This window comes from Macaca thibetana, chromosome 2 (genome assembly GCF_024542745.1).
Source record: "Macaca thibetana thibetana isolate TM-01 chromosome 2, ASM2454274v1, whole genome shotgun sequence".
Taxonomy (NCBI): domain Eukaryota; kingdom Metazoa; phylum Chordata; class Mammalia; order Primates; family Cercopithecidae; genus Macaca; species Macaca thibetana.
In genome coordinates, this window is record NC_065579.1 from 51624498 (window position 1) to 51768676 (window position 144179).

The window sequence follows — 144179 nt, forward strand, 5'->3', positions numbered from 1 at the left end:
GCGTTGCTCTTTCCTGCTAAACTATTCTAGAATTTCCACTATTTTTTAGCAACTCTTCAGAGTGTTTAGCCCCGAGTTGCACCCCATTTCAGTTTTTGCAACCCCATCCTCCAGAAGCTCTGGGGCTACTGAAGAGACATGAATAACGCTCCTGAAAGTAAGTACAAAATGTTACAAGATAGATGATGAATTGTCAGAACGTATTCAAAAATCAAAACATCTCGCCTGGCCCGAAGCAGTAAAAGACGAAAGGCAGGACCCAGCGGTCCCCGCACCCACCAGCCACTGAGCGTAGAGCGGTGGCGCGCTCTGCGCGGCGGAGTACGAGGCGTGGAGACCGAAAGCACCGCAACGCATGAGCGCGGGCCAGATGGGCGTGACCGCTTTCCCGAAGCCCGCCACGCCCAGCGGCTGCCCCTTTAAGTAGCTTAGCCGCAGGCGGGGCCGGCTGGCGTTCACGTGACTCGGCGTCGCCGGCTCGCTCACGGAAGTGGTCTTACCTTCGCTTTCGGCGGGGGGTCTCCGGGCGCCCTGCGGGGCGGGCAGGCTGGGCCATCCAGCAGCCGGAGGTCGGGATGGTGCAGCTGTACAACCTTCACCCGTTCGGGTCACAGCAGGTGGTGCCCTGCAAGCTGGAGCCGGAGCGGTTCTGCGGCGGGGGGCGTGACGCGCTTTTCGTGGCGGCGGGCTGCAAGGTGGAGGCTTTCGCGGTGGCGGGCCAGGAGCTGTGCCAGCCGCGGTGCGCCTTCTCCACGCTGGGCCGGGTGCTGCGCCTGGCCTACAGCGAGGCGGGTGAGTAATCCGGAGAGCCAGAGGCCGCCTGGGGCCCGGCTTGGGGCCTCCTAGCTAGCGGACCGAGCGTCCGTGCTGCAGCTCTAGCTGGGGATGGGACTTCTTGCTTTCCGGAACTTGCCGGATGGTCTCCCTGGGTCTGGCATCTGATTGCTTGAAGTCGCATTGAGCTATGCGGTTGTCGCGGCAAGCATAGGTATGAGCTTGCTTCTGTCGGGGCGGAGACGCTGATATCTCCTCTTCGTTTTGGGTCTCCGCAGAAAGGCCTCTGGCTGGATTCCACTCATTTCGGATACTTAAGCAAACAACAACAAAAGACTCTTTAGTGCAAAGATTTCAAAGACTTACCAAAAAAAAAAAAAAAAGTAGGAGTAAGGAGACTGGTACTGTATCCTGAACCTCCAAGTACTCCCAGCTTTAACAATTATTCCAACTCACGGCCAGTCCTTTCACATCTGTACCTCCATCCACTTCCGGTCGATTTTTGAAAGCTCACATTATGTGTTGATTTTTAAATCTGTGTAAATAGAACTCAAGTCTTAGATTGCGCCCCTTCTCTTCTCTTAACCAGCTGTGGCCGGGCGCAGTGGCTCACGCCTGTAATCCCAGCACTTTGGGAGGCCGAGGCGGGCGGATCACGAGGTCAGGAGTTCGGCCAGCCTGGCCAATTTAGTGAAACCCCGTCTTTACTGAAAATACAAAAATTAGCCGGGCGTGGTGGCGGGAGCCTGTAGTTTCAGCTACTGGGGAGGCTGAGGCAGGAGAATCGCTAGAACCGGGGAGGCGGAGGTTGCAGTGAGCGGAGATTGCGCCCTTAGACTCCAGTGTAGGCGACAGAGCGAGACTCCGTCTCAAACAAACAAAAACAAAACAGTTGTAAGAGCAGCCATTACTCTTTCCCACCAGAAATGTAAAGCAATGCCAAGGAAATACTGTGTGGGTGAATCCTATTTTAGAAAAATCCAACATTTAAAACTAGATCCCTTTTAGGTCACAGAAGAATTTACCATAGAATTCCTTTAATACACTTACCTTCGATTCATACTTTACAAGATGGGTGTAAAGTTCGATATTTACGGTGCAAAAGCTGGTGGCTGTGGTATTAATGAAGCGGAGAGCTTGAACCTGGAAGATTGGAGATGTCTCTAATCCCTACCCTGCAGCTGGTTCGGTGTGAGTTTATAGAAACCGTGGGGTCTGAATTTATGTTAAAAAAAAAAAAAAAGTCGAATTAATAGATTAGTGATATCCAGACACTGAGATTTTGTGTAAGTGATATCCAGACACTGGGATTTTGTGGCTCAATTAAAAACTGTGGGGTTACCATACATAGCATCTGACTGCTTATTTTGTCAAGACATATACAGGCATACCTTATTTTTTTTGCATTTCACTTTGTTGTACTTTGCAGATCCTGCGTTTTCTTTTTGGTTGTTGTTTGTTTGTTTTTTGTTTTTTTACCAATTGAAAGTTTGTGGCGACCCTGTGTGGAGCAAATCTGCCAGTTCCATTTTTCACACTGCATGTGCTCGCTACATGTCTCTGAGTCACATTTTGGTAATTCTTGGCAGTATTTCAAACTTTTCATTATTATTATATCTGTTATGGTGATCAGCGATCGTTGATGTTACTATTGTAATAGTTTTGGGGTGCCATGAACCGTGCCCATATGAGATGGTGAACTTAATTGACATGTGTTATGTGTGTTCTGATTACTGCTCTGATAGTCTCTGCCTCCTCAGGCTGCCCTATTCCCTGAACAACAATATTGAAATCAGGCCAATTAATAACCCTACAATGTCTTCTAAGTGTTCAAGTGACACTTGGATGTCTCTCACTTTAAATTAAAAGCTAGAATGATTAAGCTTAGTGAGGAAGGCAGGCATGTCAGAAGCTGAGATAGGCTGCACGGTAGGCCTCTTGCACCAAACACTTAGCCAAGTTGTGACTGCAAAGCAAAAGTTCTTGAAATTAAATGTGTTACTCTAGTGAACACAAATGATTAGAAAGCCTTATTGCTGTTGGGAAAAAAACTTTGAGTGCTCTAGATAGAAGATCAAGCCAGCCAAAATACTCCCTTAAGCCCAGGCTTAATACAGAGCAAGGCCCTCTGTTCAATTCTGTGAAGGCTGAGAGAGGTGAGAAGCTGCAGAAGAAAAGTTTAAAGCTAGCAGAGTTCAGCTCATGAGGTTTAAGGGAAGAAGCTGTCTCCATAATATAAAAGTGCAAAGTGAAGCAGCAAGTGATGATGTAGAATCTGCAGCAAGTTATCCAGAAGTCTAGAAGATCCAGCTAAGATGATTTTATGGAGGCAGCTGTTCTAAACAACAGATTTTCAATGTAGACAAAACAGTCTTAAATTGGAAGAATATGCCATCTAGGAGTTTCTTGGCTAGAGAGGAGAAGATAATGCCTGGCTTCGAAGAACAGGCTGACTCTTGTTAGGGGGTGATGCAGCTGGTGACTAAATTGAGGCCAGTGCTCATTTACCATTCTGAAAATCATAGAGCCCTTTTAAAAATTATGCTAAATCTACTCTTCCTGTGCTTTAGAAATGAAACAAGCCTGGGTAACAGCACAGCTGTTACAGCATTGTTTAAGCCCACTGTTTTGATCTGCTCAGAAAACAGTATTCTTTTCGAAAGATTACTGCACATTGACAATGCACCTAGTCCTTCAAGACCTCTGACGGAGATGTAGAAGGAGATTGGTGTTGTTTTCATGCCTGCTAATACAGCATCCATTCTGCAGCCCATGGATTAAGTAGTAATTTTAACTTTCAAGTCTCATTAAAGAAACACATTTGGTAAGGCTATAACTGCCACAGATAGTGATTCTTCTGATGGATCTGGGCAAAATAAATTGAAAACCGTCTGGAAAGAATTCACCCATTCTAGACATCATTAGAAACATTCAGGTTCATGGAAGGAGGTCAGATACCAACATTAACAAGAGTTTGGAAGTAGTCGATTCCAACCCTCATGGATGACTTTGAAAGGCTCAAGACTTAGGTCGATGAAATAACAGTAGATGTAGTGGAAATATCAAGAAAGCTAGAATTAGAAGTGGAGCCTGAAGATGTGATGGAATTCCTGCTATCTTATGATCAAACTTGAATGGATGAGGAGTTGCTTCTTATGGATAAACAAAGAAAGTGGTTTCTTGAGATGGAGTCTGTTTCTATTGAGGATGCTGTGAACATTGTTGAAATGACAGCAAAGGATTTAGAATATTCCATAAACTTAGTTGATAAAGTAGTGACAAGGTTTGAAAAGACTGACTCCAATTTTGAAGTTCTACTGTGGGTAAAATGCTGTCAAATAGCATTGCATGCTACAGAGAAACCTTTTGCGAAAGGAAGAGTCATTTGATGGAGCAAACTTAATTGTTGTTATTTTATTTTATTTTATTTTTTTTTTTTGAGACAGAGCTTCGCTCTTGTTGCCCAGGCTGGAGTGCAATGGTGTGATCTCAGCTCACCACAACCTCTACCTCCGGGGTTCAAGCAATTCCCAGCCTCAGCCCTCCAAGTAGCTGGGATTACAGGCATGCACCACCATGCCCGGCGAATTTTATATTTTTAGTAGAGATGGGGTTTCTCCACGGTTGGTCAGGCTGGTCTTGAACTCCCGACCTCAGGTGATCCACCCACCTCGGCCTCTCAAAGTGCTGGGATTACAGGTGTGAGCCACTGTGCACAGCCCATTGTTGTCTTATTTTAAGGATTTGCCACAGCCACCCCAGCCTCTGGTGACCACCGCCCTGAGCAGTCAGCAGCCATCAGCAATGGGGCAAGACCGTTCACCAGCAAAAAGATTATGTCTCATTAAAGGCTTGGATGATCGTTAGCATTTTTTAGTGATAAAGTATTTTTAGTTAAGGTATCTACATTGCTTTGTTTTTTATTTATTTATTTTTTTAGGTATAATGCAATTGCATACCTAATAGACTATAATCTAGTACAAACATAACTTTTTTTATGTACTGGGAGGCCAAAAAATTTATGTGACTCTTTTTATTGTGTTACTTGCTTTATTGCAGTGGTCTGGAAACAGTCCTCCAATATCTCTGGGATATACCTGTGTTTTTTTTTAAAAAACGAAAAGGCTTACTATTTATTGTCATTATTTATAAAAGAAAAAACACTTAGCATCAAACATTGGATATCTTTAGCTTTGTGAGCAACTTACTCTGCTGTCATTGGTTTTTTGTTTTTGTTTTTGTTTTTGCCTAATGACAACATCAACAGGCCTGCACTGGGCCACGGACCTGTTTGAAAACCTCTCATTAACTTAAGTTCCCTTTTAGCAGGAATACTCCAATTTTGATATTTCTTATAAAATCTGTCTTTAATGGTCAGACCTGTTACAACATTGGTAGTTTTCTCTACGCCACCCCTTTTAAGGCATAACAGTTCTCACTTTCAAGAGTTCTATTGAGTAACAAACTCACCACTTTCAACTTTTGTGTGTGTGTGTGTGTGAGAGAGAGAGAGAGAAAGAAAGACAGAGAGAAGCATACACACAGACAGATAGTATGTTTACATGATTTACTTCCTTCTTCCACGTGGATGTTTATTTTAGAATTTGGAGTGGCAGGTATTATGTAAACTTCTAGCTTTCTTGCCTGTCAGATCCTTGGATGGCCACTACCTATGCATAGCAATCACTTGGGGAGTTTTTAAAAATCCCCATGCCTGGGCCACACCCTCAGAGATAACAGTAGTAGTTTCCCTGGAGTGAGGCCAGCTGGGGTAAGTCAGATATTTAATCAGGATTGAGAACCACTGACCTAGAACAGTACTGACTGCAGGAGGCCATGAGTAGTATTGTAACCTCATTAACGAGGCCTTGAAGAATAAATATGTTTTTATAATCCAGTTGGCTGCCTTAAAGCAAGTTCAAGAGTCATGTGGGATGGAATTAGCATCACGGGTCATGTGGCTCAAGGATAAGTTTCAGTCTACAGCTTGAACTTCAACCCCCTGGGTACAGCTCTTATTAATCTACCCGTAAAGGAACATAAATAGGGCTGACTCTGGCTATGATGGTATCCAGATAACTTGTTTTCCACTTCACAGCGTTTCCCTTTTGGCCCCTTCCTTCAATTCACAATAACTGGGACATGAGGATTTCTGCTCAATGCCCAGCGTCCTCCTCTGTAGCAAGTCTCCTCATCAAAAATGGAAAGAATCTTACATCAATCATCTGTATTTACTAAAAATGCTTTTCAGGTCTCTACTCAAGCAGAAAACATTTTCAGGTTAAAAAAAAATCTCAAATTAGCTGAAAGTTGTTTTTAAAATAAAATTTGGGGGTATTAGGGATAAAGTAGGTAGAAATTTTGAAGGATGGGGGCCCCTGACATCATCATCAGTAAGGGAAAATAAATTTAGGCTCTGTGTGTGGTACAGTTTGGCCGTGTCCCCACCTATAGTCTCATCTTGAACTGTAATCCCCATAACCCCCACGTGTCAAGGGCGGGACCAGGTGGAGGTAATTGGATCATGGGGGCAGTTTCCCCCATGCTGTTCTCATGATAGTGAGTTCTCATGAGATCTGATGGTTTTCAAATATCTGGCATTTCCCCTACTCACACTTATTTTCTGTCCTGCCACCCTGTGAAGAGGTGTCTTTCACCATGATTATAAGTTTCCTGAGGTCCCCCCAGCCATGCAGAACTGTGAGTCAATTAAACCTTTTTTCTTTATTACCCAGTCTCAGGTATTTGCTTATAGCAGTAGTGTGAAAATAGACTAATACAGTGTGTAAAGCAAAGAAGAGTGGGGGAGACCTGAGAACTCCCCACTCCTGAAAAAAGACCTGGTGGCCAGGGTCAAGTGCTGTGTGGGGATCATTGGTGGTAGACACTTGTTTATGGGGTGTCTAGGGGTGGTGGGGCATGGAGGACACAGACCACAAGGCTGGCCATTAGCCTTGTGTAGGGCCAATGTGCTGGCCAATGCCTGGCCATTAGCACAAGTGTACTAAACCAGCCCCAGCCCATCTACCCCTCCCACAAGCTCTACTTTCTCTCAGTTTTCCTGAAGTCTTAAAACATATTTAGATGCCTTATAAATTATTTCTGCCTTGTGATACAATTTTGTCATAGGAGTACAACCTTTAATCTGGTGTTACTGTTAGCCATGTTTGTGATCTTGCTACATAAAAGGGAAAGCTTATTTTTAAAAATCAGTAACTCTAAGCTCAAGAGTAAAAATGAGAATGATTTTTCAATGTACTTAATAAAGACAGAAGCTGAGCCTGGGCTACATAGTGAAACCCTGTTTCTACATATGTGTGTGTGTTTGTGTGTGTGTATATATACACACACACGTATATGTATATATACATTTTATATATATATAATGTGTGTGTGTACATGTCATTTAAAGACATATATATATATACACACACACACACAAATTAGCCAAGTGTGGTGGGTCACACCTGTAGTTCCAGCTACTTGGGAGGCTGAGGTGGAAGAATCACTTGAGTTCTGGAGATGGAGGTTGCAGTGAACCAAGACAACTTGGGCAACAGAGCAAGACACTTAAATTTAAAAAAGGTAAAATGAGGCACCGCACACATAATGCTTAAAAAAATTTAGTTCCCTTCTCTTGTCAAGGGTTATAGCCTCCACAGACTCCTGTAGACTTGTATTTCCCTTCTATCAGTTGGGGAAACAGCATTGTTGGGCAAAGAACATAAACTTTTGAGCTAACCAGATCTAGGTTTGAGTCCCAGTTTCCTGATTTGCTCGTTGTGTTGCCTTGGGCAAGTTACTTTGCTTGTCTGTGCTTCAGATTTCTGATGTATAAAATGAGGAGGGAGATTTATATCTTGAAGGGCTGTTGTGAGAATTAATTGAAGGAACTCTAAAGCTCTGATCATAAGGATTGTCAGGTAGGCACATTTAGCAAGTGCTGGATCATCATTTAAAGACCAGTTCGTTAATCTGAAAACACACAACACAACATGGACACTATCTACAATTTGCAGACTATAAACACTAGTTAATATATGAATTTTATAGAAGAAATGGGCATGTATTTATAGGTATATGAATAAAAAGGTTGTATTGTAATTAAATATTCTTAGTTTTAAAATTTATTTACTAACTTGAATATGATACCAAAAGTATAGGCAACAGAAGAAAAATAGGTAAACTGGACTTTATCAAAATTAATGACTGTTGTATATCAAAAAACTTATCAACAGATTGAAAAGACAACACGGAATGGGAGAAAATATTTCCAAATCATATATCATAAGGGATTAATATCTAGAATATATATAATAAAGAACTCTTACAACTCACCAACAACCAAAAAAACTTGATTAAAAAATGGGCTAAGGACTTGAATAGACATTTCTCCAAAGAAGAAAATACATAAACAGCAAAAAACATGAAAAGATGCTCAACATCCAAACCACGGTGAGATGGCACCTCACACCATTAGGATGCCTGTTATTTAAAACAAACAAACAAACAAACAAAAAAACACAGAAATTAGCATGTGTTGGGGAGAATGTGGAGAAATTGGAACCCTTATACGTTGCTGGTAGGAATGTAAACACAGCCTATGTGGAAAACAGTATGGCAGTTTCTCAAAACATTAAACATAGAATTACCATATGATCCAGCAATTCCACTTCTGGGTATATACCCAAAAGAATTGAAAGCAGGGACTTGAATGAATACATGCATACCAGTGTTTGTAGCAAAATTATTCACAAGAGCCAGAAGGTGGAAACAGTCCAAGGATCCATTGACAGGTAAATAAGTAAATAAAATATATTGTATGAACATACAATAGAGTATTATTTGGCCTTAAAAGCAATGAAATTCTGATGCATGCCACACCCTGAATAAATCTTGGAGAAGTTATGCTAAGTGATACAAGCCCGATACAAAAGGAAAAATACTGTATGGTTCAACTTACATGAGGTACCTAGAGTAGTCAAATTCATAGAGATAGTATAATGGTGGTGTCGCCCTGGGGGGAGAGAGAGAGGAATAGGGAATTATTGTTTAATCAGTGCAGAGTTTTTTAGTAGATGAAAAAGTTGTAGAGATGGATGGTAGTGATGGTTGCACAACAATGAGAAGATACCAGTGCCACTGATCTGTAGACTTAAAAATGGTGAAAATGTACATTTTATGTTGTGTGTATTATACTACAATAAAAAAATGTTTCACTTATTTACTGGGGGAATTTTAGAAAGATGGAGGCCTCAACTTCATCCCAACTCTGTCCAAACTGCTTCCCTGGAAAAGTGAGCAAACTTAGGGCAGCTACAGGATCCCTTTAGGCATTCTACGATCTCCAGAGAAAGAACAGGTTCAGGCTGCATCTCTGTGGCATAAAAAGAACCATCACCAGGAGAAAGCTTGCTACCTCTAGAAGGCAGGATCATTTTGGAGGAGGGAACCTGGTCAACCCAGTGAATGTCTGCAGAAAGGGGCAGCACCTGCTTGCTTGCCTCATAAGTACATGGGAAGTCAATGTAATGGCAGCATTTCAATTTCAATTCATTGGAAAAAGGCCAGTTTGCTTAATAGTGTTAATTATATAGAGTCTACATTTGGAAGAAGTGAAATTAGATCGTCTGACTTACCCCCTTCTTTACCCACAAAATTCTAAAGATTAAAAATGTATATTTTCTAAACCTCCACTAAAATAGAAGAAAATATAAGAGCATATTTATGTAATTTGGAGGACTTGGATGGGAACTCAGAAGGCAAGGAGGAAAAGATACATATAGTAGTAAATAAAAAGGGTATGGTAAAAGATGCCATCAGCAAAGTCAAAATCAGACAATAGACTATCTAAAACCATTTACTATTTATAGACAACAAAAGGTTTATATCCCTTCTAAGTAGAGAGCTACAGTGTCATTATAAGAAAAACAAATGAACAACTTAATATAAATTGGACATTATGCAGAAGAGAAGCTATATGTGGCTGATAAACACAGGAAAAGATGGCCAGCTTTATAAAAAGGTCTCGTAAATGTAAGTTATAATAGCCATGAGAGTCCATGTTTCTCCCATTGTGTAGAGTCAGTGCTAGAGAGGATGTGGGGAAACAGGTTAGTTTAAGTAGTGCTGCTGGCGACATGAATTTCTATTATCTCATTGATAGTAATTGGGCAATATTGAAATTTAAAATGCTTATGGCCTTTGGCCCAACATATCTCACTTTTGGGAATCTGTACCATTACAATAAATCCCCCAGGAAATATATAGATATAAGCCTATGTATTACTATGAAGCATAGTAAAAAAACAAAAAACAAAAAACAAAAAAAAACCTGGAAATACATTTGAATGCTTATCAGTAAGGGAATTATTGAATAAATTATGCATATGTATATATGGGATGTTGAACATATTGAAAAGGATGTTAGATATCCATGTGTCAGCCGGGAGGGAGAGATTTATTAATAATTTTTAGAAGTTGCAGATTGTTAAATATATTTAATGTGATTACATTTTTGTTTTTGTTTTCAAAAAAGACAAAATACCGCTCTGTGATCTCTGTTTATATGAGAGAAGGGTGTTGAAAGGCACATACCAGGCTGTGTGTTAACGTTGGGTCCCCAAGGGGGAGATCATTATGCTTTTCATTTTGCATTTCTTTACCACTTTACCATTTTGACTTCCCACAACCAATATATGTTTATAAGTTAAAACTTATACAGTCAACAATTTAGAGAAAATTAACTTGGATTTGTATTTTCTTTGCTATTTCCAGCTTTATCATGTTTCTCAGACTTGTGACTTGTGGGAAGGAGAGGGTTTGAAGTGTAAGTTCTGCTAATCTGAGAATTCCTTAATGTATACTTAATTTTGGTGTCACATGTCACACTAGTAGTGAATTCTGTGTAAGTAGAGCTTTGTTGGAACTGCAGATTTAGAGCTACAGTAAACACTTAATTTTACATTTTATTCCTTATATTAACTTTCTGTGTGTTACGTGGACTATTAATAGGTTGTCTTAAGACACTAAAATGGGGAGAGATTGCATTTCAGAACCTCAAAGCCTAATGGCGGTTAAAAATACACCTAAGATTTTGTTACTTAGGGTTTTATTCTACTCAGTCTTTAATTCAACCGTTGGTGTTAGAATTCATTAATAGTACTCGTGTCAGCAAGGGAAGTGGTTGTATTTCTAATTACAAATTCTCAGTATAATCTTCATTCCTTCTCAGGAGATTATTTGGTAGCAATTGAAGAGAAAAATAAAGCTACCTTTCTACGTGCTTATGTGAACTGGAGAAGTAAAAGGACTGAAAACTCTCGTGTGTGTATCCGAATGATTGGGCATAATGTGGAGGGAGCCTTCAGCAAAGCCTTCAGAGACCAGATGTACATTATTGAAATGCCGCTTTCGGAGGTCCCCTTGTGCATTTCCTGCTGCCCTGTGAAAGGAGACCTTCTCGTTGGCTGCACAAATAAATTAGTCTTATTTAGTTTGAAGTACCAGATCATTAATGAGGAATTCTCACTATTGGACTTTGAACGTTCTTTAATTATACACATAGATAATATCACTCCTGTTGAGATTTCTTTTTGTGTTGGATATGTTGCTGTCATGTCAGACTTAGAAGTCTTAATCCTAAAACTGGAGCCAGGCCCTAAAAATGGAGAGAGAGTTCACCACAATCCACGTAAGACCAACAATCGAATGAGACGGACGGAAGAAGGTAAATAATAAATCTGACTTGCTTTCTTGTTTTAGGAATATAGAAAACCTTCACCTTTGGCAGTCTGAAGGTCCGTGGTATATATGGTGCCCGGCCATGTTATTTATAGATTTAGTTATTCCTATTTCATGGGATTTGAGTTTATGATCTGGCTGTTCATATCTTATTCTGTAGCGCATGAATATATTTATCAGTAGAAGTAAAGGAATGACCACTGCTAGATGAGGGGCTTCTAGTCCTAGTCCTCATAGTTACTAGTTGAATGACCTTGGGTTAATAATACCATCTCTGAATTTCAGTATCCTCATTTGTAAAATGGGGATAATAATGCCTACCCTGTTGTACTTTATCAGTTGTTGTGGAGATTAAATGAGCAAACACTAAGTCTTTTCACAACCATAGTGCCTTGTAAGTATGTGCATATTATAAATAAATAAAATTGCTGTATGTCTGTTTAATTGGTGAGAGGATGTTGTAAAATCTAATTTTCATTCAAGCAGGACTGTTATATTTTATTTTTTTAAGGCATCAGTAATGAAATTTCACAGCTTGAGTCAGATGATTTTGTTATCTGCCAGAAGCCCCTGGAACTTCTTGGTGAAAAAAGTGAACAGTCTGGACTATCTGTTACACTGGAGTCTACGGGATTAGCTGATGAAAAAGGAAAATATTCCCACTTTCAGCACCTGCTCTATAGGTATTATAGTGCTTTTTATTTACAGCATTTAATGTATATATGCCTGCTTAAAGTACATGGAAGTTATATTTTTCCCTTTCTCTGTCTAACCCATAGACGTTTTGCTCCTGATATTTCGTCCTATGTATTGTCTGATGACATCAAGCTACATTCCCTCCAGCTGCTGCCCATTTACCAGACTGGTAAGCGCGATAGTGCAGGAATGTGACAGTGCAGCAAGGTGAAAATGCTCTGTCTGGGCCGGAAGTGGAGACCCATGTGGGTAATAGGTTTGGTGGTTTGGTTCTTCCACTGGAGTCTCCGTGTGGCCCTTTAACAAGTTTTTTTTTTGAGACGGAGTCTCGCTCTGTTGCCAGTCTGGAGTGCAGTGGTGCGATCTCGGCTCACTGCAACCTTTGCTTCCTGGGTTCAAGTGATTCTCCTGCCTCAGCCTCCCGAGTAGCTGGGGCTACGGGCGTGTGTCACCACGCCCGGCTAAGTTTTTTTGTATTTTTAGTAAAGATGGGGTTTCACTGTGTTAGCCAGGATGGTGTCAGTCTCCTGATCTTGTGATCTGCCCACCTCAGACTCCTGAGTTCAGGTTCGTAAAAATGTATTATGTAATAAAAAAGATGGAAAGAAAGGTATATACGAGGATAACAATAAAAGAGCGGTATGCACCAGTAAAGTGGTGTCATGAATGCTAAAATCCCAAGAGTTGAAGCTTGGAAAAATGGCGAGGATGACAATAGATTTTTTTTTTTTTTTTTTTTTTTTTTTTGAGACGGAGTCTCGCTCTGTTGCCAGTCTGGAGTGCAGTGGTGCAATCTTGGCTCACTGCAACCTCTGCTTCCTGGGTACAAGTGATTCTCCTGCCTCAGCTTCCCAAGTAGCTGGGAGTACGGGCGCCTGCCACCACACCCGGCTAAATTTTTTTGTATTTTTAGCAGAGACGGGGTTTCACCAATTTGGGCAGGATAGTCTTGACCTCCTGACCTTGTGATCTGCGCGTCTTGGCCTCCCAAAGTGCTAGGATTACAGGCATGAGCCACGGCGCCCAACCTTTATTTTATTATTATTATTTTTTATTCACTTTTTTTTTTTTGAGAGACAGAGTTTTGCTCTTGTTGCCCAGGCTGGAGTGCAATGGTATGATCTTGGCTCACTGCAACCTCTGCCTCCTGGGTTCAAGCGATTCTCCTGTCTCAGCCTCCCGAGTAGCTGGGATTACAGGCATGCCCCGCTAATTTTGTATTTTTAGTAGAGATGGGGTTTCTCCATGGTGGTCAGGCTGGTCTTGAACTCCCGACCTCAGGTGATCTGCCCGCCTCAGCCTCCCAAAGTGCTGGGATTACAGGTGTGAGTCACCGTGACTGGCCCAAAATTCTTAGCAAATACCTGTGGGTACTAGAAAGGGAAGTCATACCTGCTAGTTCGAGACGCCATGGAGAAGGCGTGACAGATTGAACTCATTTCCCTTTTTGAAATGGCCTCTAGACCCAAAAAGGAAATTGGAGACCTTTAGAGCTGGGTTCTAGCTAGGTATTTCACAAAGCTCATGATTGGCTTGTGAACTAGGTGTAAAAATGTGGACTGAATGGAAAATAATTTAGAGCAGTTTTCAACCCTGCCATACAATGGACTTACCTGAATGCTTTTTAAGATGTTGATGCTCAGGCTCTACATGCAGCATATCAGTTACAGGGCCTGGGCATTAGTATTTTTTTAAAGCCCCCCAAGAGTCTAATGGGCACCATGATTGAGAATCACTAATAGGCCCTGCACTCAGTTCTGGTCTGATTAACATCTTTAGCTGTTATCTAGAGAAAGATACAAATATTATTCCGATTAAATGTCTTTTTAACCTTCATTTGTTTTTTCTTTCTTTTAGTAAATATTTATTGAGTACCTACTATGTTGAGCATTGTGCTGAATACTAGGGAACTAACAGTGAGTGAAGTGCTTGCTCTTATGGAGCCAGTTGTCTAATGGGGGAAAGGAGACAGTTGAATAAAGACAGATTGACAGTTGCACCCTGAAATGAGTGATCTGTGGTAAAACTCCCTGTGGGAGCCTATAACAAAAGACCCTGACCTCAAGATGAGGTCTTCTTCAAGATGAGGAAGAAGGCTTCCTGAGAAAGAGGATCTGAAGGGCGAATTGGACGCACTTGGGAATAGGGTTCGGTTGGTGCAGGGGAGGGGAAGAGAGCCTTCCAGGCAGAAGCAGCAACAAAGGCTCTGTGGCAGAGGGAGGATCACATTTGAGACACTGAGAGAAGCAAAATTAAGGGGGCAGCAGTGAGACAGGGCTGGAGACCGGACAGGGCCAACAGCCTTATTAGAGGGCCAGCTAAAGATCCAGTGAGCTTCCCATAGTAGTTGGAATAAAAACTCCAAATCCACTCCATGGCCTACATAACCTTAACTCTGAGCCCATCTTGTCGCACTCTCACCCTGCTTACTATTCTTCATCCATAGTGGCCTTTCCCTCTTCTTTAGAGACGCCACATGCACTAAGACCTATTATTTGCCCTTCTTGTGCTTAGAGTGTACTCCCCTCAGACCTTGTGTGACTGGTGCATTTAAGTCATTCAGTTCGCAGCTGAAGTGTTACCTCCTCACAGAGGACTTCTCTGACCTCTCAATTTAAACTATCCCTTCTCCACTCACACTGGGGTTTACTTGTTTACTCTCCATCCCAATCCCCATCACTAAAATGAAGGCTCTGTGAAAGCAGTTACATTGTCTTGTGCACTGTTGTATCCCTAGAATCTGAAACAGCAGCACTTAGTAAGTACCTGATGAATACTGACTGAATAGACGAATGGATGGGTGATATGTATTTGAGCTGGGCCCTAATTGGATGAGTAGAATTTTTAGAAGATAGAGATTTTGGTAAGATACTACATAATGGGAACCAACATTTTAGGAGGTGTAAAATTATGTGTATTTGGAGATTCGTGAGCAGTTCTCTTTGGCCAGAGCGCATATGTGTGAAAAAAAAGAATAGGGAGAAAAAAACTGGACAGTTGGCTTTCTGCCAAATATGGAGAGTACAGAATTGGACTTCTGCTATTAATTGGTGTCCTTGAAGGGTGTCAGTCCAGGGTACTTGTTAAACAACTTTGGTTATAAAAAATTACAGCCACATGTTGATAGAAAATAGTGCAGTGAACCCCCATGTACCCATCAAACAGCTTCAACAGTGTTGCTCCATGCTACATTATTTTGATGCACATCACGGGGTTCATACTATTTTATTCATAAATATTTCAACATATGTCTCTAAAAGGATTCTTTTACTTAAAATACTATTTCACATTATAAAAAAATTGTTGCCGGGCGTGGTGGTTCATGCCTGTAATCCCAGCACTTTGGGACGCTGAGGTGGGTGGATCACAAGGTCAGGAGTTCGAGACCAGCCTGGCCAATATGGTGAAACCCCGTCTCTACTGGGAAAAAAAAAAAAAAAATATATATATATATATATATATATATACACACACACACACACACACACACACACACACACACACAAATTAGCCGGGCATGGTGGCGGGCACCTGTAGTCCCAGCTACTTGGGAGGCGGGAGAATCGCTTGAACCCAGGAGGCGGAGGTTGCAGTGAGCCGAGATCACGCCACTGCACTCCAGTCTGGGTAACAGAGTGAGACTGTCTCAAAAAAAAAAAAAAATTTTTTTGTTGATACCAACAGATATCCAATAAGTGTTCACATGTCTCTGATTGACTAAAAAACTTCTACAATTCATTTGTTTGAATCCTGTTCCAAATAAAGTTCATATATTACAATTGATTGCTATGTCTTTTAAGGCTCTTTTAATATCTAGGCTTTCCCTCCTCTCTTTTCTTTGCATCTTATTTAACAAGAAATTAGACTCTTTACTATAAAATTTCCCACAATCTGAATTTTGCTAATTGAATCCTTACAGTGTCATTTAACATATTTCTCTGTCCACCGTATTTCCATGTGAGTTGGTAGATGGAAATGTATGCTGTTTACTTTGGTAGCCATTGATCACATACTGCTATTAAGTACTTGAAATATGACTAGTCTGAATTGAGATATGGCATAAGTATAAAATACCCACTAGATTTTGAAGACATAGTACAAAAATGTATATAATATCTCATTAATTTTTTTGTTTATTGCTTCTTGAAATGGTAATATTTTTGATATGTTCGGTTAATACAATATTATTAAAATTTTAGCTGTTTCTTTTTACTTTTTAAAATGCGATTACTAGAAATCTTTAAATTACAGATGTGGCTCACATATTTCTATCAACATTGCCGGTCTATCCTCAAGGCTTGCTCAGATTATTTTTTATTATTGTTATTATTTTGAAACACAAGTAGTTTTGAGCTCTGCCAGTGGACTCTTTTTGTGATGTTAACAGCCATTGATGATCATTACTTAGATCTGTTAATTTAGTAGGGGTTGTACAATGTTGATATTCTAATTATATTACTCCTTTTTTATTTCTTGTCAGCATTCTTCTATAAAGAGCGACTTCCCCTTTGCAACTCTTTGGTTACCCGCTGATACAGTTTGCATAGCAAAGTCAACATATGATTATTTCCCCCTTTACTGGTTTCATGGTGTTTTATTTTTTTCATTTTTGCATGCAGGTTCTCTTACTTCTGATGGAAAAAATTTGTCTCAGGAAAAAGAGTTGCTGAGTCTCTTTTGCTTTTTCTCCTTACCTCATGTGGGCTATCTCTACATGGTTGTGAAATCTGTTGAATTGATGTCAGTCTACCAGTATCCTGAGAAGTCTCAGCAGGCAGTACTCACGCCACAATTTTTGCACGTCATTACAAGGTACTGTTACAGGGTCACTTGCTGGCCTGTGAGTCACTTATTTGTAAATTTTTGAGGTACTGCCTAAATCTGTAAGAATTTTGTGAACTAGCAGAGAGTACTCTAAATGCATGAGTTACATGTCATTGCAAGTCCGTCTTTTGATGACCCATACCTGCCTTTTGAATGTCAAAGATTTAGACCCTGGTTTTCTCTTTGTTTTGTTTCCTTAGACTGAATGGGATCCCTGTAAAGAAGTATAAGGTTCTTCATAAAGGAAGACTTTCATAGGGAATTTTAATGAAAAGTCAATGCAGCCAGTCAGAGTGTCTCTTTATGTTTCTTTTTAGATTTCCTAATTTTTTTTTCTCACTGCTACCATATTTTTCTAGTATAAATTGAGTTATTTTGTAATAGTTTAGAACTGTGAAGGGGCCAGAGAGATGATCTTATTCTCTCCCTGATTGGCACAGATAGGGAAGTAGTTACAGAGAGGTTAGAATTGGTCAAAGTCACGTGCTATTTGGTGGCAGATGTGTTGAGTTGCCTTCCCCTGTTATGCTGGCATGTAAACTGGGTTCACAAGCAGTAGCTTGATTTCATTTCCTTTTAATCTCAGCAGCATATGATGGTTTTGGTTCTATTTCCTGTTTTTTGAGCTTAGATTATGTTCAGGGCACTTCGTTGTGTCCTCTGACCAAGCAACTGTGAATAAGATACACCAACCACTTTCTAAAACAACAATAGAAGAGAAAGAGAGACATACAAGAGTCATAGACACTGGGAGATTTGTGAAAAATGTCTTAAGACCTCATGAAAGTGCCATTGACATTGGGAGGAAGGAAATTACTTCTGGCTAAGTTGTATGGGGAAGTTGTAGATAGCTGATTGTGTTTGAAGTGAAGCATGAAAGCTAGCTAGAATTTTGGTAGATGAAGATGGAAAGAGATGTGCATTATAGATTGAAGGAAGACTATAAACAAAAACTGTATCAAGTTTTTAGGAACATCCAAATGTTAATTGCACAGGACAGAGATCCCCCCACCACTGAGTGGTAGTATCAGAATCTCTAGCAGGTGCTGGAGCTTCCAAACTGCATAGAACCAATCTGGAGATTCTGATATCCACTCTTAGTGGTTGTACTCCCTTCTCCACCTGATTTCTGGCTTAAGGAGAAATGCTGCCCTTGGCAGTGTGTTTCTTAAGTGAACAATGTGGAGGTAGCTAGTCTTTCCAATGTCCAAAGTGTTGGGTAGTGATGTTCTTTAAATATGAAGAAGCTGAAAAGTAGACAGGTGGTGGAAACTGCTTGAGAGAGAGCTCAAGGATTTGAAAATTAAACTAAGGACTTTTAAAGTTTTAACCAGATAAAGTAATATGATCAGAACATTTTAGGAAAATTAATGGTGGCTGTGGTGGAAGGTGGATTGAACATAGATAAATAAACTATTGGAATAGTTCAGGCAAAGATATTAAGGGGCGGTATTCAGGCAGGGTAGTGGTAATGAAAGGAGAAGGGAGGATGGATGGGAGAGGCTTCAGTGGGAAAGTTAAAAGACTTGTCTGATGGGATAATGGGGATGTAGGAGGCATGAAAAATCCCACCATGGTTTTGTCTGCTTTTATGAAACACTGGAGGCTGGTGAAATGTGGGGCAAAAGAGATGTTTGGTTTAGACATTTGAGTTTGAAATGCTTATAGATTATCGAGAGAATGCTAAGTAGACTTTTGGACACATAGAACTGTAGATTAGGGTAAAGAGGAAAGCTTAGAAGTTTTATTACCACCAACAAAACAGTTGATTATTAAAGTAGTGAGAGTGTATATAGAGAGTGAAAAGTTATTAAAGAATTAAACTCTGGTGAAGGTCTTACTCAGTAAGCAAGAGGAGAAAGATGAAAATTTTTAAGGATGCAGAAGAATCTAGGAAACTATACCATCTCAGAAACAATGGAAAAAGAAAGGGAAGAGGAAGGAATAAAAATACTGATTTCTGTCCCATCATATAGATGTAAAAGACTATCCATCTTTTTCCCATCTGATTGCATATACTTGAAGTACACTGAGAATTTAGTGAGTGGACCCACTAAATCTATTGCCCCATCTGTCTTATTTATAAGTTATGTACAAGTTTGGAGTGTAGAGTCCTGAAAGCATTATATTATGAGTTTGAATGGACTTTTAATTCGTGCATTTTGACTGCCTCCAGATAGGAAATTTTTGAGCTTATTATCAGCACTAAAGGAGACTGACATCATTAACTTGACTGTGAAACCATTAGACATTAGAATAGCAGTTGTTTTATGTACATTCAGATTCTTTTTTTTTTTTTTTTTCCAAACCAAGCTGTATCCAGCTTTATTAAAGATACTTTCCATAAACAATCATGGTATTTCAGGCAGGACATGGGCAGACAATCATTAATAGTATACAACAACTTTCGAACTCCCTTCTTCAATGGATTGCCAAAAATCAGAAAGCCACTATAAAACCCAATGAAGTCTTCATCTCATGCTCTGAACAGGGAAAGTTTAGAGTGAGGGTTAACATTTCACATTTAGCATGTTGTTTAACAACTTTTCACAAGCTGACCCTGACTTTCAGGAAGTGAAATGAAAATGGCAGAATTTACCTGAAGATCCACAATCTAGAAATGGAACCACTGCTGTTTTGACAGGTGCCATCTCAGTGGCATCACTGGAAAGTCCAGATTGCCGGACACACTGGTAACCAATGACTAGGGGTTAGTTCTCAACAGATGTCTGGGCTTAAGGGAGTTAAGTCTATGCTGAAAGATGGAAAGGGAGAAGAGGACATAAAAACAAATTTGTTTTTCCATACCACAAGGCTTTTGTGCCAAGGTGGCCATGTGTGTCAAAGTCAGGGAATCCCTCCTCCTGGGAGCCAAGAGGAAGTCTCTCAAAACTAGAAGGGAAAGGTGTTTTCCCCACATTAATCCAGCTTTGGAGACATTCTGTTAGGGACATATGCCCCTTCCCCCAAAGACAACAATGAAGTGTTCTGTGTGCTGACAACATAGCTTAAAAAAAAAAAAAAAAAAGTAAAACAAAATTCTGCATTTTTATAAAACTTGATAAAAAATAGTATTTCAAACTGTACAGTCACCAGAAGTACACAGTTATCAAAAATGCACACACTTCAAATGGCATCTCCAGCACCTTCAGCTTTCTGTGCCTGCTCTGTTTGGCATCTCCGTTTTCTGCAGGGTTTTCCCCTCCTTGCCAGCATCAGCTTTTCCCTTTTTCCCTTTGGGTACCTTCTCTCCCTTCTTTGCAGGGGCCTTTTTAGGCTTGGGCTCTGGCTTTGGAGGAGCAGACAACCTCGCGGATCTTCTCTGTGGTTCGTCCTTCACCTTGGCTTTATCTCCTTTAGCGTCCCCTTCAGCCTTTCTCTTGGGCATGGTGGGGAAGGCAGTGGGACGTAGGTGCTGGACGCGGGATGCAGCGCGCGCAGACTTTGGTCGGTCCAGGGGTCGTTCTTGCCTCTTCTTCACACTGCTCTACATTCAGATTCGCAGCGCGCGCAGACTTTGGTCGGTCCAGGGGTCGTTCTTGCCTCTTCTTCACACTGCTCTACATTCAGATTCTTAATAAGAATCTCCACTCCTGTTTTTCAAATCAAATCGGAGTTTCGCTTTTGTTGCCCAAGCTGGAGTGCAATGGTACGGTCTCAGCTCACTGCAACCTCTGCCTCCGGGGTGTAAGCGATTCTCCTGCCTCAGCCTCCCAAGTTGCTGTGATTATAGGCACCTGCCACCATGCCTGACTAATTTTTTTGTATTTTTAGTAGAGATGGGGTTTCACCATGTTGGCCAAGCTGGTCTCCAGCTCCTGACCTCAGATGATCCACCCGCCACGGCCTCCCAGAGTGCTGGGATTACAGATGTGAGCTACTGCGCCTGGCCCATCTTTTTTATTTTACCCAATAGATAAATGTTTCAAAATCGCTTGTCCCGTAAGGTGGTCTTGAAAAGTTTCTTGAAGATTGGTATACGCCCAAAGAAATCGATAGAGATTTTTTAAGAAGCAAAGAACAAAATAAAATCATGTCAAATGCCAACTTTATAGAAATATGTAAGTAGGAAAGCCCCCCATGAAATCCTTTTCTCCCAGAGTTAAGCACATCAAGACTTCTTTTTTTTTTGAGATGGAGTCTCGCTGTGTCGCCCAGGCTGGAGTGCAGTGGTATGACTCAGCTCACTGCAACCTCCATCTCCCTGGTTCAAGCAGTTCCCCTGCCTCAGCCTCCTGAGTAGCTGGGATTACAGGCGCCTGCCACCACGCCTAGCTAATTTTTTTGTATTTTTAGTAGAGGCAGGGTTTCACCATGTTGGCCAGACTGGTCTCAAACTCCTGACCTCAGGCAATTCACCCACCTCAGCCTCCCAAAGTGCTGGGATTACAGGCGTGAGCCACTGTGCCTGGCCATGTGGTTTTTTTTTTTTTTTTTTTTTTTTTTTGTATTTTTAGTAGAGACAAGGTTTCACCGTGTTAGCAAGGGTGGTCTCGATCTCCTGACCTCGTGATCCACCCGCCTCAGACTCCCAAAGTGCTGGGATTACAGGGTTGAGCCACCATGCCCAGCCGAAACCCTGCCTTTTTATCTCTAGAATCTAAAGGTCATTTGTTTTTGTGGTCATAGCTATTCTCAACTGTCCTTCTGGTCCCACTGCAGGTGCTTTTTTGCTTCCCTCTCTCTCAGTTTACTTCCCAAGGTTGCTAACTGTACTCCAGATTTGTAAATGGTGGTGCTACCGTCCTAGTTATTGTCAGGACTCCAGGAGTCATTTCCTAGAACTTTGCAGAGATAGAGATTGCAGTGGACTGAGGCTGAAGTGGAAGCACCAGCAGATGGAGAGAGGCCTGACTACCTCTTAAAATGTGCTAAGTCTCCTAACTAAAAATATCAGAATGCCTTTCTTTTTGAGGAATTTTTTTAAGTTTAATATTACTGTTAGGTTTGCTTTAGTCCTTTTTTTTATTTTAAAGAGTTCATTTTTGCTTCTCCCACTTTATAGTTTTTTTGTAAAAAGGGAGGGAGAAAGAAGGAATAAAAATATTAATTTCTGTCCCATCACATAATGGGACAGAAATATACATCATTGTATAGCAATTTCTAAGTTAATTAACTGTTTTTAATGTCAATATTCGAGGGTTGACCTCGATGACAACCAGGCACTTACTGTGGAGTCCCTAGGTCCTTCTTGTATGCAGAAGCAGCCTGGAGTTGTGGAAAGAGGTAGAGGAGTGTGAGGGGTCAGGAGACCTGGGATCTAATTGGCTGTACTCTCCAGAGAGGCGGTGGACCAGTCATGAACCTTTCATGCCCCAATCTTTAAAACAAGCTGCTGGACTAGGTAATTCTGAAGATGCCTTTAGATGGTCTCTCATTTTCAATTTGACCATTGGATTTGAGTTTGCATAGTCTATGTTGTCCAACATAATCCAGGTTGGATTTCATCATGAGGTGGGTGAGGAAGAACAACAGTTAAGAAATGGGTTTTAATCTTGGTTTTGATAGACACCTTTCTGTACCTTGGGCAGGTACTGGGGGCATCATTTGTCTGTAAAATGAAGATATTGACCCAGTTCCATGGTTCCTAACTATAGATGCACATCAGAGTCACATACGGAGTTTTGTAGAAATATACACGTCTAGATTCAGCCCCTAGAGATTGCGATTCACTGGGGGTGTTATGGGGACCAGTTGTATATTTTTAAAAACCACAGGGATTCTGAGGCATTCCTCTTACTGAGAAGCAGTTTACCTTGGCAATATTTGATAGATACTTGACTGCCACCCCTGCCATTGGCGTGTTTGCCTGTGAAACCCTCCCTGGTGCGGGTATGTTGGTTCTTGGCCTCACTTTGCTCAGCAGCCTGGTTCTTCCTCCTCAGTAACAACCTGCAGTGTTTCACTGTACGGTGCAGTGCGGCGGCAGCTCGTGAGGAGGACCCGTACATGGACACCACCCTGAAGGTAAGAACTGGCTTATGAAGACAGTGAAACCTTACGATCACAAAGGAGCACATGAATACTCGTAGATTTGCTCTCAGACCTAAGCTAGGCAAGAACGAAAGAGCTTAAGGTTGTCTAATGTATTGAATTAGAACTTTTGGATATAAAATAGTAAGGATTTTGTGATTCATGGCTTAGTTGACAGTTTTTAAGATTGCTTTGCAAACATTTCACTCTGAATTGATTTAGTGCATAGTTTTTAAAGTTTGGTAAAGAATATAAAAAGTGTGAACTGAGAGCAGTTCACAACTATAGTATACTACAATTTTATTTTTTATTTTTTTATTTTTAACTTTTAATTTTTTCGATTCAGGGTCTTGCTCTATCACCCAGGCTGGAGGGCAGTGGCACAATCATAGCTCACTGCAGCCTCGAACTCTTTGACTCAAGTGATCCTGCCACCCCAGCCCCTCAGGTAGCTGGGACTACAGGTGTGCACCACCATGCCCTGCTCATTTCTTTTGTATTATTATTATTATTATTATTATTATTATTATTATTATTGCAGAGATGGGGTTTTGCTATGTCGCCCAGGCTAGTCTTGAACTTCTGGGCCCAAGTGATCTGCCTGCCTCAGCCTCCCAAAATGGTGGGATTACAGGCATGAGCCACCATGCTTGGAGCAATTGTATTTTATTAAATGGAAATATAGGTGGCAGTTTTACAGAGCTGTTAACAAAACAGTCCAGAAATCAACATACTTAAGAGCACAAAATTGAATACAATGCATTAAAATGATTTGTTTATACTATTATCAGCTATGCCTGTAATTCTGTATTTTATAAGCCTTTGATAACCTTCTATACTTAATCTATGAGTTAATGGATATGGTAGATCAGTAATCTCATTTTTAGTGTGAAGTAAAGTGCTTGGTCTCTAAAAAAATCCTCTTGACCACAAAATAAATGTAGGCATTATTATGTTGAGATTCTGTGTTTTCTGACTTTGAATTTCTGTTCTCAGAAATATGCTGATCATGTACATTATATTCACCTGTGTTATTTTACTTCTGAAATATAAGCTAGTTGAATTGGCTGTTTGTTAGGAATATACATGCTGCAAGAAGCTCCCAAATCATGATGCTCTGCATTTCAAAAATTGGTTTATATCTGTCTGGAAACTGGAATACCTTTTTCCAGAAAAATAAGCCTTCAATAATGATGGTTGTTTTAACAAACCAGCCCCGACACAGTGCCTAATGTGTCTGAGATACTCTTTCACAGTCACTGTCGCCCAAATTGTGTCATATGATAGTGTTTTATGGAAAGCATGGTCTCTGAGTTCCTAGTGACCCTTTTTAATGGCCTGCCTGTGGTTTTCTGTTGCTGACCAGGCTTACTGCCTGCTCTCAGCCTCTTGGGAAACCAGAACCACAGATTTCCTGTGCCTTTGTCTGTGTAAGATACACACATGGCCTTTTTGAGAGATTATTTTAAAATCAGGATTATTTCCTTTGTAAAAATAGAAAAGTAACAGATTAAAAAAGTAAAACTTCCATTCTTTGTCCTCTTCTTTTCCCTCCTTGCCTTTTCAAACCTCAGAAAGACATAGGCTTATATAGGGGTGATGGTGTGATTTAAAGTACCTTATAGATTGAAGTAGGATCAATGTACATTTGGAAAAAAAAAAATTCCATGTATTTTCAGAGTCTTATAAAAGCAGAACGAAGGAACAAGGAAGAGACAAAGGGGAGGGATAAGGAGAGGTGGGCGTCTGGTGGGGGTATGCTGCCCTTGAGGCCTGTGGAGGTAGGAGGGAGAAGGGATGATCACACCTCACGGTTGCTCCTTTCCTGCGACTCCACCAGTTCTGAAGCCCTAGGTGCCAGTTAAACAAGCACACGTTTAGCCCACCTGCCGACTCAGGCTTTGGAGCTGTGACATCTGGAAAAAGTTTCACAACCTCAGAGTCTGGTTGAAAGTGCATGTGGTCTGTCTCCTTTTCCTCTGAGATTCTGGCTGCTCAGCACTAGCCAAGCCACCTGAACTATTTTTACATGGAGGTACCAGTGAAGATGACCTCAGAATCAAAACAGCATGCATGGACAAGAAGGCAGGGTCCTGGCAGCATGCCAGAATAGAGCTCTTCCATTAGTTTTCTTATTCGTTCTACTTGAATTGATGGTCCTTTACAAGAGCAAAAGGCTAGCTCCTCTAGTTTATCTGACATGTTCCAGTCTGTCAGCCATTCCATGCACTGTTCATACCTAATAGACTAACAGTCAGGGGCCATCGGAACTTACAAGCATTTCTTTCACACACACATCCACAAAGAAACCATTTTATGTACTCTGCATGCAGTAGAATGTCCTTTCATAGTGTCTGGTTTTGCCTAAAAACCCCATTTCGGCATACCCCTAACCATCCTGCTAGTAGTAGGGGTTTCCCTGGGTGGCAGGGTACCAGCTTCCTCTCTTGGAGGTATCTGTGGGGCGCACACAGAAGTTCCTGCAGCTGTAGGACCCTGTTTCCACATTTATTCAATCAGTAAATAACTGAGTTTGTTGACTGAGTAGCTCATATAGAATGCGCTATTGGTTACATAGGTTTAGATAACCTCCTCTGTTAAGAATAGGCATTTGGATTGTTTTTTTGTTTATTTGTTTTTTGGTGGTGGTGGGTATGGGATGGCGGCAGCAGGAGATTTTATCAAATAAACTGACTGATTTTTGAAGATTGAAGTGCATGTACCTTTATTTCTTGCTTAAATTTGTGGTTTTCCTTTACTAGGCTTGCCCACCTGTTAGTATGGATGTCTGTGCTTTAAGAATACAGCTTTTCATAGGCTTGAAAGCCATCTGTCACTTTAAAAACCACATCATACTTTTGACTAAAGCAGACCCTGAGGCCATTCCAGAGAGAAGACAGTCACCCAAGAGGCTTCTGTAAGCATCCCCTTGCCCCAGGCATTCCTGCCAGTTTCTGGAATGAATTGTAACTGGTATATTTTGTGTTTATCTTTTTTTAAATCGTAACTTGGAATGATCAAATGGCTTTTTTATGGTAGTCTTTTTCCAGAGAAAGAAAAGGTTCTAACAATTTCTGTAATACACTTTATAACTGACCTGGGAACTTTTAGGAGAAAATGGATTATAAAATAGTTTCAGTAAAAATCAAAGCTGTTTTAGATTAGTTAAAGGACATGCTTTTCTGTGTAATTAATGGGAAAGACTGAGCCTGTAATACTAATTGAAACTATAGGAGTTTTTACTGTCTTTCTTCTTTGACCCTTTCAGTAGTTACATTTTTATCTAAAATTATTTTCTGATATTACAAAAGAAATTAATAATGTATGTTTTACCTTAAAGCACATTTATGATCTATAGATATGCGATCTATCTGAAAATAAAGTTGTATTTTGATAACATTCATCTCTTGTTATCTGTTAGGTTTCTGCTTTCCCATTGTTTAGAATAGAATGCTTAATTCCAGACTAGTTATGCTTCTATTTGATGTTTTCTTACTTAGTGGTAGAGAATGCAATCTAACTTCTCTAAGGAAAATCTAATCAAGAAAGAAATCTCTTCAGGGAGTGAAGCATATAGTGTATGTCATATCAAACATAGGTTACTTTTAACATGGATTTTTACTTTTTCAAATTGTTAGTGGCTATGCTTTGTTGCATCAATAGGAATCAGAGGGGGACTTTGGTAACTGATCACTTTGAGTGTACACAGAGTATGGGGCTTACTGATCCTAAAAGCTTTCTGGCGAGAGGAAAAGCAGTTTGTAGTCTTGCACATTTGATATAACTTTTTAAATGAGCTTTTAAAAATTCTAATTCATTTGATAAACAATTTTAAAAGATTATACACTAAAGAAAATGCATCACATAGTGAAAGCAAGAGATAAGATAGTGCTTTAAGCAAACTTAACAGTTTTATGTGTCTTTATCATATTCTCAGCAGCCATGATGTTGCTTCTGCTTAGATTTGTGGCTTAGGGCATGCTAGATTCGTGAAAGTCAAATGCAGAAACAAGCCTGGGCATGGGGACTTCCACAGTCAAGGATATTTTCCTTTTGACAGGGACTTGCCTGTTCTTTGAACTTATTGCTCATTTGAGAATACTTGTGGAGTGAATTGGAAGCAGTTGGTTTATCATTACATGAAAATTACAGAATATTAAATGCAGTTAGCCTATGTAGTATTATGAACTAATATTCCATAACAATAGAGTGTACAGTTAATCACTTAAGAAGATAGTAAATGAAAATGATTTTATAGTTATTTTATATCCAATATTTACCATTTGCAACTACCATTTATTAATAATGTCATTTTAAAATTATTGTCCTTTGTTTTGCTTTTAGTTCTAGAAAAGATACCAGTGTTAAGATCAAAATACCTCCTGTAGCTGAGGCTGGGTGGAATTTGTATATTGTGAATACGATCTCACCAGTGCAACTGTACAAAGAGATGGTACTCTTTTCAAACTTCTGATTCTTGTTTGTAGATATTTAGACTGAAATTAATGATCAGAAATTGATTCTAATTATCATACATTCAGGATGCCACAGCCATTCAGCTTCCTGACTCTGTCTGACAGTGGAATGTGTCTCTCTCTCTGTGTCTTTATTTTTACAGCTTCTGACATCCAAGGGACCAGTAGAAATTCCCTTCACTAGAATAAGACTGCCTTATTCATACCCACTCTCCGAAGAAGATCGATTGGCCAATCTAAACGTAGTCTTTGACCTTAACTTTGAACCCTAGCAAAGATAGCTAAGAAATGGAGAAAAAAAAAAAATCTAGGATTGTGTATCCCTGTCCCACTCTTCTTATTTAGAAATGTTAGCAGATTGTCCCAGGGCACTACAGCTACTGCAGCATTGTCCTGGGGGGAGGGACCCAGAGGGAGCATCCTTATTCCTGATCTAAGAGTGACAGCTTCCTACTCCTCCCTGGCAATTATTTTAACTCTTTATTTTGAAACAATTTCAGACTTAAAGAAAAGTTACAAGAATAAGTATATTGTTCCGAACCCTTTGGGAGACTGAGGCAAGTGGGTTGCTTGAGGCCAGGAGTTCGAGACTAGCCTGGGTAACATAGTAAGATCCCATTTGTACAAAAAATAAAAAAATTAGCCAGTTTTGGTGGCACATACTTGTAGTCCTAGCTACTTGGGAAGCTAAGATGGGAAGATTACTTGAGCCTAGGAGTTCAAGGCTACAATGAGCTATGGTCGTACCACTGCATTCCAGCTTGGGTGACACAGCAAGACCCTGACTCTTTTGACTCTTTTTCAAAAAAGAATATTCTGTATATTCCCATTCCCCACACAGATTTCTCCACAGTCAACATTTTACCCTATTTGCTTCTCTCTCTCTCTTTTATGCACTCTGTGCTTTCTGTGCACACATGTATACGTACGCTGTTTTCTGATTCTTTGGGAGGTAAACTGCATACATCAGTCTTTTGCCCCTAAGTACTTCAGCATATATTTTCTAAGAATCAGGATACTCTCTTGGATACCACAATACAGTAGTATGTTTTAATACATTTAACATTGGCACAGTGCTTTATCTGGTTTGTTCAGAGTCTAATTCTGTCAGCTGACTCAGTGGCTTAATAGCATTCCCCCTCCTCCAGTTCAAGACCCAGTCTAGGATCAGGTAGTGTGTCTCTTTAGCCTCCTTGAATCTGGAATATTTCTATAGCCTTTCATTATATTTTATGACATGGATATTTTTGACAAATACAGTTTTCCCCTTTACTTTTTTTTGAGAGTACTGCTTATTTAGGGTTTGCTCTTTTTTTTAATGGTTAGATTCAGATTATGCATTTTCAGCCAGAATATTCATAGGTGATTTTTGTGTTAAGGGTATCACATCTGGAGGCACATGCTGTTCATCTGCCCCTCTTTGGTGATGTTAATTTTATCATCAGGTCAAGGTGTTGCCTGATTTGTCCCTGCCAATAATTTAATGCCAGTTATTATGTCAGCTGTGCCCTGTCTTTTCAGTCTTGCTTAATTGAAAGTCTTCATTTAGGTGATTTGACTGCTAGGGTCTGAATATACTGATTGAGTCAGATTAGCTAGTGATAATTTTTACGAGCCCTCTATGAGTTATGGAAATAGATGTAGTAAAGCCTAAACTTACAAATTGAAACTAAAATAGGGGAAGAATACTCAGTCTAAATTTGAGAGAGAATTAAATCATAATTTTTTAAGCTTAACTATTTCAAATATTAGTACGTTCACTAGTCTTATTGAGATAAAATTGTTGCTAAGTTTACAGTATTATTAGTATTACAGTATTATTTGGACCTCTCTAATGATTAGAGCTGTTTAACAAGGTATTATTTCTAATCATGTATGTATTAAACTGGCTCATAGATGATGGGAAAAAAGCCCTTCAGCTAAGCGCTTGTCAGAATGATACATAACTAGTTTGTTTACTTTTAGGGTTTAATATGTCCAAATGTTAACTTTACTAACAAAATATATAAATTATTTTAAGGACTGAGGAACTTTTGAGAGTCTCTCTTCAGCAACATTAGTGTTTGTCTTTTTTGTTTTAGATAGACTATAGCAATACCTATAAGACCGTCAAAACCCAGAGCTGCATTCACCTTCTCAGTGAGGCTCATCTGTTAGTGCGAGCTGCCCTGATGGATGCCAGTCAGCTGGAACCTGGAGAGAAGGCAGAGCTTTTGGAAGCATTTAAGGAAAGCTGTGGGCACCTTGGGGACTGTTACAGCAGGTGGGTGACACCTCTTGAAACCTTGTTACAGAAGCCATCTTGAACTTTGGGTGCACTTGTTAGCTTTTCCATCTCTGGTAGTTACCTGATAAATGGGGAGGTGGTTCATTTATTCACTTCTTCCACAAACATTTATTGAGCACATACTCTGTTAGATACTGTGCTAGGCTTCAACATACAAAAATGAATGTGACCCATTTCCTGCTCTCAAGGAGTCACAGTTTAGAAGATGAGCAGTAAGTCTCAAGTTTGTGATTTTCCCACTGTTTAACTTAGGGCTTTGACATTTTTCTCAGGCTTTGAAAATCCCTGACATAGCTGTATGACTAGTTTATTGTCTGCAGCTTAAGGGAGAGCTGCCAGTTGGACAGTCTTATGATTTTGATCTTAGTAGTCAGTGCTTTTATGATGTCAGAAAGGGACACTAGTATGAATAGTGTTTTTATTTTTGAGAGTAATGTTTATACATTGTTTTGCATATGATTGTTTTCGACTTACTTGATCCACATGAATGGTTAAAAATTAATAAAACAGACTTTTCCTCCTATAAACACCATTATTTTAGAATCTGATCATGAATATTAGAATTAACTTAAATTGTTGTTTTTGTTTCTATTATGAGCAGGCAAAAAGAAACTGCATTAATTAGAAGCTTGTAAAATAAAACTTAGGAGTTTGTTTTAGTTACTAATGGCAGTAGAAAAGTATTTTGGAATTTATATCTTCTGGAAAGCATGATATATTCTATTATAGAATGTGTTAGATATCCAGGTTTAAAAATCACAAATTTGACTAGGCATGGTGGCTCACACCTGGAATCCCAGCACTTTGGGAGGCTGAGGTGGGATGATCACTTGAGATCAGGAGTTTGAGATCAGTCTGGGCAACATAGTGAGACCCTGTCTTTAAAAAAATGACAAATTTCAGGTTTTTTATTTCCTTCCCTTTAGGCTTGACTCCCAGCATTCTCATCTCACCTTGCCATACTATAAGATGTCTGGTTTGTCTATGGCTGAAGTTCTGGCCCGCATGGACTGGACAGTAGAGGATGGATTACAGAAATACGAGAGGGGATTAATCTTTTACATTAATCATTCACTTTATGAAAACCTGGATGAAGAATTAAGTGAAGTGATTATAGTTTTCTGTTTTAGATCTAATATTTTTAACTTTTCATTTTAGTGGTTTATTTTATGTAGTACTCTTTAGAAATCAGGTTCCAAATATTTTTCTTCTTTGATATTCTTTTTCTAAAAAAGTCATGTGCCATTTTCTTCATTAATGAAGATAGAATGATAGCTTGGAAAAGAACTTATGGGTAATCTTCTCATACTTTCTCATTATACAGACAGGGACATGTGGTCTGTTGTAGTCTCAACACCTGCCAGTGACAGTAGCATGTCCTCAGAAGAGCTACACAGAATGCGGCCCTTGCCTTCCATCTTCTCATCTGTAGTCCTTCCCGCAACCCTAATTATCCCTTACTCCGTGTGTCCAAAACTTCACTTACAAAACTCTGACCTTAGGCCAGTGACCTTAAGACATTATTAGGGATTATTTTTAGGGCCGGGCACGTGGCTAATATCTGCAATTCCAACACTTTGGGAAGTCGAGGTGGGAGGATTACTTGAGGCCAGAAGTTTGAGACCAGCCTAGGCAATAGAGCAAGACCCCATCTCTACAGAAAATTTAAAAATTAGCTGGGCTTGATGGCATACATCAGTATGTAGTTCCAGCTACTCAGGAGGCTGAGGCAGGAGGATCGCTTGAGCCCAGGAGTTTGAGGCTGCAGTGAGCCACAGTTACACCACTGCATTCCAGCACGGGCAATACGGAAAAACCCTGTCTTAGAGAGAGAAAAGAGGAGATAACCCCTCATGTATTTCATACATAGTTGGATGCAAATATGCCAAGTTAGAAATTGTGGTATCAAATGTTCTAAGGTTTTGAAATGAAATTTTCTCATACAGTTTACTTAATTGGGTATATTTTGAACTAAATAGTAGTTTTTATGATGGATTTTTATTGTAATTCAATCAGATGTTTATTTTCTTCTTCTGAGTGTTGAAATTAGAAATGCTGGTCATAACCTGGTACATATTTTCATTGTTTTTTCTTCATTATAATCAGCAAAGAGATCACTTCAGGTTATCTCAGGCCTCCCTTGTATTAGTATCAGTTTTGTCTGTTTAAAATTAGAACATAATACTATAGTTTTATCTTACTTGGAATGTTTGTGTCTTGGCTTTTTGCACATGTTTTGCTGATTTTGTTGCTTTCTTCTGACCGACTGACCTTTTATTCCTTTTATTCCTTCTTGCTCACCAAAGGAATTAGCAGCAAAAGTGGTTCAGATGTTTTATGTGGCTGAGCCAAAGCAAGTGCCCCATATTCTCTGTAGTCCTTCTATGAAGAATATTAATCCTTTAACTGCCATGAGCTATCTAAGGAAGCTGGATACCTCTGGGTTTTCATCGATCTTAGTGACATTGACCAAGGCAGCAGTGGCTCTGAAAATGGGAGATCTTGACATGCACAGAAATGAAATGAAAAGCCATTCAGAGGTATGGAGCCCTGCCCAGTGCTAACAGAAGGCTGAAATAGGACCTGGTAATCCTGACGTGTTTAGCTGTCTTCTGGCTTCTTTCTAGCTCATATGTTCTTGGTTGTAATGGAAAACAGACAATGTTAGAAACAAAGTGATCCAAATGGGACTTCGAATCTGGCAAATGAAAAAGAAATAAGACTGATAAATGACAGCAGTGGATATCTAAAGACTTCAACTTAGTGTCAGGTGTGTTCAGAGCACTGAGCTTGTTACTGAAGAACTGGCTGTGCTCCAAGGGGATGATGTGATCTGGCATCAGGGATATGGTGTGTGCACTGGAAAAGAACAGAGTAATATGTATTTAAGAACAGCAAAGGGGCTATTAGCCATGGACTTTAGAAGTCTAGTAGTTGCATAAATAACCTCCACTTGGTAAAATCACAGATAACTTTATGGAGGATTGGACATTTGAATGTTGTACCAAGAAACACAGGCTTCCCCTTGGAAAAGAGGTCATTTAGGGACACTACCAAAGGTGTTAATCATTTAAGGGAAGAAAATAAGAGGTAGTGTAATTGAACACTTATTATTTAGCAGCTCCTTGCATATATTATTTAATTCTTAATAATGCTATAAGGTAGGAGTATTATACAAATGAGGGAATTAAGTATTATACTAATGAGGGAATTAAGACACAGAGAGGTTAAGTAACTCATCAGGATCACATAGCTGTTAAGTGGTAGAACCAGAATTGAACCGGGCAGCCTGACTTCAGAACCTGTGCTCCTGCACTGTTTTCTTGCCAGATTGTGGCCAAAGCCCACAGTATGACTTGGGTTGCTAAAAAAGGAAGAACGTAAGTGCTTTATCGCTGTACAAATGACATGCTTTGTTATGATGAGGAGAGCAAGTCAACATCGGGATGTCTTCTGTTTTGAAGAGTAGAATTCTAGAAAAATGACTTTTCATAATTTTGAAAAAACTTAAGATATATTAGTCGTCGCTTGGTGTTTATGGGAGATTGGTTTCAGAACCTTCTACAGTTACCAAAATCCACAGAAGCTAAAGTTGCTTATATAAAGTGGCATAGTATTTGCATATAACCTATCTACTTTCTCCAATATACTTCAAATCATCTCTGTTACTTATAATACCTAATATAACGTCAACTGCTATGTACACAGTTGTTAATACTGAATTATTTAGGGAATAATAATTTAAAAATCTGTACATGTTCAGAACAGAGGCAGTCCCCCCCCCGCCATTTTTTGGGGGTTTTTTTTGTTTGTTTGTTTGTTTTTGAGACAGAGCTTCATTCTGTGGCCCAGGCTGGAGTGCAGTGGTGCAATCTCAGCTTACTGCAACCTCCACCTCCTGGGTTCAAGTGATTCTCCTGCCTCAGCCTCCCAAGTAGCTGGGATTACAGGTGTGCACCACTGTACTTGGCTAATTTTTGTATTTTTAGTAGAGACGGGGTTTTACCATGTTGGCCAGGGTGGTCTTGAACTCCTGATCTCAAGTGATCTGCCCTCCTTGGCCTTCCAAAGTGCTGGGATTACAGGCATGAGTTACTGCGTTCAGCCATCCCGAATATTTTTGATCTGTGGTTGGTTGAATCCATGGATGTGAAACCCACAGATACAGAAAATTGACTGCATTTTCAAATCAAGTAGAGCTAAATATAAAGCTCTCTACAAAAAATAGGACACCTTGATGCTTAGTGAAATGTTAGTAACTTCTGTGAGACAGTCAGTGGTGTCCTTCTTTGGGTAAGAACTAGCCTTTATAGTCAAAGAAAACATTGTGATTAAATTATTAATAGCTTAACCATGCATTGTGAATTCACTAGCATGTTTAGTATTTCTAAGGTGGACAATCTAAATACAATGTACCTTTTGTTCCTAAATTTCTTTCTTATCTGAAGATGAAGTTGGTATGTGGCTTCATTCTGGAACCTCGACTGTTGATTCAACAGAGAAAGGGACAGATTGTTCCAGCTGAGCTTGCACTTCACTTGAAGGAGACTCAGCCTGGATTGCTTGTGGCTTCAGTTCTGGGCTTGCAGAAGAACAACAAAATTGGAATTGAAGAAGCAGATTCCTTTTTTAAGGTATGTCACTTTGAAAATGTGATTTTTCTGGATGGCCTCATTAAATTGGTGGTGGGGAGGGACAGAATAAGAGAAGTGAGTTTTTCATTTGTTTATTGAGAAAACATACATACATAATCAGTTATAAAAGTACTAATTAAAAGATTATATCTGAAGAAACTTTATTTGTACAACCTAAAATCTGTTTCCTTTAAAAAATGTCTAAATTTTCTTTCGCCATGGCACTAATGCTAATGGTAAATTATTAATTGCATGGCCCATGTGATGCTTTGATATTCAGCCCAGCTGTCGCTTTATCAGTGCTATATTTATCTGGAATATAGAGGCTTCTTTTACTGTTTTCAAGGTGCTTTGTGCTAAGGATGAAGATACAACTCCTCAGCTCTTGGTAGACTTTTGGGAAGCTCAGCTAGTGGCATGTCTCCCAGATGTGGTACTTCAGGAACTCTTTTTCAAGCTCACATCCCAGTACATCTGGAGATTGTCTAAGAGGCAGCCTCCTGACACCCCACCATTGCGAACGTCGGAGGATCTGGTAAGATAATGGAATAATACCTTAAATTTAACCTATGCATTGCCCATTACAAAAACATACCTTCTTCTTTTTAATAATTTGTTATAAAATATAACCTAGTTTTCTATTACCAGGTATCTTATTTACGCAGGAGTTAAAAATACACTTAAAATTTGTCTATAACTGAAGTGGCCTACATTTTAAATAATTTTGTACTCTAAAGAATGTCCTCCACTTATTAATTTCCCTCACTTACTTGAAGTGGTAGCTCAGTTGCCAAAGCGTGGAGAAAGGGACTTCTTCCAGAACATCCCATCTGTCCTTCCTCAGCAGAGGATCATTAAATAGAACATAAGAGAGAAGACATCTGCAGACCTCATTGGTGGGAGAGGAACTGCAGAAGGCTGTGGGAGGGAGACTTCCTTAGTGGGCCCCCATTTCCTGTCTGTTTCACATAAAGGAGCTGTTCTGTAGCACTTGAGGCAGCCAGTAATAACTCTTTCTACCCTTCTTGCTACCCTTCTTGCTCCCAGCCCATTTCTCTCACAGCTCATTAGCCATGGCTAATGGAGGGCTAAGTGGAAAAGTTACCAGCTTCTTGAATAAGCAGGGCTTCTTGGGAATTGTCTTGAGAATTTATGAAAGATATTTTGCCTTCTAAAGAAAGTAGTATTAATAAAAATTATTTCCAATATTCTTGTTAGGTATAATTGGCTTAAATGCAGTATTGTTCTTTTTGCTAGAAAGTGCGTCTTTGGAGTATTTACATTTTAAAGTATATGGAAATATTTAGTGTAGAAGCAAGCAAGACTGAAATATTTTCCAGTGGAATACATTCTTAAAAACTGTCCTTCCCATTCCCAGGAAAGTGTATACCTAATTCTATAACATGGCAGAGAATTAATGATTGCTTGCTCTTCGTGGAATGGATAAGCAAGCTTTTGTTGTTATATTTTGTTTATGAGAAATTCTTTTATGTTTTAGATAAATGCCTGTAGTCATTATGGCTTAATTTATCCATGGGTTCACATCTTAATATCATCTGATTCATTAGCGGATAAAAATTATACAGAAGATCTTTCAAAATTACAGGTAAGTAAAAATACCTCCTTATGAAATTGCATATTACAATGTAGTGTAAGATTAAATTTGCTGAGACCCCAGGTGTCCTGTTAATCTAGAATGTAGAATTTTGAGGGGCAAAATCCATAGTTAGGCATACTCAGGACACTTGGAGGGAATTCCTGCCTGTGCCTGAAACTGCTGATGGATGGGACACCTGTGCTGAGTGGCTGGTTTCGTTGCAGGTGGATGGACAAACTTCACCAAGTCTCCTGGCTGATTTCCTCATTTTCAGGATGCACTTGAAAACACTTTGTGAAATGAAAGTGTGGCAAATGTTTAGTGGTGTTTTTATTGATGTAGTTTGTTTTTGTTAGTGTTGACTTACACATTTGAGGCCTCTCACCCAAGCCAGGCACTACTATTTCTCTTATAAGAAACAGGTCAAAGTAGTCAGTTTATCCAGCTCCTGAAAAGGATTTTTCAGAAATGAGGGGGATGATTAGAGAATGTGGATCATCCTTTAATAATTCTGACTGCAGCAGTGTTTTGGCTGGCAGTGAGAATTAAAGTCTACATTTTTGGTGGATCAGGCTGGGCCACATGAGCGTATGATTTTATTAATGCAGTTTAGTGGCCCAAAGACCAATATAATTCCCACATCTGTTTTCTTTGGTCTTCCCAGTGTAGGCGCTAACATACAAAAATTAAGATTTCCTATTAAGAATTCTGAGTTTCAAGTCACTATTGAAAAATTTAGCAGCTCTGTTAACCCAAGGCCCTCATTGCTTCTGACCTGAGGGTTGGGACTGACCTGGAGCCTCTCCTTAGGCAGTGCTCACACTGTCCTCCCGCACAGTTATCATCTTTAGGGTATCCTGACCCAAATGCTGAGTGTCTGTTTTCCTTATCCCAGCTGCCCTTACGCATCTTCATCATTTGATTGGCCTCTTTAGGCTTTTGAATTTGCAATGCCTCATTTACACTATGGGAACTGATATAAATGTAGTTGTTACTTAGTATCAAATTGGGAATGGGGCTTAGAGGAGGGAAGCTGAAGAGGCCATATTGCTTAGACTCAGCCTTCAGGTGGGGCTGTGGTGTTCCCAGAGATGGCATTATTTATGTGCTTCTTTAAAAAATAACAAAAGAAGATTCTTCTTGTCTCTTGTCTCTAGTACCATTGTGATACAAAGCCTTCTGAGGGCCTAGCCTCAGATTTTGTTCACCTCACAAATATTGCTTGAGCATGTGCTGTAGATGTTATGGGGAGCATTGGACAAGACAGTGGAACTTTGCCTTCCTAGAACATATATACTAATTACATATTTAAAATTGTAATTGGAATAAGTGCTATTAAATTTTCTTGATAAATCTTTAAAGCATATTTATAATCATTGCTTGAAAAAGTATAATTCAGTGATCTTTTAAAATTTGTTTCAAAATATATTTAAAGGAAAATCTTTGCTATTAAAGGAGGAAAATCTTTGCTATTAAATAGCAAAATCTTTGCTATTGAAGGAGAAACATAATCTGCCTAAACTTTTATAATTTTTTTTTTTTATTGGAGATACAGAGTCTCACTCTATTGCCCAGATTAGAGTGCAGTGGCAGTTGTGGCTCACTGTAACCTCGAACTCCTGGGCTCAAGCGATCCTTCCATCTTGGCTTCCCAAAGTTCTGGGATTACAGGTGTGAGCCACTGCACCTGGCCTTATTTTCAAACTTCCTGATTACATGGATAAAACTAAGTAAAAGTTCATGGGTAGTTGAAGTTACGACTAGTTTTATTTTAGTCATAATTTGGTACACATGCCTTGCTCCTTCGTACTGCCCGCACTCCCTTCCCCATTATCTGGATTAGTCAAGAGTTAAATAGAGAGATAATCTCTTTTCTTCCATGTTGGGAGACCCTTTGAGTGAGAGATTATCAACCTTATTTCATCTCTGCCATCTGATTGTCAGGAAATTATTCACATGAATAATTTATTAAACTTGCAGGAAGAAAAGGGACCAACCTTATTCTCCTGGTCATTCCTTGGTAGATATTTGGAATAAAATCATCACACTGACTGTGATTGGATAGATCACATTCCATATTCTCCTGTGAGCCTCAGAAGATGCTGTAGCAAAAAGTAGGCAGGGACAAGAAAATTAGGATATGACCATCTCATCTTTATCCTGGAGAAAGGGAAAATGGAGATTATTTTGGTGGTAGAATCAAAAGTAGTATATATAGTTTAATTGCTTAAAGTATATGTTGGTAAAGTTGTAAATTCCGAGATAATACAGCCCGCTGTTATTCATCTTGTGACAAAGTGGTATGGATAACAACGATTAGTTCTAAACAATCACTTTGGTCTTATTAAGTGTTAAATTGTATTTTTGCATATGTATGTAGCACATGCTTATTATAGAAAATTTGGAAAATGGCAGGCAGGGATGTAAAGAAAACAAAGAGTAGGCTTTGTTGTCCCATCCTGTGTGCTGTTTCAAATTGCCATGCTCTTCCGACAGTATTTCTGTATGTGCATTTACCTATGTAGATTTTATAAAACTGATGATGTTCAGAATATAATTTCATTTTGAAATTTTTTTACTCATTTTATCATAAGCATTTTTTTTATTAACTAGCCTTTGAAAACATAGTTCTGATGGCTGTGTAATGTTCCATTATCTGAGTGTGCCATATGTGTTTACTTATCCTTTGTTGTTAAACATGTAGATTATTTATATTGTGAATACTCTTGCGGTGAACATCATTGGACATAGATCTTTAACCACAATGTTGATTATTCCCTTAGGATAGAGTCCTGAAGAATGTCCATTGGTTTTAATTTGCAGTCCACACAAAGCAAATAAAATAATGTTATTTAACAATGATTGCTTTCTATTAAACAGATCTTTAAACTAGAGGTAGTTTCAAGATTATACTTTACTTAGATTTAGTAAGTAAGGACCACATGCATGTACTCTAATATGGCATTTTTTCTATTTTACTTTTGGCAAGTGAGTGTTTAGTCTTAAGAAACTAAATTCTGTATGTTGTGTTTTAGTTTTTGAGGTGCCTCATTTCATAACATTTCACTTTTCTGTTCATAGTCTCTTATATGTGGTCCTTCATTTGACATAGCTTCCATTATTCCGTTCTTGGAGCCGCTTTCAGAAGACACTATTGCCGGCCTTAGTGTCCATGTTCTGTGTCGTACACGCTTGAAAGAGTATGAACAGTGCATAGACATGCTGTTAGAGAGATGCCCAGAGGCAGTCATTCCATATGCTAATCATGAACTGAAAGAAGAGAACCGGGTATGCTTTTTCAGATTATGTTTTTAGGCTTGATCAGTGATAATCAGATTTGATAACCTCATTTCCTTTCCTGCAAAATGGGGACAATTTATGCTAATCCAACCTCAGGGCTGTGTGGGTCCAGTGAGCATATATGTTAAATAATGTTATGTGTTTTGAGTACTATTAAATGCCGTTAAATATGTGAGATGGTATATTATCATCATTAAAAATCTTTTGTTTGAAGATTAAATAGTTGATGACCTGAAGATTTGGGAACAGTGTATGATGGGAAAATATTTTCTCTGCCATACGGTTTTTAGTTTAGAAATTAGAATAGTTTTGGACCTTAGTTCTTTTTTTTCTTCATTCCTTCCTTCTTGCCACATAAGAGATGATAACGGGATATGTCTGTTACTTCTTGAAAATAGCCATGTACATATGTACAACATATGTATTACTGAGTTTTCAAGTTACAAACCTGACTTTTATGTTATAGTTAAGGCAAAAGACTGGCTGCTGATATAACTTCTGTTATAACAAAGTTAGTTGCCTTAGACAAAATGATGTATTTTTGCCCTGTGCTTTCCTGCACAATCTTCTTATTCTTGTTTGAAATCTGAGAATAAAATGCATCAAACTAAAATTTATTCATTTTTTCCTAAGATAGACTCTGTGGTGGAAAAAACTGCTACCTGAACTTTGTCGGAGAATTAAATGTGGTGGAGAGAAGTATCAGCTCTACCTGTCATCATTAAAAGGTAAAATGATTTTTTTTTTTTTTTTTTGCTTGATTATAAACTTAAAGAGTCTCAGTTTTAAATTTGGTGAAGCCATCTTTCTCAAGTATTTTCATGTGATTCTCAAGTGAGACTGAGGGCCTTTCAGAACCCGTCTGGGGAGCTTCTTTTCGGCATTCACATACCCTCCCTTTGACATTTGATATTCATTTATCTCCTAGTCACAGAACTATGTTCTTTTAACTTAATCCTTTCAAACACTTAACAAATTATCACAGTCATAGAAAATGACAGCATCAATGTTTTAAAATGTGAGTAGTCATTAAGGCAATTACATCTTTTATCAATGATCAGAGTACTTAATTTACTTCATGTAGGAAGTTAAGATCGTTACTGTTAAACATAATTATAAGCAAGTATTCATGAATAACAACCTCAAGGATTTAAAAGTTGAGTATCTAGATTGTACAGTATTTTACAGCATAGTAGTTATTGGAATTTTCATAATTCGTAATCATAAATCTTGATAGATACCTAATCCGCTTCCATACTGCTGTGCATTAATATAATTAGTTAATTGCTTTCCTGATGACAAAGGGTATGGGTGTATCGATTGCAGAGCACATAAAATATTAGAAATTGACAGTGTTGAAATTGTGTTTTCTAGCCAAGACAGTTGATTTTTAAAATGTAAGGCCGAGGCAGTGGCCATTGGAGATTATTTTTCTGAAGATCCCCCTTTAATTAAAGCTGTATGCTTGTGATTGGGAAGGGAAAGTGGTGACTTTATTCTCAGTCCTACCCATCTCCTTGATTGCTTTAGGTTTTCAGAAGATGGAAGTGTCAGGTGTCTGATTGCTTTGCCCTACTTGCATACCCTTTACATAATTTATCACTGACTGTTTGTGTTGGTGGAGCACTTTCCAGTACAGACATCCCACATCTTTACATCTCAGCATCATCATTATCTTAATCAGAAGACTCTTCATCCTTTTCTGATCCACATCCACACACTCCACCCCAACTCACCCATAATCATTCCTCCAAATGTTGCATTTTTCTCTGTCTTCAGAATACATTTGTGTGCATACGTGTGTGTGTGTGTGTATTGCTAATGAGACTAAGTGCCATGTGTGATTTACCTTTATTAGACTGTAATACCTCAAGAGCTGGCATAGTGTTTTATTCATTTTTCATGGTTATACTTTCCTCACCAGCAATATGCCCCTCGTATAGGAAGCATTCTGTAACTGTTCATTGATTAGAAACAGAGACAACTAAAGAACTTTACGTTTGTTTCACAGAAGGGCATTTTCTTAACACTTGTACACTGAGAATAGCCCTGTATTGGGATCTGGAGAATTGGAACTGAGTTCTAGGTGTGCTACTTAGAAGTGTCCTAGAGCAAGCCAGTTTTCTAGTGTCGTGAGACTAAATGAGAAGTTCAGGACTGAATCAAAAGTTAAATGTTAGGCCAAATTGCAAGAGGGTGAGGTTGGAGATGGAGCTCAGGGACTTACATGCTTAGGAGTTTGGATTTCTTATCTCTGTAATACAGCATTTCTCAACCTTGGCACTGTTGACATTTTGGACGAGATAATTGTCCGTGTGCATGGGGGTTTCCCCTGTGCATTTTAGGATATTAACCAGTATCCCTGGTCTCTACTTATTAGATGTCAATACTACTGCCCCAGTTATAACAAGCAAAAATGTCTCCAGATGTTGCCAGATGTCCCCTGTGGGGCAAAATTTTCCTGGTTGACAGCTACCACACTAATGCAGAACCATTAAAACAGGGGTTAGTGGATTGGTTGTTTGTTTTAAGGAAATATTCAGTACTGTTTTTGTAATGAGCCATGTTTATTTTTTAAAATTCTGGTACTGTAGTAAATTACAAACATTAAATTTAAAAATAATTTAAAATCCACCATCCAGAAATAACTATTTTTAACCTTTGACAAATATTTTCTAGACATGCTGAAGAAAGATTTTAAGGGCACATGTTTACATTTAGATAGATCATTTATATGTAACTTGTAGATTTAGGTAGCTGGTGAGTGGAGTAGAGCAAGTAATTTTAACCTTCTCTTAACCTCAATTTTCCCAACTCTAAATCAGGGATAATACCCATTAGTTTACCCTGTTTGGGATGGGGCTTGGATTAAATAAATAAAAACCTCAAAGGATTCTAGAAGGAATTAAAGAGAAGTTATATATGAAAGTATTTTATTAATTTTTAAAGTACTCTATGAATTTAAGATATTGACCTTGTTCTTGGAGTGATAACCTGTATTATCCCCTCCTTATTTGGGAGAAGAGGAGAATTGGGAAGTGGTGATATTTTTGTTGACTCTGTAGCAACTCCACACTAGCTCTCCAACTTAATTTTTTTGTTTCTGAGATACTACTTACAGGTTCCACATTTAGGTAAGTAAACTGCTTTGATAGGAAAACATCAATAATTCATATTTTTCACATATATTTTGCAAGCTAGTTAGTAGTTGCTGTTTATTAAGGTCTGATTTTATGTCAGATGTGCATCATTGTATTTTAGCTGAATTTTCACAGGAACTGTGGAAGCTAGCAGACAGTACAACTACATTATAAATGAGGAACCTAGGACTTGGGAGATGAAGTGACTTTCTTAAAGCCACTCAGTGAGTAGGTGGAAGAGTCTGGATCTCTTCCCAAGTCTCTCTGGATTCCAGAACTAGGAGTCTTTTCTATAAACCATTGCTGCTTTATTCATTAACTATTTAGCAACAAAGGCAGTTCATTCTTTTGTGTAAAGAAAAATTTAGCTGGCTGCATATTGGACAGATGACTTTGGAATGGATCTTATATTTCACTTACTCTACAAATAGAGGAAGTGACGGGCATGCAACGATCACAAGGGAATGGCACTGACATGTGGATAGAAGATGTAAGACCAAGTGGATGTTTATTGGGAACATTGTTCATAACTTTCACCCTTCTATTCCAGGAGAGGGCAGCATGTATCTATTAAGAAGCAGGAGAATCATAAAGTTGCATTTTTTTAAATGTATGTTACATTCCTTAATATTAAAAATGTTCATTGGGGCTGGGCAAAGTGACTTATGCCTGTAATCCCAGCACTTTGGGAGGCCAAGGTGGGCAGATCATGAGGTCAAGAGACTGAGAGCATCCTGGCCAACATGGTGAAACCCCGTCTCTACTAAAAATACAAAAATTAACTGGGCGTGGTGGTGCACACCTTTAGTCCCAGCTACTCGGGAGGCTGAGGCAGGAGAATCTCTTGGACCCAGGAGCCAGAGGTTGCAGTGAGCTGAGCGTGCCACTGCGCTGCAGCCTGGTGACAGAGCGAGACTCCGTCTCAAAAAAAAAAAAAAATCTTCATTAGAACACTGTTGCAGTTTGGGGGGAAAAGAAGTAAATGGTCGTGAAAACAGATTTATGCTTATTAACAACATGAAATGTTACAATAGGAACTAATTTGGGAAAACATTGGTGTTTCTTATCCTATCAAACAATCTTTATAAATTAGCTTTAGTCTAGCCTTAGCATTAAAAAAAAGTATTTAAATGATTGTACTTTTCTTTAGAGGACAGTAGAAATCAATTGCAATATAATATAGTAATTCAGCAATGAAATAATAAATCCAAATTTCATGTGGTTGATATAAAATAAACTTCAAAGGATTCTAATAAGGAAAAATAAGTTACAACCATAAAGAAGCCTATGGATTTAAGAGATTGATTTTTTTCTTTGAAGTTATAACATTTTGTTACCTGAACTAGCTTCTATTTTTTTTTTTTTTTTTCTCCCTGAGATGTAGTCTTGCTCTGTCACCCAGGCTGGAGTGCAGTGGCGTGACCTCAGCTCACTGCAACTTCTGCCTCATGGGTTCAAGCGGTTCTCCTGCCTCAGCCTCCTCAGTAGCTAGGATTACAGGTTTGTGCCACCATGCCTGGCTAATTTTTTTGTATTTTTAGTAGAGACAGGGTTTCACCATGTTGGCCAGGCTGGTCTCGAACTCCTGACCTCATGATCCGCCCACCTCGGCCTCCCATGCTGGGATTACAGGCATGAGCCACCACGCCCAGCCTGAACTGGCTTCTAATTGGTTGGTTAAGTAAGAATAGATTGAATGAAAGACAGAGTTTCCGTTCTAATTCAGATATTCTTTTCTACAAACAGAAACATTGTCAATTGTTGCTGTGGAACTAGAACTGAAGGATTTCATGAATGTTCTCCCAGAAGATGGTACTGCAGCATTTTTCTTGCCATATCTTCTCTATTGCAGTCGAAAGAAATCATTGACTTAAAGGTATCATTTGAAAAATACCATAATGGCATTTGAGACTGAATTTCTAAAAATTGAATGCCAAAGTACAAGTAGAGGAGTTTTTGACTTTATATATATCACACACACACACATTTATGATGCAGATGTTTTCAGGCTGCTTACCTTACCATGTAGTGGTAACTATTCTTTTTTTTTTTTTTTTTTTTTTTTTTTTTTTTTGAGACGGAGTCTCGCTCTGTCACCCAGGCTGGAGTGCAGTGGCCGGATCTCAGCTCACTGCAAGCTCCGCCTCCCGGGTTCACGCCATTCTCCTGCCTCAGCCTCCCGAGTAGCTGGGACTACAGGCGCCTGCCACCTCGCCCGGCTAAGTTTTTTTTGTATTTTTAGTAGAGACGGGGTTTCACTGTGTTAGCCAGGATGGTCTCGATCTCCTGACCTCGTGATCCGCCCGTCTCGGCCTCCCAAAGTGCTGGGATTACAGGCTTGAGCCACCGCGCCCAGCCCATTTCTTATGACCTCAATCAATTTAATTGTCTAGAATGTAAAAAGTGTTTAAGACATAAGAATTCCTCGGAGAAGCCATATATTTTTTAAGGTGGGGATTGACTTTTATTCCAAGGAACAACATCAGTTTGCTGCTGTTGGAGACATGACAATCATTTTCATCCCAAGAACACTTTAAGGAAACATTTTGCAAGTATGCTTGAAAGAATGTCACTAACTGGTCCAGAATTTTATCTTCTTGATTTTTCCAGATTTCTCTATGTTTTTGAGAAAGATGTTAATGTTTTGCCATGGTAAAAAATTTCAAACCTCATTTTTTTTGTTCCTTTTCTTGTTACTTTAAGAAAACTCATGCTCTGTTTCTCTGAATCAAATGAAGAAGTTTACAGAGCTAACTTTCTTCTTGTCTAGCTATTAACATTATTTGTCAAATGCATGTTTTTTTTCAGCCAAAGCCTTGTTTCCATTTTTTGTTGATGTGTACTCTTGCTGTTTTAGCTAGAGTGTATGTGAAAATAAAGAAATATATCATTGTATTCACAACCATGTGTCTTTATTTATAATTTCTTGTTTAAAATTTTTTTAGTTCAAGTTTAGTTCATTGATATTATCCTCTGAATGCAGTTAAGGCTGGGCAGAAATTCTACTCACGTGACATCTGCCACAGGTGTATTTTGAAGCTTTTCTTCTAATGGCAATGTTTATCCTTACCAGGATTTGATCTATAGAATTGTCTCTCAACTCTGCTTTTCAGAATTGGACATTCCAGATAACATCCTTTAGACCATCTCTTCAAGGGTTCACAAAACTCAGATTTGCGTCATTCTATTTTATTTATTTTATTTTTATTTCTTTCCCTCATACCTTGCCCATTCCCTCTGAATATTAGGTGTCATGTCAATGGCATGTTAGAAGGATCAATGGGAAGGCAATGATTGAAAACATTTCAATGAACCTTAATAGTGTTCCTTTGAGGAGCACCCAGGAGAATATCTGGTCATAGATCTTTTTTTAAATGCAATTTTATACAACCCTAATAGTGGTGATATGATTAGACTATATGAATCCATTTTATTAGCTAATGTACAAGTGTCAGTCATGTATCATTATATAGTCTGTTGATCTTTCCATTTGCAAAAAATTAATAGTTTTCCCCCACAAATGCACAAAGTTGTATGTTTTCAGTCTCTTTTAATGTTTATAGTCATTCTAAAGTAACATTCTATTTTACACTTTCACATACATTGTTATGAATCATTGGTTTTTCTCTTTTTTCCACTTATCACCAATTTATTTCAGTCAGCCAGACTTGGTGTCTATAGAAAAAGAAATTTTAAGACCATTATTAAAAATAATAATATGGTTAAAAAATTAGTATATAGTTCTTTAAATGTATTCTAATTTTTTAATGTTACTTTATTCCTGATTCATTTGTATTTTTCTATTTTTCATATGTTTAAAAATCTCTCATTCTATTGCTGCTTTATTTAAAGAAAGATTACTTTCCTCCCTACAACATCTTTATTAATTGTAGAGGGAAAATGAATAACTTTACAATGGAGACACCTGGCAGACACCATCTTAACCAAAGCTTGAAGTTAACGAGTAATAGAACCGATCAATATCTTGTACCTCCTGATATGGTGTACTAGGAAAAACACAACATCATGCCATGATAGTCTTGCCAAAAGTACATAACCTAAATCTAATCATGAGGAAACATTAGATAAACTCAAATTGAAGGACATTGTACAAAGTTGCTGCCCTGTATTAAAAAAAATATTCAGAGTAAGGGAGACTTAAAAGACATGCCAACAATGCAGTACATGATCTGGGATTTTCTTTTTCTATAAAGAATATGAGTAGGATTATTAGTGACGTTGGAAGAAGATCTCTAGTTTTTAAATCATTGTTACTTTTCTGATTTTGATCATTGTATTGTGGTCATGTACAAGAATATTCTTGGTTTTAGGAAAGATAGTTGTATGTATCTATACACGTCTGTGTGTGTACATACAGAGGGTGAGCATGAGAGGGAGACAGGAAAAAGAATGAGAAAGCCAATGTGGCCACACAAATCGTTAACATTCAGGGAATCTGGGTGAAAGGTATATGGGAATCTGAAATTATGTCAAAAAAAAAAGTTTTAAAAGTTTCTCTTCATTGAATTAATATGTTGTTATATATTCAATAAGCAAACTATTGTATTGGATTTGGGTACTTAGCTAGAAATAAAGAATACATAGTCCCTGCCTATAAGAAATTTAAAGCTACGCAGACTTTTCTAAGACTCATAATTAATGTAAACTTGCTCAAAGCTTTATTGGACTTATTTAAAGATGATTCAGACTGATAAACTTAGCTACTGATTTTATGGGCCAAAGATAGTTCAAACTATCTTTTTTTTTATTCAGTCTGCTTCTTTCAGTCTCATGCAATACTTTTTCTCTTTGCAAAAGTCAAATTTCTCTTTAATTCTTTATCCAGTGTTGATTTTTCCTTCATATTTGCTATTTGTTCTGTAATTTGTCCTATAGCTTTATCTCGACTTTCTTAACCAAGCAGTAATCTCCCTCTTCTTTCACGGTTGTTACACTGGAGGAATCTTCTCTGTGGCTGTGTGTGTAGGGTTGCCCTGTAGTACCATACTCTGCATGCCAGGCATTTGCACACATGAGTTCCCCAAATGCCTCCATGTTACTTACTCACCATTATTTTTCTGAGCAAGACCATCCTTTTGTGTGGTTTACATGCAACCACATGTAACCACATGGTTTACTAGTGTTATTTAAAGACTAAAGTTTTCTTTGTCATCATATTTGGCTCTCTTCACCTTGTTCAAGTTATTGGCATTAAATTTAGTGGCTTGTCTGTTAGAGTCTTTGATATTCTAGTGTTATCAGTGACTGCTCTAATAAAAAGGGCATTAATGTAAATAGTTTTTCATGATATAAGTTGTTAGTATAAGACCCAGGAGTAGAAATTAAAACTTTTCATTTACACTAAAGGTTAACCTTTCAGAGCTTTTTAAATCTTGAAATATATTTACATTTATATTTTCTTCATTTGTATGTTCCCTTTTTTCCCCATTTTAGGGAGGAAAGACATAGATTGGTTTTCTTTACATAATTTCCTCCTTTTGGGTTTACCATTTCCAATTACAACAGTCTTCAACTCGAAAGACCCAGGAAAGACCAAAACCTGCAGCCACAGTGCAGGAATCCTACAAAAAAAAAAACTGTTCATTTTTCTCCATTTTAAGTTTTTGTGTGTGTGTGTGTGTGTGTGAGTGTGTGTGTGTACCTACACATGGGGAGGGTTATTGCAGGGGTTGGGGAGCAGTGCATGTAAATTTTGTTTCTTCCCTGGATCTTTCACAAACAATAATCAGTAAGGTTCCTCCTTTCCCTTGGAAGCACAGAAAGACACTGCCTGTTTGAAATTATATTATTTGGGATTGTCTTGGGCTTCTTTTACATGGAGGTGCCACCTAGAAAAAAAAATTGTTTTTTATTAAGAAAGAAATTAGATTTTAAATGTGTCTTATGTAAATAGTGGTTTGTTTCTTGGTAAACAACATGACTGCTCCCTTATGTCAGCTTTAGGTATAATTACACATTTGTATTAACTTAGAAATGACTGGTGCTGTTACAAGCACTGGCTGTCAGGAAATGAGCAGTATCCCTCACCATTTAGCAGGAAAAAAACCTATTTGGAGGTAGAGAAGGAAGAAATCAGGGCAGCAGATTCACAAATGCTTCATATTGATGCTTCATATCGGGGGAAGTATTGAGGAAAGTAGTTCCTTTAATTATATCTTTTATATATGGCTTCTAGAATTACTACCTGGATATTCACCTTCATTTTGTAGAACTGTGTAAGTGGTTTCCATTCCAGCATGAATGTGGTCGGTCACATGGCAGTGGAGTAACCAGATTCCAGGTGCTCTTGGAAACATTTCTAGGGTTTGGTATGTTCCAGGGAAAATGTCAAAGACATCAGAACTATAAACGCCCCTGTGCTTAATTAGAAAAATGACAAATAATGTATAATATTGTATATGAGAGTTCACTCATGTCATTTGTTAATGGTCAGCTCAAGGATATTGAAAAAATGGATAAATCTGTTTTTAAAAAATTGAACTCGTTTCTGTGTTTAATACAAACGGTAAAATGTGGTTTTTATCTTCCTACTAAGTCTTTGATATCCATATCAAGTGGGTGTGAAGATGTGATGATAATGAATTCATCAATCAGGACTACCCACAAACCTCCTATACCTTGATTCTGGTTTGCCTGTTTGTCATAGCACTTAAGCTACACAAAAGGAGCTCAGCTGTGGCCCCATTTCAGCCCTAGCCTCACTTTTGCCGAATCTATCCTAGCTTGTCTGTGAAGCTTTAAGTCAAGGTAAATAATAAAGGAAGCAGAAAAGGAGGCTGATGAAAAAGACAAAAACCAGAGGCACTTCAGGGAGTCTCAACTGGAAACAATAGTTGGGTGCTAATAGTCTATTTCTACAAGGATAGAATTGAAAGCCCACTAAGAATACAATATATCTATGTAAAACAAAATGCAGATAACAAAACAGGCTTTCTGCAGTATGCTTTTTGATAACTTCTGCATTTTCTAAATTAGCCCAAAGCATAAGGAAAAAGCATTTCCAGGAGGGCCACTGGCTTCTGCTGAAATCAGTACTGAGAAAGAACAGAAGTAAGACTGAGATGTACAGACCAAGTTGCTTGTCACCTAACTAATCTTGCTCACCTCGAACCATTTAAGATACAGAACTTAGAACAGGCAGGGAAAGGGTTATAATAAAGTCTTGTGGTCTCTACTCTCATCCATCATTATGTGAACATTCCTACCCTCTTTGTTAGCAATTCCACTCAGTTGCCTTAATCAGGAATCTGTGAGCAGAAAATTCAGTTAAAAATCCAAATCCCAGGAAGAGCTCAAGGTGTAACAAAGGCTGGTGTGTCCATTGAAATTGCTGTTCCTTATATAGTCATCCCTCAGTATCCGTGGAGGATTGGTTTCAGGAATGCCCCCTTACCAAAGTCCATGGATGCTCAAATCCCTTATATCAAATGGCATTTTCCATATAACTTACGCACATCCTTCCATATACTTTAAATCATCTCTAGATTATTATAATACCTAATACAATGCCTACAAATCATTTCATTTCCATGGATTCAACATAGTACTCAGTGCAGCAAATTCCCGTTTTGCTTTTTGGAACTTTGCAGAATTATTTTTCCTAAATATTTTCAATCCATGATTGAATCCTGGATGGGGAATCCACAGATATGAAGCACCAGCTATACTCTTTGCAGCTTTTAATTTTTCATAAGTCTCTCTGAGGAAATGTTTTCTTCACTTGTATTAAAACATTTTCAAACAGCAAGAGTAATTGCCGTGGATAGCTCTTACCTTGTACTGGAAACTATGGCCGTGAAAATGTACAGTGTGTAAGTCTATTTCATTGCCCATTCCCATCAGATACCAGTTGACTTCATCTCCCACGTGCATTGTGAGGCCTTGTAGGTTCCCAAACATTCTTCCATTAATAGCTGGGGAAAGCATATGGTTTTATGTTACTTTTCAGGATATTTTAAACCAATGGCTATTTCAAAGAAAATAGGATTATTAGGTTAATGTAAAGAATCTTTTTGATGTAATAGGACTTATTTTACTACAAATGAGGGAAATCGATACTTTAAAGTGAATAATATCATACACTGCTTTTCTAGGCACTTTGCACCAAAAGTCTTAATCTTAATTGTGGATTATTTCAAAGGAAATGAGATTTTGGAATCGGAAAATAAATTAGCAAATGATTTTGAGCATAATCCGCTTTTTGTTTTGAACAGAATTCTACCTCACATACAAAGTGAGGCAGAAGTGGTTTATTTTAAGACAAAACAAATGAATAGTCTCCAAAATAATTTTATTTGAAAGAGAAAATGATAAAAAAAGTAGAAAAATTCTTTTAGAATAATGTAACATACCATGCATTTTATTGCTTTCTATGAATTCCTCATCATCTTTGTTTACTTTTTCGGGGTGATCAGAGTATGTTTTGATGTTGTCATCTAAGTACCAAGATTCATTCTCATCAAAAACTAGAAATAGAAGGGCAAATTCCAGTTTCTTTATGGGATTGAATACTTTCAAGTAATGTCTTCGACAGACAATCAGGGGGCCAATTAATCCACTGTAGAGATCCTGGAAACAAGGAAAATCTTCAGTAACCCTTGTGATGTAGGTCAGGATTTCAGAGAACTGAGACTTTACACCCACGGCCTCAGGAATTTTGGAGAGACTGATTGAAGTAGACTTTGCCCAATGTGGTACTGCCAATTTAGTAACTTTTTACTTGAAGTAGTTAAATTGGAACAATGGTGAGTAGTAGGTAGGTCATGTGGTGATGCTGACATAACAGAATGTCTGCAGAGGCAAAAATTAACTCAGCTAATGAGCAGTGATTTTAAAAGAATCCCAAATGAACAGTGTTGGTTTGTTCTGTAAACTCATGAACTCTTGAGTATGAGCCAAGCACTATGGCAGTCTCTAAAAAATTCAGAGATGAATGAAATGTATAATAATAAATAGCACCAGAAATACCAGATTTACTCATTTGTTTGAGCCAGAACTCTGAATTATCAAGGAGCTACTTCCCCCTGGCTCACTCAGGCACTTCACCCACCTATCTATAACTCACTCCGTTTCTCTTCTCCCTCCTCACAGTAGAGGTCCTTGAAATTTGCCTCATGTATTACAACGGCCTCCCAACCTCCCGTCTCTTCCCTCTCCAAGCCTTCCTTCATCCACCAGAATGAATGATCTGAAATGCAAATATACTGCCATTCTTTGTCAATTTTTCAGTGGTTACCTGTGACCCACAAGACAATATCGAAACTTCCCGAATATAATCTTGAAAGGCCTTTGAGCTGTATCATATTAGGAAATGTTAGATTTTTGTCTTGTGTGTCATAGGTAGCAGCATATTTGCTAAAGTAGATTGCAAAACAGCTTATTTTCCTAGGATTTTAACATATAATTGGACCACAGGAAAATGCTAACCTCATCTTCCTTCAATTGTGTGTCTATTTTGGGAAGTGTCACAAAACATATGATTTACATTTTACCTTAACTTGATCCACAGTTGAATAGTAAGCCCATGGAATACAAGCAGAATCCTCTGTTCCAGCTCCAGATCTTTCTGGGATTTTCCATACATAAGTGAGAGTTTCACCTAAATTCATCAAGTGTTAATGGATCTGGTTGTTTTGGTTTATATTACACACACGCACACGCACACGCACACAGCCTGGATAACTAGGACCCAGGAACTGGAAATGTCAGTGTAATTAGTTTTTAAAAATTGTGGTACTCAAGATTCTTTTCAGGAATTTAGTTTTAAGACAAACTAAGATAACATTTTGTCATTTTTTGGGTTAATTATAAATTAGCTATAACCCACTTGCCATACCACAAAGCTAGGAGGTGCACTTCCAATATTACAATTTGAAAAAACTTTGCAACCAATCTCTTCTTAGCTTGAAGTATGTTTTCCTAACATACTTTTTTCTCTTCAGATACCAAGTGATTTTTCCCCAGTGGCTGGCACCTTTCCCGTAATCTTCTCTGCATGTGTGTATCTGGACTACGTTGTGTAATTCCCTCAGCTTCAGCATGGTCTTCCTTTCCTTGTCCTCTCTCATGATCATCCTTAGTGAGCTTATGATTTCTGGCGAGGAGCCATTAGACCTCTTGATCTCATGAGTCACCGACTTGCCACAGTTTTGTTTACCTCGCCTCCGGTCCCTCTAATTCGATCACACCATGGGCTGTTTTGTCACTACTCCCACATACAGGACATAACCACACCCTGGGCCTTGGCACTTTGAAGACGACTAGTTGCTTCACCCTCCTACTTTGCCAAGGCTCTTACCCTCTTCCCATGTGCTCTGGGCTTTTCTCCAGTGTGATCTGCGTTTCCAGTCACTTCAGGGCTTCCTGTGCAACTGCTCACAGACCTCGGCTTTTGGCCATGCCCACTCACCAATCCCAGCCACACTCATTTTCCATCCCATTTATTTAGACCACGCCATTACATCTTCATGCTCTCACACTAACCTGCCAGAGTCTGACAGACATTCACTAGAGAATCAAGCAAGATGACAGAGATGGTCTCAAGTGATATGGTAGACATCTTACTTTTTCTTCAAGCCTCAATCTGAGCTGTTCCTACGTCCTCACCCTTTTTCTAAGCAGAAAATTTCACTAGAATATAAAGTATTGATTCACCACCTGCACATATTACTGTCTTGCCATCTCTGCTTTTACTTATTCTCATAAGCTGCAAAATAACATTCCCTTCTCTTTTCCACACCCCTTTACAACCTGTTCTTCTACCAGTGGTCAATGCCCAAAACTTTGGGATCATGTTTGACTCCTCTCTTCCCTAACACTCCCTAGTGCCCATTTTCCAGCAGGTCCTTTTAGCACCACCTTTAAAATAGAACCAGAATATGATAACATCTCACCACTTCAGCTGCTTCCACCATGTTCCAAATCTCGATGATGATGATGATGATGATGATTTTACCCAGATTATTGCAATGGTCCTTAACTGACCCCAGATTCTGTCCTTGCCCCCTTATGGTCACTTAACCACACATCAGCCAGAACAGCCCCTTAAAAAGTATCCATCAGAACATCAGTCTTAAATCTCGAGTCTGAGGTCCTCCCTACTCCATCTGGTTCCAGCTCTCCCTGGATCGCATCTCTAGCATTCTGTCCCTTGTGTGCTCTTCTCTATCCTCTGGTTGCCTTGCTGCTGCTCAGACACACCAGGCATGCTCCTATCTTCAGGGCCTAGAATCTCTTTGTGCACAATTACCTGAATTTCATTACTTCTCAATCTTTAGGTGTTTTCAACAACGCCACCTCCTCAAGGAAGCCCTCCTGACCACCCTACCTAAAAGAGCACCCTTGCTACTCCCTGGTAAGTTATTGAGAAATAGTCTTTTCCTGGAAGCCAACTTTATAACTAATAGAAGAAAAATATGGTTCTTGTTAAAGAAAATGCTCACCTATGTATATAATCTGTTTAAGATTTTACTCTGTGTTTATTAAAGAAACATTTGATGATCCCCTAATACATGCCAGATACTGGACTAGATAGGGGGAATTTAGAATTCCAAGTGGCAGCCTCTGGCCCTTAGAACCACATGTGCTGGAGGCAGGCGTGGGAACATCCAGCCACATGCGGTGTGGTAGATGTCCTTTGAGCTGTGTTCTAGCTGAGCGAGGAGACAGCATCTCTGATTCACCCTTGAGGATTCATAGATGTCCACTACATTCGGGTTTTTCTCTTAAGCTCTCCTGTGGACTTTTTTTTTTAGTATGAACATGTGCATGTACTTGCATACACACAGATACCTCCTTGCATCCCCTCTTCACAACTACCTCCCTTTTCACTTTCTTGGTCCAGACTCTCTATGATGAAAGTCATTTGTGGAAAGGCTGTATACCCCTGTTAAAATGCCCCCCCCCCAACTCTGCACCATGAGTACCTGGTAATGTTGGAATAACTGTAGAACTCTCTGTTTGTACCCCATGGGCATGTATTGAGTAGGGCCTTGTGGCCATGTTTTTAAAGATAATTTTGACTTTGTCTCCAACATCTGCATGAAGTTGTGGACCTGGCAAAAGTGAAAAGGAAAAGTGGCTTGTATATCTGTCCAAGCAGAAGGTCTAACTTAGTAATAAAAGCAAAGATCAGCAAAGATAACTTGTTTCTCTCCCCATGGGTTTATGCTATAATACTCTGGGATTTATACTGCATCCCAGGGAATTTGGAATCAACACACTGGAAATAAAGATGGAGACCATTTGTTTATCTCTTAAGAGTTCTAGGGAGGTTTGGCCTGAAAGTCCTTTGCAGAGTACTGGTCTAATCATGGTGGGTTGGATATCTGGCCAGGAGTCATTTTGCAGCCCTTGGTGTGGGGATACCCCTCCCATTTCTACCCTTTATCAAATCTTAGCTTGTCTCTTATCTGGTAGGATTTTTGTGCTCCAGGAACAATGCCATTTTGCCTTGGTGTCTTAGTGTAGGGGTTGAGGATAACCAAGCCTCAGGGGAATGCTGACCATATGGGAACACAGTGGGGTGGGGATAGAAGTGGGGATCCCTGCAATTGATAGTTTTATAGAAATGTCTCAAGACCAGTGTTGCTCGAGTTCTAGACATTCTGTCTTAAAGTGAATCCTAAAAAATTGAAGGAAGCTTTTGCTCTGCTTTGTGCAGTGTGTGGTACCATTTTTTCTTTTCTTTATTTCCTGTTGTAATTAATTTCCTTTTATATATTTCTTCTTGTAATTAATCATTTATATTTTAATTTTAAAAGTAAATAGCTATAATTTGTGAGAAATGAGTAGGATGATGGGGAGAATTTGGTTAAGAATTTCATTAGGGCCAGGTGTAGTGCCTCATGCCTGTAATCCCAGCACTTTGGGAGGCTGAGGTGGGTGGATCACTTGAGGCCAGGAGTTCGAGACCAGCGTGGCCAACATGGCGAAACCTCATTTCGACTAAAAATAAAAAAATTAGCCAGACGTGCTGACTCATCCCTGTAGTCCCAGCTACTTGGGAGGCTGAGGTGGGAGACTCACTTGAACCCAGGAGCGGCAGGTTGCAGTGAGCTGAGATCACACCACTGCACTCCGTCTTGGGCGACAGAGCGAGACTCTGTCAAAATACAGAATTTCATTAGAAAATAGTTTCTGGGAACTTCACTAAAACTACAGGCATCAATTCGATAAAAACAAAATATATATAATTTTATCAGTATATGGGATAATACATTGTTTCTAAGAGAAATAAGCAATACTTTAGTATGCCATGTTATTTAATAAACTTAGGTCTTATTTTAGTAGATAACTAAGTTTTAAATTTTTATTTGAACAACTTTGATATATGAACCAAGAAAATGAAACCCATAGATATGAATTGACTGTTACTGCAGGTAGCATCACATCATTAACCCACACCTAATAAACTGGAGCTATTAACATACCTAGAATTCCCAGATGTTCTTCTTCAGCTTTTCTCTCCACTGGAACACGGAATGTGCTATCAGTATATTGCCGATACACAACTTTCTTGTACTTCGAGCCTATGTAAAACTCTCCCTTATCTAAAAATGCATTTGAAACACTTTAAAAAACAAAACAAAACTAAGGTTAGTATTTGTCTTAATGAAAATGTAACTTAAGTTTTAAACTTTAAATTTTGAATAAAAATATAGTTTTTATGAGAGTAATTATAGTAGTTTTTAATCATCACTCTTCTATCCAAGTAAGAAAGAATAATAAGACTTTAAAAGTATGTGTGGTAGAAGGCACACCTAGCCATTTGAGTGTAGTCATCTGAGTCCTGGCCTCTACCCTACCACTAGTGAAAATTTCCTCCAGCTAGTCACTGCCTATTGGAACCTCAGTTTTTTCATCTCTAAAATGAGATATTTGAACAGATCATCTCTAAGATTACTTTATAACTCTAAAATTTTATGAGTCCAGTATTTCTGATTTATAGGAACTGAAATGGACATATTTTCCCAGGCATTCCCTTTTCCTGAAGTTTTCACTTCTAATGGCACCTGTAGCCTTTTAACCATTTTACCCAATTACAAAATAAATGTTTACTCCTTTACACTGCAAACCATACTCACTACTGCTGTGCAGCTAACCAGGTAACCACTGGTAGCCACAGGTCACCAGTTGTGCTATGCACCCTGGATCCGAACACTTGCCCACCCCAATCCCTCAGATCATCGCCGTGCGGTCAGTGCATGATGTAAGTGGAATGATGGAGAGGAAGGTGCTTGGAAAAGTATGAAGAAAGGGCTAACTAGAAGTGATGAGTGATGCTGCTCTAAATGAATGTTTCTGAAGCTCTATTAATCCTCCTCTACTTACATCTATTCATACAGAATTTATTTTGTACTTTTCCATAATGCACATGTTACTGGTAATTTTGTGTCATATTTTCCTGTATAAGTTCTTGGAGGGTAGAGACTGTATCTGCTATATCACCTTCAAGCATTTAAAATATTCCATACATAACAGTTTTAAGAATGTGAAATGACTAACTGTTAGACTAACAATGAAAACTCTGAAGGAAAAATAAGCAACAAACTGTTGCTAAGGGGAATAGTATTTCTGCTCTGAATTTGGAAATTAACTTTTGTTAAGTTTGAAAACAAATGACACATGAGGGCACATGAATGTGAGAAGACACTGCAGCAGAAAAGAAAGCAAGACTCCAAAGGATCAAAGGAGGTAAATGGAAATTTTCCCTTGAGGAAATTGAGAGAAGCAGAAATGAATGAGGACAAGTTCCTAGGAAGTGTTTTGTTGTTGTTTTTGTTGTTATTGTTTAATGCAACTTTTTTTTCTCTAAAATTTGGTGTAATTCTTACTTCTCTGAAAAGGAAACCTAAAATTACAGCTGAAATTGGGAATCAGAGTCTGGAGAATTACTTCCGCTCTTGTAAATGATGCAGCTCCTTCTCCCACTGCCTCTGTGGGGAGTAATCCCATTCCACCTCCACTGCTGCAATATAGTATGTCCTCTCTCCCAGGTAGAAGGTGGAATCCTCAGACTGCCGCCTGCATTGGTTCACAGTATATTTTTGCTTCATGCCGCCTGTGTAATGATCAGTTGTAAGGCATTCAACATTAAAAGTCCCTGGAGTGGTAAATAAGAAAACATGTCACTTCTTTGCTAGTGCCCTCTGGGGCTCTCCACCTTCCTCAGAATTAATGCTGAAGTCCTTATTGTGGCCTCAGTTAGGTGATCTAGCTTTCCACACCTCTGATTACATCCCCTCCTGCTCACCCTGCTCCATGCACCAAGGCCTTTTGCTGTTCTTAGAACAGGTCAAGTGTGTGCCTGCCTTGGGACTTTTGCACTTGCTGTTTCCTGTGCTGTCTCCCCAAAATATCCTCATGGTTCATGTCCTCATTTTATTCTGGTCTCTCCTTAAGTAGCACCTCCTGAGAGAATCTTGACCCTTTCCCCTCTCAGTCACCACCCCCTTCCCCTGCCTTATTTTTCTTTATGTACTTATAATGACTTGACATACATGTATTAATATACTGGCTTGTCTGTCTCCCTGCATTAGAATTGCAGCAGCTTAAGACATCTTATCTCTTTTGTTCATTGTTGTATTTACATTTGTTGAAGGAAGGAAAGGGTGACACTGGATTGGTCTGAAGTTTCAGTGGCATATCGTAAACCAAATAAAGCCTGAAACAAGCTAGCATATTTTCCACATTTTGATTAAAATTCTTTCTCTTCTGTTTTAGTTTGTTTTACTCATTCAGAGCCAGGTCTATAGATGTCTCTGAATCTGCATGGCTACAATGCTAGAATAGAATATTCACTTGCAACCAACAAGCCTCTACTTATAGCCTACATCTAGGCTACAGAGACATGAAAAGTTTAGGTGCAGAATATTTATGGGAGTCATTCCCCTTCTAGTCTGATTTTCCAGCTGTCTTTAAAAGGACCATAATCTAAAAAGGGATCATCTTGAGGAGCCTATGGAAATGGAGAAAACCACACCCTGTTCTTTTCTTACTCCGCATTCTCCTCAGTAACTACGAAACAGACCCATCTGGTACATACTTCAGCTGTTAGTAGCCTGGACTTGCTCTTTCAGAGATAGGAAGGGCACTTGGAAGGCTTGGGGAAGGAATACGTTTATCACCCAACACATTCTGCTACAGAATTTTAAACCAAAGCTACACAAATTCATCTACTGGAGACTTGGCTTTAAATAAATATACCTTCCGTGTCAGGCCACATGAGGAGTGTAAGACTTGTTTGAGGGAAGAGGTTTACTGTGTCTCTCCGTTCTCCTCTCCACAGATACGTGTTTCCTGAAAAGTATATTCCATGTACATCGGCCTCATTTCCAACGCTGAATAAGTACCACACGACCGAATCTCCTTTGCACATATTGAGACCAGGCTGATTCCCATACATGAATCCATTCATGGCTGTGAAAGTTGGGAAGTAACATTTTGGAAGTGGTTTAGATTCTACTACATGACAACCTCACAGACTTTCTAGGACCAACTTTGATTTTTAATTTTTAATTTTTAAAAGGCCTATTCAGGCCTGCCCACGCTTTATGTGTCAGGAGTGTCCTTGCAACTCCTTGCCGTTCCTGGCACTTCCAGAGCAGACGCTGGCTGAAAGGACCAGAGCTGAATGCATAGTTCTTGAAGTTCTATGCTAGTGTCCCTAGCAACCTGAGAATCCCACTGCTCTTCCTGGCTAAAGCAATGATTCTGTCATTTCCAGTTCTTTAAGTGATTATATTTGTGAGCACCCAAATCTGCGAATTATAACAGCTTTTTCTGTGCACCATATACTGGGAGTGTGTTGCTCTTCTAGGTGAAAAAGTCTAATTCATCTTGAATAACAGGGAAGGTCATATGTAGGAGGTTTTTATCTTTATCTTGCATATTTAATTATTTTTGATGAATAATATTCTCAGTGCTTCCAAATATACAAAAATGCAGAATCAAAAGGAGTATTTTAAAGGTTGTGGGTAGCGTGACTAGTACCTAGCTTGAAAATACCAGTTTGTAACACAACTTTACATGTTTTTCTTCTACTAGCTACAATAATTTTTACTGATGTCCATTAATGGTGTGGGCCTTTTGAATAATGAACTCACTGTCTCTGAGCTCTAACCACTTTTTAGAATTACACTAGGTATTAAAAAAATTTAATATTAGACTTAAATAAAAATCTCTGGGGGTATTCCAGGGCACTGGTCATTTTTTGAAAGCTCCCAGGTGATTCTAATGTGCAGTCAAGGGTTAGAATCATTGAGGGCTGAGATCATCTCTTTCTGCATATTGAATAATCAAATGAGCCTGTCATTATTGAGCCACACATGAGAAAAGCATCTGCTCCAGTAGTTTTCAAACTGTAGCGTTCATCAGAATCACCTGCAGAGTTTGTTGAAAATAGATTGCCGGGATCCATCTCCAAAGTTTCGGACTTTGTAGTTCAGGGTAGGGGTCCAAGAATTTGCATTTCTAATAAGTCCCTCAGTGATGCTGAGGCTGCTGATATAGGGACCACACTTTAAGGATCATTCATGTAATTGACTTATCTTGAATTAAGTGAAATAATGACTAATTGACTGACACATCAAATAACCAATAATATTACCTTCAGGACACTATTGTAATCATTTATTGAAAAATAATCAATGAGCAAAGCTCTTCACATTTTGGTTTAGTTAAAAGCATTACATATGCAGTACTAAAATAACTTGGTAGATTGGTGGATGATGCAGTACTTACAGTGCATTTTATTAGATTCCTGAAAGTCTTCATCTTCCTTATCCACCTGATCAGGTGCAGTTGTAAACATTCTAATATTATCTTCCAGGAGTAAACTCTCATTCTCATCAAATACTGTAGGAAACAAGTAGAACTCCTTGTCTACATCTTTCTGTAAATCAAAACAAAATGAGATGAAGACGGAATGAGTAAAACAGAAGACTTCCATGTGCACAATACTCTTTGTGCACAAACATGCCTAAGGGAAGGAATGAGAACAGAAGTTTCTGTTACTCTTTGTAAACTAGGGTTCATGAAATATTTCAGTTCACCACCAGAGCTTTCTTTGGTATCTGTTTAGTGGATTCGTGGTTCAATATAGTAATCTGAGCCTCTCTCTGCATCTAAAGGTTCTAACTCTGCCTTCCTGCTCACATTGCACATACCAATTGAAGCCACCAGAGGAAAAAAAAATTGTTAAAATAGGAGAGAATATGGGTCTGTGCTGGAAATCAGGGAAGATGCCATCCACATTCATGAAAACCGGAAGAATTTCTGTAAGGCAGAGCAGGATGGAAGCAGATTTGAGGAAGAAATCATCCTGGATGAAGAAATAACCTCCCAATGAATTCCAACAGAGATTCAAACAATCTCCAGCCAGCTGTTCAAACATTATCACCTCCTCCCACTTCTCCCAGTGGGGAAAAAAAAAAAAAAAAAGAAGCAGAAATGCTATCTGTTCTTTGAAATGATTCAGTAGTTCAGAAGAAGGCAGTCAAAGGAATCAAAGCAAATGAGCCCCTGAGAATAAGTGACTCTCAAAGGAGAGAATAAAGATTATTGCCTGTCTTTCCCTTGAGATCAGTCCTTCAGATACATGATAAGGTGATTATCAAATTGAAAAAATCGAACTAAAGCAAAGACCTGAAGGTTAGATCCTGCAGAGAACTGAATCAATGATGAAGGTGATCTAAAGAAAGCTCCCATTAGCTGGGCGCGGTGGCTCATGCCTGTAATCCCAGCACTTTGGGAGGCCAAGGCAGGCAGATCATGCGGTGAGGAGATCAAGACCACCCTGGCTAACACGGTGAAGCCCCATCTCTACTAAAAATACAAAAAAAAAAAAAAAAGCCGGGCGTGGCGGCGGGGCCCTGTAGTCCTGGCTGCTCAGGAGGCTGAGGCAAGAGAATGGCGTGAACCCGGGAGGCGGAGCTTGCAGTGAGCCGAGATCGCGCCACTGCACTCCAGCCTGGGCAACAGAGGGAGACTCCCGTCTCAAAAAAAAAAGAGAAATCTCCCATAAAACGGAGGAGAGCATTTGAAGATGAAAAATATACACACTGTAATAATTTTAGAAGTTATAAAAGGAGGAGGCACAATCATAAGAAATACTAGTGGAAGTGTTTGCCACCACAAAGGGAAAAGACTAGAGGATTCAGATTCAAAAGCCTCCTGAAAACAAGACAAGATTAGTAATAGAGATCTATACCTAAAAATGTCCTGGTAAATTTTCCATTTTAAAAATGTTATGAAAGGAAAAAATCAGGTTGACATTGAAATTACCAAGTACAATAAATACCAGAAGAAGGTGAAGTAGCTTTATCTTTTTGAGAAGAATACATTATGATACAAAAATGTAACACCAGGTAAAGAACAACAAAAGTCATTTTCAGATGTATAAGGATTCCAGCAGGGACTGGTACAATCACCTATATACTGATCGACAGAGAAAACTTTAGTGAAATGTTTTCAGGCATGTTTTCTGATCATAATGCAATAAAATTAAAAATTACTAGTCACGGACAGAAAGTAAAAAAGAATGTCATTTTTGATCCAAATAACTCTTAGATCAAAGAGAAAATAAAAATGAAATATTGAGATAACAAATCTCAAGTAATTGAGATAAAGTAATGTCTGTGAGAACGCTGTAAAGAAAAATGTATGGAATGTAAACATATAAACTAAGAATCTGAAAAGCTTTTTATCTTAAAACCAAATAAAAATAAATGTAAATATCTGAAAAATTGTTTAAATTAGTTACAGAGAAAAATTAATAAAGACAAAAGCATAAATTAACAAATTTAACACAGGTAGAATGATTAAACCCAAAAATATATTTTGTGAAAAGACCAGAGAAATATATAAATCTCTGGCAAGTCTAATAAAAAAGGTGGAGAGAACCAAAAAATACCACATTAGAAATGAGAAAGGAATATAATCACATATATAGGGAAGAAAAATGTAAACCATTATATGCAATAAGTGTGATCAACTGACTTAGAAAGAAGTGCCTGACTAGACCAGTACTCATGGCTGAAATGAAATAGTGATTAAATACATAAACAGGCTGTGTGCAGTGGCTCACACTTGTAATCCCAGCACTTTGGGAAGCTGAGGCAGGCAGATCACTTGAGGTCAGGAGTTCGCGACCAGTCTGACCAACATGGCGAAACCCCATCTCTACTAACAATACAAAAATTAACTGAGCGTGCCTGTAGTCCCAGCTACTCAGGAGGCTGAAGCACAAGAATAGCTTGAACCCAGCAGGTGGAAGTTGCAGTGAGCTGAGATCACACCACTGCACTCTAGCCTGGGCGATAGAGCAAGACTCTGTCTTAAAAAAAAAAAAAAAAAAAAAGGATGGGGGGAGTCCCATACATAAACAACAAAACTGCTCCTTTTTAAAAGTCAAAATAATTTTACAGGCAGTTTCTTTCAACTCTCTAAGGAGCAGATGGTTCCCAACTATTTAAACTATTCCTAGTTTATTTAATATAGATAGTATAACCATGGATATTAATTTCATTTATAAGCTTAAATGAGAAATTCTAAATCAAACATGATCAAACTCAGCCCACCAATATATTAAAGAAAAATTCACCATACTCAAGTATTGTTCTCCCCCAGAGTGCAAGGATAGTTTAACAAAGATAGTTTAACATTAGAAAGTCCTTAATGTAGCTGGTCATATTTATTTGTAGTTGATCACATTAAAGGAGAAAAATTATATAATAATTTCAAGAAAATCTAAAAAGAAATTTTTATAAAATATGACATTCTGGCATTAGCTCTTCCCTTTGCTTTTCTCTCAGATCTTTGCAAGGCTGCCTCTTTGAAATTTAGGTATCACATTAAATATTATCTCCACATTATCTGAACTAGAATTTCTGTTCACTATCTCATTACCCTATTTTTTTTTAACAGAACTTGTCACTTTCTGAGGTTATCTATTTCATTTTCTTTTGTTTGCTTATCTTCATCTCCTTTCCTCCCATCCCCCTCCTTCCTCCCATATACACTAGAATAAAAACCTGTCAGAGCAGGAAACTTACTTGTCTTATTTACCAGTGAATTCTGTGCCTAGCACAGGATGTTTTTTGAGCAGCTCAAGTGATTTGTTTTTTAAACAAGTGATTTGTTTTAAAAACACTCTGTGTAAACTAGAAGTAGAATAAAGCACAACCACTAGCCAATTCATACTTAGTGGTAAAATAAATAGAGATGTTCTCATTAAGATCAGACACAAAACAAGGCTACTGGCTATTACCACTATTGTTTAATATTATTTGTAATATTCTACCCATCATAATAAGGCAAGAACATAGGACAAATTTGAAATACTGGCAAAGAGAATTAGCATTATTTGTAGATAATATAGAACCTATATGAATCAGTTGGAAATTACTTGAACTAAGAAATGAATATTTAGATGTCCAGCTCCAAAATAAATGTTAAGCAACTAACAGCTATTTCTATAATGACAATATGCAATTAGAAAATACCATGTAATGCATAATATTTAAAAAATAGGAATTCGATAAGAAACATGCAGGACAAATATGAAAAAGACTAAGAATTTACTGAATAATTTAAAAAAACAACTTGAATTAAAGGGCTCCTGAGTGAAAGACTAACTATAGCTAAGAGATGAATTATAGCCAAGAGATGAATTCTCTCCAACTAAAGCTATTCATTTAATGTAATAATAATAAAAACTACCAATGGCAGTTTTTTAGTTTAACAAAATTTTATTAACATTGATCTAGAAGAATGTGCACGTGAGGGCATCTAAGAATAAAAGGGAAAATAATTCTTTTCAGTAATGGATGAACATGTTCTATCATGTATTTAAAACTTTACAAGCTATAATAATAAAAACAATGTGGTACAGGTAGGGTACAGATAGGTCACACGGTAAACTAGGAAACCTAGAAAAATCATCCAGATATATTCAAGATTTACAACGTGATAAAGGTGACACTTCAAATCAGTGAGTAAAGAATAGATTGGTTAATATATAATGCTCAGATAATCTAATAGTTGTTTAGAAAAGGTAAACTTAGAGCCTTAGAGCTCTACTCGCCAAACTCAAAATGTGTTACAAGTAGAATTTTAAGATACTGACCAAAATGTAGATGAATATTTACTTACCTATAGAATAGAAAATAATTTTCTAAGTATGATACAAAAGGCAAAAAAAAATAAAAGAATTGATAATTTGGCTATGCAACACTGAAAACAGCTATATCGTCATAGGCAAACAAAAAATAAAAACACTCAACTGTAAGCAATAATGGAATATGAAAAAACACAAAAAAGAAAAAGACCTGCATTATACGTAACAAAGGTAATATGTATGTAGTATATACACACATATATATATAATATGACTTAATATGTAGATATTTTATGGATTAATAATTGAAAATGAATATCTGCCATCACCAAGAAATTGACAAAAGCAGTACAAATGGTCAAAAAACATTATTAAACTATAAATTTAAATGAGAATGAGGTGCAGTAATTCACCTATGCTGTTTGTAAAAATGTAAAACTAAGTATTAGTAAAACGGCAGAGAACAGCCTCTCTCCTACACTTTACGCAGTGATTCTCAAACTTTTCTATTGCAACCACATAAGAAGTACATTTCATGTTGTGATCCTATACACACACACACACACACACACACACACACCAGAAAAGAAATTTCCTTAACACTTACTTGTACTTACTGTATGTGGTATACATTGACATTGTCTCTTCTTTCCCACTTGATACTTCAAAAAATTCTACTTGCTAGTTACAACCGACTAAATGGGTCATGATCTGCAGTTTGAAAAATACTACTTTATGAAGAGCAGTTTGACAAGCACATAAGTTGTGCCTAGCCTGTAACCTAGAAATTTAAGTCCCAAGATTTGTTCCCATGAAGAAAAAATGGACATATCCTACTCTTTAGTTAAAACAAAAAATAGTATGCCAAATACACACGGTTCATAACTGTAAAAAATTGCAAACCATCTAAATGTCTGACAATAGGGAACTGACTGAATAAATTATGGTGCATTCATATCATGAAATACTTTGCAGTCATTCAGAATAATGATGAAGTTTTTTTAATGATATAGAAAGAGAGTCATAATATTTTAAGTGTATAAAGCAAATTGCAAACAATATATGCAATTGTGATCCCTTTTTTGTGTTGAGACTATTTTCTTTTACTTCCGTATATTTTCATAATTTTAAAAGTGTTTATGAAATACTTTCATATTAAACTGATTTTTTTAAAAAAAATAATAGTTATAAAGGTCAGGAACTTGCTTTAGAAATTGATTGACTTCACATTGTGTTGTATGCATTTAGACAAGATAACCGTTCCTTGTCAGCTTAATATATTTTAGCTTGCCCAGGGCTTTAACCTATATTCATTCCATTTGTTTCTTTCAAAAAGAAAGAATGCAACCCGTCAAGATGCGTCAGCAGGGCAGGTTTCATCTCCATTTTACTGATGATTCAGATGGACATGAGAAATACTAAATAACTAATCTGTAGCCACATGACTAGTAACTGAGAAAACCAGGATGAGGACTTCTGATGCCTCTGTAGGCCTTCCTGTGTTGTGATTTCTTCATTTGCAAAATGAAGATAATGAAATATGCAGAAGGTAAATCTCATTTTAAATCTCAACTCATTGAGCATCAGTTCTTTGTCTACAAAATGAGCATAAAAATACATAGCCTCTTGTGTTGTTGCAAAGGTTAAATAAGGTAATATGTGTGACGGTACCTGGAGAGAGTTTAATAAATATTAGTCTTGTTTTATTCCTTCCAAAGTAAGCACAAAATCAAGAATAGGAATCTAAAAGTAGAAAACCTTTTTTTCTTTTTCAGTTACATATTTAAAAATTTTTTTTTTTTTTTCAAAACAGAGTCTGGCTTTGTCCCCCATGCTAGAGTGCAGTGACGCGATCTCTGCTCACAGCAACCTCCGCCTCCCGGGTTCAAGCAGTTCTCGTGCCTCAGCCTCCTGAGTAGCTGGGATTACAGACATGTGCCAGCACGCCTGGCTAATTTTTGTGATTGTAGTAGAGACAGGGTTTCACCATGTTGACCAGTCTGGTCTCAAACTCTTGACCTCAAGTGATCCACTGGCCTCAGCCTCCTAAAGTGCTGGGGTTACAGGTGTGAACAACCGCACCCAGCCACATATTTAAAATTTTAAGTGATCGTATTACCATTTACAAAGGCCAAATAAAAATAAAACATCTCGGCGTAATCTTAAAAAAATATCCAAGATCCATATAAGAGGAAATATAAAATACTCTTGAAAAACACAAATGTAGACTTGAACAAATGGAAAGACATGCATTCTTATGTAGGATGACTCAACTTCATAATTATGTCTGTTCTCCCTACTTATATCGTTTGAAACAATCCCAATAAAACACTATCAAGCCTTTTTCTGGATCTAGGTAAGTTTTTCTAAGGTTCAGTAGAAAGAATAAGTAAGCAAAATTAGTCATTAAAATGAAGGAAAAGAAGAGAAATGAGACATAGCTATAGCCATTAAACATACTAAAGGGCCCTCCAATTAAAGCAGTATAGTATCGGTGCATGAATAGATAAAGACCAGCAGAACAGCATAGAAAATCTAGAAATAGACTCACTTATGTATAAATATTTTAGTAGATGATAAAGGCAGCATTTCAATCAATGCGGGAAAGTTTAGCTTTTTTGTGGATAACTGGATAGCCATATAGAAAAAGATAAATAGGATCCACTCTTTGACTGTACCATTTATTTCCTATCAGATTTGTGCAAATCCCCAAATTTGACAATATAGTTTGTAATAATGCTGTGGAAACACAGATAATCTCACTTGTAACTTCTGGAAATACAAACTGGCACAACTACAGAGGGGGATTTGGCAATATTTCACAAAACTGTATAAGCATTTACCTTTTGTTCCAACAATACAATTTTTAGGAATTTATCACAAAGGTATGCTGGCAAAAATACAAAGAGACGTGAACAAGGCTAACAAAGCTGTACATTATTTTGTATTTGTGAAGGCAAAGACTAGAAGCAACCCAAACACTTGTCAAATAAGGGACTGATTGTATAAACTGTAGCATGTCCACACATCAGAGTAATATATACTATGCAAAGAAATGAGGAATGAGCAATATTTCCATACAATACTATGAAGAGATGTTCAGATTCTATTGTGAAGTGAAAAAAGCAAAGATATGAATACACACACATTTGTTTATTTAAAAATGGAAGGATAGGCTGAGGCGGGCGGAAAATACAAAAAAAAAATTAGCCGGGTGTGGTGGCGGGCGCCTGTAGTCCCAGCTAGTCTGGAGGCTGAGGCAGGAGAATAGTGTGAACCCGGGAAGCGGAGCTTGCAGTGAGCTGAGATCCTGCCAATGCACTCCAGCCTGGGTGACAGAGCGAGACTCCGTCTCAAAAAAATAAATAAACTATAAAGCAAAAAAATAAATAAATAAGTTTACTATAGTGAGTTATGAATATTTTACATAAAATAATATTACAGTTTTAAAAGCAGTTGCTGAAACAGAGGAGTATAATGAATTAACCCGTATATCCAGTGATGGCAAAACTATGTAGAGAAGAACTATTCCAGGTGACTTTAAATATGTAATTTGGCTAAAAACCTCTAGTAGGATCTACCCTAAGGACAAAAAGATTGGCAAACAAATCTTAAACTGTTTTTAGTAATCATATTTTTGATTGTAGTGTTGTAATTGTGATTCTGAGACTGTTGTATGTGTGTTATAAGATGAATCAAGTGAATATGTTGGTGTCATTAAAAAAATAAGATTTTTCAGTGCAGTTTAAGGCAGATACAAATATAAGATTGATGCAGTCAATAACAAACCAAAAAATCTGTAGACTCAAATTTGAATAGAAAGTATTAGTATGAAATCATGATGAATTCATCTGAAAAGTCTTTTCCCATGTTCTTCCACTGAAAAGGCCCCAAAACATTTGTTTGCCCAATAGCAACAAGCAGCTCTAGTGCCCACATTGTGGTTCCAAAAATGATTCCTCACCAAAAAAACAAACAAACAAACAAAAAACAGGGCTTTTGGGAACAAATGGTTCCAGTTCTGGCTCAGAAAATGTGCAAAATTAAGCTGGTGTCTCATTATACTAGAAAGCAAAGAATCTTCAGACTACTATGATGTAAAAATAAAGGAATCAACCTGAACAAGTCCTTCGGTATCAAAAAGGATACTTTGAACGTCAGTAGGAATAATGGCAGTGAATCGTAACACACCAAATATGCTTAAATCCGTGAGTGCACAATACTACTTAAAAGTAAAAAAATTATTTAGAGGCTTTTGAAGAATGCTAGAGGAGAGTGATTAATTTGAAAACTTGTAAATACAAGGAATGAATCAAGTATTTGTCATACCCTTTCTGTATACTGTGTACCTCAGGGTAACCAAATAATTCATTAAGACGTTTCTGTTTATAGAGAAGTATGCCAGCTAATAAAGAAAGGAAGATGGAATTAGAATATTACCATTATGCAACCCTGATTAGTTTATGAATCTAGGAAACCATCATCAGTGCTGATAACATCTCCAGTTAAGGGCCAACTACAAATTATGTACTCCCTGATGGAAGTGCCCAGTACCACATTTGAAGCAGTCTTGAAAGAAAAAAAAAAAGAAATCTGAATTAGATCAAACTTTTAGATCTAACTACTAGTTGTAGGAAATAGAAGCAGAGAGAAAGAACCATGTTTTAGCGACCGCCAACATTTTTGGCACCAGGGACCGGTTTCACGGAAGACAATTTTTCTACAAAACGCTGGGAAAGGGGAGTGGTTTCTGGGTGAAACTATTCTACCTCAGATCATCAGGCATAGATTCTGATAAGGAACGTGCAACCTAGATCCCTCACATGCATAGTTCACAATAGGGTTTGCGCTCGTATGAGAATCTAGTGCCACCACTGATGTGACAGGAGGCAGAGCTCAGGCGATAATGCTTGCTTACCTGCTGCTCACTTCCTGCTGTGCAACCCAGTTCCTAACAGACACCTAATAGGCTCACCTCCTTCTGTGTGGCCCATGGGTGTGTGTGTGGGGGGGTGTTGGGGACCCCTGTGTTAAATGATACCATACGATAAAATAAATAAAATCAAGACATGGGAAACTTCTACCAGACCGATGACTCTTGCAACAGAAAAACTGCAAGTAAACAATCCTAGGAAACATATAAATTGATTGTAATATGTGTAATTGTTTGGATACTGATCCAAACAACAGACCTAATAAGTCAATTGGAGAAATGTGAACATTGATTGGCTATTTGATAACTTTAAAGAGTTATGATGTGTGTGGTTATTATTTTAAGGTGTGATCATTGTGGGCATTTTTAAAGAAGTCCTTATCTTTTAAAGGTATATACTAAAGTATTTTTGGAGATAATGATGAAGTTAGATATTTCTATTTCTGTCAAAGGATCATTTTCAAAGAGATTGAACAATTTTTTTTCCCCCAGTTGCACTTACCTGTCTCCCATTTGCATGTAAACTTCCTTTCCTGCATATTTTCATTGGCCCAATAAGCCCAGTGAATATATCTTTAGTGGGATCCACAGCAGAATAATACATCTTAGCTAGACACACAGGATCTGCATAAGTGGGTCCTACTTCTTCGGGGACAGTCCATTCATAGGTGAATGTTTCTGTGGGTGCCACATGGGAGGCTGAAGGAGGCACACCTGTGAGAAAGGTCACAGTAGAGAGGTGAAGTGTGCTTTCTAATATGGTCATTTGAGCCACAAAGTAGACTAAGTTTAGTCTAGAATAACCCACTTTTGAGTTCTTTGTTATAAATTGGAATGGAATCCCACTTATGCTCTGGTGTCAGATAACAGACTGATGTGACTGCATCCAGACAGACTCTTCTAAACCTTCTGGGATTGGTGTCCCTCTTTGTGCTCACACATCTTCCGGGAATGTCCCTAGCACCTTTCATGTTATTTTGTGTGTATTTCTCTCGAACAGAGCTTAACTTTCTTGAAGGCAGGTGCTGACTCTATATTTCTATCAGCTAGAACAATGCCTGGCAATACAGTGTAATCAATGCATTGTCTATTGAATAAAATGGAACTGAAAATAATTGTAGAACTGAAAGGAACTTTGCAGGTGATCCTATTTAAATCTCTCAGATTTACACTCGAGAGAACTGAAGCCAGAAAGATTGAATAACCTGCTCACAGTCATACTGCAAGTGGTAGCAAAGTCTCCAGTCTTCACTGGTCCTTCTTGATATGTAAAAATAGTGAAAAAATCCACATGATGAAATATTTTATATCATTTAAATTATGTTTCTAAAACCCTTGCAATGCTAAAAGAACAAACTCTGATTATGAAATTAAAATAACATTTATTTGCTATGATCTCAACCATATTTAAAATATATATTATATGTATACAGATGAAAGTGGAAGAATTATATAAAAATATGAGTGATTGTTTATAGAACTATAGATAATATTTTGGGCTACACCTTTCTAAATTCTTCAGATATTCTAAAGTTAACATGGTACAGTCTTATAAGAACTGTTTTAAAAATTAAAAATCACCCAGAGTACTCCAGAAATGTATAATTGATACAACCCAACTAAATTACTCTCAGGATTGTCAATAATCATCCAATTAAGGCAGGACAAAATTCCATAAACCAGTTGGAGGTAGGAGAAGGGGTTTATTTGTTTCCTGGCATGATGCCTAGAAATGATATATGAGCAGTTTCCTTGGGAGTTCCTGCCTTCAGTTTTTGCAGGACACTGTAAGTGACCAGTACAGTGGGTTATTAAACATTGTTGATTTGTTACAGTGCTGTACTCACTTCCGCTCTGGGGGTTGTAATGTGAGGAATAGTATGTGCCTTCGTTGTTCTTATTGAATCTCACCCCAATCGGCTCCATACTGAGGGGGTATGCTCCTTTGTTATGGAATGTTACTCTGATGGTGTCTCCCACCTCTGCCCAAATGACAGGACCTGGGAACAAAGAGAGAATTATTATCCTTCCTTGGTATATAACATGCAGAATGTATAAGATAGTTATCTTCTTTGACTGTGTTCTCTGGCAAGAACTACTAGGAGCAACATGCTTATTTGTGGTGAATGGAAAGCTTGGTTTTTGAAAAATCCATAATCAATCTGATATGTAGAGGATGGAAGGAGAGAAGGGCTTTTTAATCAACTTCAGATTAATGAAATTGATTATCATTTTTGTACAAGCCAGTTAGTAAGTTTACACATCTACAAAAACTATTCAGAATGTTGACACTCCTCAGCCTAATCTTCTGTTGGCCAGAGGTGTGTCATTTGTACCAAGAGTTAGGTGCTATAAACTTTGACCACCCAAAGCAGGTAAGTTGAATTGTTTTGGATGTGAAGGATAACACTGTTTTGGATTTTCCATGACCAAAATTAATGATTACCAATTATAGAATAAAAATATATATTTTACATAAATATTTTATGTAATATACAAAATGACATTTATTGAGAGCTTCCTGTTTTTCTGAGTGTTTATGTCTAGTAACTCATTTAATCCCTATACCAACTTTAGTAACTATTGTTCCCATTTTACAGAAGGGAGCAGGGACAGACAGTAATTTTCTTTTTTCTTTTTTCTTTATTTTGAGAGGGAGTATCATTCTGTTGCCTAGGCTGGAGTGCAGTGCCATGATCTCCGCTAACTGCAACCTCTGCCTCCCAAGTTCAAGCGATTCTTCTGTCTCAGCCTCCCAAGTAGCTGGGATTACAGGCGCTCGCCACCATGCCCTTCTAATTTTTGTGCTTTTTTTTTTTTTTTTTTTTTTTTTTTTTAGTAGAGATGGGGTTTCGCCGTGTTGGCCAGGCTGGTCTCGAACTCCTGACCTAAGTGATCTGCCCTCCTCGGCCTCCCAAAATGCTGGGAATATAGGCGTGAGCCACTGCGCCCGGCCAAGTTCAGTAACTTTCAAAGGTCACGCAGCTAATGTATGCATTGGGTACTCACCAAAAAACGGCTTTTTATAAGAGCCTCCAATTCTTGTAATACCTTGTTCAAAAAGTACTATACCTCTGATGAGTCACTGCTAGAAAAATAAAAGTGAAGAGCCAGGACAATCTGAATCCATACTCTGTTTGCTCACCCACTAGGCTTTTCTGCCTGAGTGCCTTGGCGAGAACAGGTCTCTGGACTCTGCCTAGGGGCAGCCTGCAGAGGGCTCTAGGACAGATCCTGCTTGTCTCATTATAGCCTGGGTTTTATTTATTTATTTACTTATTTATTTATTTATTGAGACGGGGTCTCGCTCTGTCACCCAGGCTGGAGTGCGGTGGCAGGATCTCGGCTCACTGCAAGCTCCACCTCCCGGGTTCACGCCATTATCCTGCCTCACTCAGCCTCCCCAGTAGCTGGGACTACAGGCGCCTGCCACCACGCCCGGCTCATTTTTTGCATTTTTAGTAGAGATGGGGTTTCACCGTGTTAGCCAGGGTGGTCTTGATCTCCTGACCTTGTGATCTGCCCACCTCGGCCTCCCAAAGTGCTGAGATTACAGGCGTGAGCCACGGCATCCGGCCCTAGCCTGGATTTTATTTCTAAGGGAACATATCTTTAAGTGCGGAGGCTCACAACTTAGTTATCTATTTAAACCAAGTCACATAAACACACAACACACAATTCTCCTTCCTCTTTGAAGAAAAAAAATAACCATTGGAAGTCAGGTCAGCATGGGTGTTTGTGTTTGTGTGTGTGTGTGTGTGTGTGCGCGCGTGTGTTTGTTTGTTTGTTTCTTTTTTTTTTTTAAGATGTAGTCTTGTTCTGTCTCCCAGGCTGGAGTGCAGTGGCAGGATCTTGACTCACTGCAACCTCTGCCTCCCGGATTCAAGTAATTCTCATGCCTCAGCATAGAGGCACGAGATACTGGGATTACAGGTACCTGCCACCACGCCCTGCTAATTTTTGTATTTTTAGTAAAGATGGGGTTTCGCCATGTTGTCCAAGCTGGTCTCAAACTCCTGACCCAAGTGATCTGCCCTCCTTGGCCTCCCAAAATGCTGAGATTACAGGCGTGAGCTACCACTCCCAGCCGTCAGTAGGGCTTTTAATGATGAGAATTTACTATTGATAATTTACATTTGGAAAAGTAATTAGCTGCTGCATTTTATTGTTTTATCTTCCACACACCTACTTTACACATAGAAATCATGCAGTAGGTCCTGACGTTACTATTCTTTCTGAGGTTGATTTAGCCCACGGGAAGCATATACCAGCCATAAATATTCTGCAGGGACTCACCCAGGATGCCAAGATGCTCTTCTTCAGGGCCTCTCTCCTTTCGATTTGTGAAGGAGGCATCTGTGTACTCACGATAAACCAGCTTTTTATAAGAGCCTCCAATTCTTGTGGTCCCTTGTTCAAAAAACACCGCTGAGTCACTGCCGGGGGAAAAAAATGTTTAATGCTGGGGTTGAAGTAGAACAGAAAGCAGGTATTCACTTAAGGTGCTAATTTAAGAGAAAAATTCTGACCAGTGCTTAGAGATGAATATTATCCATGATTTAGAGCAATCCGTACCAGTTACTCAAACAAAGCAGACAGTTCCAGGCCACTCATAGAAGGATGGTCAGTTAAGAAGTAGAGAATCATGGAGGATGTTTATTTTTTCAAGTGAAGAGAAAATTTTCAAAAGGGCCCCTGTCAATCCCTTGACAAAGGATTCTACCATAGACTCTTTTTATCAAATTGTGAAATGTTTAAAAACACAGTGGCTACTCTTTTTTTTTTTTTTTTTTTTTTTTTTTGAGAGGGAGTCTTGCTCTGTCGCCCAGCCTGGAGTTCAGTGGCACTATCTCAGCTCACTGCAACCTCTGCCTCCCAGGTTCAAGTGATTCTCCTGCCTCAGCCTCCTGAGTAGCTGGGACTACAGGCATGTGACACCGTGCCCAGCTACTTTTTTGTATTTTTAGTAGAGACGGGGTTTCACCGTGTTAGCCAGGATGGTGTCGATCACCTGACCTCGTGATCCGCCCGCCTCGGCGTTGCAAAGTGCTGGGATTATAGGCATGAGCCACTGCGCCTGGCCCACAGTGGCTACTCTTTGTTGTGTATTAGCACTGGCCAGCTGCTCAGGAACATTTATTTATTTATTTATTTATTTATTTATTTATTTATTTATTGTTTTTTAAGCAGAGTCACCCTTTCTTGCCCAAGCTGGAGTGCAGCGGTGCGATCTTGGCTCACTGCAACCTCTGCCTTTCTGGTTCAAGTGATTCTCATACCTCAACCTCCTAAATAACTGGGATTACAGGCGTATGCCACCATGCCCAGCTAATTTTTTGGTTTTTAATAGAGATGGGGCTTTGGGATGTTGGCCAGGCTGGTCTTGCACTCCTGGCCTCAAGTGATCCACCCGCTTTGGCCTTCCAAAGTGCTAGAATGACAGGTGTGAGCCACCGCACCCGGCCAGGAGCTTTTGTTTATTAGCTGAAACTCACGTGACATCACCACAAAGTTGGTATTATTCTCCCTATTTTGCAAATGAAGAAATTAAATTTCAGAAAGGTAATTATTTGACTTGCACAAAGCCACCTCATTCATCATTTCTTTCATTTGACAACTGCATCAAACACCTGCTCTTTGCTGGGAATCTTGCTACGTGTTGATGACTTAATCATAAGCAAGGTGGACTCATCCCTATCCACATGAACCTTACATCTAGCAGAGAAGACAGTCCAGAACCCATCAATATAATACAGTGTAATAAACACAGGGTGTTATGGAGCATTTCTTTGAGGTTGGGGAAAAGTGCAGCGAAGAGGCCACAAAGATGTTCCAGAGGAAGTGATTACTTAAAAGTATCTAAAGGGGGAGTAGAGTTAGCAAGATGAAGTGTGTGTGTAGTGCGGAGACTAGGGCTGGTGTATACAAAGAAGAAACTGCCTATGAGAAGGCTTAGAGAAAACAGCGAGTGTGCCATGTTCTAGAAAATATGGCAGAAGCATAGCATGCAGGGCAGGGCAGAGGAGTGAAGAATGAGGCTTAGATAGATGGGAGATAGGCAGGAGGACCTAGTTAAGGTTTCAGCCCATCCCAGGGCAGTGAGAAGCATTTGAAAGATTTAAGCATCCAGGATTAGCATTTTAGGAGGATCCCTCTGGTAGCTGTTTGGAGAATGCATTGGAAAATAGAAGATTGCAGTAGGGAGACCAGTCAGGAGCCTGCTTTTCTAATCTCAGTAAGAGGCAGAGATAAGTTCATAGGTATTGGCAAAGAAAGTAGATAGCTTTCAGAGATAGTTTCTATAAAATGAGGCAGTACTTGATGAGGAGAGAAGTTTGAACAGCCTCATCCAAGTGGGGATGTCACTAAGCTAAAGTTTGAAATGCAAATCTGAAATTCACAAAAGCCTTCTGAGTTGGAGATGCAGCTTTAGGAGTAATCACATGTAGGTGTCAGTGTAGCCTGGGACTGACATCTCTGCTTCAGGAGTCACAGGTCTGGGCTGAGCGAGGCCTAGCTATCCATTTATTGTGTGATGTTGGATGAATTACTTAACCTTTCCAAGGAGGGTATTTTTAATATGGATGGCAAACAGGGATTCTCTGAGGAAGTGATATATGAGTAAAGACTTGGAGCAGGGGAGTGGCATCATCTCATTGACGTTTTTGAAAGATCACAGTACTGCTTTGTAAAAAATCGATAGTAGGAAAGGAAGACAAACAGAAAGAATGGCTGGGAGGCCGTGGAAGTCATTCAGACATGTACAAAGAGTAGCTTCTGTACATTAAAGGACACTATCAAGAAAGTGAAAGACAACCCATAAAATGCCAGAAAACATTTGCAAATAACTGATAAGGAATTAATACCCTGAATATATAAGGAACTCCTACAGGTCAACAACAACAAAAAACCCCACTTCAAAAATGGCTGAAGGACTTAAATAGATATTTCTCTGAAGAAGATACACAAATGACTAAAAAGTACATGAAAAGATCCTCAACATTACTAGTCATTAAGGAAATGCAAATCAAAACCACTATGAAATATCACTCATGCTCATTAGGATGGCTATTAATTTAAAAAAAAAAAAAGAGAGAAAGTGTTGATAAGAATGTGAAGAAATTGGAACCCCTGCACATTGCTGATGATCCTGTAAAATGGTGCAGTTACTATGGAAAACAGTAATGTGGTTCCTCAAAAAATTAAAAATAGAATTACCATATGATCCAGGGATTCCACTTCTAGCTGGATATGCAAAAGAATTAAAAGCAGAGTCTTGAACAGTGATATTTGTATAACAATTGTTCATAGCAACATTAGTCACAATAGCCAAAAGATGGAAACAACCCAAATGTTTATCAACAGATGAATGAATGAACAGAATGTGGTATATACATACAATGAAGCATTATTCAGCCTTAAAGAGGAATGAAATTCTGATGCATGCTACAACATGAACAAATCTTAAAACATTATGCTAAGTGATATAAAAGACACAAAGGAACCAATATCGTATGATTCCACTTGCATGAGTTGCCTAGAATAGGAAAACTCATAGAGACAGAAAGTAGAATCGAGCTTGTCAGGGAGTGGAGAAAGAGAGGAAGAAGGTTGTTACTGTTAAAGGGTTCAGAGTTTCTATTTGGGATGATAAACGTTCTGGAAGTGGATAGTTGTGATGGCTATATAGCACTGTAAATGTACTTCATGCTGCTGAATTGTACAGTGTCATGTTTTCTGAAATGGAAAGCAAATTAATTGATTTATCTAATTGTATTCAGTGTTTTCTTAGGACTTTGTCAAGCATTTGATATCTTTTGAACCCAATTTTTTTCACGGACTCAAAACTCATAGTTCTCAAACTCAGACTCTTACACCCAATACCTTAATAAATATTTAGCAGTCTAGTTACTCAATATCAGATACCAATTAAAATTGTAATTGCTGAATTAACCTTTTGTAGTTCCTTTGTGTAGGGGAGAGCATATTTTGAAATAGTACTCTTTTTGTGAATTACCTTCCAGGTGCTGTTAAGTTTTCTTTGGTGAAGATGTCTATACCAGAGGGAGCATAGTTCCAGATGATTTCCTCAGCGGCAATGTAGTAGTGTCTAACATGCTTCCCATGGGTATTACCCTTTGATGAAGACTTGTTACACTCCTGGACCTGGAAAAAAGCTTGCAAACCAGCTGAAATGAAACAGAAAGAGGCATTGATTAATGGAGCCAATGTTTCTCCTATTGCCCTGTAAACACTGCTCGGGTGATGACAAGTAGAAATTGAAGGAATAGACAGATAGAAACAGTACTATAAAGGAGGGCAAACAGCTGTAAATAAATTCGTGATGGAAAACTCAAGTTTAAAACAGACATACTTTGTTTTTTATGTACATACAGCATAGAGATATTAAGCATATGTGTTTTTAAAATATGGTACCAGTTTCTGTGGGGTTTCACTTGGTAGTTCTTTTGATGAGAGAAAAAGAACAAATCTGTAGATATGCAGAGAAGAGAGGCTTTGATGTATTTTAAGGGGTTGTATTGGGTGGAGGAGGAGGTACCAAATGAGCATGTATTACAGCTCTCTTGTACAAGATGGTTGTGCATCTGCTGTGCTGGGCCTTCTGTGGCCCAGAGCATATTTGATAAAAGCAATTATATTTGCAGGTCAAAGTAAAGTATCCGAACTCCTATGTTAAACTTAATTTATTCAGTAGACCAATATTAAAAACTAATATTTTTCAAGAACAAGGAATGTCTTTATTGCCTAAGTTAAAGAGATAAAGGAAGAATTTATCGAGTTAAACTAGGGGATGGCCAGGCTCAAATAAAGAACGAAGTTAATTATACTTGATGGAAATAAGTCGAAAAACAGGGTACTTTCCACTGCCACATACAATTTTTCTGGATTTTACAACACTGTATATTTTACAAAGTTGAGTAAGTATATATAGTACTATACTTTCAGGGCCAGTTGTTCTTTCCAAAAACTAATATATTTTCAGATTTCATTACTTTATAATATTCTTGTCTTACAGTCTTTTTTATTACATTATTTTATATATACTATCATAGGAATAACACTAAGATGCCAGTTCAACGCTCAGATTATTTCAAAGATATTTAGCTTTTATATTCTGATTCCCAGTAACCACCTTTTTCAGCTGACTGCTAATTTCAGATAAAGATATCCTACCTTTCAGATGGTTTAGATTCTGACAGCTGAGCATCCATTCTCCAGGGTTCTGGGCCACCATATAAGCATCAAACAGGGTAGCAGGAAAGAGGTTGATTGTATCAATACGGTAGTTCTTGTTGGTCAATACTTGCCCGTGAAAGAAAGCTGCGTGCACATCAACTTCATTACCCATACCAAAAAGGTACCATTTTACTCTGTCTTCAGCACACATGGAGAGTCCTGGGAGACTTCCAAAAGTGTATCCATTCACAGCTGTAAGTCAAGAGCAGAGTTTGTGACTAATAATCATTAATGCTTGAGATAGTGAGAGTTACCTCTATATAAATAGAATCAATTTGGAATGGAAAATATCTGGCACACATGCTGGTATTCCTCCCTCCTATACTCATGTCAGACATTGCTAATCAATCACAGCACTCTTTCATTTTGGAACTGAATTCAGCCTGAGGATTCTTATCAATACCATAGTAACAGATGAACACAATACTGAAGATAAAACCTACTTGCTGTCTTTGTTATAAACTATACACATTGTGTGTATGTGTGTGTAAATACAGATGTGTGCATATATACATACATATAAACAAAACACACACATAGAATTAATAGAAAAAAGATTGAAGATTAGTATTCAATGAGTTATTAATCATGTTGGTAGAGTAGTAGTATGGATGTTTTTGCTTATCAGAAATTTTCCAATTTTCTACCATAAATTTCTTTTGTAAAAAGAACATAAGAATAGCTTTTTTAAAAGATTGCCAGACAAAATTTTTAAGATTGGAAGAGATATGAAGGAGGGAAAAAATAAAGAAGGACAGCAGGGACAGAGCCACAAAGACCTAAAAGTTCATATGCAAGGTGGCCTGAAACACTCAGAAGAAACTTATGGTCATTGTTCAAACTGGGTGGCCCTAAACATTTCCAAAGTGGAAATTAGTTCTGGGAAGAATCCTGAGTTTACCACATGTGACACTGGTACCAAATCAAACCTGCTCAGGCTAGAATTTTGAGTATCTTTTTATAGCAACTATTTTTGTTGGTACACAACAGAGATAGGATTAAAGTATGGAAAGAGGACCTTCCACCCAGGTAAAAGTAAAAGTTAGAAACAAAATCTGTACTTTGTTAATTAGTTTCTTTTTCTACTTTGGTAGTATAGTTATTTTTGTGCTCTCGGTTTCTGAGTACAGGTTATTTTGAAGAAGTTAAACACAAACAAACAAAAATCTCTACTTATTGGTCTAGTTGTTGTTAAGGGATTCTGTTTCTCATGCAAATTATGAGAAATAGATAATCTTACTAAGCTCATTATTTTGTGTCTGAGAATTAAGAAAAAGTCTAAACTGTAAAAAAAAAAGCATTTCTAGAAAAGTAAAGTGAACTGAAATGTAGAAAAGAATGATGCAGACTAGGGGGCCCAGTGAGGGCAACATAGTATGTAGAATGAATACCTTTCAGAACTCGTGGTTTGAACTATTTTCTTAAATATAGTTAGATGCTTTAAAATATAATGTAGTTTTAAGTATTTAGTTCAATAATTTGGAACTGCCTCAAATAATTTTTAGAATGAGTCTAGTGGATAAATAAATGTATTAATGTCACATACATATGCATTAAACCATAATTGATGTTTTATCCTTACCAGTTTGGGAAACAAGTTTGGTGCCTCTGGCTTTACCTGGCTTAGAATTTTTATTTTGACTTACTTGGCTGAATATCAAATTGCACATCCAATATGCTTTGTTATAAGGACCACAGACTAGACACGCAGTACTTACTTATATGAGGGAATAAGCTTAGCAGAATTAATGGATTAAGGGGAAAAAAAGTAAAGTTAACATGTCTTCTATAATCTTACAATGCATTCTGTTACTCTCCTGGAAGTCTTCGTTGTCTTTGTCAACTTTCTCTGGTTCTAAGCAGTAGGCTTGAATGTTGTCTTCTAGGTACCAGCTGAAATTTTCATCCACCACAGAAAACATCACCACAAATTCTCGGTCAATATTTTTTTCTTTTTCTTTATCTAGAGAATCTGGAGTTAAAATTACTATTTTAGTAAGATTAAACTTTTAGCATGTATTTTGACTTATGTTTTCAGGTGATTTATAGTTTTAAAAAATTTTAATATTTATTTTTTTCTAATAAATCATAAGTCTGGACCAGTCACTCCTGTTTTACAGACATAGAAACACTCAGGGAATTTTTATGATCAGTATCTGGTGCTTGGAAGACATTCCTATATCTGGATATCCGCTGACCACATAACTATTAAATGCTTTTTGGCAAATGGGAAGATTGGAATTCAAACTTGTGTGTCTGTTTTGTGGTGCATATAGCCACAAACTGAGACAAGTCTTTATAGGTAACTATTGTTCAAGTTAGGATTGTATTTCAGGCTCTTGAGCTACATTGTTTTTTTCATGATGTTAGAAATAAATACTATGATATTATGTTTACCAATATAGTATGAGTAACTACAGATCTATCACCGTGAAGTGCCTTTTTGGTAGTCACATTTGGTAAAGTCATATGTCTCTTCAGCACCACTGTTGGAAGTTAGATACAGCAAACTGATCCCTGGGAGAATATATTTCTTTCAGCTTAGCTTCATTGGCATTTTCCCCATATGAATGCTTGTTCCATTTATCCCTTCTTCTGCTAGTCCTGCCTGGCTCTTCCCTGCCTTTTTTTCTAGTCACCACCTCTCTACCTTACCTACTCAATCTCAACACAGAAGACTTGACTTATTTTTAAAAGACAAACTGCCCTGCCCCTGTCTTTAATAATGTAAAAAATAATGTAAAAAAGATGTACCTTTTTTACAGATTATTAAAGGTCCGATGAGTCCTGAGGCAATATCTTTTGGAGCATCAATGTGGGAATGGTAAATCCTAGTCACACAATTGCTATCTCCTTCACCAGGACTTTGTTCTTCGGTGGCAAGCAACAAGTATGTATACTGCTGTCCTGGATATACTTTGTCATCTGCTTTTTGAAAATCTGTGGTGTTATCAGGGTAGATGGCCCCTAGGAAGCAACATGCAATGAAGGTACAAAGTGAATGTGTTTGAACTTAAATGAGAGAACAGATAGTCCATTAATTCATTCAGCAAACATTTATTAAGCATCTACTGTGTGATCCTTGGGGATGTGATATCCTATTTGGACATAGGAAAATGAAAGGCTAATGGCTAGGGTGTTTAGAAGCTTCACAGACATTTTTAATTTTTTTTAGTATCTGACTGGGTTTTCAGAAAGCAAAATGACTTTTTGTTTGCAATGTAAAGAACTCGGGTCATGGTATGGAAGTCTGAGAAAAATGGCTACCCTCTTCTAAATTCAAAACTTCTTATGTGATCTCAGAATTTTGCCCATGAATTAGCCATAAAATTAAAAAAATTTCTACTCTTAATTTTGGAAATTTCCAAACATACACAAAAGTTGAGAGAAGAAAATGCTGAACCTCCGTGTACCCATCAAACCAGCTTTAACAGTGATCGACTCAAGGCCAATCTTGTTTCATCTGTACCCTCACATACTCTTATCCCCAGTATCATCAAATTATTTTAAAGCAAATCTCAGACATCATATTCCATTCATAAATACTGGAGTATGTATCTCTAAAAGATAGGAACTCTTTTTTTCTTTTAATAAAACCACAGTACCATTACCATAACTTTAAAATGAATGGTAATTCCCTAATAAACCATGAAATTATTAAAAAGAAATAGGATGACAGTCAGCCTTTTATGCTATGAATGTAATTATCCCTAAACAACAACAAAAACAAGAAAAGTCAACACATTCACCTTCTAAAACAATATCTCTTTTAAAAAGACAACAAATACTGAATCAAATCTAATTTTAAATTAATTTCCCTACTTGATCATTATAATTTCAATGAACTGTAGCATGACTTCAGCATTTTTGCTTATGACAACAGCTGATATTTATTGAGGTATTACTATGTGTTCTCATTGTCTCTATTTTATAGGTGAGGAAACTGAAGCTGAAAGAATTTTAGCAATTTGTCCAAGGTCACTCAACCAGTAAAAGGTAAGGCTGGGGCTCAGACCTTGGTCTATTAATTTCACCTTGCTTTTCATCACTACAAAATACCACCTTTTTTACCATCATTGTTAAGGACTAAGAATAAGATCACTGGCACCAAACCTTATCTTTGTTTTTCAGGTAATATTTTCAAGTTTTCCAAGTTCTACATTCAAATGACTTTTTCAGTTAATTGTGTCTCATATGTGACTAGAGTCATCCAGGCACATGTACAATTTGACTGACATATGAGACTACTTATGCCACCTTAGCTGGGGCAGAGTTTATCTAAAGTTAGGATAGGAGGTAACAACAGCCACAGTATGTTTACATGTAGGAACTTCAGAGATAAGGCAATTCACATCTTGAGTCCTTCTTTCTCTTCCCTCTGGATTTTTGCCTCTTCTAGGCTCTAAAGCACATTGTCCATTTCTCTTATACTGACTATTTGGCCAGAAAGGATTGGGCACAGGGGAAGAAGCTCCAGCTCTCTCTGACTCTCACTGAGTCCACCTAGAAATTCTCTCACATTCACACTTTCCACGAATGAGTGCAACCAAGAGAAATATGCCATTATTATTATATGGAAACAAAGTACCTATTAATAAAATAGTTGACTGGGTGCAGTGGCTCATGCCTGTAATCCCAGCACTTTGGGAGGCTGAGGCAGGCAGATCACGAGGTCAGGAGATCAAGACCATCCTGGCTAACATGGTGAAACCCCGTCTCTACTAAAAATGCAAAAAAAAAAAAAAAAAAAAAAAAAATAGCCAGGCGTGGTGGTGGGTGCCTGTAGTCCCAGCTACTTGGGAGGCTGAGGCAGGAGAATGGCATGAACTCCGGACTCAGAGCTTGCCGTGAGCCGAGATCACCCCACTGCACTCCAGCCTGGGCGACAGAGTGAGACTCCATCTCAAATAAATAAAATAAAATAATAAAATGAAATAAAATAAAATAGTTAAGAACTGAATGGCAGTTATAGGTCTTATCCAGGAGAGAAGTCCACAATTGTAGAAGCTAAAAGTCACTTCTACTGAAAAGTAAGAGGAAATTCCAGCTACATGAGCTAAACTTACCCTCATGTTCCTTATAGTAAGTTATTCCATGTGAATGAAAGGTGTAGGGCCTAGAGGCAAAGTTTTTTAAGTGTACATAAACTTTATCTCCAGTTTCAGCTTTGATAATAGGGCCTAAAAACCCAAGCCAGACTGGTTTTTCTATAGTCGTCCTAAAGGTTTCATCTGTGTACTGAAGATAAAGGGCCTTCTTATATAGTCTCCCAATTCTATCTGGGCCATTTTGAAGATAGATATTGGAATGTTCCCTGCAAAGAGAAAGAAGACAACTCTATCAGAAGCCATCATTTCTAGGGATGACATTATCATTATAATTTAATAACATTATAATTAGAGAAATTAATGACCACATCACATTGAATGTTTGCCTGTTGTAGGGATGCCTCCAAAGTTGAAGTGGAGGGCTGGCCGTTAGCCCTGTTATTTTCATTATGTGAGGCTTCCTTATCAGATATATGTCAGAGAACTGTCTGCGAAGGCGTCATAGAAATATAGTGCATCTTACTGAAGTATTCTTCCATGATTTTTATACTAAAACACAGACATATTATGTAATGGAATAGAATACAAACTTAAGCTGAAATATTAAAATAAACCAGTTAATTAAGACATTTTTTCACTTATACCTTTCTTAGCTCTGGAAAAATTTGAGTTTATAACTAATCAATCTGGATATTTGAGACTTCAAAGTATGTGTGTGTGTGTTTATATATTTTTTTCCTTAAAGTAAGATTAATAAAGCTAAATTAATTCTTTTTAATTTCTTTTAACAGCACTAAATCAAAGCTAGAGTTGTTGATGCATGCAATGTGTGTGGTTTTTAAATTACTTTTGAATTTAAATAATCCCTGTGTTTTTTAATCCCTCACTAGTGCAGATACTTAACATTGAATGTTTGTATTCTAGTGAATGCCCATTAATAGTTGCTTAAAACTTTCTTAAAAATATCAGTGAAGAAAATAGCAATCTGGAAAAGAAAAGATGGAAAGAAAGTAAATTTGGTTTGAACTGATTTCTTGTGTTATCCAACTGAAGGCTGTATATAGCCCAGTGGGATCTATACATGGGCAATATCATGTAGCCATTTGGCAGGACCCACTTAGATTCTGGCCTTTGGCAAGCCCCTCCACAACCAAGGCTCTTCCATTTGAATAAAAACTGCTCATCATTGTGGGTGTGGGTGTGTGTGGGTGTGTGTGGGGGTGTGTGTGTGTGTGTGTGTTGCCTTCTTTCATCTTAGTGATCTTTGATACTTTACCAATTTCTATTCAACATTTGTGGGGCTGAGTAACCTGACTGAGGAACAAATTTTGTCTTGTTTCCTCAGTTGTAAGCTCATTGGTAAAAGTGAGATATATTTTTCTTTCCCTTCTTCAAGACAAGAGCAGAGCTTGTGCGAGAACTCTGGACTTTCACTGCTACGGAATTTAAAGATGTGGTTTTTCAAAAGTCTAAGGCCTGGTGTTTCTTAAGTTTGAAATGCACAGGAATCTACTGATGAACTTAGTGAAGTGGAAATTCCTGGGGCACAACTCCACTGATTCTGATTCTGTGGGTCGGGGCAGGGCCCAGGCATCTGCATTATTAACCAACACACTGGTGTCTTTTGATGAGATAGGCTGCTCTGGGCCCCTGGATAACCTGTGTTGAAGAGGCTCTAAGGTTGAAGGTTAAGAGAGCTGCCCAATCCCAGAGGCAGTGGGATTTCTGATACCATGAGGCAGAAAGGTAGAAAGCTCTGTTTCCAGGTCATACATGGTGGTGGCAGGACCTCTGCGGTGGTGGCTATGTAGATTAAGCCTGAGTGCTGGGGCCAGGTAGCATAGCCACTTGGCAATGGTCCTGGTGGCTGAGTTTGGGCAGAGTGAGCAGGTGTTGGAAATAAGAGCCACCATTCTCTGGATTGATCAAGGAGTTTCTATGATGAGCGTTTCCTCCTAGTCACTACCATATACCAATACATTGGGAATGCCAATTTCCCTGAATTGTATAAACCCGAATTCCCAAAGAAGATAAAATTGTTCACTAAAAAAATGACTGAGATGATGTTTCCCTGCCCATCCCCCACCCTGGTGGGAGGGCTAAGCTAGAAGTTAGAAAAATAAAGTGTCCTTATTTGCAGCCTGTGTGGAGCAGCAAAACTGTGGGTATACCCTCATTTTTCCTATTTGTTTTCACCTTCTAGTTGTTTGTTGCCATTTCCCAATTTGTTAAAGCAAAACAGGAAAAGATTGGGAGAGACTTCATGGACACAGGTAGGCATGGGAAAAGGGCAAGACACTGGTGTGAACTCTGTCCCTAAACCCATAGCAAGGAACGCGCAGAAAGAGTCTTAATAAATATATGCCTTAACAACAGCAAAATTGTTGCATCAAAGACCACTGAGATTAAAAGCAGAGAGTCATTCAGTCCATATGACTGATAAGAGGACAACAAGAGTGCAATTTCAGTTAGGTACACAACTGCAGCTGCAAAGTCTACAGTACAAAGGTACAATTCCACTCTGGTCCCACCAGAACCCTGGACCAATCAATCTCACAGAGACTTGTCTGAGCCCCAGGGTAAACTTTCTTAAGAGTCTGAACACACTTTTATTTCTGAGAGAAGAATTTGATAATATTTGGAGACTTTACTCCGTGCTTTACCATGTCCTATTGGTACACATCTTACGTAGGTCAAAGTTAAAAGTTAACCCTCAAATTCTTAAGGCTTCATTTAAATAAAATGTGTATTTATGTTTTCTGAATGTAAATACACTTTGGCATACATCACGTCCTATTTTGATAAACTATAGCAGGCTTTGTCAAAATGCTTTTATTGCATTGAAATACTCCTGTATTAATCATTTCCTAAAATAGGAAGAACATTGCCATAAACCAATACCTAAGACCAAGACCAAGACCTACATTGCCTAAGCTTTGTAACTAATTTTTCTAAGCAAATTTTTTTGGGGGGTTAAAATTGCTTTTAAAATTATTGATCTGAAGGTACAACATGTCTAGGCATTTTAACATTTGAAATTCCTTTTATACATATTGCAATATGCAAACTGCTTTTTGCATCTTGCCTTTTATTGTGAAAAAAACTGTCTTAACCAAATTGGAAAATATTTTACACTGTGTGACACTTTGGGAGAAGTCTATTTGTTTATGCTTTGTCTCCAAATAAACATTAAAAGGTCATTAGAGGCTCTCTATTTAATTTCGACAGCACAGCTTGGGGACAAAGGGTCAGTTACTGGAAGCTTGCGGGAAGTTTGCCAGTCAGATATTCAGCCACAAGAATCTATTATAGCTGTTCTTTGAACCAAATAATTCACATTTAATTGTAGTTCTTCCTGTTGACAATTGTAATATGTTCCTTTCTATTCATTACTATAGACATATCTCCCTTCAAGTAATCAATCACATTCCCTCTTTTTAGCCCCTTATTTTAAAAAAGAAAAGCCTGCTCCTATAATTTCTGGTAGTCTTAGACCCAGAAATGCGTTTTTAATAGTAGGATAATTATTTTTAGTATTGCTTTAGTAAGATATTAATAATGCTATTCCCTCCCATAAATTTAGAATTCACTCTTGGTTTATGCTTAGACATGGTTCCCGAAACTCGGGTATTATAGGTGAAAAGTTCCTGGATTTTTGACTTCATTAATTGAGACATAATATATTAGTTTTTTATTGCTGCATAACAAATTATCACAAAGTAGGTTGAAACAACACCCATTTATAATCTCACTATTCTGTGGGTCAGAAGTCTGGCATGGCGTGGCTGGGTTCACTGCCTCGGGCATCACCAAGCTGAAATCAAGAGGCTGCTGGGCTGAGTACTTATCTGAGGCTCTGTGGAGAAATCTGCCTAGCTCATTTGGGTTATTGCCAGAATTCAGTTCAATGGGGTCATAGAATTAAAATTCCTGTTTGCTTGCTGGCTATAGGCCAGGAGCCTCTCCCAGTTTCTTAAGGTGACCTGTATGCCCTCCTAGATGGCCCCTTTCATCTTCAAGTCAGCTCCAGTGTGTGGACTCTCCAGATAATCTCACTGACTAAAACATAAATCATGATGGTGATGTCTCATCCTGTTCACAGGTTCTGGAGATTTAGGATAGGATTTCTTCCTGGAACCACTTTGGAAATGCTGCCTGCCATAAGCAAGAATCATAAGGAAAACAGTCAAAAATTAACTACTGCAAGAATATGGCAGAGACTCAACCTAGGTGTATAGAACACAAATTCAAGTGATTTGCCAGTTCTAACTAGCCTTCCTCCACTGGCACAGCACAAATGCAGTGCCTAGTGATGAATTTTCTTTTGTCTGTGTTCTCAGGAGAAATAGAAACTTGATGATAAATGGAGTTTGGTAAGTGTGAAATGTAAGTCACTTAATTAGCTCTTCCACACAAGCTGTCTTGTGTGAAGTGTTTGTACTGCACTAGCGATTGCTTGCTATATATATATATATATATATATATATTTTTTTTTTTTTTTTTTTTTTTTTTTTTTTTTTGAGATGGGCTCTTGCTCTGTTGCCCAGGCTAGAGTGTAATGGCGTGATCTTGGCTCACTGCAACCTCCACCTCCTGGGTTCAAGCAACTTTCCTGCCTCGGCCTCCCAAGTAGCTGACTACAGGCATAAGCCACCACACACAGCTAATTTTTGTATTTTTAGTAGAGACGGGGTTTCACCATGTTGGCCAGGCTGGTCTTGAACTCCTGACCTTGTGATCCACCCGCCTTGGCCTTCCAAAGTTCTGGGATTACAGGTGTGAACCACCATGCCCAGCCCTATTGCTTGCTATTTTTTATTTGGCAACCTTGGAGAATGAGTCATTTAAACTAAATTTTCCAGATAATTTTAGCTAGTAATTGTACCTATTTAAGAATTATTTAAATATTTAAAATCATTTTTGAAGGAATGGTAATAAATTGGGAGACCATTAAGCTGAGACAGTGTCAGTGCTTTGGGTTCCTACCTAAGCAAATCAAAACCCAATTCAGTGTAGTAAACAGTAAAATGAAACTTCTAATCTGTAACTAGAGACTTTACCAACCAGAAGTCACCAACTAACATCTAACTAGGGAGTCTCCACTTTAACCAGTCTAATATCTATTTCTTAGGCTGAGAATATGTTATAAAACTTTCCTGGCTGGGTGCGGTGGCTCACGCCTGTAATCCCAGCACTTTGGGAGGCCGAGACGGGCAGATCATGAGGTCAGGAGATCGAGACCATCCTGGCTAACACGGTGAAACCCTGTCTCTACTAAAAATACAAAAAATTAGTGGGGCGTGGTGGCAGGCGCCTGTAGTCCCAGCTACTGGGGAGGCTGAGGCAGGAGAATGGCGTGAACCTGGGAGGCAGAGCTTGCAGTGAGCCGAGATCGCGCCACTGCGCTCCAGCCTGGGCGACAGAACGAGACTCCGTCTCAAAAAAAAAAAAAAAAAAAAAAGTTTCCTCCCTGCCTAGAGGAGCACTGATTGAACTGTTTGTGGTCCTAGGGCACCCAACTGATGTGGCTGAATGCTTGAATAAACTTGTTAAACTTTTAATATGCCCAAGTTTGTCTTTTAATAGGGGTAAAATCAATGCCTTTAGTGCAAGCTTTTTCTTTAAAAATATTTTATTTGCTTCTTTGTTTTCCAAAACAGGGGATATAATGGGAAAAAAGCAACTTTTTGGATAATAATAGTGAAATGAACACTTATTGAATACTTATTACATCCTGATCACTCAAGATCATAATTATAGGAATTATGATTACTATAGGGTGGAATGTTCTTTGTTGTCTAGTTTTTTGGTCAGGATTTGAGCTGTTATTTCTTCTTGGTCATTAGGCCTGCTTATAGTGACATCTTCACTGTACCATTTGTTTTGGAAACCTACAATGGAATGAAAAACCTGGTAATAATGTTTGTAAGAACTCTATGTTAAGAAAGTCTCCAAGCCTGAGTGAGAGCCTATGAAGTCAAGTGTAAAAGAGTTTTGTGATGGCTGTTCTTATGCTTAAAAATTTTTTGACTTATTTCCAGCTTCCTAGAGGTCATCAGAAAAAAAAGTAATCTGAAGATATCAGAATTATTATAATCTTGGCTTTATATAGTCAATTAATTCAGTAAATAATTAACTAATGCCTACTATGGGCCCAGAACACACTACTGTGTTTACTAATTGTTTTTATATGTATGTCATTTGTTTTTAATTGAATATATATAACTTAGGATCCGGAATTATATCTTATAAAGTCTTTAAATATTTATTGATGTGTTGAAGTGACAGATAAGGCACCAACCCAAGTAAATGGCAGTATTGAGTATAAGGAAATTATTTTCCACTTCACCCTTTTAGAAATAAATATCATTGGCATTAATACCAGAGAAGTAAACTCTATTTTTTTAGTCCCCCCCAAACCTATACATTTTTGTCTTTTGATATCTGTCAGTGTTTTCAGTTGCACTAACCCTGCATATAATCCCCTAAGGTGACTTTTCTATTTTATTCTGTTGCCTGATTTGTTCTATAGCATGAATTGCTCTACATGAGGAGCAAGGAAAAGTTTTTACAATACGGTTTATGATTTCTCCTATCTTCCTATGTATCTTTTACTTACTCATTTAAACTTATTCAGAAATGTTTATTTAGTGTCTTCTATATTCTAGGTACTAGTGACCAAACACTAGTTCCTGTCATCTCAATGCATATTTTCCTGTTCATCATCCAAGACCTTGAAGATCAGCATTCAGCTTAAACTCGATTCTTTACCTAAAACTTATATTGCACTCTTTCACATCTTATTCTTCAGCCCATTTATTTCCACTCCTTTGTAGTCATCACACAATAAGGAGTGCCAACCATGTCTTGTGATACTCCATCATCCTTCACTGACTGGGCTAAACATGCTGCAAATCTGGGACAAAGAAGGGACCAAAAGGTTGCTATCTGCACACATCTATGCAAAAAGTTTAGCATAGTATTGGCAAAATTGCTGAAGTTGTATTCAAAATTCACTGGTCAGATATATGGGGGGAAAAAAATCACAGAGCAAGCAGTCCCACCTAGAGTTTGCACAACTGTAGCATATTGTTGAAGCCAAGGGAGATGTTAAAGTCACAGGACAATGACAAAAAGAGAGGTGGACTTTGCAACTAGAAGATGCTCCATTTTTCCTTTTAAGGATCTTAAAGTATCGCTATTAAGTATGCTTTTTAAGTAACTGATATGGTTTGGCTGTGTCCCCACCCAAATCTCAACTTGAATTGTAATAATCCCCACATGTCAAGGGTGGGGCCAGGTGGAGATAATTGAATCATGGATGTGGTTTCCCCCACACTGTTCTCATGATAGTGAATAAGTCTCATGAGATCTGATGGTTTTATAAATGAGAGTTCCCCTGCACAAGCTCTCTCTTACCTGCTGCCATATAAGATGTGCCTTTGCTCCTCCTTTGCCTTCTGCCATGATTGTGAGGCCTTCCCAGCCATGCGGAACTGTGCGTCCATTAAGCGTCTTTTTCTTTATAAATTACCCAGTCTTGAGTGTGTCTTTATTAGCAGTGTAAGAACAGACTAATACAGTAAATTGGTATCTGGAGTGGGGGACTACTGTAAAGGTACCTAAAAATGTGAAAATGACTTTGGAATTGGGTAGCAGGCAGAGGCTGCAATAGTTTGGAGGGCTCAGAAGAAGATAGCAAAATGTGGGAAAGTTTGGAACTTCCTAGGGGCTTGGAGGGCTCAGAAGACAGGAAGGTGTGGGAAAGTTTGCAATGTAAGACATGCCTTTGTTCCTCCTTTGTCTTCCACCATGATTGTGAGGCCTCCTCAGTCATGTGGAACTGTGAGTATATTAAACCTCTTTTTTTTTTAATAAATTACCCAGTCTTGAGGATGTCTCTATTAGCAGCATAAGAAGAGACTAATATAGTCACAATGGGGTAAACAAGCTTGTACTCATTGGATAGCTTCCCTGGCACAGACAGGCCATGGGAGTAATTAAAAACAAAGAAATTTCCTCTGCCCCCATTCACCAAATTCTAAATAAACTCCTTCACTCTTCTACTCCCTGATTTTTAGAATGAAAGATTTTTTTTTTTAAATTGAAGCATAGTCAGGGCAATGTCTTGCATTTAGTTTATGCCTGATAAAGCTGATTTGATTTTTGATCATGAACAATGACAGAGTAGTGGTGAGTGGGGGCATGGAAAAGGATAGTATTTTTATTTTTTTAATGTGTCTGACTTTTTCCTTGGAAATAAAAATCTTGTATAATTTATATTATATTTAATCAAGAAAATACTGAATCCATGCAAAATAATGTTTTTGGTGAAGCTGTAAAAACATGTCATATTCTTTAGAAGATAATACTATCTTAAAACAGGTTAAAAAAAGAAATAATTACAAGATGTATTAGTTTTATTTACAACCACTTATCTTCAGGTCAGAAACTTTCCTTACTGTATATTATTAACTTCATAATATAATAATTGGATATTATTATCAGTTATGTATTTATTTTTATGGTGAAAAATTTCAACTTTACATGACATTTAAAGAGAATAGTATATACTCATCAATAACATTCAATAATTACAAACTTTGGCATCCTTATTTAGTTATTTTTTAAAGATATAATCTTAGCAGCTGGTGGTCATTAGGCTTGTTTGTGTTTTATCACCACTGAAATACATTTTAATGTAGTGAATATTGATTTTGAATTCCAAGTTCCCATTTGGTGGTTAATGTTTAATTAGCATTACTAAAAGTGAAGACCTCGGTATAGATTAACTTCGGTACAAAAAACTTCAAGGAGAACTAAACATTTTTTGTTTTTCTGTGTAGTGAATATTGCTTTCAATAAGAGGATTTTCCAACTGAAATATGAAGACATTTAAGTTACATGGAGCTTTTTGAGGACCATCCTAATAAGTGCCTGACATTTTTTATGCATATATGTGCCAAGCATTGTACTAAGAGTTTTACATGCACTCACTCTTTAAGTAACCTTATGAGCTATGCTTATTATCCTCATTTTACAAATTAGGAGTCTGACGCTGTCAAAGATTAACCTACTTAACTGTCCAGAGTCTCTCAATAAATATCAGGCAGAATCATATTTGCTAAAATCATATTTTATTTCTATAAGTGATGTTTTGAAAGATATAAAAAAATTTATCTCTATCATGAATAACCATTAAATGGTGTAATAAACATAACATTTTATACAGTAATTGTTTAAATTAAAGAAGTTCTGCATAAACAGACAAAAAGACAGAATCCTAATCAGAGATGGAGTAATGACCATGGGAGGTAATAAGAGGTGAACACAGATCCCAGGAACAACAGGAAAGAAGCAGAGTAGTCCCCCAAATAAAAACTATACAGGAACATAAGGGAGATTGATTCAAGTGTCCTGGGTTTCAAACCCACATTTTGCAGTTTCTGTATATAAGATATTTTAAAAATATTTCATCTTATTGGCTCTATTCTTTAAAAATAATTTAAAATTTTGGTCTATAAACAATAAAAATAGTGACTTACGTGTCAACAGAAATAAGTTTCTTTTCCCCATGGTCAGAGGCATAATCCCAAGTTGTTTCAATAATTCCAATGTAATAATGCTTTTCTTTCGCCCAGGCCGGGGTACTATATAAAAACAGAAAAATACCAAGTATCAAAATCTTCATTTTTTCCCCTTCTTGGAGCCTGAGAAGCAATGAAGTAAAATCAGGAGCAGGCAATTTTATAAATAAGACTTTCTTCCTTATTTGCTTGATTGACACAATTTAGTGTTGCACAAGAGTAAATTGTTTCATTAAAGCAAATATTTTCCAATTCAGTTAAGTTCTCGTAAACCACCAAAAAACCACTTCTTGGTTGCCAGGCTTCTCTGACTGAAAATAAAAAGTCAACAGTTATTGTTGGAGACATTAGAGTGTGCATAACTCTGCGCCTTTTTCCATTCATTGTGTAAATTCCAGGAGGGCAGACAACATGTCTAAATGCTCCCTTTGTTCCTCTGACAATATGTCACAGCACAGAGTCCTGCAAACAGTGCACTTTTAGTAAATCAGGATAAGGATTATGTAAAATGAATCAAAAACATGTAGCTTTTTACTACAGTCGTTCTTAATGACAGGGATATGTTCTGAGAAATGCATTGTTAGGCTCGTTTTTCACCGTGTGACTATCATAGATGTACTTACACAAACTTAGATGATACAGCCTACTATACATCCAGGCTATATGGTATAACCTATTGCTCCTAGGCTACAAACCTGTACAGTATATAACTATGCTGAATGCTGTAGACAATTGTAACACAATTATATTTGTGTATCTGTACATATATAAACATAGAAAAGGTACAGTAAAAATACATTATTATAATCTTATGGGACCACCATCACATAGGCAGTTTGTCATACACTGAAACATTATTATGTGGTTCATGACTATTTCTAAAAGTCTAACAAGTGATTAATTGCAGCTTTATGATATGGAACATGATATCTAGCATGCCAAATTTAAGTAAACAAAAATAAGAATTTAATTTAGAAGAATGTATCTATTTTATGAGCTTGGACCACATCTGCATAAAAACTTTACCAGATCATTCTGTATTGCTATATGCAAATAACTAGCAGAGCCTAACAGGGGCTAATAACTTTATTTTAATCATCAAATAAACCAACCATAACTAAACCTGTCTTCAGAAGCAAAGATTAGTCTTAGTAAATAGAAAGTACCCCAGTTTATTATATAAGAGTGAGATTTCTCTCTTTGAAGTGGACATGAATTTTAAGGTGGAAGGCTTTTTTTAAAAACCCTGTTTTTAGTCAGGAAGTATATGTCTAAAAGTATGAAGTGGCTTTTTTAGCTGAAGAAAATCCTGATAACAGTTGACACTGTGTTAGTATAATTTTTTTTCTCTCAAATACCTCAAAATATTGTGTATTTGCTAAAGGTCACTTGTTGAAATAGATTGGTATAGAAGAAAGCATCCTGATATTTGAAAAATTCATTCATTTAGAAAATATTACTGAATGAGCCTCATTGTGTGCCAAGTTCTGTTCTAGTCATTGGGAATACAGCCAGTGAATAAAACACCTACCATCATGGAACTTACATTCTACTTGGGGGAAACTGACAATATGAAAATGGAAAATGAAATACACAGTATTAGTGGTAAGTGCTATGGAGAAAAATAAATCAGAGAAGGAGAATAAGAAGTGCTAGGGAAAACAGCAGGGTAAAGATCAAAATCTGATGCTACCACATGACCTCCAGTAAGATACTTCAGCTCAGCCTCAGTTTCCTCATCTGAAAATCTCAGGTTAATTGAAATGACCCATGTTAAAGCAGACGGTGGAGGAGCTTCTCTCACCAGCTGGTAATAACCTTAACTAAATGGCATGATACAGAAAACTGAATCATGTTGCCCAGGATGCCCCAAGACCCCCTTCTAGGACTGCCTTGAATAATTGTGCTGTCATGTCCACTGAGAGGACTGAGAGGGATTAAAATCTTGCCCAGATGTCAACCCCGGCCAAGGTTTGCCCTTGGCCAATCCCTGTACCTTGCAAGAAGCTGCTTTCCCTAATGGTTCACACAGATAGGGGGCATCTTTCAGCCGTTTATCCTCCCCAGAGCATGGGGAAGGGGGCAGTGTTTTTTCTAATTGGCATGAAGCCATGATGTGAACCAGCAACTGTCCCAGCCATTTGCGTTTCATTTTTCACTCAGTGCGCAAACTCCACCCCAATCCTGTGGATGGAAAGATGTTGATCAGAGCACAGTAACCATGCCCAAAGTCACTTGTTTCAGCAAATTGTACCAACCAACCATCCAACAAACAAACCTGTTCAAATAGTTGTTGAAGGTTCCAGAATGTATGCATAGCACACCGCTCATATTGGTGGTGAAATGAAATGGTTAAACAGTAACACTGTGACCAGTGCCCTTGTGAACATTTAATGGTGTAACGCAAAAAAGGTCATGCAGTTCATATTTCTGTTCTGTTTTGTGGTAATTACTCTTGTCATCAAAGGGCATGTGACAGGAAGTGGGGAGAATTCTCTGAGCCTTAGGACTATTTAAACAGGAGGGAGAGGGGCCGGGCGCGGTGGCTCACGCCTCTAATCCAAGCACTTTGGGAGGCCGAGGCAGGCAGATCACGAGATCAGGAGATGGAGACCATCCTGGCTAACACGGTGAAACCCCGTCTCTACTAAAAATACCAAGAAAAAAAACATAGCTGGGCATGGTGGTGGGCGCCTGTAGTGCCAGCTACTCCGAAGGCTGAGGCAGGAGAATGGTGTGAACCCGGAAGGCGGAACTTGTGGTGAGCCTAGATCACGCTACTGCACTCTAGTCTGGGCGCCAGAACAAGACTTTGTCTCAAAAGAATAAACAAATAATAAATAAATAAATAAATAAATAAAAATAGGAGGGAGAAGCCCCTGGGAGCTATTAAGCTCAGCCATTAGCAGAGTCATTTTGCACTGCAAACTTCATTACAGTGATTCCAGAGATAGTACTTTAAAATGAAATTTGTATAATGTCGCAGTTGAGAGTTTTCTGCACTCAAGAAATGCACCACAACAGCACAGACTGGGGTGAGACAAGAAGGAGCAGAGGGGCACCAGAAGCAGCCTAGGAAACTTACAGCGTTGCAAGAAAGAGAGGAATCTAGACTGCGGAACAGCCTGTCCTCTTCGCTGTGCTTGTCAAAAGGTTTTTACCTCAGAATCCCAGGGTATATCTTTGTTATAAACAACAAGTATATGTCTAAGTTAACAGCTTAGTAACCTGAGTACAGTTATGTAACAGAAGTTTTAATCATTTTCCACATTTTCTTTTTTCTTTTTTTTTTTTTTTTTTTTTTTTTTTTGGTCATCTTAAGGATTTCTGGACTGGGTGAATCTTATCTGCATTTGGCAATCACGATTCTGAGACTGTGGATGGCTAACGTCAAGGAAGCTGCCTTCTTTAGAGAATATCCCCTCTGTTTATTTCTGTCTGGCAGGATGCAATCTCTCTTTACTGCCACTATTCCTGTATATACCTTCTAGTTCCATTTTTTGCTGACCCTTGAGAACTGGCTCTTAACCTCTACTCCATGCCAACAGAATTATTAGGAAACCATCGAGAACTGTCCTTCACTTTGTGACAGCTGGAGACTCTAAGTACAAAATAGCAGGTCATTCTGACTATGACCAATTGGACAGATAACCATGCTGCTTTCTTTTTCACAGGAAATTGTGTAACTCTGGAATTTTAGAGGTGAGTGTGGTCACGTACAGACTTTGCTAATGAGTACACTGACTTGCCCTAGCACAGTGTGAGCATTGCTGATACTATTCTCCCCTATCGGTCAGGTCATGACTATTTTGGAAATGATCTGTCAGATAGGTCTTCAGTCATGTCACCATCCCCCTTTGGCTGCACATTAATGGGGTCATGGCCCTAGTCGTCAGCTCCTGGGATGTAAAATGGTCCCAGGCAACGGAAGAGAGAAAGCCCAGACTCTAACATACAGAAAGCCTTAACATACAGTAGTACTATGGGAAAGAGACTTTTAAAAAACAGCATAAGAATGTAGCTGAATCCTCCATTCTTGTTCTCTCACTACCTTGACTGTTATAGAAATCAAAGCATGTGATTTATCAAAAATGAAATAGAACCACAATAATATAATTTTTAAAAAGATTGAAGAACAACCCTTTTTAAAGGAATAACTTCATTCACTACTTTGACTACACAGAAATTTAATGCATGACTTTCTTGAAACGCTCTCCTCTCATAACACCCCTGGCCCATTTTCTCTTGCTTTGACCCCATGTGAGGGTTCTATACACTGCATAGCTCTTAACACTGATTTGTGTCCGGGTCTTAATTTACAAAAGGTGACTGAGTGACAATTCTGAGAGGCCAATGCCATTGAGAGAAAAGCTTACTGCTAGTCATGGCTCCCCTGGAAGCAGAAGACACAGCACACTATAGAGGGCCATGTGGGAAAGCACCGGAGTAGCTCCAGGCCGGGCTTCCCAGTCTGTCTGCACTCTAGAAGGAGTTTGCCTGGGTTGGGGTTGTCACATGGTAGATTCCAAACCTTCGTTTTGTCAGTTTACTTAAAGGTGACTGGGTTTAAAGGTGCTGATTGATTGTGAATAGCTTGGAGAGTTAATCATTATTTATTAATAAAGTTAAATAATTCATGTAAAATTAAAGTATAATAAAGCATAATAGCCATAATTTATATTATTTATATTATTATTATTTTTTCAATTTGGAGGCATTCCATCCTTGTTTATAGATTCACTCAGAAAATTGTATTATGGAACACAGTTTCCTTCCCAAGTATAGAGTTTGAGCAAAAGGGTAGGTATTTTTTAGAAATTAATTTTGTAATTAATTTTGTAAATTAATTTTAATTTGTATTTTAAGTTCTGGAGTACATATGCAGGATGTGCAGGTTTGTTACATAGGTAAATGTGTGTCATGGTGGTTTGCTGCACCTTTCAATCCATCATCTAGGTATTAAGCCCGCATGCATTAGCTATTTTTCCCAATGTTCACCCTCCCCCTTACCCCACCCCCCGACAGGCCCCAGTGTATGATGTTCCCCTCCCTGTGCCCATGTGTTCTCATTGTTCAGCTCCCACTTATAAGTGAGAGCATGCAGTGTTTGTTTTTCTACTCCTGCGTTAGTTTGCTGAGGATAATGGCTTCCAGCTCCATCCATGTCCCTGCAGAGGACATGATCTCGTTCACAAAAGGGAAGATACTCTTAAAGCATGTTTCTTTTCTTTTTTCTTTGACATTTTAAAAATTAACATGATTTCTGTCTGAATACTGAGTACTCATTATTAGAATAAGAGCACCTTCCAACAGCTGTGCAGGTGACACATTCCATTGACACATTCTTAGTCTTTGAATCTCTTCTGTTAAGAATTCATACAGATTACTACCCTTCCATTCAACTCCATTTACTAAATCATACTTCGTCCACCTGATAAGTCAAAGTTTGGAACTGTGTTCTTAAATGAATGAATGAATTGGTTAATTAAACATTCTTGGTGAAATTTGGGCAATATCTTTTGCAGTTTCTTAAAGAATGCTCTAGTTTTATCAGCACCTTTGAAAGTCTCAGACTTGAATGTTTCTATGGAGGGAGTTACTTGCATCCATATTTCATAAGTTCTTAATAGTTTTAATATCAAATAATGAGGTATTACTGCTAATTTTGTCTGATTTTATAATAGCATTTTTACTATATTACTTTTTTTTTTTTTTTTTTGAGACAGAGTCTCGCTCTGTTGCCAGGCTGGAGTACAGTGGTGTGATGTCAGGTCACTGCAACCTCTGCCTCCTGGGTTCAAGTGATTCTCCTGCCTTAGCCTCCCGAGTAGCTGGGACTACAGCCATGTGCCACCACGCCTGGCTAATTTTTGTATTTTTAGTAGAGAGAGGGTTTCACCATGTTGGCCAGCATGATCTCCATCTCTGGACCTCATGATCCGCCTGCCTCGGCCTCCCAAAGTGCTGGGGTTACAGACGTGAGTCACCACACCCAGCCACTATATTACTTTTTAAAAGTTATTTTATGCTGGAGATACATAGTGGAGTATTTTGGAGTGAAATGATATAGTATCAGGAATTTGCTTGATTACACTCCAGGTTTTCACGTACTGCCTACACAGCTAAGAAGCTAGAAAGTAAAAACCTGAACTCTTGTTTAACCAAGCTCTGATTTCAAGTATTCTGACTTATTGTCTAAAGAAAAGGCTGTTACAAGCCAACTCACAAGACATTTCTAACCCAGTCTCCCTTGTTCCTTTCATGATAGAGGCTACAAAATTCTTTTCCAGTCTCCTCTGCAGTTAGGAGTAGCCAGCTAATAATGGTTTTGACCAATAAGACAAAGGCAGAAATTGGCTGGTGTCTCCTCAGATGTGACTGATGCTCCCCCTTTTTCCATCTTCTCTGCCTTCAATGTGGATGTAATATCTGGAGCTGCAGCAACCATTTTGCAACCGTGAGGCAACAATTATGAGGAAAAGGACAAGGGAATTAAAGACACTGGCCCTCATATCATCAAATTGCTAAACCAGGCTGGGTGCAGTGGCTCATGCCTGTAATCCCAGCACTTTGGGAGGCCAAGGCGAGTGGATCACTTGAGGCCAGGAGTTCAAGACCAGCCTGGCCAACAAGGTGAAACCCTGTCTCTACTAAAAATACAAAAATTAGCCAGGTGTGGTGGTGCACACCTGTAGTCCCAGCTACTGGGGAGACTGAGGCAGGAGAATTGCTTGAACCAGGGAGGTGGAGGTTACAGTGAGGCAATATCATGCCACTGAACTCCAGCTTGGGCAACAGAGTGAGATTCTGTCTTAAAAAATTGCTAAACCAATCCTAGCAGCCACTTACCTCCAAACTTTTTTATTATATAAGACAAACAGCACTGATAATTCTCTCTTAGCTGGGTTTTCTGTTGCTTATAGAACACATCCTAACTGCTTAGTACTGCCAGATATGAGCTCAGAACTTGAGTCCCCCGGCTCGCCCCCCCACCTTTTTTTTTGTTCTGGAAAACTGAAAATTATATATTCTGTAATCTATCATCTTCCAATCCTAAGGCACAATATAATATATAGATTTGCATTTCAAAGATTGATTTAAATGCTTACACATGCTATGAGAATTTAATTTTTTTAAAGGTTTACAAATGTTGCAGTCTAGGGTAAAGTCTTGGGTTGCATACATTTGGTACATTTTATAACTGAGCAAGACTTTGCTCTTGCTCTCTTTGTCTCTCCTACCTACCCCCATTGCATTTGTTAAAACCTTATTACATCACTCACAAGACAATACAGACACCACTTCAGGGTCAATTTATGAAAACAAGAAGCAGCTCTCACACAAAACTTACTAAGAAAACTTTTATTTCAAACTACTTTTCCTGGCACATTGTCATGAAAGTCTTTAGCTGGTTCCTCCCAGACTCCTTTGTCCCTGGAGTTTTCCTTCTTTGGCAGCTTTGCCTTGGTTTGTAAGCTTGTCAATATTCATATCATATCAAATATTTATGCTGTAGAAAAGGAAGTTTCAAAAATAGATAATATTATATAATAGCATGTAGTTGTAAGTTAAAATACTAAACCAAAATGATTGCATACATTTAAGGAATAAACACAAAATATATATTAGTCTTAGGAACATCCTTAAAATGATTACCATCACTTTTGCCACAAAAAGTTTACTTACTAAGTTAATAGCAACATCAATATCACCCTTCTGTGGGAACAGATGACCTATAAATCCAATCAAATTTGACTTTATATTCTTTGAAATGCAAAATCTACTTTCCCAAAGAAAGAGTGTTAGCAGTGGGGGATTTATTTCATGGACAGCACACCAAAGTCCCTTTTACTAAGAATGTGCATGAACACTGATAGGAATAAGGGTAATGATTATTAGAATTGTATCAATAATGATATTATTGACATTAATAGGATGTTGTAGGTAAAAATTATATTGGTGGCTAATCAGTTTTTGGTTTTGTTGACAAACGTAGTCCTGATATTGAGAGAAGATTCTGAGAAACTGTTCATGCAGACACTCCTTTCTCTGTTTCAGAGGCTCCGCTCCATCAGCCCTGCAAAGAGCCCCACAGAGAAAATATTCACATAACTTGAGAGCTGCATGGTATATTTTAAATAGTGTATGATATATATGTTCAATAGGTTTCCTAATTTTGAAAGTAATTTAAACTTTACAGAAACCTTGGAAGAAACAGATTATTAGTGAGATTTATTCTTTCTTAATACATATCTTATTATTTTCTTAATAAATCTCACTAATAATTTCACTACCTAGAGAGAGTCATCAGTAACATCTCACTAAATTTCTATTCAGTCTTCATATATATATTTCAGACACTATTTTGTAGACTGCTTTTTTTGCCACCCAATATGGTATTAGAAGCATTTACTGATTAAAATTTTTAAGACATAATTTTTAAAGTTGGATATTTTAGATGATATGTTGCAATTTTTACACACATTACGTATATCATTTGCTTGTTTTCGGTTTTCCATTAGCATAAAATAATGTGGTGATACATATTTTTCTTCATTGTTGATAATTTTCTGAGATCAAATGCCAGGTGGAAATACTGAGTCAAAATATGGGGATCATGATTTAGGTTCCTGCAAGATCTGCAGAACCAATTTACTCATCCACCAAAGTATATGCAATGCACCCTATCTCACTGCACTGTTATTGATGCTATCATTAAAAATAGATAAATATTTGCCAAAATATACTCAAAAAGGTATTGTATTGTTGCTTAAATGTGATTTTGAAGTGATTTGATTATTGGCAAGTTTGGATATTTTTATAGGTTCAAAAGATATTTGTTTTTGATCTTCTATGAATTGTCTGTTTATACCTTATATGTATATCTTATGTGAATCTGGAAATTACATTTAACTCTGGAGTATCTTTTATCAGATCATGAAAAGTTATCTGAGTTTTACAAAGAAAATAAAACTAGAGTATCTTGGTCATCTCCAAATAGTAATCTTTGAATGAATGAGTGGCACATCACATTATGTGACTGTACAATGCATTTATAATATCCTTATAGAAATACTACATTTGTTTAAATATCACTTCTAATTAATTTAGCCAATGGATCTTACCTTTTCTTTCAAGTACAGTGTAAGTGCTTTCCATTCCAGCACCAACGTGCTCAAAAACATGGCAATGAAATAACCAGGTTCCAGCATCTCTTGGATACATTTTTACAGTTCGATAGACCCCAGGAGGAAGGTCATAAACATCAGATCGATACACTCCCCAATCCTTAACAAGGAGATTAAACACCATTACATGGCTTCTAAAAGATGTCACTTTACCACTTGCTATAATTCCCAAATTCTGATATACCTAATTAGGTGACAATTAGAAAGCATTAGGTGCTGGGCTGGGCACGGTGGCTTATGTCTGTAATCCATCACTTGGGAAGCTGGGGCGGCAGGGGAGGATGATTTGAGCTCAGGAGTTCAAGACCAGCCTGAGCAACATAGCAAGCTCCTCATCTCTAAAAATATATATATTTTTAAAAATTAGCCAGGCGGTGGTGCGTGCCCATAGTCCCAGCTACCTGGGAAGCTGAGGTGGAAGGATTGCTTGAGCCCAGTTCAAGGCTGCAGTAAACTATGATCACGCCACTGCACTCCAGTATTCCAGCTTGGGTGACAGAGCAAGATGCCATCTGAAAAGGAAAAAGAAAGGGAAGGAGAGGAGAAGGGAGTGGAGGGCAAGAGAAGGGAGTGGAAGCCAAGAGAAGGGAGGAGAGGGGAGGAGAGGGGAGGGAGAAAGAAAGGGAAGAGAAAAGGGAAAGCAAAGGAAAGGAAGGGAAGAGAAAGGAAAGGAAGGGAAGGGAAGGGAAGAGAAGGCAAGGCGAGGCGAGGCAGGGCGGGGCGGGGTGGGGCAGGGCAGGGCAGGGATTAAGCTATTAAAGCTATTTTGTTCTCTTCTCTGAGTACACTTGAGGCTTTGGAGAAGTAAGTCCCAGAACATTCCAGTGTTAGGTAGAACGCAAAGAAAATGTTTCACTCTACAAGGGTACCTGTAGTTAGTACTGGTGTCAGAAACTTGCCAATGTCTCACACCACTGAGCACTCTAGATTTCAGAGAACTTCTAGTCTCAAATCCCAAAGGTTCTAACGGACATATTTCTAACTCAAGATGTTATGTTGATGTGACATAACATGTTGATGTGAAGGACTGTCATTTCTTGAGATGCAGCTAATCAGAAAAACTCATTGTTACAGGAAAGAGAAGGGGAAAGGGAGGAGAAGGGAGGAGGAGCTCCCTTGGCATCTGCAACCAAGTCTGCCTTCTGGAGATTGGAGCTGAGGGCTGAGGACACTTTTTAGCTAATTTCTCTCCTAAGCAAAGAACGCAATATTTAGGAAACTATCTCTGTAGGCTGCTTAGAGTTTTAGAGATGAAGTCCTAGGCCCTAGTCCAGATGGATTGAAAGAGACTAAAAGGAAGGTGAATTGCTCTACAAAATAAAATGAGAAGTATTTGCAGGATGGTGGTAGGGGTGGGTTGGGGAACTGCAGCTTAAGAGTTCTGAATAATTTGAGGAGAGAAGGGATGCCAGAGAGTCTAGAGAGGAAAAATGTGGAGAAACAAGTCCTGAGGGTGAGCATAAAAGGCAAATGAGCTAGAGGCTCTCAGTGATGGTGGTGAAAGGGTAATTGGGGGTGGGGCATCTAATGTCACATGGTAAGTGCTTTCATTATGTAGCACTGAAAAAAAAACTTCATTTATCCCTACTCTTTCACTAAAAGTCTGTGACTCATGATGACCTTGATTTTGTGGTTGGTTAAGAGTACCAAAGGAAATGGGATTGCTGCATGTTTGGAATTGCACACAGATATGAAAAAATACCAGCCACAGGAGTTGAGAGGCAAGGGAGATGAGCAGAAGCAGGAAGTTAGAGTTGGGGTGAATAGAAGACATTTAAGCTCTCAAGACTCCCTGCAGATATCGGAAGGCTTAATTTTGCAACTAAAGTGAAAATAATACAGATGACCTAGGATACACTTTTTGAATATCAGAAAAATGTAGAGAACAGTATGAAAAAAAAAAATCTAACTACAAATTGGCAATGTCCAAAGCACCAGTAAATGTGGAAAATATACCTAGAGCCCTGGCACCCAAGCAGACTGTAGCTTTAGGGAACAAGCTGTGACTGGCTGGCTTGTCCCAGAACTCAGTTAGTAACCACAGAGGGCTGCTTCACTGCCCTGGGAGTTTCAGGGAATAGAGCCCAGTGTCTGCATAGATGCTGGTGTGATAGCATTCTGCCTCAAGGTGGGAGGCTAGATATATCCTGCAATGGGTTTAGAGTGAGTGGTTAAAGTTGAGAGCCAGTGATACTAGGCTCTGTGATATAAATAGGATTATACTTAAGGGAGGCGGTTTTGTGAAGCACTAAAGAGTTCAGACTCTAGAGTGAGAGCCAGGGTTTAAATCCAACTTCTATCACTTCCTGCTTGTAGGAAAGTTCCCTATTTTGTTAATGCTTCATATAATTTCCCTGCAATTGTCCCTGAAAAACAATTCTGATTTCCTTTCAGCTCCATGCAACACTTAGCATGGTTCTAGGCATGTTAGAGGCATTTGCTGGACTGAACTATTATATTTGACAAAATCAGATAATCTGTAAAACATGATGACCAGATTTTAAATATCTCTTTTGGCCCAATTTTTTTTTTTTTTTTGACAGAGTCTCACTCTATTGCCCAGGCTAGAGTGCAGCAGCGTGATCTTGGCTCACTGCAACCTCCACCTCCTGGGTTCAAGTGATTCTTCTGCCTCAGCCTCCCAAGTAGCTGGGACTACAGGCACCTGCCACCACACCTGACTAATTTTTTGTATTTTTAGTAGAGATGGGGTTTCACCGTGTTAGCCAGGATGGTCTCGATATCCTGACCTTGTGATCTGCCCACCTTGGCCTCCCAAAGTGCTGGGATTACAGGCGTGAGCCACCACACCCAGCCCTCTTTTGGCCCAATTTTAAAAGTCTTTAATATAAACACTTATAAAATGAGTAATCCTAATATGTAGGCTTTTGCTTTAAAAAAAATGGGGAGTGTAGATAAAAGTGTAGTGAGTTTACGGTGATTAGATTTGGGTAATAGAGTTTCGTTACATTATTCTGTTTATTATATAAAATTCTCCGTAATAAAGAGTTTTTATGCCAAAAATAAATTTAAGAGGAATAAATTTGTTCATTAAATGGTGGGAAATAAAGCAGCACACCAATAAGGCTTTGTGCAAACCAAAAGGTGCTTGCTTATCTAAGTTATTTGTACGATAGACACTGCATTAAAGAAGCTATTAACATAATACATCTGGAATTCAGGAAAGCTTTATCTGAAACTTTTATCTGTGTGGAAAAGGTGAACTGTACTAATGCCTAGTGGTTGGATTAAATGTCTAAGGTGTGAAACACAGAAAATATAATTGATCCTAAATTATACATTAATGTTTACATAAGGAATTAGGATGAAGAAATAAAAAGCTCTTTAAGTAAACATTAATGAATGATACAAACTTGGAAACTGAAAGAGGAAGGATAAAATTTAAAATACTTATCATAAAGAAATGATGAGTCAAAAGTGGTCATGATAACAATTGTAAAGAAGTGTGGGGGAGGGGCCAAGATGACCTATTAGAAGCAGCTGTGGTCTGCAGCACTCGCGGAGAGGAATGAAAGAAGCAAGTGAATTCAGCAACTTCTACTGAAATATCCAGGTTCTTGCATTGGGACTGACTAGGCAAACCACTCGGATCCATGGAGAATGAACAAAAGCAGGGTGTGGTGACAGCCCATGTGGGAGTGGCATGGAGCCAAAGGAACTCCCAACCCCAGCTAAAGAAAGTGGTGAGTGGTTGTGTGACACCACCCAGGAAACCATGCTTCTCCCATGGATCTTTGCAACCTGAGGATTAAGAGATCCCCTCATGAGCCCATGCCATCAGGGCCTTGGTCCCATACACAAAACTGTATGGACTCAGCAGAGCAGCCATGGAGTCACACACGGAGACGCAGAAGTTTTATATACTCCGGCCCCAGGAATCCTGGCAAGTCAGGAGATCCATCCATACATTCCCCTAGAAAGGGGGCTGAATCCAAGGAGCCAAGCAGCATTGTTCTGCAAGCCCCAATTCCATGGCACCTCACAAGTTAAGACCCACTGGCTTGGAATTCCAGGCAGCCAATGGAAACAGGTTGGAAACTGCCTGGGACAGCACAGAATTCCTAGGGGGAAGGACAACCACCATCTCTGTGGTTCAATCAACTCAGCTGTTTCAGCCTGCCAACTCTGGAAAGCCCAGGCAGTCCGGATGAGGAGGGATCCCCTACAACACAGCACCGTCACTCTGCCAGATCATACATGGCCAAACTACTTCTTTAAGTGGAACCCTGATCCATTCCTCCTACTGGGCAAGGCCTCTCTGCAGGGGTTTCAGCAACTCTAGCCAGGGTTATACAGACGGAACTCTGACCTCTCCCTGAGACAGAACTCCCAGGGAAATGGGCAGCTGCCATCTCTGCAGTTCAGTTGACTCAGCCATTCCACCCTGCTGGCTCTGAAGAGTCCAGGAAGGGTCCCCAGCAATGCAGCACTCCTGCCCTACCAAAAAGCACCCAGACTGCTGCTTTAAGCAAGTCCCTGAACCTGTTCCTCCTGACTGGGCAAGACCTCCCAACAGGGGTCTCCAGACACCTCCTACAAGAGCATTCGGGCCAGCAACAGGTTAGTACCCCTCTGGGATGGAGCTTCCAGAGGAAGTATCAGGCTGCCATCTTTGCTGTTTTGCAGTCTTCACTGTTGATACTTCCAGGTACAGGAAAAACCAAGGCAACTAAGATCTGGAGCAGACCCCCAGCAAACCACAGCAGCCCTATGGAAAAGTGGCCTGACTGTTAAAAATAAACAAAGAGAAAACAACAATGACATGAGACCCCTTAAAAGCCTCATTCAAGGGTCAGCAACCTCAAAGATCAGAGGTAAATAAGCCCACAAAGATGAGAAAAAATCAACGTGCAAATGCTGAACACTCAAAAAGCCAGAGTGCCTCTTCTACTCAGCTGAGGCTGAGACGGCTGAATTGACAAAAGTAGGCTTCAGAAGGTGAGTAATAACAAACTTCACTGAGCTAAAGGTCCATGTTGTAACCCAATGCAAAGAAACTAAGAATCATGATAAAACAATACTGGAGCTGATAACCAGAATAGCCAGTTTAGAGAGGTACATAACTGAACTGATGGAGCTGAAAAACAACACGAGAACTTCACAATGCAATCACAAGTAACAATAGTACAATAGACTAGATGGAGGAAAGAATCTCAGAGCTTGAATACTATCTTTCTGAAATAAGACAGGCAGACAAGAAGAGAGAAAAAAGAATAAAAAGGAATGAATAAAACTTTTGAGAAATATGGGATTATATAAAAAGACTGGACCTATGACTGATTGGGGTACCTGAAAGAGATGGGGAGAATGGAACCAAATTGGAAAACATTCTTCAGGATATCATCCAGGAGAACTTCCCCAACCTAGTAAGACAGGCCAACATTCAAATTCTGGAAATACAGAGAACCCCAGTAAGATACTCCATGAGAAGATCAACCCAAGACACAAAATCATCAAATTCTCCAAGATTGAAATGAAAGACAAAATGTTAAGGGCAGCCAGAGAGAAAGGCTAGGTCATCTACAAAGGAAAGCCCATCAGACTAACCGTGGACTTCTCAATGGAAACCCTATAAGCCAGAAGAGATCAGGGGTCAATATTCAACATTCTTAAAGAAAAGAATTTCCAACCCAGAATTTCATATCTGGCCAAACTAAGCTTCTTCATAAGTGAGGAAAAAATAAGATTCTTTTCAGACAAGCAAATGCAGAAGGAATTTGTCACCACCACCCTGCTTTGCTCCAGAAGGAAGCATTAAATATGGAAAGACAAAACCATTACCAGTCACTATAAAACCTCAGTGAAGTACAGAGACCAGTGACACTATGAAGCAACCATATAGTGGTTTATGAAGCAGCCACATAAACAAGTCTGCAAAATAACCAGCTAGCATTATGATGACAGGATCAAATTCACACACTAATCTTAAATGTAAATGGGCTGAATGGCCCAGTTAAGAGAAACAGAATAGCAAGCTGGATAAAGAACCAACACCCATCTGTATGCTGTCTTCAAGAGACCCATCTCACATGCAGTGACACCCATAGGCTTGAGATAAAAGGATGGAGGAAAATTTAGCAAGCAAATGGAAAACAGAAAAAAGCAATCCTAGTTTCTGACAAAACAGGCTTTAAACCAACAAAAATAAAACAAGACAAAGAAGGGGATTACATAATGGTAAAAGGTTCAATTCAACAAGAAGCACTAACTATCCTAAATATATATGTGCCTAATACAGAGCACCCAGATTCATCATGCAAGTTCTCAGAGACCTACAAAAAGACTTAGACTTCCACACAATAATAGTGGGAGACTTTAACACCCCCTCCTAACAATATTAGACAGACCATCAAGACAGAAACTTAACAAAGATATTCAAGATCTGAACTCAGCTCTGGATCAAGCAGACCTGACAGATACATACAGAACTCTCCACACAAAAACAAAAGCATATACATTCTTCTCATCACCACATGGTACTTAACTCTAAAATTGATCACATAATCAGAAGTAAAACACTCCTTAGCAAATGCAAAAATAATTAAAACCACAACAGTCACTCAGACCACAGCATGATCAAATTAGAAATCCATTTTAAGAAACTCATTCCAAACCAGTCGGGCATGGTGGCTCATGCCTGTAATCCCAGCACTTTGGGAGGCCAAGGTGGGCAGATCATGAGGTCAGGAGATCGAGACCATCCTGGCTAACACAGTGAAACCCCGTCTCACTAAAAATACAAAAAAATTAGACAGGCGTAGTGGCAGGCACCTGTAGTCCCAGCTATTCAGGAGGCTGAGGCAGGAGAATGGCATGAATCTGAGAGGTGGAGCTTGCAGTGAGCCGAGATCATGCCACTGCACTCCAGCCTGGGCAACAGAGCAAGACTCCATCTCAAAAAAAAAAAAAAAAAAAAAAGTACCAGACTCTTGTAAGTTCATTCTCTCCTGGATCAGGAAAAAGACCTGGAAAGGGAAGAAGATTCTCTGCAGAATACAGATTTTCCCCATAACAGTTAGATTTGCAGGGCTGTTTCAAAAAATGTCAAAGAAATATATTTTAGGGTAAAATACTTTGATTTCCTAATTTAGGGCCTGCTAACTGTCATGTTGGTATCTTATTACTACAAAGAGTCTGTTCTTTCAGTCTTAAGGTCTTCATTTTAATGTTAATGCTGGTCAGCTAAGAATGAATTCCAAAGGGTGGAGAGTATAATGAGGCATATCCAACCCTCACTTCCCATCATGGCCTGAATTAGTTCTTCAGGTTAACTTAGGAATGCACTTGGTCTAGAGGATACTTAGAATTTTATTCAATTTTTCAATTGTTTGGGGGGCTTAGAATTTTATTTTTGGTTTACAGTGAGGATTGGTCACCAGAAAGCCCAGGGCAGGATTAGAGGATTGGAACTTTCAGCCACATCCCCTAACCTCTGGGGAGGGAAGAGAGGCTGAAGGTTAAGTTAATCATCAATGGCCAATCATCTAATGAATCATGCCTATGTAATGAAGCCTCCATAAAAACCCAAATGGACAGGATTCAGAGAGGCTTCAGATAGCCAAACATGTGGTTCCTGGAGGGTAGCTCACCTGGAGAAGGGATAGAAGCTCCATGTGCTCCTCCCATACCTTACCCTAGCATCTCTTCACCTGGTATTCATTAACACACTTTCTAATATCCTTTTTGATAAACCAGTAAATGTAAGCAAGTATTTCCCTTCATTCTGTAAGTCATTCTAGGGAATTAATTGAATTCAAGGAGGGGGTCATAGGAATCCCAATTTATAGCCTGCTGCACAGAAGCATATGAAAACAACCTGGAGCTTATGATTGGCATTGGAAGTGGGGGCAGCCTTGTAGAACTGAGCTCTCAACCTGTGGGATCTGACGCTGTATCCAGGTAGATAGTGTCAAAATTGAATTGGAGGACACCTAGATGGTGTCCAATGCAGAACTGATTGATTGGTTGTAGAGGAAGGGAAATCTCCCCACCCTTATTTGTGACCAGAGATCAAAGAAGTCTTCTATGTAACTGATTTTGAGTGAGAGAACAGGAAAATCACTTTGATACGGTTTTTATTCCTATATTCTCAGAATCACCTTAATCAAGTTCTTAAACTTAGCCTCAGCAATATGAGGACCTATTGCCATCATGTACCTCTTGATGTGATGCATGGGGAGCATACAACATCACCTTTGTGGTGTTCTAGGCAAATTTGTTAAACATGGATCCAATCATGAGGAACTATCAGGCCAATGCAGAATATGGAACATTCTACAAAACAACTGGCCTGGACCCTTCAAAAATGAAATGTTATGAGGGAGGAATTTTTTTAAAAGGCAAGGAGATCTCTTCAGATTTTAGGAATGGTATGGCAATGGCAACCAAATGCTATGTATGCATCTTGATCAGGTCCTAGGTTTTAAAAAAAACAAAAAACAGCTATACAGAGCATTTTTAGGACAACTTGGGATATTTGAATGTATTGTACATTAGACTATATTATTGAATTAATGTTAATTTGGGGGTGTGATCATTTTATTGTAGTTGGGGTGGAGACTGTCCTTATTCTTAGGGGTGATTCAGTATTTAGGGGTAAAGAGTCATAAAGTTTGCAACGTACTTTGAATTGCATTCAGAAAAAAACATAGAAGAGAAAGCTAATGTGGCAAAACGCATATGAGCATTCAGAGTATTTTTCTTTATGTTACTGAGGGCATAAAAATTTTTTTTAAGTTGGGATAGAAAGTGAAAAACTAGAAATGACTATAAAAGTCTTATTTATCTATTAACTAACAATAGATTAGAGTGAGAATCTCTTTCTTTCGTCGGCATTTCATTCTTTGGTCAGCATTTATCAAGGGACCATGGGATATAAAGAGCTAAATTATAATTATTTTCTTGTACCTGATATAGATGATATGGATCAAATTTCTGACTTGGTCATTTTCTTTCCAGCCCTGTTATCCTACCATACTACTCCATAACTGGTTTACAAGGCCTCACAGTATATGGACCTGTCGAAGGCTCTTACCTTGTATTCATAGCTATGGCCATGAAAGTGAACGGTGTGCATGTCAGCTTCATCTCCCATGCCAATCAGATACCAATTCACTACATCCCCAACGTGAAATGTTAGACCTTGGTTATTTCCAAACAGTCTTCCATTAATTGCTGTGGGTGGCAGGGAAAGGCACAGTTTATTATATTCAACAAGGATTTAAAATAATGTGGGCTTTTTAAAAATAACCACTTTATAAAAGCATAATCATCCTTATAGAAAATATCATGAATGTTTTCAGAAGCAATGGGGATTTTAAAGCCAGCCTGAGGAAGCTGTTAAATGTGACCAAGACATCCATTCATGGATGTGTCTAATTCTAAGGAGTTTGTTTTGCCCAAGGAAATCAGGCACTGACTTTGTGTTAACATGATCGGGTTGAATTTGACTATTTCACAGCTAAGCATACTTATATTGGTGAATTGTGTATTTAAAATTATCACAAGAGGCTTAGAATATCAGGAATGGCCAGGCATGGTGGCTCATGCTTTTAATCTTAGCACTTTGGAAGGCTGAGGCAAGACAATCACTTGAGTTCAGGAGTTCAAGAACAGCCTGGGCAACATAGTGAGACCCTGTCTCCATAAAAGACAAAGAAAAATATTAAGAGCGTGCATTCTTATTTAACTGCCCTAAGTCAAACTTCTGTGATCTGCCACTTGTATGTCTGGAATGGCCATTTGTGAGGTCCGGGCCCCCTCTTATCCTCTATAGGTGTGATCTCCAAAGGGTAATGTAAATAAAATATGAAGATTATATATACACACATACACACACACACACACACACACACATACATACACACACATACACACACACATATCCTCTTTTTACTTTGCTATTTTGTGTGCATTTTTTAAATGTATAAAATGCATTGGTACAGTGGTGCAAGTATATAATTTATAACTAATATATCTATGGAGGCTAAACTCTAATGCTTTCAGCTGATGGAGGGATGTAATAGAAGAAACTAGAAGACACTGCTCTAGACTAGTGCTTCTCACACTTTAATGTGAATATGGCCTGGGGATTTTGTTAAAATTCAGATTCTGACTTAGGTCTGTGAAGCCTGAAATTCTGTATTTCTAGCAAGCTCCCAAATGATGCTCATGCTGCTGGTCCTTGGGCCATACTTGGAGTACAATTGCCCAGACGAGTGCCAGAGTTATTCCTAAAATCTATCCCCACCAAGCTCAGTATACTTGGTACTTTAGTACAGTGGTTCTCTACAGGAGGTGATTTTGTTCCACAGGAGACATTTGGCAATGCCTAGAAATATTTTTGGTTGTCATAACTTGTGGGGAGCTGCTACTGGCATCTAGTAGGTGGAGGATATAGATGCTGATAAACATCTACAATGCACTGGATAACTCCATACAACAAAGAGTTATTTAACCTAAAAGGTCAGGAAGTTAAGAAACTCTGGTTTAGATTAAGTCTAAATTCTTAACAAGGTGTTTGAGGTCTTCCACAATTCTGTTGGCTCTTTCTTCCCAAGTGCCATGTGACTTAGATCACATTCTTCCATCTACCCAGAATGTCATATCCCTCCTTTTCTAAGTGGACAGACTCCTATGCAACCTTAAAAAATCAACTTGAATGTCTCTTCCCTATCATGAAGCCTTTCCAAATCTTCCAAATAAGGATTTAAAGCACTGCACTGTGTTTAAATTCCCATGACAGCATCCCATCCCGCGTCATACTCCTTGGATTGTCGCAAGTCTGGCGTCCCTTAGACTGTAAACAACATGAGGGCAGATGACCCATATTATGGGCCTTTGTATCTCTTTAGGGCCTTGCAAGGTGCTTTGTGCCCTCTATGACACTTATTAAAAAGACTATTGGTAAAATGGATGTCACCCTTGACATATATTTCTAAAAATATTTACATATATTTCTAAAAAGGAAAAAAAAAAAAAAACCTTAGAAGTGGGAAATTACTATATTTGAATTTGCCTTAGTTAAGGATCTTTTACCCAGTCATATCTCTGAACCCCCTCAGCTGAGCAGCTTAAGACCAGAAGTTTCCCTGGCTAAGAAAGTGAGATTGTTTATGTGCTTTCTATTGGAATAATTGTCTTGTTACTGTGATTCTAGATGGGGGGAGGTCATCTAGATGTACCTAGATGCATCTAGTCACAGTCAACCTATAAAATAATTTTGGTTGATGAGCATGAAGTTTTCAAAACTTCTGCCTGTGAAGGTAATGTGATGGAAGGGTGAGGCCATGTTCACTTTGGTTTGCCCCAACCCCCACCTCTCCCTGTGTTCATCCAGGCAAAATACTTAGAAAATTATGATAGTAAGGCCTTTCTGAAATGACAGCTGATGTTCCTGGTTTTACATTGTCTGCATAGCTCTAGAAAGCATGAGCATTTGCTGTGCTGGCTAAGTCAGTAGTCTGTGGCATATGGGCAAGGCCCAACACACTGCCTCTGTTACTGCAGCCCATGAGCTAAGAATGGTTTTAAAATTTCTAAATCATTGAAAAAAAAAGGTAAATAATATTATTTCTTGACATGGTATATGAGATAAAAATTTCAGCATCCATAAATGAAGTTTTTGGCTCTCAGTCACTTTCATTTGCTTTCCTATTGTCTATGACCACTTTCGTTCTACAGTGGCAGAGTAGAGTATGGCTTATGACAGAGACCATGTGGCCTGCAAGCCTAACTTCTTTACTATCTGGCCCTTGCAGAAAAAATTTGCCGACCCCTGGTCTACATGATCTATACCAGTCCTATGTAGTTGAATTCTATAAACTGTGCTGAGTGAGGCCCTTTCATCTGTTTCATTTGTGCAGAGCAACCTGTGGGTTACCATTGGTGAGTCAGTGAGTGAATGTTACCATGCATGTGGTTGCTGAGTTGAAAATTATCATCTTCCTTGTCCACTTTGTTTGGCTCTGAAGCATAGGTGTTGATATTGTCTTCAAAGTACCAGGATTCATTCTCATCGAAAACCATGAAGTGGAGAACACGGTGAACTATGTTGGGGCTGATGTCTTTGCGGCATACAATCAGAGGGCCTACCAGTCCACTGTAGAGGTCCTGAGGAGGCAAAGCAAGATCATTCACTGTGGCCACAACTAACATTTTCCCTCACAAAATAAAAGAGGTAGATTCAAGTTTTAGTTTTTAATGAGGTCAGATCCTGAGTTTTTAATTATCAGGATTCTGAGAGTGAGGAACAAAATGTTTGACGTGCTCAAGGCTTGATTGAAGAAAAATTGTAACCTCATTCATTAGAGTTGAAGTCTAAAGAGAACACCAGACCTCTGAAAGGGATTTTAGATACATTTTTCAGTGGATTTAGCTCTATTTTTGACATTTTAATAAAAAAAGAATTTTGGTTTTAATTAGAATTCCTGGCATTGAAGTTGGTTGGCAGGAAGTCTAAAGGAGTTAGTCCCTTCACCTTTGTGCTTTTGCCCCTGCAGCAAATTTTAGTTGAGAGTCTTCATTTTGTTTTTGAATTAAATCTCTGTGTAGATTCTTGTTCTAGACAGAGTGGGCCAAGATAAGAGTTCAAACAGAACACTTGCACTGTTTTTTTTTTTAGTGCAAATAAACCTGAACCCTATAATTGAGGGTTTTAAATATAAACACACACATACACCCCCTACACACACACACACAATATGTATATATTCATTTCTTATTAATCATAGAATTATACCATTCTTCATTTATTATTACTATTGTTACTATTATTATTATTATTTAGAGACCAAATCTTGCTGTGTCACCTAGGCAATAGTGTGACCATAGCTCAGCATAATCTTGAACTCCTGGACTCAAGCGATCCTCCTATCTCAGCCTCCCATAGCTAGGACTACAGCACGTGCCACTGTGCCTGGCTAATTTTAAAATTTTTTGTATAGACATCAACCACCACATCCAACTGAATTTTAAAATTCTTTACAGTATGTTGTTTTCTGTAATCCAAATACTATTCAGTGGAACAAAGTATAGTCTATTGTTGTATAATTAGTTATATTTTTCAATTCACAGTGAGATTATGCAACGAATTATAAACTTAAGTAACCATAATGTAATAATTTATTTTGCTTTTGAAAAATGCAGACCCATGTAGGAATAAAAGCTGAACAGTAGTTAAGTTACTTAATAGAAAGTTTACACAGAACTAAGATTTTTAAGAACAATGATAAACACCTTCTTTCTTCCATTAAAATTTCTAAGAGGAGATAGGATAATAACTCTTATTTGATTTAAACTTTACCTTAGCCACAGATACAGTTGAATAGTAAAACCAAGGTATGCATTCAAAGTCCAGTGAGGTAGGACCAGTTCTATCAGGTATCTGCCAATTATATATTTGAATCTCTCCTGAAATAGACAAATGAAGTGTATTTAAATAGAGCTTTTAAAATCAGACTTCTTTATGGAGAACCAGACGATGAGCAAACACTAAAGCTATAAAAATAGTAGGCAGCATAGTCCTAGCTTTCACTTCTGGTTTCACTTCTTGCTTTCTGATCTTAGTCAGTGTGGCAATTACTCAATGTGACAAAGCCTTGAATCCCAGCTCTGAACCTTCCAATGTGTGGATCACATGTACCTCCTCCCTGACCTCAAGGCTGTGCATATTAGTCCTATTGGATCTTAATTCTATATTCTTGCAGTAAAGTTCTTTTGCTCCCTCTCCACCATGATCCTGTGTCTCCCACTTCCAAAGCTCCATGGGAGTTATAGTCCTGTGACATTAACCAACCCTAACCCCAGCTCCCAAATCTGTAACAATCTACTTAGCACTAACCCTTGCATTCCAGTACACCACACAATGCCTGGCATATAGCAGGTAGAGTACTCAGAAGTGTTTGTGGAATGCATGTAGTAGATCCTTTCCTAACTAATCAGAACAGAGGGCTGACTTGCAAACTCCCTTAATACGAGACTCAACAGACCATAAGACTGTTTTTAAAAACAAAAAGAAATATTTTGCCCACCATCAAAGTCTATCATCAGTCCCTCTGCTTTACAAATCATTTCTTTCTGAATTTGGCTTTCATTGATACTCTTAATTTCCAAAACTACTTGTTTTGGTGAGCAACTATAGTGGACATTCTGGGACATCCCTAGATCCCCAATCAAGAATGAAGAACATTTCACTCCAGCAGGTGTCAGCCCGCTTTAGAGAGAGACTTGGCTGAAGAAAGCCACCTTGCTCAAGATTGCATCTAATAACTGCTGCAGGGACATAACAGCCCAGCTCTCTCACTCCAGCTTAGGACAGCTGAGGGTCACCCTATCATCAGAGCGGGGTTGACTGTGACTTCTGTTGAGGCTGCATCTCTGCTCAACCTCACTCCCTGTCCAATCCTACTCATTTCTCATTCTTTCCATACTAGCTGATTCCAAGAGCACTATCTACACACAAATCCTCATATCAGAGTCTGCTTAATGGACATTTTTTATTAAAAAATATGAATGTTCTTCTGAGTTAATTATGTTGAATGGCATGCTGTGTAGCAGTGATTCCATTTCATGGAAATGTTAATACATGGGGTCCATCATTTCCTCTTATTGGCTCAATCCTCCCCTGCTTTCTCACATATTGCATCTTGTACTCAACTCCTACTTTAGCACCTTAGTTGGAGAGATTGAATATAGTATAAGAATACCTGGCAGCTGGACAGGTAAAGAGGTGGAAGGGAGGGTGGATCTAGAGGAGAAATTGATACACTGGGGAGGTGGTCCCTGAAGACCAAACCTTCACTTCACAGTTTTGCTCATGGTGCCCCAATCTGGAAGTAAACTTGACTTGCAGAAGGAACTTCCCCGCCAAATGCTTTCTTCAGGCCCATCTTACTAGTCCACTGGTCTCTCTCATCTGGAACTGCACCCATATATTTAAAAGAACATTAGCCTCGTAGTCCTGCATAAAAGCTTTGGGGATTTTTTTTTTTCTTCCAGAGTAATTACCTGGCTGAGTTGGAACAACAGTGGAATTATTTGTTTTCACTCCATGAGCATGGATAGAATACGGTCTTGAGGCTTTATTTTTAAAGATAATTTGAATTCTTTGACCAGGGTTGAGCAATATTAATGGACCTAGGGAATATAAAAAGGAATATGTCTGGATAATTGTTATTTATTTTAAATTATGAGTCATCTGTCTTCTTAAGTATTTACACAGTGACTTATTCTTATCCTTTTACTTAACATGCAGCCAAATGAAATAAAAACATTTAACAAGTAGATCACTGCTGATTTATGAGACATGATTTTTGCCTGAAATTTTTAAATCATTTAGAATTTTATGAGTTTTTGTTTTGTCTTGTTTTTGCCAGAAAACTTATTTTAATGAACATCGGTTTATGCCTAGGAAAACATACAATTTAAAGATGAAACCCTTTCTATTCTTTGTTGACCAATCTCAAATTTCAAGGCTTTTATTCTCTTGCTCCTTATTCTACTGGAGGATTGCAAGGAGCTGCAAGGCCTGTTTATTGACCCAAAGTGATTTTCTCTCTTACAGACTAAAAACCTTCATTTTACTCTCTCTCCCTTTCATCCTAAGCCAAGAACTACAAGTATAAAATTAATTTTAAACCTTCTTTCTATTTGGAAGCAGATGGAATCAGTGGCTCTGAAAACTTCTGAAACACAGGTGGTTTTGAGATGAGATAAGCAGCAAGAACTCTGCAAACCTGTGCTACAGTTACTAAAATTAGAGCCCTGAAGATGCCTGCTGGTGGCTAAATGCTAGCTAAAGATAGGGCCTCTTTGCTGCCTGTGACCATTTCACCTCCCCAAACAATATGCATGTTTTTTCTTTTTAATAAGTGTTTTCCTTTTTGCATACATAATAATAGAACCTTGAAGGTCAGATTGCATTATTTCTCTTCATGCATTCAGCCAGAATCCTAGAGAAAACAAACATCCTGTGGCTACTAAAGATAGGAGCCCACTCAAAAGCAGCAACAACAGGATAGCATAGGCTTCCCTCCAAAGAGGCTTCCCTCCAGGGCTCACAAAGAGACAAGCTCTAGAGGCTCACGGAGAGCCAAGAGGAGCAAAAGTTCCTCTTCATCAGCATGTAAATCCATCTCCTCAGAGTCCCACATCATAAAATAACCTCTAACATACACATAGATATTAAGACTGAAACAGGAGTTGGTCGTGTGGAAATGTCGCATGTGGGCACCTGGGGTGACTCAGAGGTTTCCTAGTTGATCTATCAAGGGTGGAAGAAAGAGTTGTAATGTCCTCACTCAGACAGAAGACACTTCAATTTACATAAAGAAGTTCCTTTCCTCACTCTACTAGGGTCCCCTGGACTTTGTTTTAATTTTATTGAAATGATCCCTAAATGCTACTTCTAAACTCCTTTCTAGAATTTTTTTAATTCAGAGAGCAAGAATCCAGATAATCTGACACTGAGCACATTACTTTTCCACATTCTCCTTATTTTTTAGGAAACAACACTTGAATCATTTTTTTCCCCAGTGAAAATGCCTATCAGCAAACAAATTAGAATTACAGGAACTTTCCTCTTTCAAAGTAGAGGTTGACAACGGCCTCCATGCGTACAACAATTTCTAATGGCTGAGGACAAGAAAAACTCGAAAACCAATCTTATGGCATATCAATACCTAGTATATCGAGATGTTTTTCATCTTCATTCCTTTTTGTTTGATTTGTGAACGTGTCATCATCATATTGACGATATAAGACTTTCTTGTATTTGGACCCAAGAAGTGTTCCACTTTTATCCACAAACATGCTCGTTTGGCTTTAAGAAAATAAGAGCAAAAACAAAAAAACCCCACAAAGTTAGTTAATTTAACCATTAATTTAGACAAAGAACTCATATGGAAGAACTTCTTATATCTGGAAGCGGTTTTACCTAAAAATATAAGTCATCTTTTTAAAAAAATATTAATTCTAGCAAGATAGTTATTCACTCTACATTTTAAAGCATATTTTCTGGATAAAATTTAGTTTTTATAAATAAATAGTAAGAGAGAAAAACCAGAAAAAGAAATCAAATTGTACAAAAAGAGAAAAACGGGTGTCTTTAATTTGCAGTTCTCAGAAGAACAGAGGTAGAAGAAAATGAAGACAAAAGAAAAACCTGACAGATTGTAAATACTGAAAGTAGCTGAAGTTATGTTACTATTCCTGTGGTGAGATCAGACAGTAACATATGTCCAGGAAGGATGCATGAAGTGAAAAGACAGGCAGGAAGAAATGAAGCCCATAAGTAAGTTATATAGATATTTAGAAAGATTTGAAGCCCTTTGCAATTGAATATGTCACACACACGCGCACACACACACACACACACAAATTTTGAAGTGATTTATAATTGAGAATATCCTAAACACACAAATATCACACCTACATACCCATTATGCACACATACACCGTAACAAACACAAGTATACCACACACACCCACCATACCAAACACAAATAAATACAACACAGACACAGACACAGACACACACAGACAGATTGAAAGGAAAGACAGGAAGACTCAGAAAGAACCCTTAGAACCCTTCCCATTTAGAGACTGGAGCTATCACCATACTTCTCTCTTTGTAAGCGGTGGAGTTCATTCTCCCACTTTCTGCTAGGAGAATAATCCCATTCCATTTCCTCGGCTGCAATGTAAATAATTTTCTCCTCCTGGTATTGTGTTTGATCAGAGTTTGGCTTCCCACATTGCCTCACGTGATATTTATGTTTCATGCCTCCTAGATTGTGTTTTATTGTTATGCAAACCAAATCAAAAGTTCCTGCAGACGAATAAGAAAGGAATGGTTAAAGCTTTGCCTTCAGATTTCTTTCCTCTGTAAAATTATTCATAAGCTGCAACCCTCAAAAGAAGTAAGTAAAATCATTCATTCATTCTTTCATTCATTCAACAAATATTTATTGATCACCTTCTTTGTGTCAGACATATTTCTAGGCATTCAGGAAACATCAGAGAACAAAATAGTTAAAAATTCTTGCTCTCAGAGTTCATATTGCAAGGTGTTGTGGAGACAGACAAGAAACACGTTAAGCAACTTGTATGTATGCTGGAAGGTGATAAGAGCTATGATTAAAGAAAAAAAGGAAAACAGCATAAGGAGGACTGAGAATTCTGGTTGTGTGTTGGGAAGGGCTCAAGAGAGCAGTGAGCAATATCATGGGTAAATAGGGTAGGCCTCGATGAGAGAGTGATATCTGGGCAAAAATTTATAAGAGATGAGGTGGGTCTGGAGGAAAAGTGTAAAAGTGTGTTCTCTCTAGGCAGAAGAAACAGGTAGCAAAGGCCCCAGGCCAGGAGTCTGTTTGGTGTGTATGAAGACCACCCAAGAGGCCAGTGTGTCTGGAGGGAGGGAGAGGGTGAGAGTACTAGTGAGCGGAGGGCCAGGTCGTGGAGCTCTTGTGGGCCACTGAATACATGATAGCTTTCACTGAGTGAAATGGAGAGCCACTGTGGGATTTTAAGTCAATGAAGGGTATAAGGACACTCTAGCAGCTGTGCTGAGAATAGACTGGCGTGTACAATGGTGGAAGAAACGGGATCTGTTGAGAGACTATCAAAAATAATCGATGAGAGATGATGGCTTTGATCAGAGTGGCAGATAGCAGAGGAGGGAGTGAAAAAAAGTTGAATACATTAAAAATACATTAAAAATCCAAAACAATGACAAAAACTAAAACAAACCACCATAACAAAAAAAACTCTAGCCTGATTCCGACCAGAACATTCCACCTGAATTCCAGTTTTCTTTCTTTTACCTTGGTAATTTTAGGCCCACCACGTGCTGACACTGCTTCTTGACGAATGCTCTTTTCAACTCTACATATTTCTGTTGTTGCTGTGACTTTTGTTGAGGGTAAGGTTTAAGAAGATGTACAAGAAAGCAAAACCTTCAGACTCAGAGGGTTTGAGAAAAAGAATTTGTTTAAAACTAAATAATCCCTGTACAAGCTCTAGCACCATGTTTGACATATAGTGTACATGTCTCCACTTGTTTGCTACAGTTGATATGCCTTGGAAAAGAGAATGAGACAAGGTAGTTTTTAAATCCAGAAAAACACCTGCATGGGAGAGGTGAGGAAGGACTGGGGCAGGAAAAAGAAATAACTTGTCCCTGAATGAGCATGCAGGTACATCTCTAACAAAGAGGAGGGAAAAAAAGCACCAGAGAAAGATCTCTCTCTTTTTTTTTTTTTTTTTTGAGACTGAGTCTTGCTCTGTCGACCAAGCTGGAGTGCAGTGGTGTGATCTCTCACTGTAAGCTCCACCTCCTGGGATCACACCATTCTCCTGCCTCAGCCTCCTGACTAACTGGGACTACAGGTGCCTGCCACTACGCCCAGCTAAGTTTTTTGTATTTTTAGTAGAAATGAGGTTTCACTGTGTTAGGCAGGATGGTCTCCATCTCCTGACCTCATGATCCACCCGTCTCAGCCTCCCAAAGTGCTGGGATTACAGGCATGAGCCACCGCACCCGGCCAAAGATCTCTTTCTTTTCCCCTCCAATTACTCTGAATCACAAATTTTGTTTGTTTGAAAAGTAAAATTTTAAATGTTGAAATGAAGAAAATGTAGTCAAATGAACATCTGGCATCACAAAGAGTCAAGATACCAATTCATGGTATTTACACAGTAGTTTATCATATAGCCTGGTTTTGGTTGGTATCAGTCATTTTTGACCAAGATAGATGGATTTTGGGGGGACAGGTGTAAAGGACAAGGGTTGATCTACTGGATTAAAGAAGGAACTCGCATTTATTGAAAGTCTAACATATGGCAGGCACTTTACTATACTTTACCTATCTCATTGATCATTGTCTATTCCTTTTTGCAAATTACAAGTTTTTACAATTGCTATTTTACAAATGAGGAAATGAGGTTCAGAAAGAAGGCTGGTTTCCTTTGATCCCCACACAGTTCTTTGATACGGGGCGCCTTCTTAAAAAAAAAAATGTTGCCAGCAAGGATCAACCTCACTGAAGCTAAAACATTGATCTAGAGAGCAAAGCAAGTAAGGAGGATAGAAAGAGGAAGGCACAAGGCAGCAGGGTAAGGTCGAAGCAGGAGGAAGGTCTGGGAAACAAATGGACCGAAGAGTAAGAAATGCAGAAGACAACAAAATGAAGATGAGTTTAAAGGGCTTAAAACATCTGCATCATGTTTGAAGAGCATTGGGATGGTTTAAAGCCTAAAGAACTAGGAAGAAGACCTGAAAAAACAGAGGGGATTTATGTGTACAGGAAAATGAGACACTAAGGCTCTTATAAATGAAATGGAGCAGGGCAAAGGTTTCTCAAGCATTGTTTGTATCAGTTCAATTTTTTTTTTTCTGTACAGAATATTCAGTGCATATAAAGATAGTGCTTCTGCATACTTTAATGTTTCAGGCTGAATGAAAAGACCCACTGCTCACCTATAGAATCAGGTGTCATCAAAAGTGTCTGAGAAGTATGAGGAAACACAGGTATTGTGTCCTTTCTTGCTCCTAAAGAAGTGAAGGTATTTCCTGAAAAATATATCCCGTGTAAATCTTCCACTGATCCTACACTAAAAACGTGCCACAAAACGTTGTCTCCTAAGCACATATCCAATCCAGGCAGATTTCCATACATGTATCCATTTATGGCTGTAAGGCATTTGTAACAAAGGAAAGAGTATTTAATGTACTGGTACTTGATATCTTTTGAAACCCAACAAAGTATTAATCATGAAGCAGCTCATTCATGTAAAAAAAGCAAAGCAATTTTGTCAACTTTCCTCTCCTCTATTGTTATTTAATCACTTCATGGGGGCTAAAAATGACATTATAGAATTAGAGAATGACAGAATTCCATGATACTCTCACTGGGTTATTCCAGTCAAGCCCTTCCTTTTAGAGTTGAGGAAACCAAGGCCAGAGAAGTAGTTACTTGTCCAATGTCATATGGCTAATAAACTAAAATGTTAAGACCAAAGTCCAAGTCTCCAGATTGTGGATCAACCCTTTTCCCACTGCACTGTACAGTCTTCAAAAACCAACAACCAACCAACCAGCCACCTACCAACCCACCCAACCAGCTCAACAAACACCCTACTCCACCCACTCTTCGAATTTGGCAATAGAGAAGTACGTGACCTTTCACATTTAGCTATAGATAAAATATATTGCACCAAGAAGGTGTTGGTAAATATTTGGTAAGTTAAATTCAAAATAATCACCCTAGCAGATAATATTCTTCTTAGGAAATGATATTTATTTATTATGTATATATATATATTTTTTTTTTGAGATGGAGTTTTGCTCTTTTTACCCAGGCTGGAGGGCAATGGCACGATCTCAGCTCACTGCAACCTCTGCTTCCTGGGTTCAAGTGATTCTCCTGCCTCAGCCTCCCAAGTAGCTGGGATTACAGGCATGCGCCACCACTCCCGGCTAATTTTTGTATTTTTAGTAGAGACGGGGTTTCACCATGTTGGCCAGGCTTGTCTCAAACTCCTGACCTCAGGTGATCCACCAACCTCGGCCTCTCAAAGTGCTGGGATTACAGGTGTGAGCCACCGCACCTGACTGGGAAATGATATTTAAAGGAAACATAAGTGTATTAGCCAACTGTTGTGGGGAAAACCTAAGTCCATTTTAATCCATAGTTCTTTAGGCAAAATAAAATTCAGTGTTTAATGCATTTATCTTGTAAGTTAAATTGTTTCTTACAGTACATCTTATTTGAGGCTTGGAAGTCTGGATCCTCTTTATCTATGTTTTCAGGCTCTGTGATAAACGTTCTGATATTTTCCTCCAAGAGATCACTTTCATTTTCATCAAATATTGTGGCAAGTAGGTAAAACTCTTTGTCTACTCCTTTCTATGGAAGAGAATAGAAAAAGGAATAGACATGAAGTATAGACGGTCCATATTCAAATCTAGCCAAATGGTTGATCTGCATACAGTGTTTCCCACACAAGGAGATTGTGTACTTGCGAAAAATTTGATCAATGGACTTCCTGATTTTGGATAGTCCATAGAAAGGCACAACTCCCAGTGAATGAATTATCACAGAACTAAGAAGTTGGGAGAAATCTCTGTGACTTTTTTAATATAAAGTGTTTACTCCAGAGATTCCTATATCTAAACTTCACAAACTAAACCATAAGATGTTTATAGTGGCTTTTAACATAATGTACTCTATGGAAAGTAAGTTAAATAAATAGTTTTCAATTCTAGAAAGTCTGAATTTTTAGGCTTTTGAACAAATTTAATATAAACATATTACTAGATTAAATGTAAAAATTATATGTGTTATAAGAATGATGACACTATAAATATGACTCATTATATAGATAAATATAAATATATATTTATAATTTTGAATAAGATATACATTGTTATATATGTATGGATTTATAAAGCTTTGTTACCTATACTTTTTATATAAATGTAGAAAAGAACTAGATATTAGTTCACTTCTGAGTGAGAAAAAAGGGAAATTCATTTAACTAACATTTATTGAGCACCTATTATATGCCCAAGAGGAGCTGTGGTTATTATTAAAAAATTAATAAAATCTTGTTTATACTTTCTAGAAACTTTCTAGAAAACCTTGTGTATACTTCCACTAGAAACAGCCTAGTGGAAGAAACAGGCCAATGAAAACAATTGCATGGATAAATATGCTAATAGAAACATACCTAAGGGACTATGGTAACCTGCAGGAGCTTCAACTGACATTAGTCAGGAAACATTGTCCAAAGGAAGGTACTCTCAGTCTGAGTTTCAAAAATGTCTCCCACTTTTGGCAGATAAAATAGTGAGGAAAGGCCATTCCAGGTGGAGAGAAGAGGGGAAAATCAGAGAGGTCAAATAATCTTCCTTACTCAGGGCCTAAGGAGCTAATTCCACCATAATGCAGAATTCTACTTTGCCATTTAGAAGAAGCTAATTCTGCAGTGTAGGGGTAGGAGGGGCATAAATCTGAGGGAATTGTCAGGATCTGATGTGTTGGTTTCTGCGTCAACAAATTGTGGGGAGATTTTGTTTCAGGAGTGCTATAACCAGATTCCTTAGGGAGGGATGTGGACTAGCTGTACTAAAGCAAGATAAGAATGGAGACGGAAGTTAAGAATGAAAGGAATTCAGAAAGAGACGATAGTGCCTAAAATAATGCAGAGGTATTGGAGACTTAGTGATAAATGTGTATGTGAGACAGAAGGAGTTGTTGACGAAAGTCCAAGGTTTGGTGATATTATTAACTAAGGCATAGAGCAGAGGAAGAAAAGAGGCTGATTTAGGAAAGGGAGGGGCGGTAAAGGTCTGCCCAAAAGGATGAGATGTCTGTGGGACATGCCAGGGTGCACGTTTATTGGGCAGAACCAGGTGTTTAGTTGAGGAAAGAATAGAATTGGGAGACATCAGTACACAGAAGTTGAAGCTGCTGATTCCTCTGGCCCTGAGACATTGTCATTCCTCTGCAGTTCTGTCTCAGGCACCTCTCACCAAGGGTTACCTGGCCATATGCCTCAGGACTCACCTGTTTGCCATCCTCTCCAAGACTTCCATTTCTACATACAAGGAGAGGCCCCAGAAGGCCACTGTTGATGTTTCTTTTCTCATTTACTGAAGAGTAATAGAACCAGGTCAAGCAGGTGGGATCTGTGGAGGTGGGACCCACATCTTTTGGAACTTCCCATGTATAGACAAATGTTGTGCCAGGATTTACATGTGAAGAGGGTGGAGGGGTACCTAACAAGAAATAAACATTTATAGAATATAACCTAAAACCATAAGTACACTAGTCTAGGCTGTGAGATCTCTGAGAGCAAGAACAGATCTTTCTCTTTGGGTGACAGTTGAATAGGAACTAAAGTAATAACTCTGCCACAATAAGTATGCAGAGCTGTTACACTGTGACAGGTAGGCTGCACAATAGGAGTTATATTTCTTGCTGGCATTATATGGCGGTATGGCTCACTTGGACCTCCCTTGAGCTCTACTTACTTTCTCCAGGTGTTTTGTAGAATGAGCCCTCTTTGCTCTTGTTGTAAAGGAGTCCATGAGGCTGAATGCTGAGTGGTAGGGAAGCGTTGTTATAGAAAGTGATTTTGATGGTCTGTCCCACCTCTGCCTTAATAACAGGGCCTAGAAACCAACAGAGTTAGTAATTCATTGTCAAGCTGTGTTACTTGAGTAAAGTTCTTTTAGGAAGAAATTAAAGGGATGATGCCATGAACCCAGAAATGGGTGCAACTGCAAGAAGACTAGATGATTCAAGGTCTTATAAAGTCACTTTGGATCAAAGATATTAAATATTAGATGAAGATTAGTCTCTTTGGATTTATAGGAACAAAGAACGTAGTTAAAATCACGGTGGGCTGGGCTCAGTGGCTCACGCTTGTAATCCCAGCAATTTGGAAGGCCGAGATGGGCAGACGGCTTGAGCCCAGGAGTTCGAGACCAGCCTGGGCAACATGTTGAAACCCGGTCTCTACAAAAAATACAAAAATTAGCTGGGTGTGGTGATGTGTGTCTGTGGTCCCAGCTACTTGGAAGGCTGAAGCACAAGAATTGTTTGAATCTGAGAGGAGAGATTGCAGTGAGCTGGGATTGTGCCATTGCACTCCAGCCTGGGCAAAAGGGTGAGACCCTGTCTCAAAAAAACAAAACAAAAACATCACAAAAATTAGCTGAGTATGATGGTGCGTTCCTATAGTCCCAGCTATTCCAGAGGCTGAGATGAGAGGATCATTTGAGCCTGAGAGGCAAAGGTTGCAGTAAACAGAGGTCACACCACTGCACTCCACCCTGGGCAACAGAGCAAGACCATCTCAAATAAAATAAAATAAAATAAAATATAAAATAAAGTCATTGGGTGAATTGATGTATTATTTTCATAAAGCTATAATATTATCGCTAAAATCTCTAACTGGGTTGATGAATACTATTTTGATTTCAGAATATTTATAAATAATGTTTATAACCCCACAAGCTATGAACAGAATTTTACCAAGGATTCCAAGGTGTTCTTCTCTTGCCTTCTGTGTTTGGAAGGAAGCATCTATATATTCACGGTAAACCAGTTTTTTGTAAGTTCCTCCAATTCTGGTTGGACTTCGTTCAAAAAATAACTGGGATTTACTGTGCAGAGAAGGTAGATACACAAAGAACTTTTATATTTACAGTCATCATGTGAAAAGATAGAAAGAATCCAAACACATCTGTTTAAAATATTTGTAATTTATTTCTGATTATAAAAGTAATGCACGCTCATTATCCAAAATTTGAAAAAGAAAGAAAAATACAACAAAGAAAACAGAAATCTCCATAATCCCACCATCTATATGTTACCACAGCCAATATTTTATGTAAATATCCTTTCAGTCTTTTGTCTATGCACATATATATAATTATCTATATGTATTTACCTACTCATTTGTCTGAAAACTTTCTTTTGGAATAAAAATTAAAAAGGTATGATATCTGACTTTTTTTCAGGCAGGTAATAACAAATATTGCTATTAAAACAACTATTTGCAGAGATGCTATAATATTAAAAAGATAGATGTTATTATTTTTTAAATTATTATAATAAAAAGGAGCCTCTGAGAAGAAGTATTTCCTAACAATGAAGTGGTAACTTGCTGTGCCAAAACATCATAGAATTTTATAGCCAGGAGGATCAAGCAAAATGAATCTATTAATTCATACTTATTTTAGTCGATATAAAATGAGAGTAAGCCCTAAATCTAAATCTAGTTTTTTGCTCTAAGCCCAGTTATCTTTCTGACATTTAATAACAAAATTCCCATTACACAGATTGAGTAATTTATTGATAAGCTTAAAATGTAAGAAAAGGACTAAAGGCACCCAGCACTCACATTCACAAAGAAGGACCAAAACACTGAGTAGATAATCACAAGTTGGATAGAGCATCGAAGAGAGAACACTGGAATTCGGCAGGAAAGTGTCAAAGAACATCTGAGACACAGAAGGAAAGGGAAGCAAGGCAGCTGTCACTGCTCAGATTGGCTGGGAGCCAGGAGAGGCCCCCCGGGGTGGGAAAAAGATAAGTGAGAGATCTTCAGCAGTCCATACTTCGACCATGGATTCTTTTAATCCTAGCCACAGGAGAGCCCCTCAGCCCTTGCAGGCTGTGAGACTAGTAGAGAGAGTGGCTTGGAGTTGATACAATGGCATCATTCCAGAGAGGGAGTTCATGCTGGGTCCCATGCAACCCCCGAGACCCAAGTAGCTATAGCATGGCACCATTTTGAGCTCCCAGCCCCCACCAGACTGTATCCTGCCCCAGGGCCCAACAGCCCCTGTATCTCCACATCCCTAGAACCCCACTGAAATTCCCCTTTGTCCACTCAGATGGCTAAAGCACAGTGACACTAGCTGGATCCAGTAGAGTGGCCGGGTCCCCAGCACTCTAGCCCATACGGTCTACACTGTGAGGGATGGGCTGTGCAGTGCACCAGGGAGGCTACCCCAGAACAAGGTGAGCTGTGCATACCCTCTCCAGAGCCTGAGAGCCACCTGCCTGGAGTGACTGCTACTGATAGCAAACATTGCCCTTTCAGCAGCAGAGCTACCACACACCTCAATGCACGTTTGGTGGACATGAAACCAGCCCATCTAGATGCTGTCCTGGAGTCTGAGGACAGGCACACCTGCCCACTGCTGCTTCCACCCAAGTGTGCCATCTCGGGTACTGGGATCGACTTCCCCTGCCTGCCACAGCTGTTCCTCATGTGCACTATCAGGGGACCTGAAGACTGTCTTGCCCCACCTGCTGTTGGCACCCAGGCATGCCATCTAGGGACCTGAGGGTGAGTCTGCCCACTCTGCTGGTGCCCACACACATTAACTGGGAACCTAGGGATTGACCCATCCTATCCACCACAGTCTACACTCATGCACATCATCGAGGGCCTGAGAACAGGCCCACTATGCCTGATGCCACCTCTGCCATTGCCCACATGTGCTGTCCAGGGACCTGGGGATCAATCCGCTCTGCCTGCCATCACCAGCATCTATGCACTTCTCCTGGGGACCTGCCTGGCCTGCCAGAGCCCACAAGTGTTATCGAGTCCTGAGGATCAACCTTCTCCACCAACCACCGCTGAATGTGTACACTACTTCCAGGGTATGAGGACAGGTCTGCCCAACCTGCTGCCATCACCACTGCTAGCACCCACCTGCATGTACCACCTGGGGCTCTAGGGAATGACCTGCTCAGACTGTTGCTTCCACCACTGGCACTTATGCATGTCCCCTGGGGGCCTGAGGGTTGGCCTGCTACCACTCCTGCCATCACCAACACCATACATGCCACCCAGGGACCCAAAGATATGCCCAAATCACCATTGCCACTGCTGACACCTAAGAAAGCCACTTGGAGGCCCAATAATTAGCCTGTCTGGATCCTCTAACACCAGTGCCCATGTATACTGCTGGGCCCCAGGGATGGGAAGACTCAGCCTGCTGCCACCACCACTGGGGCCCAAGAACTGTCCCATCTGGCATCCCCATCCCCAGCAAAACCACAGCCTCCACTAACAACCACAGCATAAGCCACCAAGGAACTCACAAGCACCACTGATGCTGATTACAGCTGAAGAAATCGTACAGAAACCACATGACTGCACGCAGCAAGAATCAAAGTTCAAATATCCTACGCAATCCACACTATAAAGACATCTAAAGAAATAGTCTTTTCCTACAAAAGCCAACCCCCATCCCCCCAAAATGGGAAGAAGTGCAGATATCAATGTAAAACACAAGAAGCAAGAAAAAGCGAGGAAACATGACACTTCCAAAAGAACACAATGATTCTCCAGCAACAGATTCCAATGAAAAAGAAACCTATGGAATGCCAAAAATAATCAAAATAACAATATTGAAGCTCAGCGAGATACAACAGAACACAGATAAGCAATACAAAGAAATCAGAAAAAAATTCATGATCTGAATAAGAAATTCAACAGAGATACAACTGTTTAAATCCAAAAAGAAATCCTAGAACTGAAGAATTTTTTAAAAATTAAAAATATGATCTAGAGCTTCAACAATAGACTTGAAAAAATAATTTTTGAACTTAAGGGCTGGTATTTTGAAACAATCCAGTCAGACCAAAAAAAAAAAAAAAAAGAGAGAGAGAGAGAGAGAAAGAAATGAAGAATTAAAAAGAATGAAAAAAGCATATGTGACATATGAGTGACATAAAACTACCAAATATTCAAATGTTGGGTAATCCAGAAGGAGAAGAAATTGACAAAGACATGGAAAACCTATTCAACAAAATAATAGCTGAGGACTGGGCATAGTAGCTCATATCTATAATCCCACACTTTGAGAGGTTGGGAAAATCGCTTGAGGCCAGGAGTTTGAGACTAGACAAGGCAAGGTAGTAAGACTCTATCTCTACAGAGCATTTGAAAAATTAACTGGGTGTGGTGGCATGTGCCTAGAGACCTAGCTACTTGGGAGACTGAGAGATTGAGGTGGAAGGATCACTTGAGCCAAAGAGTTTGAGGCAGCAGTGAGCTGTGATCATGCAACTGCCCTCCAACTTGGGTGACAGAGCAGGACTCCGTCTAAAAAAAGAAAGAAAAAAAGGTTGTTTTCATTCCTTGTTGAAACACACACACACACACACACACACACACACACAACACATACACACTGTTAATGCAAAATAATAATAACAAGCTGAAAAGTTCCAAAGTCTTACAACAGATATAGACATTCAGGTACAGGAAACTCAAGGATCCCCAAATAGATCAACTTGAAAAGGCCTTCTCTAAGACACATTAGAGTCAAGAGTCAAAAACAAAGAAAGAAAAAAGAGAATTCTAAAAACAGCAAGAGAAAAGCATCAAGTCTCGTATAAAGAAATCCCCATCAGACTAACAGCAGATTTCTCAGCAGAACTCTTACAGGCCAAAACAGCAGGAGATGATATACTCAAAACACTGAAAGAAGAAGAAGAAGAAAAAAGAGTCAACAAAAAGTACTATACTCAGCAAAGCTGTTTTTCAAAAACGAAGGAGAAATAAAATCTTTCCCAGACAAGCAAAAACTGAGGAAATCCATCACCATTAGACAGGCCCTATAAGAAATGCTTAAGGGAGTACTATATCTAGAAGCAATAGGATAATATCTACCATCCTGAAAACATAAAACTCATTGGCACAGCAAACACACAAATGAGAAAGACAAAGGACTCAAGGACTACAGAAAACCACCAAACTGAAATCATAAACATTAAGAGAGAAACAGAAGGGAAAAGGATACATGAAATAACCAGAAAACAATTACCAAAATGACAGGAATAAGTTCTTGCCTATCAATAATAACTTTGAATATAAATGAATTAGATTCCCCAATTAAAAGATGTAGACTGGCTGAATGAATTTTTAAATGACCCAAATATATGCTACCTACAAGAAACTCACTTCACTTGTAAAGACACATAAAGACTAAACACGAAGGGATGAAAAAAGATATTCCACAGAAACAAAAACCAAAAGTGAGTAGGAGTAGCTATCCTTATATCAGATAAAACAGATTTTAAGTCAAAAATGTAAAAAGAGACAAAGACATTTTATAATGATAACAGGATCAATTCAGTGAGGGAATGTAACAAGTCTAAATATATATGCCCAACACCAGAGCACCCAGATACATAATGTAAATATTATTAGAGCTAAAGGGAGAGATAAACTCTAACACAATAATAGTTGGGGACTTCAACTCCCCATTCTCAGCATTGGGCCAATCATCTAGACAGAAAATCAACAAAGAAACATTAGATTTAAACTATGCTTTGGACCAAATGGACCTAACAGATACTTACAAAACATTTTAACCACTAGCTGCAGAACACACATTCTTTTCATGGAAAATTCTGCAGGGTAGACCATATGATGGGCCACAAACTATTTCAACAAATTTCTAAACATTGAAATCATATCATTGTATAATAGAATAAAGCTAGAAATCAAGAGGAACTTTAGAAACTGTACAAATACATTGAAATTAAACAACATGATCCTGAGTGATCACTGGGTCAATGAAGAAATTAAGAAAGAAATTTAAAAATTTATTGAAACAAATCAAAATGGAAATGCAACATAACAAATCCTCTAGGATTCAGCAAAAGCAGTGCTAAGAGAGTATTTTATAGCAATAAATGCCTACATTTAAAAAGTTGAAAAAGGCTGGGTGTGGTGGCTCACGCCTGTAATCCCAGCACTTTGTGAGACCAGGGTGGGAGGATCACTTGAGGTCAGGAGTTCAAGACCAGCATGACCAACATGGTGAAACCCTGTCCCTACTAAAAATACAATAATTAGCTGGGTGTGGTGGTGGGTGCCTGTAATCCCAGATACTTGGGAGGCTGAGGCAGGAGAATCACTTGAACCAGGGAGATGAAGGTTATAGTGAGCTGAGATCATGCCACTGATCTCTAGCCTGAATGACAGTACGAGACTCTGTTTCAAAAAAAAAAAAGGTAGAAAGATTTCAAGTAAACATCCTAATGATGCACCTCAATGAACTAGAAAAGCAAGATAAACCAAACCCCAAATTAGCAGAAGGAAAGAAATGATAAAGGTCAGATCAGAACTCGGTTAAAAAGAGACTAAAAAAAAATACGAAGGATCAACTAAATGAAAAGTCAGTTTAAAAAAAGGTAAGCAAAATAGATAAACCACTAGCTAGACTAAGCAAGAGAAAAGAGAGAAGACACAAATAAACAGAATTAGAAATACAAAAGTAGACATTACAACTGATAACATAGAAATACAGAGGATCATTAGAGATTATTATGAACAACTGTACAATAACAAACAGAAAAACCTAGAGGAAATGGATAAGTTCCTGGACACAGACAACCTACTAAGATTGAACCAGGAAGAAACAGAAAACCTGAACACTCCAATATTTAGTGATGAGATTGAATCAGTAATAAAATATCCCCCAAGAAAGAAAAGCCCAGGACTGGATGGTTTTACTGACAAATTCTACCAAACTTACGAAGAAGAATTAATACCAATTCTTCTCAAACTATTTCAGAAAATTGAAGAGGAGGGAATTCTTCCTGACTCATTCTGCAAGGTCACCATTACCTTAATACCAAAATTAGACAAGTACACAACAAAAAAAGAAAACTACTTATCTCTGATGAATATAGATGAAAAAATCCTCAACAAGATACTTTGAAACCAAATCCAACAAATATCAAAAAGATAATACACCATGATCAAGTGGTTTTTTTTTCCCCCCCAAGGATGCAAGGATGTTTCAACATACGCAAATCAATCAATGTGATATATTACATTAACAGAATAAAGGACAAAAACCATACAATCATATTAGTAGGTACAGAAAAGGTGTTTGATAAAATTCAACATCCTTTCGTGACAAAAACTCTCAACAAATCAGGCATAGGAGGTACACTCTCAACATAATAAAGGCTATATATGACAATCCCACTGCTAACATATTGAATGGAGAAAACCAGAAAGCCTTTCCTCCAAGAACTGGAACAAGACAAGGATGCCCATTTTTACCATTCCTATTTGACATAGTATTGGAAGTCCTACCCAGAGCAGTCAAGCAAGAGAAAGAAATAAAAGGTATTCAAATTAGAAAAGGGGAAGTCAAATTGTTCTTTTTGCAGATGACATGATCTTATATATAGAAAAATCTAAAGACACTACCAAATAACTCTTAGAATTGATAAATGAATTCAGTAAAGTTGCAGCATACTAAATCAACATACAAAGATCAGTAGTGTTTCTATATACCAATAACACAGTAGCTGAAGAAGAAATCAAGACAACAATCCCATTCACAATAGTTACAAAACAAAAACCAAACCACACAAAAAACCTAAGAATAAATTTAACCAAAGAGATGAAAGATGTTTACAAGGAAAATCACAAAACACCGATGAAAGAAATTAAAGAGGACACAAAAAGTGGAAAGACACCCATGCTCATGGATAAAAATTAATATTGTTAAAACGGCCATTACACCAAAAGCAATCTACAGATTTAAGGCAACCCTATAAAATACCAATAACATTATTCACAAAAATAGAAAAAAAATCCTATAGGCCAATGAAAAAGAATAGAAAACCCAATGACATATAGGCCAATGAAAAAGAATAGAGAACCCAATGACATATAGGCCTATGAAAAAGAATAGAGACCCAGAAAGAAATAAGTCCACATATTTACAGCCAACTAACCTTCTTAAAAAAAGTGCCAAGAACATAGAGTATACACTCGGGAAAGGACACCTTCTTCAATAAGTGGTGCTGGGAAAACAGGATATCCATATGCAGAGGAATGAAATTAGAGGCCATATCTCATCACATGCAAAAAATCAACTCAAAAGGGATTAAATACTTACATGTAAGACCCAAATATAAAAACTGACCAGAAAAACCATGGGAGAAACACTCCAGGACATTGATTTAGGCAAATATTTTATGGCTAATACCTCAAAAGCACAGAAAACAAAAACAAAAATAGACAATTTCAATTATGTTAAACTAAAATGCTTCTGCACAGCAAAGGAAACAATCAACAGAGTGAAAAGAAAACCCGTTGAATGACAGAAAATATTTGCAAACTATTCATCTGATGAAGGATGAATATCCAGAATACACAAGGAATTCAAAGAGCTTAACAGTAATAATAATAATAATAATAACAATAATAATCTTCCCACTAAAAAGTGGGCAAAGGGTCAAATGAAGAGACATTTCTCAACAGAAGATACACGAGCAGCCAACAGATATATGAAAAAATATTCAGCATTACTCTTCATCAGGGAAAGGCAAATCAAAATCACAATGAGATATCATCTCACCCCAGTTAAGATGGCTATTATCAAAAATACAAAAAGTAGCAAATGCTGCTGAGGTTGTAGAGAAGGAACTCTTATACACTGTTGGTGAGAATGTAAATTAGTGCAGCCATTATGGAACACAGTACGGAGTTTCATCAAAAAACTAAAATTAGAACTATCATGTAATCTAGCAATCCACTACTGGCTATTTATCCAAAGCAAAATAAATCAGTATATCAAAGGGTAACTACACCTCCATGTTTATTGCAGCATTATTCCCAAAAGCCAAGTGTGCATTAACAGGTGAATAGTAAAGAAAATGTAGCATATATACACAATGGAATGCTATTCAGCCATAAAAAGACTGAGACCATGTCACTTGCAGCAACATGGATGTAACTACGGCACATTATATTAAGCAAAATAAACCAGGCACAGAAAGACAAACATCATATGTCCTCATACATGGGAGCTAGAAAAGTTGATCTTATGGAGGTAGAAAATAGAATGATGGTTACCAGAGGCTTGGAAGAATGTTTGGGGGTGGTGGTGAGGAGTAATGGATAATGAAGAGAGGTTGGTTAATGGGTACAAACATACAATTAGATAGAAGAAATATGCCCTAGTGTCCAATAGCTCAGTGGGGTGACTATGGTTAACAACAATATATCGTATATTTCAAAATAGCCACAAGAAAAAAAATTGAAAAGTTTCCACCACAAAGAAATGATGAATGTTTGAGACAATGGATATCCTAAATGCTCTGATTTAGTTATCACATGTTGTATGCACATATCAAAACATCACATGTACCCCCTAAATCTGTACAAATATCATGTATCATTAAAAAACAATAAAAAAAGAAGGGAAAATGTCTACTTGACATAATATTCTTTGCTTTCTCAAATTCCTATGAGTGAATTAGAGAAAAATAAGTATCATAAAGAAAGTTATTTTCTGGTGGTTGAACTTTGTCTGTTCTAACATGCATCTTCATTCAGTAGCCAGAAGAATTAAATCTGCTGTTGTCCTCAATATGGTAAATATACTTGGCAGTTGGACTATCAGAAAAACTTTTTGCCCACTTTTAAATGCTAATGCCAGAGTAATGTAGTTTAGTGTTAGTTTTTGGTTATTAAGACAACAATTGCTAGCATAGTCTTAGGTGTTATTGAGTAAATAATATTTATAGAATATAGTTGAGGGATATCATGTTCAATGATTTAATTATGCCTTCAGATCTTAGCAGGAGTGTATAAGTTACACATAAAGAATGTTTTAAAATTTTAATAAAATGTTATTGATGACATTGTCTGCTATGTTGTTAAATGTTTCATAAGTATAAAATAAATCCATTTTAAAGTTTTGTGCTAGGAAAAAGATGAATAGTATATTTTCCTTTACATTGTCGGCCAGGCCATTTAGAGAAGAATTTTGTCTAGCAATGCTCCTTAGCTTCAAAATTTTCCAATTATTTTCTTATATTTATTTTGTCAGTATATTTTAATTAGATGCCTAAATCCTTTTTAGAAGGAACTAGATTATGAAATGTTTCAGTTATCTTAATTATTTAACTATAAATATTTTAGCCAGTGAATCATTACCTTCCAGCTGCTGTTAAATTTTTTTTAGTGAAGAAATCTATACCAGATGGAGCATAGTTCCAAAGAATTTCCTTAGCAGCAATATAGTAGTGTATAACATGTGTCCCAGTAACGAAGGCTTTTGTTGAAGGTTTCTGGCAATTACTTACTTTGAAAAATGCCTGCATACTCTCTGAAAAACAGTAAACCCAGATAGAGAATGTTATTAAAACATTAAGACAATTTTCTTGGTCAATACATATTTTCAATTTTAGCCAACAATCTTGAGACTTCCTATTTCTTTGAGAAATATGATGTATGAAATTTATGGAAAAATTTAAGATGTATGAAACAAGTACAAAAGTCAGGATGCAAAAATGAATATTAAAGGGATATATTATTAAAGGGATATATATTATTAGAGAATAATAACCAGCTTTGGACCAACTCTTATGTGAAGATGGTACCTACATACTGAGAAGAATTTGAGAGTCCAAGAACATCTTCCCTCACGAATATGAAATTACTACTACTAGTCACTGATGAGTTAGTTGGTTTATTCAATTAACTAGTTGGCTGGAAGAAAGAAACTAAAGGCATGAGAAGATCAGTCCTGCGTTTTAGTTTCGGAGCACTGTTGGTAGGAATGTAAATTAATACAGACTTTATGGAAGACAATTAGGCAAAATTTGTTAAAATTAAAAGCCCTGGCAGGTAGTGGGTCACATGTGTAATCTCAGCACTTTTGGAGGCCAAGGCAAGCGGCCTCATTTGAGCCCAGGAGTTTGAGACCAGCCCGGGGCAACATGACAAAACCCCATCTCTACAAAAAACAGAAAAAATCAGCTGGGTGTGATGGTGTGTTCCTGTAATGCCAACTACTCTAGAGCTAAAGTGGGAAGATTGCTTGAGCCCAGAACATTGAGGTTGCAGTGAGCCATGACTGCACCACTGAACTCCAGCCTGAGCAACAGAGCATGACTCAAAAAAAAAAAAAAAAAAGCTCTCTGCCATTATATAGTTTTACTTCTTGAGAGTCATGAGAAATATTTTCACACACATGAAGAGACATATAAAAATGTATTAACTAAGGCCAGGCATGGTGGTTCATGACTGTATTCCCAGCATTTTGGGAGGCCAAGGCAGGCGGATCACCTGAGGTCGAGAGTTCAAGACCAGCCTGACCAATATGGAGAAACCCCATCTCTACTAAAAATACAAAATTAGCCAGGCGTGGTGGCGCATGCCTGTAATCCAGCTACTCGGGAGGCTGAGACAGGAGAATCACTTGAACCTGGGAGGCAGAGGTTGTGGTAAGCTGAGAGCGTGCCATTGCACTCCAGTCTGGACAACAAGAGGGAAACTCCGTCTCAAAAAATAAAAATATATATAAAAAAATGTATTAACTATAACATTGTTAATAAATCAAAATAGCAGTAGCAACGTAAACATCTGTCTGTACGCAAATGGTTAAATAAATTATAGTACAACCAAAATATGTAAAACTACGCAACAGTTAAAAAGAATGAGCTAAATGTATAGGGAATGCATGGAAAGAGACTTCAAGACTTTGATATGAGTGATGAAAACAACAGAATATTATATGCAGTGTGATCTGCTTACATAAAACACAAAACATAGCTATGTGTTTTTTTCCCTACATATTCATGTTTATGTTGTGTGAAAGTGCATAGTGTACAGGTTTTCAAATACTTACACAAATTGATCACAGTGGCTAAGATGATGGTGGGGTGGAGTTGGACTAATGGTGTGTCCTTAAAGCAGCTCTCCTGAACTAAACACAAACTCAGATTTATGTGCTAATTTTTTGCGGTGTAAGCACTCCCATTGTGACCAATTTGAAGTTACCAATAATTTAACAGCTGGATTATTTAACTCTCAGCTCTTTTGAGCTGGTGTGAACAGGCTAATGTATGCTGCATTAGACTTCTTTCACTTTTTCTGCCTGCTTTCCTCCACCTATTTTTCTGCCTATTTTCCTCCTTTCCTCCTTCCATTTCTCTCTCTTTTTTTCCTCCTTTCTTTCCTTCCTACCTTTCTTTCCAGCAAAGGTCTATTTATATATTCTTGTCATTACTAAAAAAAAAAAAAAAATGGAGTAAATTAAAGAGCAGAAAAGCTTCAGAAGGACGTAGAAAGAGAAGACACACAGGAGAAAGTGATGGGATCCCATCAGCCAACTAGGCTCTGAGGCGTTTTTTCACCTGGTCTAGGGCTGACAGTAGTCTTTCTGCAGGGCTGAGGTGGAAAGACTGGCTTGAGGGCATGATCTGAGAATAAGGTAGATAGGATGTATTTGTGGAGCCGAGTTTACATTTTAATCTGAAAATGATCATCTTTTCTAAGTGACAGCTTTTTATCACTAAATTCAGTCCTTGAGTTATAATAGCCGTGAGTGGTTCTTCTTTTTCTTACACCCCTGGGAGGGATGCAGCACATAGAAAATCCTGATAAATACTTATCATCTGGTTTGAATAATTAATTAAAACATGATACTAACCAAAGTTCGGGACTTACAAAAAGAAAGGTTTTCATCAGAGAAGTAAACTCCATTTTTCTACCAAAAAAATAAAGTTAAATTCCTTAATTTCTAATGAAAATTATGTTTTCTGATTAAAAAATAACACAGAACATTTACATGATCATATATAGAGTTTTGTCATATTCAAGAATAAAAAAGATAAATAACATCATAACTGACCGTTCTGTTATTAAATGGCAAATGTGATTGGAGAAGGAAATAAACAAAAATAAGGAGGTTTACTTGAGTAATCAATTAGAATTATTGGGTTCTGCATAATTTCTTGCTCTGCTTCTCATAGGATTTTGATACTTGTTTCCTCAATTAAAGAAAAAGCTGTAATAATATCTGCTCTGTCTGACACTCAGGGTTTATATTCTCACAATGAATATAAAAGTTTTTGTAAAAACAGCAACCCAATTCTAAATACTTAAAAGGATTTATAGTAATCGAGTGAAAAGTTGTCACTGACTGTTTCCAAAAGGAATCATATCACTTTCTTGGATATCGGTTTCTTCATTTGTAAGGTAAGACATTTGTAATGGGCTATGACCTTGGAAGTTCTCTGACTCTGTGTTACACAAAACTAATAAATCCCTACCATGTATCTGGCATCCCAGCATCCACACTCCAGTGCCCTTGGCCACCATGAAGGCATCTTCTAGTGAGGAGGGGAAGACCACAATGGTGTCCTTTCTGTGATTCCGAGAGATCAGAGTTTGTCCATGGAGGTAGATGGGGTGTATGTCAGCCTCGCCACCCATGCCAACAAAATACCACTTGACCCTATCTTCAGCACACATCGTGAGATTGGGCAGATTGCCATAGATGTATCCATTTATTGCTGAAAATAAATGTATATTAATCAATCAGGCATGATAGATCAGTGCAACCTTGTAAAAATTCTATGTATTTCCTCGTTATATTAATACAAACCTCACAATGTCAACATTGTTCTCATACATAATCTACAACATCTGATTTGTGTTTCGTGGGAAAGGAGTCCATATGCATTGTGTATGATGAGAAGTGAGCGGAGCACAAAGGTTTAAAGGCAAGAGGAGAAAAAGTCAGCTGAAAGGCAGGAAGCAGTGAAAAGGGAAAAAAAAAAGAAACTAAGTTCATGAGAGAAGCAAGCAAGGATAAGGGTGACGGATTATGACGACATCATTTCTGAAAAATTCTATGTCGGATAAAAACACATATTCATAAAATATTTGGTCAATAATGTCTTTGTTATTCCATATTTTATTACTTAAAGTAACATCTTTCTTAGGTATTTACCATCTATTTATATCAATATAAGACTTCAGAAAACAAATGTTGACCAAACTTTACTTGCTATAGGACTTAGGAAATGAGCAGGCTTTAACTAGTGATTTGCATTTGCATGTCAGTCCAGTATACTCTGAGTGAAACGCTGCAAAATATAAACTCAACTAAATAAACTTAAACAAAGGGAAATGACTGAATACGATCATAGAAGTTAGAATTATAAGATATTATGTATGAGAAAGTTCTTTTTCATCGTACATTGCATGCTCATGCTCTCCTCAAAACCGGGATCACTAGTATTAATTTTGCCAGATTCAGTAAATGCACGAATATTTTCATCACTATACCAGCTTCTGCTTTCATCAGTTGTAGAAAACAGCAGAAAATAAGACCTGTCAATATCTTTTTCAGTGTCTCCATTCAGTGTCCCTGAAACAAAAAACACATTTCTTACTTTTCATATAAACATTAATTAGAACCATTGTTACAGATATAACTAAACTACTTTTACGATCTACAGTTTTGTTAATTGTTAGGACACATGAAAAAGGTAAATGGGATGTGGGATGCCAGTTTTTGTAAAGTTTACAACAAACTTTTAAAAGCATATTATTTATATGAAGCCATATTTAAATAATCCATACTCATCTCTACATCAAATCAGTAACTTTCTGCAGTGTCTGCATCTGATGACCATTATCGCATGAGATTGTTCAAAGTCTCAAAATTTGTACTTCCTCAAATGAAGGATAACTTTAGTTCATACCAATTTATTTATTCTTCTATGCTTATATTCAACAAATATTTATTGAATATGTGTAATGTGTTAGGTACTATGGCAAGTTAAATTCATAAAAGTGAACAAGACAGTTATCTACCCTTGCAGGGCATATAATCAAGGATGGACGCCATAATTAATAAGATACTATAGTGTGTAAAGTTCTATAGTAGGGAAGAGCTCAGTGTTTGGGAGCTGGTTAATTTAATCTTGGGTATGGAAATCTTTTCTGAAGGCAGTAACACCTCAGTTGATATTTGAAGGATGAGAAGTTTGCTGGGGTGTACCTGTAGAGAAGATTACAGGCAGCAATTAAGACAAAAGGAATTTGGACTTTATCGTCAGAACATTCAGCAGTCTTGCCATTATGCAACTGAGTTCCTTGCAAGTTTGAGAAGGGCAAAAAGCTCTTCCAAAGTTGGTTTAAAAAGTTATTTCCCAGCCGGGCGCGGTGGCTCACACCTTTAATCCCAGCCCCTTGGGAGGCCAAGACGGAAGGATGGCAAGGTCAGGAATTCAAGACCAGCCTGGCCAATATGGTGAAACCCCGCCTCTACTAAAAGTACAAAAAAAATTGGCTGTGCGTGGTGACATGCGTCTGTATAGGCTGAGGCAGGAAAATTGCTTGAACCCGAGAGGCGGAGCTTGCAGTGAACCGAGATCAAGCCACTGCACACCAGCCTGGGTGATAGAGCGAGACTCTATCTCAAAAAAAAAAAAGTTATCTCCCAAGGAATGTAATTTGTAGTCATGAGACTATGTGTGTTTGCCATAGGAAACTGCAATTGTTAAAATATTTATTGTGGAGAGCTGTTTGTTCACCTAAAATTTAAACTTTGATTGTCATAGGAAGTTAAATTTGCTCATTAGCTTCATAATCAATCTAGTGCTTCACTTTGTTGATCTTGTTTTAACGAACCAAATCAGAATTTTCAAAACTCTATATTCCCTTGCAAGTTAGAAACATATCGGTAAAACTTCCTCCTTGCAAGAATTAATAAACTCATGATTCTAACTGATTCACCTTAAAACAAACATAAACACAAAAAGGTGGCAGTAATTTTGAATGAAGGCTGAAGTGAAGTTCATTGGGTTTGACTACCATCTAGTGACCAACCTGCATTATTGGTTGAACTGAGGGTTGGAGTTGAGATCGCCATCTAGTGCTCAGAGTCCAAGATGGCGAGTTTCCACTCTTGACTGGAAAACCAAGGTTACGGCAGGAAAATGGAGTGCCTTGGATGGTAAAATTCCTCTAGGAGAGCAGAGGATAGCCTACACATTCTGGTTTACTCTTTTACGGCAATGAGATTTTTCAACAAAGTTACCTCTTTTACAAGTCAGAATTGGTCCAATAAGTCCCGAAGCTACGTCTCTTGCAGTATCTATATGGGAGTGGTAAATCCTTGTCACACAATTACTGTCATTGGGGCCCGGCCCCTGATGTTCTTCTACATACCACTTGTAGGTATATTGTTTCCCTGGCTCCAGATAGCCATCTTCCTTTTCCTGGCCTGTTGTATTATCAGGATAGATGGCACCTGGAAAACATATTCTGCACTGTGGTTACAGTAAATATTGGATAACACTATTTTGAATGTGACTCGGGCTTCCTCCATTAAGCTATTTTGCATTTCTCAAAAAGTATGCATTTCTCCCCACCATTTCCCATATTCCTACCTCCCTAAATCCCTTTTAGTTGGCTTCTACCTGAATGCTCAGCTTGGCTGCAGTTTTTGGACTAAATTAGAACGAGGCAGGCAGTATATTAATAGACTATCATTACCTTTACTGATAGATACAACAAATATTTATTTTACACCTCCCATGTGCCTAGATCTCAGATGCAGAGGTAACCTCTGGACTCCCGAGTTGCCCTCCATATTTTCTTCATTGCCAGTCAGACTTGGGACCCAGGGCATCCAAGGGTGTCCCTGTTACTTCCAAGTAGCCCACTGCAATCTGAAGGTGGCCCATGCCACTACTCTGAACTATTACCTCAGTTCTGACTTTGGACCCTTCTCGCCTTTCTTTCTTCTTCTCTGGCTAAAAGGTTGCCTCAGATCCTTACCCCTCATGACTTGGATCCTGCTAACTATGAATAAAATTCCTTTAGTCAATAAAAAACTTTGAAACATGAGCAGCCTCTGATTCTCTGTTCTTCTTTTTGGGACCCTCCTGTTCCACACTATCATGAAGAAATTATGACTGACTGACTTTTGTACTTTTTTCCTACCCAGCGGCCCATCTGGAACTGGCTCCAGTCATGGTCTGGTTTCCTGAGTCTGTTTCAGTCCAGAGGATTAATTCAAGGCCTGTTTCTAGTTCTTCTTCATGCTTCCCTGAGGGAGTCATCACACCTCAGTCTAAGTTTCGAAAGTTGATTAAAAAATAAACAAATAAAGCAAACTCTTGTTAACATTTTTCACATTATATGTCTATAATATAGACTATTTTTCTTTTATTTTTTTCATAGAATATATTTA

General features: G+C 38.3%; 2 protein-coding genes and 1 pseudogene across 11 annotated transcripts; 1 reads left to right on the top strand and 2 right to left on the bottom strand.

Moving 5' to 3' along the window:
• The first annotated feature begins 456 nt into the window (after positions 1-456).
• On the top strand, positions 457-44495 carry HPS3 (HPS3 biogenesis of lysosomal organelles complex 2 subunit 1). 4 transcript variants are annotated; one of them, XM_050778214.1, is made up of 18 exons: positions 480-792; positions 11009-11104; positions 11342-11503; positions 12029-12200; positions 12297-12382; positions 16833-17025; positions 22923-23004; positions 25773-25927; positions 27355-27463; positions 29567-29748; positions 30699-30879; positions 32079-32312; positions 34221-34406; positions 34753-34941; positions 35905-36012; positions 39085-39291; positions 39941-40031; positions 44190-44495. In XM_050778214.1, the coding sequence occupies exons 1-18, from the start codon at positions 576-578 to the stop codon at positions 44315-44317; spliced, it is 2778 nt and encodes a 925-aa protein (XP_050634171.1). In that variant the 5' UTR covers positions 480-575; the 3' UTR covers positions 44318-44495. The 4 variants fall into 4 exon arrangements, with proteins under 4 accessions (XP_050634169.1, XP_050634171.1, XP_050634170.1 ...); XM_050778212.1 differs by having other exon boundaries at positions 457-792; positions 11009-11503; XM_050778213.1 differs by lacking the exon at positions 44190-44495 and having other exon boundaries at positions 11009-11503; positions 39937-40065.
• LOC126947501 (non-histone chromosomal protein HMG-17-like) lies at positions 19477-20524 on the bottom strand (annotated as a pseudogene). Its single transcript, XR_007723105.1, has one exon. The product of XR_007723105.1 is annotated as a non-histone chromosomal protein HMG-17-like (transcript).
• Positions 34494-93768, bottom strand: CP (ceruloplasmin). Of its 6 annotated transcripts, XR_007723104.1 has the most exons (21): positions 93366-93768; positions 83839-84086; positions 81527-81739; positions 80571-80744; positions 78710-78964; positions 77532-77703; positions 73811-73950; positions 71362-71514; positions 70017-70228; positions 60207-60357; positions 58671-58883; positions 57360-57567; positions 55895-56034; positions 54389-54517; positions 51956-52062; positions 50816-51032; positions 50238-50377; positions 48649-48823; positions 38001-38105; positions 36371-36451; positions 34494-34938 (listed from the first exon to the last, which is right to left on the bottom strand). XR_007723104.1 is itself a non-coding variant. In XM_050778208.1 (20 exons), the coding sequence occupies exons 1-19, from the start codon at positions 93509-93511 to the stop codon at positions 38014-38016; spliced, it is 3273 nt and encodes a 1090-aa protein (XP_050634165.1). In that variant the 5' UTR covers positions 93512-93768; the 3' UTR covers positions 34494-34938; positions 38001-38013. The 6 variants fall into 6 exon arrangements, 5 of the variants coding, with proteins under 5 accessions (XP_050634165.1, XP_050634164.1, XP_050634167.1 ...); XM_050778208.1 differs by lacking the exon at positions 36371-36451 and having other exon boundaries at positions 48661-48823; XM_050778207.1 differs by lacking the exon at positions 36371-36451.
• Positions 93769-144179: the final 50411 nt, after the last annotated feature.

What these genes read in the sequence shown, in the direction of transcription:
- HPS3 (XM_050778212.1), top strand. Translation starts at nt 576, where the DNA reads ATGGTGCAGCTGTACAACCTTCACCCGTTCGGGTCACAGCAGGTGGTG. An exon ending in AATGAGACGGACGGAAGAAG is followed by an intron (nt 11,504 to 12,028) that starts GTAAATAATAAA and finishes TATTTTTTTAAG; the next exon opens with GCATCAGTAATGAAATTTCA. An exon ending in TGCGAACGTCGGAGGATCTG is followed by an intron (nt 34,942 to 35,904) that starts GTAAGATAATGG and finishes TTTATGTTTTAG; the next exon opens with ATAAATGCCTGTAGTCATTA.
- CP (XM_050778207.1), bottom strand. Translation starts at nt 93,511, where the DNA reads ATGAAGATTTTGATACTTGGTATTTTTCTGTTTTTATATAGTACCCCG. An exon ending in TTTAATAATCTGTAAAAAAG is followed by an intron (nt 80,745 to 81,526) that starts GTACATCTTTTT and finishes TTTTAACTCCAG; the next exon opens with ATTCTCTAGATAAAGAAAAA. An exon ending in AGAACATCTGGGAATTCTAG is followed by an intron (nt 54,518 to 55,894) that starts GTATGTTAATAG and finishes CACTTTTGCCAG; the next exon opens with GTCCACAACTTCATGCAGAT.